This window comes from Hemibagrus wyckioides, linkage group LG06 (assembly GCF_019097595.1).
Source record: "Hemibagrus wyckioides isolate EC202008001 linkage group LG06, SWU_Hwy_1.0, whole genome shotgun sequence".
Classification (NCBI taxonomy): Eukaryota; Metazoa; Chordata; class Actinopteri; order Siluriformes; family Bagridae; genus Hemibagrus; species Hemibagrus wyckioides.
The window spans coordinates 18,001,789-18,118,723 of record NC_080715.1 but is presented as its reverse complement, the minus strand read 5'-3'; the positions used below and the strand labels follow the sequence as shown (position 1 = coordinate 18,118,723).

At 38.5% G+C, this 116,935-nt stretch overlaps 5 protein-coding genes across 9 annotated transcripts in view; 3 read left to right on the top strand and 2 right to left on the bottom strand.

Annotated features, from left to right (window-relative positions):
* Nucleotides 1-1,121: 1,121 nt before the first annotated feature.
* On the bottom strand, nucleotides 1,122-49,191 carry enox1 (ecto-NOX disulfide-thiol exchanger 1). Of its 3 annotated transcripts, XM_058391810.1 has the most exons (15): nucleotides 48,896-49,191; nucleotides 22,390-22,521; nucleotides 21,727-21,864; nucleotides 19,610-19,777; nucleotides 19,256-19,462; nucleotides 18,425-18,658; nucleotides 14,491-14,703; nucleotides 12,786-12,892; nucleotides 11,123-11,240; nucleotides 9,193-9,377; nucleotides 8,098-8,205; nucleotides 6,442-6,501; nucleotides 5,232-5,331; nucleotides 3,987-4,072; nucleotides 1,122-2,022 (listed from the first exon to the last, which is right to left on the bottom strand). In XM_058391810.1, exons 1-15 carry the CDS (start codon nucleotides 49,152-49,154, stop codon nucleotides 1,891-1,893), a joined length of 2,247 nt encoding a protein of 748 aa, XP_058247793.1. In that variant the 5' UTR covers nucleotides 49,155-49,191; the 3' UTR covers nucleotides 1,122-1,890. The 3 variants fall into 3 exon arrangements, 1 of the variants encoding a protein (XP_058247793.1); XR_009204734.1 differs by lacking the exon at nucleotides 1,122-2,022 and having other exon boundaries at nucleotides 4,024-4,072; nucleotides 5,232-5,933; XR_009204735.1 differs by lacking the exons at nucleotides 1,122-2,022; nucleotides 3,987-4,072 and adding an exon at nucleotides 5,437-5,933 and having other exon boundaries at nucleotides 5,244-5,331.
* A 4,851-nt stretch (nucleotides 49,192-54,042) lies between these two features.
* lacc1 (laccase (multicopper oxidoreductase) domain containing 1) lies at nucleotides 54,043-61,017 on the top strand. The gene is made up of 5 exons (XM_058391006.1): nucleotides 54,043-55,024; nucleotides 55,675-55,853; nucleotides 56,262-56,427; nucleotides 57,095-57,320; nucleotides 57,672-61,017. Exons 1-5 carry the CDS (start codon nucleotides 54,502-54,504, stop codon nucleotides 57,868-57,870), a joined length of 1,293 nt encoding a protein of 430 aa, XP_058246989.1. The 5' UTR covers nucleotides 54,043-54,501; the 3' UTR covers nucleotides 57,871-61,017.
* Nucleotides 61,018-74,093: 13,076 nt separating this feature from the next.
* Nucleotides 74,094-78,759, top strand: serp2 (stress-associated endoplasmic reticulum protein family member 2). Its single transcript, XM_058391862.1, has 3 exons — nucleotides 74,094-74,663; nucleotides 77,609-77,681; nucleotides 78,385-78,759. Exons 1-3 carry the CDS (start codon nucleotides 74,580-74,582, stop codon nucleotides 78,423-78,425), a joined length of 198 nt encoding a protein of 65 aa, XP_058247845.1. The 5' UTR covers nucleotides 74,094-74,579; the 3' UTR covers nucleotides 78,426-78,759.
* A 702-nt stretch (nucleotides 78,760-79,461) lies between these two features.
* Nucleotides 79,462-107,722, bottom strand: tsc22d1 (TSC22 domain family, member 1). Of its 3 annotated transcripts, none has more exons than XM_058391859.1 (3): nucleotides 104,473-107,722; nucleotides 81,922-81,973; nucleotides 79,462-80,899 (listed from the first exon to the last, which is right to left on the bottom strand). In XM_058391859.1, exons 1-3 carry the CDS (start codon nucleotides 107,040-107,042, stop codon nucleotides 80,639-80,641), a joined length of 2,883 nt encoding a protein of 960 aa, XP_058247842.1. In that variant the 5' UTR covers nucleotides 107,043-107,722; the 3' UTR covers nucleotides 79,462-80,638. The 3 variants fall into 3 exon arrangements, with proteins under 3 accessions (XP_058247842.1, XP_058247843.1, XP_058247844.1); XM_058391860.1 differs by lacking the exon at nucleotides 104,473-107,722 and adding an exon at nucleotides 85,421-85,763; XM_058391861.1 differs by lacking the exon at nucleotides 104,473-107,722 and adding an exon at nucleotides 82,399-82,745.
* Nucleotides 107,723-113,434: 5,712 nt separating this feature from the next.
* gtf2f2b (general transcription factor IIF, polypeptide 2b) overlaps nucleotides 113,435-116,935 on the top strand; it is a 16,585-nt gene continuing 13,084 nt past the window's right edge. The window contains exons 1-4 of the mRNA XM_058391340.1: nucleotides 113,435-113,597; nucleotides 113,717-113,790; nucleotides 113,891-113,909; nucleotides 114,263-114,407. Of these exons, the coding sequence (XP_058247323.1) occupies nucleotides 113,529-113,597; nucleotides 113,717-113,790; nucleotides 113,891-113,909; nucleotides 114,263-114,407 (307 nt within the window). The 5' untranslated portion in view covers nucleotides 113,435-113,528. The remainder of the gene's footprint in view (nucleotides 113,598-113,716; nucleotides 113,791-113,890; nucleotides 113,910-114,262; nucleotides 114,408-116,935) is intronic.

Genomic DNA, 116,935 nt, shown 5'->3' with positions numbered 1-116,935 from the left:
TATATGAAGAAACTCCCTCAGCCTGAAAACATTATAATGTCAGAAATGATGAAATATCTTTCCTCAACATGTGAATTTATACAGCTGTGTATAGTGAGAGTCTCAGACCTAACAGATTTTTTAAATGTTGAAGGCAGTTGAGAAAGGTGGTTAGCTTGGTGGAACAGTAGCTAGTTTAGTGGTTAAGACTGTGGGCCACCCAAGAGAAGGTCAAATCCCTGCATTGCTATGGTTGGCCTCTTCACCGAGACCTTTAACCCTCAACCGCTCCAAGAGGATCATATCATGCCCGACCCTGTGCACTGAACCCAAATTCTTGGGGATATGTATATTGCATCTTGAATGCAGCATGTCCTACAACAGTAATGTGCAAAGTAATAGCACTTGAATGCATTTCAACCCGAAGCTAAAGTACACTGTATAATTCATTCATTATTTTTTTTGTTTGTGTAATATTACATTTAAGTTTTTAAAGGTACATATGACCTGATGAGCAGGAATTTAAAACGTAAACATAACCTGAAGGTATTTCTGTCTGATTTGGTTTGTAATCCCACTATTGAATGTCACCCAAAGAACATCATCTGGCTTGAGTCTGGTTCCCCTTGTTGTTTCCTCCTCATCCATCTCAGGGAGTTGTCCTTGCCACAGTCGCCTCTGGCTTGCTTATTAGGGATCTAAATATAAATCTACATCCAGAACTCTGTAAAGCTTCTCTCTGAGAAATTGTCTATTACTAAAAGTGCTACACAAATAAAAATAACCGAATCTATTACTTCATCGTACTTACTTCAGCTGAATAGATTACTATAAACTCTATTTCCATCAGTAATCAGTTACTGCCACATTGTATGTGTACAGAATTATCCTAGACATGCTTTAGAACTGTTACCATGTTGGGTCAAAGTTGAAGGAAGAAATCTAAAAATGTGCTTATAATAGCTAGCTATTTTCTTCTTTCCCCTTAAGACAACAGCTTGTTTTATTCAGAGTGATTACTGAGCCTCCGCTTCATTCTTCATCAAGTCTTCTGACTGTTACTGCAGGAAATATTAGGGAAAAAAATAAACACGGAAAATATGACTCCGAGACAGTGACGTGACACAGCTTTCATCTCTGTGTGTGTAACAGTGTTTGGGTTTCAATAAAAAGGGTTTTTTAATAGAGTTTTTGAGAGTTCATAATTAACATGAGCTGAAAACGATGGTGCATTATGACACAAGGAGAATGCACATTACATACACCATCCACAAAACAACAAAAGACTCCCGTCACTCAGGGGTGGAAATGAGTTCATGAGTAAGTATTAACTGCAGCATGTTTACTATACTGGAGCATTTACCACAGCTGAAGTTCCCGTAAGAACTGTAGCACAAAATGCACAAGGACAAGCCGGATGAGAAACTTTTTTAAAATTCTCTGAGCGCTTTCTTTAATGTTGTAATGAGGCGATCTTAAATCTGTCATTTCATTTAGTAAACTGGTGCATGAATGTTCAGTACAGCGAATAGCTTCAGCATCTGGATCTGTCGGGTGCACACGTGTGTCACTGTATGTAACATATCCATATTCCACATTCTTCATGGAGAATTGAGCAGTGCTGTATTCCTAGCTTTCTCTCCCCGCTGTTGACAGGAAGTTACGCAACAGGATCAGACTTCTGAATAGAGCTTCTTCAAGTAAGCACATCTATCCTGATTCTGTGCATTTTCCTTTGCTGTCATATATCAGCATCTATAAACCAGAACAGCAGGAGTGACAGCTACAGCAGTGAGGGAGAACCCTGCACTGAGTTTCTCTGAGGCTTTGGCCAGTCTCATTCTGTCTGTCACCGAGGCACAGCGCTCGCAGATCCCGTAACCTCAGTGTCAGCAACTGTCTCTCTCTTCGCTATGTTGAGCTGAGGGCCTCAAAACCACAGAACTTCCAGCGTTTTTCCAACGTGGCACCCACGCCACTGAACTCCTGCTTGAACATGTTGGGTAGCCGCACCATCAGCCGCTCTAAATCACTGGCAGAGATCTGAGAAGAGAGATTCAGACAATTACCTGTCAAAATACACTTATTTATATATACCTAATGTAAAATCTGATCGATTTTTATGTAAATTTAGTTCAAATTCCCAGTCTTAAGCTTATCGAAAATGCAATATCAGTTCAATGTAATGCAGTTTGATCAGGTGAATTAGGCCAGCAGTCAGAATCCATTTAATAAGGGCACTTAAAAAGAGACTTCAGTACAGGTTGCAGGAAATAAACCATTGAAAATAAATGGCTTAACAAAAAGACTAGTCTGTGATTATATATCAGGCGAGTTTTTCTTGTCATGACGACATGCGTACTTTTCACTTATTGTCAATCGTGTCAACATAATGACAGAGTATTTTCTGGTTTCTGTGCTCATAAGGTACAGACAGGCATCACAGAAAATGGAAAGTCAAATCATATAAAAGGTGCATTTAAAGATTGCTGAGAGTGATTTCATTTGCCTAGTAGAGTTTTAGTCTCTATTCTAGGGTTTTCAGCCTTGGGCACATTTCACTGAGAAACTGGAGACCAGTGTGGCACTTTCTAAAAGACTCTGAGCTGAATAATGACATTACATGCATTCATATCACTCATGCTATAATACATGACATTTCTCAACTAGCATGAGGATGTGTTTTTAAAAGAGACTTCAAAGCCCTGGGATAAGGATGTCTGCTAAATGCTGTAAGTGTAAATGTGAAATTTTTAATGACTGTAGTGGAAAACATTCAAATATTTTCATGCCATTACAATTTCTCTAAATGCAATTGAGGTGATTGCAAATGTAAAATGATAAAATCTATATTTATTATTATTTTTTTTTAGACAAACTAGTCCAATAAACAATTTTTTTGCTTCATGCTATTTCATGCAACAGTGTCTCTATTCCATTTATTTTTTTATGTGTACTATATATATATAGTCATTTGGGGACATGTATGAGAATATTTTGAATTCATCAATGTCCACTGCTTTTAACAAAAGTATTTTATTATTTTTTTAAAACATTTTTCACACATTTAGCTCTTTTTCAACAAATGAGACCCCTGGCCTGCAACAGCATGAACATAAATAAATATTTAAAGTTTATCAGATATACAGCAGAACACTTACTACTGTTCTGTTTACCATCATCATGGAAATTACAGGAGAATAAAAATATTATTCCGACTTCAAAGCTGACATAAAATAGATATAATAGAGAGGTTGTACATTTGTGAAATCTGAACTGTTAGAAATTCCTTTTTACCGTCGACAGAATGGAAATCCATTTATCGGATGTTTTTGCACAGTATAAACATATGAATTATTTTATCTTAAAGATTGCAAGTCTGATATAAAATTAGGACATTGTAAAATAGGACATTGTAGGCTTTCGGTGTAAGACATTTTTTACCTCTGTTCAGATAACCTTACACACAATTTTAGTGGTTGAAATTAACGCCTTCAAATTTGGGATGTTTCTGAAGAAGCACTTGGAGCATCTCAGAGACCAGAAATGGGTTTAATATCACCATTTACTTAGAAGATAGAAACATTTGAATAGAAAAAAACACTGTTTTATTTTTACCTTTCTATGAATATATTTCCCCTAAAACCAGAAATACTTATTAAAAGCTACAGTAGCCCCGAGTGTCTACTTTCATATGAGCCATTAATCACCACTATTGAAAGTGACTTGTTAAAGAAATTCAATGCTGAACATGGGCACAACCAAAACAGGTGCAAATTCCTTTTTCGGCCACTGGTAAAAATAGCTAAAAAGGCACATGTAGAGGTTGAAATGAACTGAATAAGTTTTCCCACTCAGAACGTAAGTATGGTTATTTCCATATACCATGAATACATCTTTTATACCACTCTAGAAATCAGACAAATACTTTAAATGCTATAAACTGTGTGCATTTACAGATCAACAAATGCTTTCCTTGCTATAAAAGAAAGGAAGAAAGGTATTACCTTTGCATCAAGCCTTTGAATATAAGACCAGAGATACTCAATATTAGCTCCAAATGGGTGGACATGGAGGAAGGTTGATATAACTCCTGCACAAAAAGAGAGCTCAGTGTTGTTATGGCCACATTTGCAAGTAACTGACAGGCTGGTAATAAAGGCAGGCTGCGCAATCATAAAACTCCTCGTCTGAGCAGAACCAGCAGTCGCCCCCCCCACCCCCTCCCCCACCTTAGTTGATTACTTTGGAGAGGTCCTCCAAAGGTAACGCAGTGAAGCAGAGGCAGAGAATATAGTGCCTTGCCTGGAGGGTCCCAGGCCAATATTTATTTCCTTGATTTATATGGCGTAACACTGCCAATTACAGAGAAACCTAATTCAATTCCCTTCACAAGCCTTCCTTTCACAGAAGCTCCCTCATGAACGTGTCGGGGAGGGGTGGGCTCCATCATGATGTCTGCTCAGATTTTAAAATGAGAGACAGAGTAGCAGTGCAGGAGCAACTTTTTCACCTTCATGCTGAGTTGCAGTCTGCTGCTCCAGCATAGATAAAAAATGTATTTCTGTACGAAGGGAAGCAAATCTAATAGTAATCATCTTATATAAAGGGAAGTATATTAGCAGTGCTACTTATGGGAGCAAACGAAGGCTTCCTCTCCAGAGTTAACACTCCAGTGCTGCTGACTGATGGTTTAAACCTGTAAATGTAAGCAATTTTGTGTTTCATTGTGGAATCTTTTATGCCCCTTCTGCTGGAACAAGCTGAGCTCCTCTGCCGTTCTGGCTCACGGCCCCTCAGTCATTTTTTTTATTTTCAACTCCAGCTTCCATCTGTATAGTGTGTTTCCTCACTGTTAGCAGGACAACTATGATTTATGTGTGGGTGTGTCAGTAAGGGTGTGTGTGGGTGTGCAAGTGTGTGTGGAGAATTAGTGTTGAATGTGTAGGTCAGAGCCAGTGGAGCGCCTATCAGACAAAGAAACAGCTCCCTTGAGCCCTTTTGACATTAGTGCTCCTCAGGATCTCCATCCAAAGGACAGAAGACAGACAGAAGCTGTGACTACATCTCCTAGCAACTAGTCTGCCAGTATTTCTCTGTCTCTGACTCTCATTCTCCCTCTCAGCCTACTGTATGCTTTCAGATATCAGGGTAGGACTAAAACTCTGTGTTGAAGTCCAATTCATTCACCATCCTTCCCAAATCCATCCACTTTTGATCAAACCTACACACACAGACAGGAGATAGCTTACCAAGTAGCAAAGCTTCCTTCTCAGATCTTAGAGGACCTCGCGTCACCCCCTCATTGCTCTTCTCTCTTTGCTGATAGAGTGCTGCAGTGCCGTTTACTCCCTGTCCACACAGACGCACACATACATGTCATGCACATACATAAAAATAAGGTGCAAGGTGAGTAAGAAGCAAATCACAGTGAATGATGAGCTAGAAGCCACATACATGCTGACCAATCTGTAGTAAACAAGTATTCGGCTCCTCTTTCAGAAAAATCAATGTTTATCGACATTTTACCCCCATCTGCTTTGCAGAGGCTGCTGAAGATGGCAGGCGATAAGTCAAATAAATGATGAAGTGATTCACAGATCACATCAAACACACTTTGCTTTTTAGATGCTCTTGGAGGTGACCTCACAAATAATGCCAACTTTGCAGAAGGCATGCATATCTGATTCAAATCTGTACAACAAATGTCCAGACAGTAACAGTAAAATATATATATTTACTTAGCTGTTAAAATGGTATGTTGTTTTGCGAAAATATTGCCTTGCAATAAAATTAATATTTCTTTCATAAACCCCAGCGATATAGATTGGTATATTTTTCAGTGTATTCCAGTTCTGGAGAGAAGATGCTGCTCTTAAGCTGCTTTGTTACACAAACTCTGGTGGGGAGTCATTTCCTACAGTCACCCATCTGCTCCATGTGTTCACAGTATTCTATAGATAGAACACCATAAAAAAACAAATGCATAGCATGAGAAGATGTCAGATGTAAGTAATCTAGACAGTGCCTCTGAGTAGAGAGGATACTTAAACCTTAGACCCTATTATTTATAGCAGACATGTCCTGATGGAAAAGCTGTCAATCACTACCAGTGCATTAAGAGCTACAGAAATGATGATGCTCACATGGCTCTAGCGCATTTTAAATAAGATGAGCTCTTTGTACAGCTTTGGCAGTATTTAGGAGAAACATGCACAGAAACAGCTACATATTTTTAGCATAAATCCAAACCACATTTAGCAAGAGAAACTGAATACCAAGGCTCACCTAGCCAAAGGGCTGGTCATGAATGGTTTTGATGTTACCATTAAAACTTGCAGAACATAAGAACCTTGTATGTGTTCTCAAATTTATTTCAGCACACTTCTCAGCTGCATTATGTGAAAGCAGCGTGTTCAGAATGCAGTAGTTTAGTGATAAATGTCACTGGCTCTTCTTTACCTTTTCAGGGGTGCTACTGGTGTGGTTTGTTCCTTCCACCAAGTCTGTGCTGTTCAATAGCTATAGGAAGAAAACAAAGTATTTGTGTTTTTAATGTTATAGAATTGTATAGATATAAATACATACAATGCTAAAAGAACAAAATGTGAAGAAATTCTGTTAAAGCAACCCTCTATAATCAGACCATGTCTTAATATTTTCATAGCACATACACTGAGCTGAGTAACCGTTAAACATTTAATCCCTCATTCAGACCCTTTTACAGTTCTGCATGTATTCTACATGTTTGTTGTAAGAGACTACTTCTGACAATGTGTCAAACCCAACGTTCCTGTGTAGAAACATGTAGGAAGCAGATCAGTCGTAGAGTTCAAATCATGTTTATCAATCCTGTTAGGATTTGGGTTAGTCGCAGCATAAACCACAATCTCCACAGGACCTCTGCTTTATTGATGTTCCCATTATCTCAGTCAAATAACATTCATGCAAACCAATGTCTGCAGTTAGGAAAATTGAGTAAACAAGCATGGATTTTATTCTGTGCTCTAAGGCCAACCACGGTGCTAGCAAAAATGAGAGGAGATCGTGTTGCGCTGTTCGGCAGTGAAGAAGCAATAACACTTGGATCATCTTTCAGGGGCACTTTGTCAGTGACACGATTGCACTAAACACACTGTAGAGTATGCTGTCTTTATAGACAGCACATTTTCTCCCTGTCTGCAGGTCAGAGAGCATGAAATGGTTAAGTAGAGAATGGGATGTGCTCTTATAATAGAGACAGTAAATGAGTCAGGTTCAGTAGTTTTTAAGCAAAACAGAAAAAAAAGCTGTGTTCCACCATTCACACGTGCTCATATACACAACTGCATGAAAAAGATTTTGTGTGTCTGTGTCACTGTATGAACACATTGAGTGACCTTGTGTAGTCGCACATGCAGAGACAGAGAGCGCCAATTTAGATCATCTCCCAACAGAATTTTGTTCTAAATATGGGTTATATCAGGACAAAAGATTTAGGAGTAAAATAAGACCTCTTAGTAAATTATCTACATTCATAAGGGATGTCAAATTAAACAGTTAATATTGTTATTTATAATAATTTATAGTAGTTAAAAAAAATATGCTTTAAGACACAGGTTCCCAAACTGAGGGTTGATATACAAATAGGGCCAAGTGCGAAACTCATTTACAAATAGCTCTTAAACTAAGACTGTCGGCTAGTATTTTGTGCAAATTATTTTAATCTTTTCATTATGCTGAGACATTTATTTACGTTTACATTTACGGCATTCGGCAGACGCTTTTATCCAGAGTGACTTACAGAAGTGACACACTGCACTAGCATTGCAGCTGACCGATAAATATGGACAATTTTCTCCATCCATCTACCTTAGTTCCTTGACAGCAATGAGTGACTCTAAGTCAATGGAACAACAGAAGTCAAGAAAACAAACAGGAAATTATGCTGAAACTTTTACTGATCATGGATTTACAAAAATGATGGTAAACAATCAGGACAAAACCAAATGGGCCATAGAAAATACATAATGTCCATATAGGGTCATTTGCTCAAAATCCTTAAGGCATGGAATCCCTGCTTTAAGGGGTACAAATAGACATTAAGGGTTTAATCCCTACTACATGTGTTAAACATACCTTCTCCCTGAGACTGAAGATCTCCCCCTCTAGATAGCGCTGCTCGTCTCGTGCCTGCTCCAACTCCAGTTCTTTTCCCTTCAGCTCATCCTGGAGCCTCAGTAGTTGCTGTGGAGATAGACAGCATTATAAAGGGTAAATGATAACAGACGCCAGCAAAGTACTTGTCTGTGTAGGTGATGAATGCTTATGAAAGGAGATCAACAACAGGGATCTTAGTCTGATGCAGCAAAAATAGGCACTGGACTGGTACTTAGATAAATGTTCTGTGTAGCTACTGATATCTTGCTTCAGTCACTAATAAACAAGCTAACAGTATTAATGTATTAAAGTGCTCGCATCTCAGCTAATGTTGCTTTACCAGTGCCTTATTGTTTTATGGTTATATGTAGTCAAGTCAGACATAAAACAGCACACCTGGTCACAACACAACTGTATAAACACAACCTGATAGATAAACTGATCTTTATGCTGTGTTTATCCATGCTCCTGGTCATACTGTGCCTGACTAAAATTGTATTGTGCTTGATATAAAACACAAATTCTTGTTTTCCCATCAAAATGATAAAAAAGATTTCTCACTGGAATCATACAGGATAAAAATAATATTGACTAATAATATCATGTTAGCAATCACTGAGTACAAATGCTAGACTTAGTCACCAGAAATGTGTCATGTTATGAAAGATAAATGCATCATGACTTCTGCTTCATGTTTTTTTTTTTTCCCAGTGAATGAGAGACTGGAGTGTGTTAGGTTTGTTTTTGTGGAGAGAGGCAGCAAAGGACTGCTGAAGGATAAACTTGAGTTAGTCGAAGTGTCTGGCAGGCTGCACTGCAAGCTCCCAGCACTCTTGCTAGCAGGTAAGCTGCACCACTTTGTGTAAAGAGGTCAGACATATCCCAAGACATCAGGGTGAAATGGATCTGTGGTTATAGTGTGCACGTGAGCTTATGTTTTATAAAGAGTTTATAAAGGGTAGAATTGAAAGCTGCTGTTATTCTGGCTGAGGTATGCGTGTGTGTATGTGTGTGTGTGTGTGTGTGTGTGTGTTGGAAGGGCTTCAAAAGGGGGATGTTTGAGATGTGTGCTACCTGCTGCATGCTGTGCATGGTTTGCTGCAGGAAGTTGAGCTGATGCTCATGACTGTGCTCCTCATCAGGATGCTGCATCTTTCCCTGCTCCTTCTTCAACAGTTCCACCTCATTCCTGTAGGCATCCAGCTGCCAGCGAAGACTGTCATTCTCCTCTCGCAGACCATAAGTGCGCACAGCCAGAGCTACAGACACGACAAGAATACAAAAGACTGTTAGAATAGTATATGAAAAGAAGGCAACAAATAAGGTTTGTAATGATCGGAATGCCAGTAATAAGAAATATGACAGTGAACAGTGCCAATATACAGTGCATATATCCAACAGCAACCTTATAGATATAATATTATTACCAGTGATCAGACATTGGTTTGCTTTTCAGTGCCTTAAGGCTCTGTCAGGCAAAGTAATAAAATAGGCCGTTTCACACTGCACTTAACACCAGGGTTATCGTCGTTCTACACCCTGCTTTTAACCCAGGGAGAGGAAAATTTCACCCTGGTAATTTAGAAGCGGGGTTAGCACCGATTTTTATCCCGGGTTGTGAAACCTTGCTCCAAACCAGTGTGAGTAGTGCTTCTGCAGTGTTAACTCTGCATTGTGGTGCCAAACGTGTACAGTGTAAAAGATGTGATGTTAGTATGTTATGGCTTGTCGCTTAGCAACTGACATCCAATCAGAAATTGAACAGTGTGTGCCTCATTTCACATGAAAACCAGGATGTAGCAACACTTAAGAAAAACGGCTCTGTAGCATCAGGAGGCAAAACACTGAACATCACAGAAGTGCTTGCGATAGAGGGGGGAAATACTGAAAAAAATAGAGGAAACTGGATATCAGTGAATGCCTGGTCAACTACATGAGAAATTTGAAAAAGGGACAAAAACAATTACAAATCGCCGAGAGATAACAGTACATCCTTGGGTGCAGAACGGCAGACCCGGTCTTTTTTCCTCACTGTTGTGAAAGCACGAGACAAGCTGTTATTTAAACCAGTTGCACACTGTATTTATCCAATCATGGTTGTTGACATCGCAAATAAACAAATAAGAAGGTTAAGCCAGGGTTTAGGAATGTACAGTGTGAAACGTCAGATTATGAATAGTCAGGATTAATTGTTAACCCCGGGTAAAGTATGAGCAGTGTGAAACATGAAACAAGATAATAACCCAGGATACTGTTTCCCCCGGGGTTTACAGTGATGGGTTAATAATTTCAAGTGTGAAATGCCGTAGGCTATAGCCACACATCATCGTTAGGTCAGAAGTACTGTATACTTCATGTTGTAGATGGATTACCATTCAATTTGTATCTATAGCTGAATATATGCCCTTAAAAGGTAGAATGTGCAGTTGACAATTTCTGTTACAACATCAGGCAACTGTTTTACATGTCAGTGGTGCTGGTGTCACATAATTCTTGGCCTCAAGACAGGATTTTTCTCAAAGTCGTCGGAGACAATTGTAAAATGCATTAGCTGCATAAAGACTACGGAACTGAATTAAGATATTGAATATTTTTCTATTCCAAAAAAAATACTATTCAAGGTTTCAAGGTTGGGTGGTTCATGATATATAGCTAAGCTCTGAATCTCCAGACAGCTGAGCTGTGCAGAAACAGTTCTTCTTAATTCAGTGGTGTCAAGACAAGCCATAAACCTGGATGGTTTAATAACTCATTTTGACACTCCATCACAAAGAACTAAATAGATAAATATTTTCCTCAAGATTAGATATGGATTTGACAAATGAGATTTGAGTAAAACTAGTGTTGGTTTAGAAATAAAGCACACTAATAGTGTTATACTCACAATGGTATTTAATAATGCATACATTCACAGACGCTTTGAATCCTGACAGACTCATGAATCACGGGTCGCATTTAATAACAGCACACAATTTAATTAACATCTGAAGAACACAGTTCATACCTGCGTTATCCATTCGAACCTTCTTACAGGGGTTTTCATCCAAGTCTTCATCTGACATCTCCATTTCTTCTTCCCTTCGGATTCCCATGATCTCCTCACTGTGGGCGTTTCTCAGCTCCTAAAACACCAAAATCATAAACACACCCAGTCATCCACCCACACAAACACACACACACACACACACACAGACATACACAGTAGGAGAGACAGAGGGAGTCAGAGAGAATCATGCACACACCATTAGTGGCATCTGTCCTGTAACATGTTTCATTGCACACTGATTTTATATTTCATATTTTTTCTACAATAAAGTTTCCATTTTATTTACAAAGGTAATCACTGTTAAAGCACGTACTGTATTTAAGGTAGTATAATAGTATGCTTTTCTCAATGATAGTATCTCTGTCTTTCAGCTCTGAATAGGCTCTTAATGCAGCCCAACTTTGTGATAGAAAGACAGACAGTTGGTGACTGATCGAGTCCAACACAGCCTGCTGAGAGAGCTGAGGCTCTGCCATCACACAGCTGTGTGTGATAACAAAAGCTTGGATGCTCCATTTGTCTGGGACTGAAAAGTGTAAAAAAATCACATTATACAAACTTCCAGGCTCACTGATCCCCCGATAGTCATTATAGGGATCAGCAGTGAGGTGGTTTAATGCCAGTAGTGTGAAATCTTGCAGATCAGACACAATAAATAACCTTGGAGCTGTTGCACTGAAGGGAAAGAGAGCACATACAAGTTTCTCTATATGTATGCACTGGTATAGTCCCACATTGCATGTTCATTTGTCTCATTTTGTTTTGTTTGTTAAACTATGATAAACAGACATTTTCTCGATCTATCGATCATTTTTGTTGCCACTATATTTTATCACAAAAAGGTAAGAATGTTATAATATGACATACAACTTAGCTTAAGCATATTCTGACCACACTGGCCAAGATTTCACAATGGTGACATCAACACTGATTTTGGCCTGTCACTGCACCAAAGTCACCCTCACAAAATCAGCATCTTACCTCTGGTTAGACTGAGAACATAAATATGATGTTTCCTTTTACTGTCTGGACTTACAGAAGTGTGGGTATACAAATAGTGTACTTCTTGAATTGAACTTCATAATAGGAACTTAGTAACTGTACTTCTTAATAGTAACGCCTTTAGTGTACTTCATGTTTTTTGGTCCTCACAGAGAAAACATCCCAATAACTTATGCCAATAATCAGTCATTTGCAAATGCAGTACCTCAGTGTGCAACCAAATTGAAAGAAAGTATATCTATAAGGACAAAAAATACTGGCTCCAGGTAGCTCCAAACTTCAAATCCTGATCAAAGTCCTAGAATGTAACACCAACATACTTTTTAAAATTTAATCTAAACCTAATGCAAATTTAATCGGTAATGAATTATTAATCCAAGTCTATCATTAATGCTATCATTTTAACCCTAGAAGTATCCGTTGCCATGGTAACTTAAGAGATACTTGACTTTCTAGTACGCATAGACTGTGCTGCAGAGTGAGAGACCAGAATCGGAAATGCAGGATGGTTTATTTGTGAGACCACAAAAGCCATAAAGACCCACAAGTCACATTAGCAGCTTGAGCAACAATGTAGCCTGCGGAGTCAGTATGACAAGAAGATAGGAGACATACCAACCTCACATTGCTTTCGCCAAATGTCTATGTTCTTGCGCTGTGCTTTTGAGAAATGGTCCCATGCCTTTTGCCGGGTGGCAGCGCTGAACACGCCCGTAATCTGCTCAACTTTGGTGGATAAGGAAGTCAGACAAGACAAGCCATTTATGTAGAGCCACTGCCAGCTAGAGCCACACACCAGAAACCTTCCCAGTGAGGTTCCTGATAGTGTCTGCTCTATTGTACTTACATCTTATGACCTGCTGATTCAAATCCTTAACGACTGAGGAAGGCAACAGGATACAATGGTTGGAATTTTGGGGAAGCTGATTGAGAGCTTCGCTTAAATTTCTGTCATATTATTGCATTAAAATGTCAATATGCAATGTATGGGTTTCAGATTAGTTTTCAGGAACATACTGAACTTCTTACCTCTTGTAAAATGTTGCCTTTTGATCTGACTAAAATTACATACTTGGTTATAAATATTTGTATGATTTGTATGTGCTGTGTTTTTAAACAGGCCCATGCACAGGGTTAATTTGAAATGTGAGGTACAGTAGCCCGCTAGTTCCTAAGAATCTCTGTTTGTGTTTAGCATACTCATATTGATATATGGGCTTTAGAGCAGGGGGAAAAGGCAAGTCTCATGTGATGAATACAAGCAGATACCTCATTAATTATAATCTTCATTAATGATAATGTTTAAATGATAATTTAGGCAGTCAGTGTTGCAATATAGGCGCTGGTTTAGAGCCACAATGCTGTTTAAAAGCTGAGCCATCCTTTATGGCTGGGATGGAGCTGATCCAGATGTGACTTGATGAAGCGGATCTTAAACAATGGTTCAGCCAAGGGTGAGGTCCCAGTCGCAGAGTTCATGAACACATTTGAGGTTCATTTTTTGCAATGTAAGAAGCCAAGTTATAACAAAAAAATATAATTATTAGACATACCAGCCAACCAGTGTAATGGCAAAAGGGCAGGAGTATAAGATCGATTGTGGTCTGTTTGTAGTCTGTGCATGTGCCTGTGTTATAACCATTATAACATTCAAAACCACCTCATGCTATTACTTTGTTAAATTACACTAAAAGACAATATTTATGAATTTCTATAACTGTGGGCAAACTGCCATATAGCTTCAACTAGAGACATAATTTAAATTCACATCTTGTTTTCCGTTATGACACACCCAATAAAAGCCTTTGTATTAATGATCTCACTCTTAGAATCTGATTTTGGCCTACCTGTATGTTAAGTTGAACAGCTCCATCCCTGAAATGAAGACAGGCTCCTCCCACTGAGACTGTACTTACCCAGGGCCATTCTGGGGGCTATGGCTAGAGTCCCCCTTTGGGGCTAGGTCTGATCTTATTATAATATACTGTATGTATGCATATATATTTATATATATATATATATGCATACATATAAAAACCTCTTCCACTTCCTGACAGGCTGACATAAATAAGGCTTATATAACATAATTGTTACTTGCATTAAAAGCTAGTTTGTATGACATTTTGGCATAGCTGCTAGATGAAGCCATTTACAATGGTTCATCTGGAAAACTGAGTCAGAAAGCCCACTGATCTGATCAAAGACTGAGCCAGCTTAAGAATCACACATAATCTTGGACAGAACAAAGGATGTACTGTTGTCATGGTAACACTACATGAACATCTCTACGTAAGCAGTGTGTGTATAAGGCCTGTGAGTCTTACATTGGGTGAGGATGGTGAGCAGTGAGTTCTTGAAACACTCTTTGGCTTGCTCCATCTCCTCCTCATGCTGGGCCTTCTCGTTCATCAGACGCCGCACGTGACTGTTGGCTGACTGGATCATGGAGTAGAATTGGTTGGCAGTGCGCCGGTTCACCTCACCCCTTTCTATCCATGTGAACAGTACTGCTATGGCCTCACTGAACTTGCTGTCATCTGTGGGGAAAAGTGAGAGATCATTATTCGATTGTCTTTGACATGAATTCAGAGGTAGATAGTTGGTTTTTAAAATATTTTTTCATATATGAAATATGGTTGCTCACACATATGTTTAGCCTATTTCAATGTGTTAATAGAACATTTAAGCTGGAAGCTGGGTCGTTTTATGATTCAATAATGATTTGATGAAGCAGCAGCAGCTCGTGGCCATAGATTTTGAAGGGGCAGGATAAAGGCAATAATGACAAACAGAATTAGGTCTAAGAGGCTATCACACTTGCCTTATGCTAAAGACTTCTATCTACTGAATATTAAAGCTACTCCAAAATAGGCAGTTGAAAATCAACAACATTGTTATCCAGCACACAGACTAACAGATTGTTTTGAGCAATTTTCGATGTTCCTTTGTTTTTCTGTGTTTGATACAGCAGGTGTGTTTTTCGTCACAGTGTGCAAAGTACAGACAGAAAGCTAATACTGTATTATTAACCAGGATTGCCCAAAAAATTCTGGCACTGGAAAATGGATACATGTTTTTCTTCTCTTTCTAAGCCTTTGTTTGGGACAAGGTCACTGTAGTGCACACACATTTCTGATGTACAGATACACCTTCCCTCTCTAAATCTCCAAACCTCCAAATTTCAAACCTCTCTACAAATCTTCCCTATCTCCCTACCCTCTTCAAATCTCTTCCCACTCCCTCTCCAAATCCCCCTTTCCCTCTCCCAGTCTTTACAATATATCTTGAACTGAATTGAAATGACTCTGCACATTGTAGCATCATAGACACAGTAACATTTGTCTGGACTGACATTGTGCCTTTTTGTTTGCAGAAACATATTAGATTTAATTCTGATTATTTATTATATATTATTTGTAGTATTTTTTAAACCAGACCAATTTGGCATAAAATTAAAACCCTGGCAAGCCTGTCATTAAAAGCACTGACCTGAAAAATAATTAAGAAGTATAATCCAAGGAAGAATTTTCAAATGCCAAGTCACACACATAAAATAGATTGTCTTGAGTTTAGCCTTCCTCAGGGATCTGTAATCATATCTTTGTAGACTGTTTGAAACATATTACAGAATAAACAGCATTTGTCAGTCTGGCCAATTATAAATGATACACTCTCCAGCATGTGATTTTGATTAGATAGTTATTTCTGCAGCTTGCAGGAGAGACACATTTCCTCTTGCACATCTGAAAAAAACGTGTGATAATTTCAGTATATTGTAACCATTTTAATTATACATCCAAGAGACCAATTATTATTCTAGGAGTTGATGTGAAATCCGTGTTTGGTTAAAAAAAAAAAAATACCCAGGAGACTATAGGGTTCTAAGGCAGCTGCCATGTGAGTAAGGGCAGATGTGCTTTTAGATGTGCCTCTCATTCATCATTCCAGCTAATTAAGAAAGTAGAATTCTCCTGGTCCCCGAGCAAGCATGCTATTAGACAGGAGAAAAAATAATTCCCTCAGTCAAATTAGTCTGCACAGCCATTCCCTACCAATCACACTGACCCTAACAGGATTCAATATCCTCCCTTCTAAATCCCCCTGCATACCCCTATGCCCCTGGTGTAGCTTCATGGCAGTTAACATGCTACCAGTTACACACTGCCAACACAAACCGAATTACTATTCCATGAGATAATATCAGTTTACTGGTTTATTTATGTAAGGAAAAAATCTAAGTCCAGTCCAGTCTCCTGAAATATTACATTAATATTAACCAGATGCTCCTTTTTTTTTATAAATAAAAATACCAACAATATTAAAAAAAGAAAATGACAAGCCTTCACCTGCACCAGACTTCATGGCACTGAAAGAGCAGGATAAGAAAGATAAGAAAGAGAGCCAAGACCCAAAAGTAGAGCTGAATAAGCCAAATCCACTGAAAACACTGGATTTGCATTGCTACACTGGCTTTCAGTGCTGCCTTCTTGCAAAGATGTGGCTTTACTCCACTGAAATACACATACTGTAAATGAGGGAGTGCACCCTGATGTTTTACAGCTAGGCAAAAAAGCAAAGGCCTGCATGCTGTTCTCATTTACACAGACACAATGATATTTATAGCCAATAAATATTAGTGTATTACAAAATAACAAAAACTGCCCCAAATTCATAGTAAGGACTCATTTCATAGTGGTTTCTTTTCAGTGCCCAGCTGAATATTGAGCTGTATCTAGCATATTTTGTGTGCGTTTTGGGGCTCATTTAACATACAAGTACACATGGTGCAGGGAAGCACCACACTGAGAGAATAGGAAATGCTCAACTGCGTGCCAAGATTGTTGATAAGGTGGGGGGTTTGTAGTCGAGTTACCATCATCTAAATGAAAGCAGATGAGGAGATTTGAGAGGCTTGGAAAGGCACCGTACACCTATCTGTTTAAATTTATCACAAATTCAAGGGGGGAAAAAACATTCGGAGCCATGAAACAAATGATGTGTTGAATATGAAGGTGAAACCATTTGACCTAGAAAGATCTGGAAAAACAATATCTGTAACAGCCTGTTATTCTTACAGTGAGAGACCTTGTTTTGAAGCAAAATTAATTCTTAAAATGAAAGACCCTGCTGAGAAACTATAGGCACAAGCTCAATGGTGTAAATTGTTTATGCAGCATATACAATGGAAAGCAACGAGTTTAGAAATGGAGGTGTTTTCGATTTGTCTCGCCTGTATCATTTACCGATTTTAAAGTGCAATTGCCAGCTTCTAGTTTTTGAAGAAAAACATGGGTGTAAAACCATCTGGCTGGGAAATATTCCTGAGGTGTAAAAAACAACACTCCATTATTTTTGCCAAGATTTCAGTTCTGTGTTATATAACATGTACATGTCCTGGCAAGACATTTTGGGTTAAAATAATGGCCATACACATGAATATGAAGTATGTCAGACTAAACCTTGAGAATTTCATCTATATTTATTAACACACCTGACATATAGTAGATGGGCAAACAACACTTTGTCTGTTACTCCCTAGAAATCCATAGAAAAATCAATGGTTTGTAGTTGCAGACCACACCCTCAACTACATGGTGGAGCTGTAAAACAAAGGGGGGGGTGATTCTATAAGAGCTTTGGCTTGACAGCTTCTGCTTTGGATTAGACAGTCAGTACCTTGAATAAAGACTCTTGAGTAGAAGTTATTGAATAGTAGGGAAGGAGACAGGGAGATGGTGAGCACAGTAACTTAAAGGAAGTGACTGAGAAGAAGGCTAACTGAAAAGAAAGTGGAGATTTATGCATAGTCTTTCACCCAAAGATCAGTTGCTAGAGTTATTTCTTAACTCCTTTTTTTCACAGAAATGGATCCTTTTACTGCAGTGTTCAGATTACAGGCATGTGGTCTTTCTTCTAGTGCATATTCACCAAGGACCACTGTAGCAGCTAGTCCAACAAAGAGGCACACCAGCCCTACACAACAAACAACAGCTTTTTTTTTCAGCTGTAGAAAGTAGAGAAGACTAAGCTGGGGAGAAATACTCAGGCATAGCAGCCAAGCACTAATAACTTGTACATCATCAGTAATCAGCATTGCACTTCCAAGCAGATCTTTAGACCACACTGAAGTTGGCAAAGCACTACAGAGCAGCTGCTCAAGATACTTTTTCACCTTAACTGTTTTTCTCTGTTACTGTAATGAAGATAAATTTCATGATGCAATACAGACATTACAACATTTTCAGTAGACGGACACACCTTTCAGTTTTTCAGCAAGCAGGCCAGCCTCGTGTTCGGAGTAGTGCATGATGGGAGGGGGAGAAGGAGGTCGCAAGCGGTCTTCCTGGATTTTGCGCCGATGACGTTCTTCTCGTGCCAATAACCTCTGTTTGCACTCCCACTCATACAAGTCATCCCTTGCTTGAGCAAAGTCCACATGGATGCGGCCTGAATCCTTTTTATCTGTGCTGGAACCAATGCGCATCCGGTATCCTAAGGTATGAAATTCAGCCATTATAAATAAGCGCTGCCATTAAATACTGGTGTATTGGTATAAAAAAAAAAAGGTCTGGACACCTAGGCGGTTGAATAAACTTCCCCTAGGTGTCTGAACAGCTGAGTCACTGACAGTCTTCAAATGTAGTCTAAAGATCTTCAAAAAATGTCTGTGCATTTCTCATTGCACTACATACCAACATAGATTTTAGACTGATGATATTCTTAGATACACTCTGTGACCTACAGTAGCAAACTGGTATTGATGTGTTTATTGATAGAGACTTCAAAAGCACTTCTGTAAATTGCTCTGTATAAGGGCGTCTACCAAATGCCTTGAATCTAAATGTTTGTAATGTTTTACTTTCTAGATAAGGACATTGCCATCCTGAAAGAGACCACCCATCAGGATACAAGAGTTTTATCATAGAATAAAATTGATCAGTCTGATATGCTTTGTATTGATTTGCAATCTAGAGGAGAAGTGGACCTATTCCATGCCACCAAAATGCCCCATAGCATCTTTTTTCCTTTGATTTCTATATCAAAATATACTGTAAGACATTCTTGTGCAAATGTAACACAAAAGCGCACCAGAAAGATAAATGGCCTTGTCCACCATGAACTCTTCACTAAAGCGGATGTGACAGAAGTTTTTCTTGCTCTTGCGAATAGCAACAATTTCACCACATTGGTCAAACACCTCTCGGATAATTTCTTCGCTTGCATTCTCAGGCAGTCCACCAACAAACACAGTTTTACAGCCTGGAGGCCGCTCTCTGGTAGAGGGAGGTGGAAGATCTGCAAGATACACATAAAACAAGTCACAATTAACTAATGATTGTGTCAGCTGCACTTTTTTAAACCATCCCCCTCTTTTTTTTTTTTAGCTAGGAAAGATGAGATCAGCTAATGCACTTATCTGCAGGATACACATGAAAGTCTTACTGGGGTTCTGGGGGAAAAGTGTACAGCTCTTGCAATGGATAATCTCTTTGATGACAGGTAGTTCAGGCGGCACAGGTGGAGGAGGCACCAAACTGATTCCTGCCATCATGGGGTTAATTGGTGCAATAATACCCAAGTTGGGGTCAAAACCTTGGATACAAATGGAATCTGGAAGAAATAATAGTTAACAATATAAAGGGTTAGGATTGCACTCACTCATTTCAGACAATTAGAAGAGAATGGTCAAAATAATCAAGCAACAATTATTTAAGATCCTAAACGGAGACCAACGTTCCCTTAAAGATAGGAAACGGACCATAAGAAGTAGAATTTTAAAGTACAATTGAATCTTATTCTTATCTTTGCCCTAGAATACACACATAGCAGACTATAAATCTCTGACTGTAATTATGTGAAATGAAGTATTTACAGATCCCTGCCAAATGCATGAAAATATAAACTCAAGTAATTTCAAACAAATATCTCTTATATATGATTTCTTAATATCCTACTTTCCTCCAAGGATTGCAAGACTACTCATTCTTTTGGCCTTAAGCTGCTCATTTGCTGGCAAACACTGAAGGAATGAGTTATATGCCATTATTAGGTTTTTTGTTTTTATCCAGAAATTTCAATTAGATCCAGAACTGAAACTTCTTCACAGACAACAACTGGCTATGATTAGCTCAAAGGTGGAACATCATTAATCAGAAGCCTTCAAAAATACCATTACTGACCACTTGTGAGCCAAAGCAATATTAGTTCCATGAGGAAATCTCTTTAATCCTCTGACTTATGTCCGGTAGCACATTATTACACAATAATCTAACATGTTTTTAAAAATATGATACAAACCAAGTGCTTAGTCATATTTCTTTTGAAATAAACATCACAATGCCATTGCATGCTACAGAACAAGCATCTTTCTTCTATGAGACTAAGTCCCCTTAGGCATTTAACTCTTAGTGTCGGACCTAGTGACCACCAGGCTCGGAAGGATTCCCATGCAAACTTCTAGTAACACTCTTCTCATGTTTCATTTTAACTGGTCACTTCATGCCAGAAGCAAATCATAATAATTTTAATTTCAAGTCTTGAATGATTAATCATAGCACCTAAATGACAAAACTCTCAAATAGAATTCAAATGTAAGCCATTCCAAATTATGCCATTTCCATAAATATGCATGATCCGTAGAATCTGCTCATGCATTTAAATCTCAGCTTAATTTGCCTCAATCTACCATGGCTCTTTGGGATGATATTAGCTCCAATATGTCGCTAACTCAGCACAGGCTCTATTTTGTATGAGATACTATTGTAAATGCAGTCACAGCACTAAACTGTATGGAAAGCTAATTATAGAGCCTCTCCATCATTCACTCACTATGCTGTACACTTCAGAGACAGTCCCAGGCAACACTACATTCCATGTGCATTTATTGTCACCTCTAGTATCACTGGATATACTGGAAAATGTCACGTGGATAAAATATCTTTGGTTAAATAGCTTAGATTTCTTTCATATTTTCAGTGTGTGGTTAAGCACAAAGACATTTTTATCCTTTTTGCAAAGATTCCCTTTTTTCAAAGATATCCTTTTTGCAAAGGGTGGCAAAAATTGAAAAGTTCATTGTATCTTGATTACAATAATCATTTTGCAATTTCCAAAGGCTGCAGTGATTGCATTAGCAGTTTACCGTTCGTTAGTTCATAATTTTTTCATAGGTCCCTCAGACAGGGCACCAACACTTTTCCAAATGATTCTAAGTAGAAGCTGGAACTAGGAATAGCTTATACAGACCTCAGACAAAGAGGCAGTGTATGCCTCCAGAGCACTCGAGGGTACCAGCCTTTCCAGAGCTGCAACAAATGGGTCCTCAACGAAAAAATAAAGCTCAACAGACTGGAACACAGTTTAACATAAAATCCAATGTCTAGCATTGCTGCTAAAGGTCACATACTTGGCTTGGGCAGCTGGTGCTAGTGCAGCTTGCTGGGAGGAATATGAGAGATTTACTTTTGACTCAAGCCATTGCTCTAGTCTGAAAAAAGAGTAACTGAGAGTGGAGTAGAAATCTAAGTAAGAGATCAGAGGACTAAGATGCATGGCTCTACCTGACACCAACTGCTGCCCGGTTAGGCCCATAGGCATTATGCCTAAGTTATTCATGGCTGTAGCCCAAGCGCTGGGATCCGCCACTGGCACATTGAGGTGGGTCTGCTCTGTACCCAAACCCCCAATGCCATCTGCTGCTGCAGAGAGAAAGCATAAAGGACACATTTGATTATTTAAGTAAATATTGAACAGATCCTTACGCAATCTAACATGACTGAAGACAAAGACAAAACCAGCTTGACAGAACAATCCCTCCAAAAACCCTTCTGGCTTTAGAGTCTGGCTGCAGACTGCTGATTAATTTCTGTATAGATCACTGCTTTTTACTAAATCACATTGTAAATGTCCCTCTCATGACCTCTGTTGTCTCTTTGGGGTTTTTTTGGAAACATTTATAGCATAATGTCATATTGTAATACAGCAATTTTGTGTTACATGTTTATTACAGCTTAATATATGCTTGATTGTTAATGAACTGAAGAGTTAGAAACCTTATCTATACCTAAAATCACATTATTGACAGAAGGCAAGGATAAAAAGACATGAATCCAAGACCAATTATGAGGCTTAAACAAAAGCCTTGCTATAGCATTTGCAGAGTATTGAATCAGCATGCATAAAAGCATACCTCTGACAGAAGGGAAAATGAGAGGGTTATTTACCACTGGCCATGGCAGCTTTGCTGGATCTCTGTTTCTGTCTGCCACTGCTGTCCCTAAAGCTCCTGCTCCTCCAGGCCAGCTGCCCAGGGCAGAGAGTAAAACTCAAGGGCTCATCACAGCATATGTGCAAACCTACAACAGACAAATACAATCATATCATTGGAACATAGAGTCTACAAACAATGGTGATGAACACATTATCTAATCAATACTGGCATAAAATGATGCTGATTAAGGCATATAAAGCACTATACATACACCTACATCATATCAATAAATATGTATATTTCAGTAAGTTATTCTTAAATTCACATTCATTGTATTATAAAGAAACAGTGTGGCTCTTGCTTTTTGTTTTCAGGTAAAAAAGAACAAGCTTGTTGTGTGACTTCTCTAACATGGCACAAATGTTAACTAACTGAGCCTCCAGTGCGACTCAACATGACTCATTATTCCTCATCAAGATACAAGGAAAACATGAGTCAGGACTCTTCTCTGTGCTGGAAACCAGATTGTAGAATGAACCTTGGTTGGTCTTCAAGCAATGACCAACTTTTCAAATTTGTAAGACATTTTAAAAAAGTATTAATATTAAGTATTCTTTTGTGTATTAGTTGCTGTAGCATCTCAAACTATACCCCCCCCCTTTTTTTTAATCAAGATTAAAAGCACTTCTGTAGGACGTCTGGACAATGCTATAACTGTTATTGTAAATGTAATGGACATTAGATACCACTGATGTATCACTAACAGGTTAAAAGGATCAGGGGTTTGAGTAGGTGGCTGTTGGAGATCATCAGATTGCTCTCTGTCTAGTATATGGGTCTATAAATCAGAACTCATGTTTTAGTAAAAAAAAGAGTGTTCTTCTTCTTATTAGTATTATGATTTGCTTCTAGATCCTGCTGTTGCATGGTAAGCAGAATTTGCAGTGATTCAGTCCATTAGAATGCACAACAAATACTCCTCAAGGACATGTGGCTCTCCAGAGCCAGTCCTCCTATCAGTGCACCCTCCATAAATGACTTCCATCTGGCCCTAGGCCATCAATCTGACACACGTCATCCTGCAATCCATCAGATGTCCAGTGGGGTTTTGTGTGTGTATGTGTGTGTGTGTGTGTAAGGAGCTGGCCAGACCATCCCCCCAAGTTGCCTTCTGATAGCAGCTGCAGTTTGCTTTCCCTCTTCCTTCTCTCTCCAATATGATCTAAGTGCACCCCTGCTCCATCTGCATGCATTATATCATCTATGAAATCAATGTCCCCATGAAACAGAATTATGCTACTTAATATGGGTAAGGGTGATGGATCCTGGTCATGGGGAAAGCACAGAGCTGAGAAAGCAGAGCTGTAATCAGTATGCAAAACATGCTCCTCTCTGCCACTTTCAAGTTCACTACAGTAATGATCATTATTCAAATCTGACACACAGAAATCAACTACGGAGCGCAACACAATTTTCCTTAATCAAGGCAATCATATCACTACTTTTATATTAAGGGTCCAGACTTAATGAGGAAATGTTTATGCCAAATATATTCCTGCTGAAGCAAGTCGGAGGCTTAACAAATATCCAAACTTGCATTAAAACAGTTTTGCATATGAAAGCTTTTATTTTACAGTAATGAAAATGCATAAGCTAATCACATATTCTCTATGCAGCAATTAACAAAATAATTTGCATAAGTAATTGACATAGCATTCTGTGCTTCTCATCAGAAACCAAAAGCCCAAAACGACATCCTGCCACACGTCAACACCTCGCTCTTTTACTCCTGCTGCTCTGCCATTCATCTCTCGCATCACACATGCCATGGACAGTAACCCCCTCCAACCAATCTCTACTCACTTTCACACACCATGAAATATTTACTCCACAACCTGTGTTGCCTTCATTATTCATGAACTCACTTGACACTCTGAATGATTTAAGTGGCATCCTGCTCACCCCCATGAGGAAGACGTAAAGGAAGAGATAGGGACAGGAATCATAAATATGGCACACAAATGTAAGTGTCCATCTTGATCCCAAATGCTTCTCAGGATGTTCATTATAGATGAGAAAAAAAAAATGAATAAATCAAAGTGATCTGTGGAAATAGAGTTTAATAGCTTTCTCCTTCTTTTCCAGAAAGTCTTCCATCTCAGAGGAAAGATTGCAGCATACTTGGTGCTTGCTAAAATGTGTGCCTTGACTCATTTGATCCATTCTTTTTGTGAGAAATGATTTAATCTGTACAGACACTGCCACTGATGACATGTCCTCAAACTCATACGCTCAATTTCAATCAATTATGCTTTGCTGATATAAGTAATTGCTACACTAATTACCTTGACAAATGATAGGGTTATGGAGGACGACCAGTGTCTCCCAAAGCAACACGGATTTCATAAAAACACAATGCTTTATACACCTATGCCACTTTAGACATGTGTTCATAATAATTACATGTACCAGAATATCATGTGGTTTGCGTGGGATATTCAGGCTTTGACAGGTCATGGTTTGGACCTGTTCAGAGGAGGGAGAGTGTGTATACTAGTATGAGAATGTTGAGAAAGTTGGACATGGAGCTGCCAGGCAGGAGGCAAAGAGGAAGGCCAAAGAAGAGGTATACAGATGTAATAAATGAGGATATGAAGCTAGTGGGTGCAAGTGGTGAGGAAGAAGTGCAGAAGATAGGGATAGGTGGAGAGAGATGATTCTCTGTGGCGACCCCTGAAGGGAAAGGCCGAGAGAAGAAGAGGAAGATTCAGGCTTTGGCAGGAACTGGATAAAGCACTGTTTGATACGTGTTTGAGTAAAAACCAGCAGTAAGTGTCATTACCTCCTTAGGAAGAATCACAACAGAGCAAATTATTATACGAAAACATACCATATTTCTGTAACAGCACTCTCTGAAGGGTTTATTCCTCTTATACTGCATCAATTTGCCAACACCAATGACTCACTGCACAATGTATCTCTTTATTAAATTTTACAGCATTTCACTTTGTCATATTGCCTATGGTTGTTTATTTGACAAATTACATTTGAATTTCAATATGCTTAGGTTTACTGTTGTGGAACAGCTGCTAAACATGCAAGTTCCTGATATTACTGTTATAACAGCTACAAACAGTCTCGCCAATCTTTTTGTCTCTCTCTTGAAATTAATAAGACAGAAAATGCAGTTTGTCATGTTCCTAAGACCTCAAAAAAGCCCTCTGTCCTGAAGACTTTCTTGTGTTGGAAAACTTAAAGGAAGAGCTTTATCTCTAGAATACTGACATGAATGGTGACTCCTTCTATAAATGCTAAATAAATGTCACAATATCAACGATTTCACATCGTTTTTTAATCCATTTCTGTGCAGCGTCCACCATATAGATGCAGCAAAGCAAGCACATTGATATAACCTGCGATTTTATTGGCAAGCTATTGTCAGAGCTGTTGTTATAGAAATGTAATCAATAGCATCTGACCAATCAGAATTGAGAAATCAATAGCACTGTGGTATAAATATAAATAACACCGATAATACACCACAGCAGCTGAAATCAGATATTGATTTTGCATATTGATATAACAGTTGGCATGGTGAATTATCTTGTGCATGTGGATGATTCTTTTGAATGACAGAGCTTTTATATGCAAACACTAGATGGACTCATCTGAGATCACAGTATGTTAAGCATACTAAACACAAATGACACAAATGTTTAAAATTGCATGTTTTTTTTGTTTCACAATCTCTGGTTTGCCCACACTGTGTTTGCTTTTCCCTGCTGTTTCACCGCTGACCAAACATTTGTCTCCTATTTCAGGGCAGCCTGGACTCTCTGGGATGAACAGAGCTTTGAAAAGACCAGCAGGCTAAGAGGAGCATCCCTTTCAGTAGAAAAGGGGTCATGACCACAATATCACTCACTGCTGAGAGCAAATTGCACCTAATAATGCCTTTAGAAAGGCACCATTAAACTCATGTCTCCTCATGAAGAGAAACCTTCTACAGTGGAGAATGAGAAGTGCCATGCCAAGATTTATTTAAGTCCTGTTGCCATAAGTCATTATAAATGCACCAGAACGATCCTGCGAGAAAACCTTTGAGAAGGTCTTGTTAGCTTGGGTTCTTTTAAAAGAAGTTGTTAATAAGAGCCCAAACAATGACATTCAGACATTTTTTAAATCCATGTCTGAAATATGTGCGGCTTATAGCCTCTCACTGATCGTAAAAATCAGTATCCATGTTCATTCTCTTTGGGAATGCATTACTGTGCATGTGGTGAAACAGAACAAAGAGAGGCAACTCTCCTGACACTTTCTGTGAATGAAGATATAAGCGTGGGATGACTGCAGAGAGATGTGAAGTGTGCTCAATATTCACTAAGGTCTTACAAACCCAGCCAACTGGGGACAATGCCTGCATCAATAATCAGAACATGCAGAACAAGCACCAGTGGCCACAGCCAGTGTCTCAAACTCACTATATTACAAAGCTGATGTAATAGCGTCAGATAATAATGCAAATATCTGAAAAGCATTTATTAGAGTGATGAGTGAGACCCAACTATCTCTTTCAGTTCCTGTTTCTAAAGCCTCCTTCCCCCCCAAAATGTCTTTGATGTGAAATGTACACCACCTAATCCTATTAGTGAGTTTAATAATCTGTGCAATCCCTTTGTATTACAATAATATTATTCCTGTTGGAGTACATACAGTGTTATTATGTAAAGCTTCCTTCTGACTGTCATTTCTGAAACATTTAGCGCTGTTTTCGAACATATGATCAATCAGCAAAACATAACCTGCAGCAGTTTATGTAACATGCTCTTTACGACACATAAGATCCACATCCATGGGAATAAACAATCAGTTTAATAGAATTAATACATGGTAATTGTTCATTTCTTCTTAGTTTTTGTGTCAATATGATTATCTAATAATAGAAATGGCTTTTCTTGACACAGTGAAGTGAAACGAATGAAAATGTGCCTTACTGTGCACTTACTAAAACCTGACTTTACTATCTACCTTTACAGAATTGTATAAACACATTATTATTGCACACAGTCTTTGCCATTCTATATCATTCAATGTTGAACAAAGATATTTCACCAGTTTTAACATTATTCAGAATGACAGTACTGCCTGTACAGAGCTCAAGGGCAGGCCGTTCCAGTGACTGCTTTCTCAACGTCAGCATGTCTGAAATATGCTTCTTCTGAATTTAGAAAGGGAAATATTATACAGCATATGAACATATTTATTCTTCCAGGCACATGGAAAATTATCATCTTAGTCACATGTACAGTAAATGAGCACTTAGTCCTGCTACTCAGATCAATAATCAAAACTAGTCAGTCTGAAGATGTATGTGTGTGTATGTGTGTGTCTGAGAGAGACTGAAGCATGACTAGCAGATGCTATAGCAAGACAGAGCTCAAGCCCAGTTTTTGTTCAGCCTTCTTTTCTGGCCACAGGGTTCCACCGGACTGTGCTCTTACAGCATTGGCATGCATCATGTGCCCTGTCCATGCCTTTCATCTGCCCTGTCTCTGTGTACACCCCTTCAGCCTGAACTGCTCCCCAAGAGCCATGAACATAAAAGTGGAAAGACCGAGTGGGTGCACATTTCTTACACTCTTCTCTCTTTGTTCATCGTGTTGATGCGCAGTTAATCACAGCTGATTTACAGTTCTTGTTTGTTGATGTGTACACTGTCTTGCCACTTCTCCCAGTGCTAATTTCTCCAATTGGGCTGCTAAACATTTGTGATACTGGACTATGGGCATGCGTGGCTTTGTCATAAAGCTTCCCCATGAGGAATAGATCGATTAGCCTGACTATTCAAGGCTACAAAGCTAATTAGCATATAGATCCTGGCATGAACAATAAGATAGCCCACTGACTGCCAGACTGCTGCTGTCAGAACAAAATTTCCCTCAGCTGTCAATAAAAAAACAGTTGTAAGCGATTTTGTCGGTATTCGCCCAGCACAAAACAGCATGCAACAGAAGGCAACTCTTCACGTCTTCCCCCCTCTCCCTCAAGGCTTCATCCATCAGTATCCACTCGCTTCACTCCTCCTGCAGGCACTCTGTCTATCTCATAGCCTCCATAACTCACATGCCCTCCGGCTCTCTCCGTGGGACAGACATTCAGAGATCTCATAACCAGAGCTCCGTATAACAGCAATCTTGTCTTTAGTGACATAAATACAATAAACTCAGTGAAGCATTTTAGCTGTGAGGCTTAAGGACTTTCATCATTATTATGCTATTATCTTTCGTTAAAAAAAAAAAAGAAATAAAAAATACTTTATACTCACTCCTTTTACTGGTTTCTCTTTAGTATTATCATTGTAAACTTGTATAACACTGTATAATAATAATAATAATAATAATAATAATAATAATTATAATAATAATTGCTTGTCGTTAAACAGACAAATTACTTTATTTTGATGTCCTAAAATGGCAGTTTTATTTTATAGCACAGGACTCGAGAACGCTCAGATCTGATTGGTCAGAAGGTCATTCATTTTCTACAGCAGCTCTGTCAGTAGTGTCAGCTGCAAGGTTTATATTAATGCACAGATTGTAATACACTTTTTGTTTCTGTGGTAACAACTTAAAAATTTTTTTTAAAAAAATGTGGTAGCGTTTTCCCTGAGGTTTATTTAGCATTAATAGAAGAGTCTTTAGTGTCAGCTCCCTGTACCAGTCAGACCTTCTGTAATGAACAAAACTCGGAAAATGGAAAAAATGACTGCAATCATGGAAAATGGAGCAATGGATAATTTTTTTTTTTAAATGCAGTGGCATCTAAGCAATATAATACTTATGAAACACATAGTTATTGGAGAATAATCAACTTCTGAGTAGTACACTAACTCTTATTCACATCAGGCTGTACCACACTACTTATATACTGAATAGTTTCTTATAACAGCAAACCCCATTGTATTTTATTCTGTAAATAATGTGTATGTTATACAGCTAAATACTCACCAATATCAATAAGAGCCTATATGTCACTTATAATTCTGCTCATTCTAAATTACATAGAACTTTATATTGACACTGATTGCTCATAAAGTACACATGAACACTGCCATCTGTACATGTGCAGGATGAACAGGCTATCTCAGTCTACATTATAACATGCAAATCTATGGAAAAAGAATTGAAAGCTCAAATAAGCTTTATTGTCACTTCAACCATATATAGCTGATGCAGTACACAGTGAAGTGAAACAACGTTCCTCCTAGACCAGAGGTGCTACACATAAAAAGACAAACATAGAGCTAAACTATCCTAAGTATAGAAAACATTATTTCCTTTCCTCCCACCGTATTGTGCTAGCTAGCTAAATTTAGCCTCGGTCATAAATTACTTGACGCTTGCCGTCCATGTTTTCCAGTTGCCTAGCAACAGTGTTGTTACGACTATAACCGCTTGATCAGCGAGAGAATATTGTCTTTCCATTTCAAAAGCATGAAGTAGCAAGTTCCATTAGAATGTACAACATTATATCCACTTTCAGCAGGGAGCCCTTGCAACAGATTCGGTCTCAAAAATAGCAGAAAGCAAACCATATTTATTGAGTTATTTTTTAAACATTGTAATTGGATACCTCTCAGGCCCAGACATCACTTGCTACCATCAGTGTACTTTCTGTGGAGGATGGGTAAGGAAGTTCCTTACAATAAAGCATTTCTTCCACAGAGGAGTAAAATGCATTTAAACACACGAGGCAAAATATTCATAAACATTTGAATACAGAATGTTTTGTAGAAAATCTGAGATAAAATATTTATTGAAAACCCATGCACTAATTTGGGAAATAATCTTGCTACTTATGGCACATAAAAGGAGCAGCCTTTCAAGTCTCACTTCATTTGCAATTAGACACAATGTCCAAGCTGTATATTTAAGTGAGATGGTGAGGTAGTGGAATACCTTTTCTTAAATTGCTTTGCAGCTTAATTAATAAGAGGAAATTAGGGGGACAAATTTGGGTCATATATTATAATTCACACTTGATCATTGCTACTCATTTAGCATTTCCTGAAGCAGTTTCCACTCAGTTACACCAGCAATTTGAGCAAGGATAAAGCACACTCATCTCTTTCTCTTTCCAGTTATCAATATACCTGTGTTAGAGGAAGATTCACAACAAACTATTAAACACCCAAGTCGAACTCAGCTCTAAACCATAACAAATTATCAACACCCTCAGCATGTGGCTTCCTTCATCACAGCCTCTGCACCAGAACCCAATTTTATCCCTCAGTAGCCACAAAGACTATTCATTAATGCTGTTGTATTGCATCTCCGTGATTTACAGGGTGAACACATTAAAAGTGTACAAACGCAGAGCTGTGTATGTGTGCTCTACAGCCTCTTGTGATATGTGAGGAGGCGATCGCCATGAACCACACTAAAAGTGACCAGATGGCGAGAATGAGCTGGAGCATTCCTCCAGCCGTGACTGCTCTGCATTTTAAACAGTCTCCCTCTCTACATCTCCTATCTCTCTCCCGCTGTCTCAACTGTCACACAAACACACACACACACACACACACACACACACACTGGGCAGAAGGCATGCCCAATTAGCATCGTGCTGCATTTCACACAGGCCTGTAAACCTGAGTTATGAATATTTTGAGGTTGGGGGTCCACATTGACAGAGAAGAGGAAATGCATGGAACACGAAAGGACTAAGGCCATTGTATCACTCTAAAAAGCTGCAATGCATACATGAAGACAAGAACCAGTATGAACCCTAATTTTTAACTGCAACCATTTGCATCACTAATTATGTTTCCATTTCAAAGTTTATTGTCATGGGTATAAAGAGTGTTTTAAGCATCTACAAAATGATAAGTTCAATTTTTGTAGAACAAAAGGTAGCACACTATAAACCTTGAACACAGGCAAAAGAATTTAAACCATTAGAATTTCAACACAGAATAAACATCATATGCAACTAATTTCATACTGTATTTGAAAGAGAACAGAAACCTGCAAATGACTATGATATAATCCCCGTAAAACAGAACACCAGAGAACTGTAGTGATATCATGCTTGGGTAAAATCCTCTCCAGACATGCTAATGGCTTTTACAGCTGTGCTGATTTAATACTGATGAGGCAGTGCCATGACAGAGTGAGTCTCTCTTCACCATGCAGTTAGAATATATGCAAACATCAGATATAATATAAATGACCCTGGCAGAGCTCCAGAAACCTAGCCTGGTCCTGTTTACTGAACAGAGCCAGACCCAATATTTTCCCTAGAAAAGTGAACCTCCTGTGTATTCATTAAAATCCCTTTTCCAATGCTTATCCCCACCTTTTTTGCCTTGCTGTCAAATGTTCTTTAGCCAATAGAGGCTCAATTCAAACCATTAATCCAGGATATAGAGAAGGCCAGGGTTGACTGCAAGTGATTCCCTTGTCTGTCACGCAGCCATCCACTAAATGTTACAAATTGGAGGAGAAGTGTTACTTCGTAACACATTAAGGACAGAGAAAGCAGCCTGGCTGTTGAGTAGAACTTGTCCCCCTCTAGCTTAGATCCTTTTCTAATGTTGTCTTCTAAACCAACACACAGCTATTGTGTTTAGGGTTCAGCATCTTAAAAAGCAAACACTTCATAGATCCAGATGAACTTGCTGAACTTGATATGGGAACTGGTGAAGAAAATAGACTCCATCAACATAACCTGCATATGTATATAGGAGTGAAATATTATCTGATTCTCAGGAGTATAAGAGTCTTTGGTCTGAAAATAATGCCTTGAGGTTATGTGATGACAAACAAACATTTTATACTGGATCTCCTCCTACCTTTTGGAGCCTTGTTTAGTGTATGACAAAACTGCCTTTCATGCAACTGTTGCTCCATTTGCATACTCTACTGCATTGCAAAGACATTTAGCATGGTGGACACATGCTCACAACAAGAGTCACGGGACAGTGTAGAATACCATTGGACCATTTGCTACTGTATGTCTGGTCTTCTGATAGCGTGTCACACCCAAGGACGACATGGTTATTTATCAGCTGGCCAGCACCCAAGAAAAAGCAGAGTGAGCATAATAGAGGATGGTGCTGAACAACACGTCTACACTTAATATGAGCGGCACACAATCGAATTCGCTTCTCGCTACCACTCACAGCCATTAGAACATTTCAGTGCTGTACTGCAAACATGCAGCTAAGCCTAAGTACGCAGCACAGCCGATTTTAGAGATTAATGACACACTTTCAAGTCTGTTTTGAGCTGAATTCATTAGCGGGTTGGGTATCTGCACCAAGCAGTATGAGTGACAGAATCACTGAGCTACGGCAGCACCATATGCTCCCTTCCCTTCCAATTAGTGTCAAGCTTAAGTATAAATTGTTGAGCTTTAGATTGTTGTCTCAACTCGTGCACATCCTTGTAAAAGAATATATGTCATAAAGTCATTAAACACATGTTTACAGACTTGAGTTACAAACAACATTCAGCTTTAAACCCACTCTCAGCTAATGAGTAGAAAAATCGAGCTGATTTTTGGACATTTTATGCAAAACTCCAGGCTCAGTACATTGCCTTCCCCTGCTTCTTCAGGTCATGTAGCTGAGTTTCACAGTGATCTGGATCTTGAGTTGTCTCTGTTCCACTGGTCTGATGAGGGATCCAGATGTTTTGGCTCACACTTCACCATGTCCTGAGCTGATCTGCAGGCTTTACTTCTCAAAGCCCCCAGTGAGTGAAATCAGAGAGACGACCAAATTAAATAGCCTTTATTCACAATTATTTTCATACAAACATCTCTTTGGATGACTGGTGTGCATTGGCCATTAAGGATTATTTGACCGCCCGATAATCACAACATGGCATGCTATCACAATCATCAAAAACAGAAGTAAGAATTTATACTGTAAGTTTTTATGCCTCTATTCCTCTATGTGACAGGAAAATCCAAATGAAATATTCAACTCTTTTACATTGTAGACACAAGCATATAAAATATATTTTGTGAATATTAGGATTAGGATTTGCACTGATTTAATTTTACTACTGCTAAACTGACTTTTCTAGACAATTTCAATCACGATATCAGGAAAAAAACGAAATAGCTAGAGAATTAAATTTATGTTGTATACTTTGTCTATTTAGAGTGCAGTTTATACATCACTGTTGATTATTATACTTATTCAATTACTAGTGTTTGATATGTAGTGAATGTCTTGGCTCAATGTCAAGTTCCTTTTTAGTTAAAGTGCCGCACCTAAAACATGTAGTCATTTTTAATGCAAGAGTGTTATCTAGTGAAACTAGCAGGCTAGTTCCGGCAGTAGACATGGTGTCTGTATTTTCTCAGCTTTTATTAGAATAAAAACACAAGATATCTAGCTTTGAGGCAGGTCAATATCTAGCAAGCTATCCTCATCATCATCATCATCATCAGCTATGATTTGCTGCATGAGATGGTTCCTGATTTTTTCCAGATCAGTGCATAGCTATAATATGTATGTATGCACTTTGTGGAAAATGGCCACACATTTCATACATTTAAAAAAGGCAGGCTGTATGATCTATTGTCATTGACTATATGATGTTACACAGACAAGGAATTTTACAGCTCATGAAATAAAAACAAAACTGAGCCATTAATGCCAATGCCAATAATGCCAATCCTACCTTAGTACGTGCTCACAACTTCACAAAATGAAACCGTTTAAGGCAATTCTGATAAAACTGCTGCCAATAAGTATATAGTGTACAAGTGTATGCCATTTTGAACACAGCAATTCCTCTGGGTTCTACAAGACCACTGTGGCATGGAGAAGCCTATTAAACAAGTCAGTAGAACATTTCAACTGATACAAAACCGATTAAAAAAGGAAAAAGCAGGAGGGCTTGGAAAGGAATCAGATAAGGATGTTCCAAAACGCTACAGTGTTCTCCCTTTTTTTGCACAGCCATTCAGTTTTTTTCCCTGAGACCCATTAGTCTTTTTCAGACTTTTATACACTGCACTGTAAAGAAATGCTACACAGAGAGTTCTCAAGTATTTAAGATGGCCAGTGATGACCCAGTTTGTGCTTTTCTTCCTAGCGAACAGATGTATACTGAGTTTTGTTTAGGGGTTCATACATCTTATTCAGTAGTGTTCTTTAGGAGAATAGACATTTACTTGAAAACAATATAATAAATACATAAACACTGCTGAACACATTGAACCACTGCACAGTTAAAATTTGCTTAGAAGCATGCCTACTAATTCAACCAAGTATTCAACAACATATTAACAAGAACTGTGAGGAATGAAAGCATCAAGGCTCAAGTCCCAACCATATTATTCTTTTACTTTCACCGATGTTCTGTTAAGCTTTCTGATTCTGAATACAACTACCATTGGGGAACAAAAAAAAGGTTTCAGTGTATTGATGAATGAACTGGATTTTTAAGGAAACCGGATATTTTTAGACAAATATCATGTAACATGCCAGCATATTTAAGAGATTAGAGAGCAAATACAAACCAAGCTAGACCATGAGAAAGAGCAGACTTGAGCATGACATGCTTGTTTCCTCTGCTGTTGATATAAAGTATTAACCTGAAATGTTTCTGTCAGGTGCTGTGCAGGCCTCAGGAGTAGTAAGCAGGTCAAAAGGTTCAGTTCTCTGCTTAAGCTTCAGTAGAAATCCTGTTTTGTTTTCACTGAATTCAGGGTATAATACCATAGAGAAATGTCTAGGGCAACAGATACAGCCCTGAATAATTCACATACATTAAACATTCTCTCAGGTGTGTTTTTTGTGCTTGCTCCAAAACTCACGAGTACGCTAATCTCCTCAGCATGCAGTTTGTCTCTTCAGCTCTTTGTTACAGCGAGGAACTGAAAATTGATACACAGTATTTTTTAGCCTTTTTGTTTATATGAATGACTTATGATTACTGCCAGAACTTTAATCCATGTGTAACTAATACTGGAAACATATATTAAACTACAAATGTATAACTAAAGATGTATAATTCTATAAACAGATGTGTTTCAGCTAATGTGCTACACAAAAAAATATATATTGCCATGCTGGCCAGGCACTTTTGCGAGCATCAAGGGAGAACGTGCTACAAAACTGCACACCCATCCATCACAGCCCAATCAAAACTATAAATTTCATCCACACATGTTAGAGTCTTGGAGGAGCTTAGCTAGTTTCAGCAGCAGTTACTGTTGACTGTAAATTAAAGGGGAAAAAGGTTTCTGACATCTCGTGTGCGTGGAGAAACACAGAGTGAGCAGACGATCACGTTTCTTATGCAGAATGTCATACTTCTGTTAATCTCCTCAATATGGCCTCACTATTTTCCAAATTAATATATATTCAATTTGACTTGAATGCAGTTCTAACCACAACAAAATAGAACTGAGGATATTTCTTGCACAAAAAAACCCATAGTTTAATTCTTTACTAAATAACGACTCAAACTCCAATATATAAAAGATGATTTCAGAAAGGAATGCATTTTATATATATATATATATATATATATATTAAGGACCTCAGTGGGTTTGTGCCTGACAGCTGGTCTAGACATGAGATCATTCCTCCATCACAAAGCCAAATGAATCCCTTAAGGCTGAGTAGTGAGTGCACTACACACATGCACACAGACACATGCAATGGAAGAAGTCTCTGACACATGTTATATTATTCACATATTCATTCAAACCAGCTCTCCTTCTCTTCTTCTCTCCTATTGAATCTTTTTTTCTGTCCTTCTCTGGTTGCTGGATGTGCTTGTAGAGTTTGCAGGGCCGTCAGAGCTCTGCATGATGTTTTTTGGGCTGCTGGATAACTGGATTAATGACCAGACCATGATCTAAAAATTAGTCGTAGGACCTTGGAATAGATGAACAAGCTCAGTTTTCCAGTCTGTAGCCTTAACCCTGTTGCCTCACATCACTGTTATTGTGCCAGTTGCTCAAAGCTGAACAGAACAGCCTGTAGCACCAGCCTTAAAAAAAAAAAAACAAGTCATCAGCTCTTCACCTGGCCATGCAACAACCTCACTATCATTGACTATGGCACTGCAGTGCTTACCTTTGTCAGCCATGCACATTTCTGTGTTTTTCTACACTTGGTGTCCCTATCTCTCTTTCTCTCCTCCTATATATATATCAACAAGATGAGTGGCCTTTGAATGACCATCTCTGGCTTTAATAGCCCCCATAAATCTCAGCAGGTTTACCCTGGCTTAATGGAGGAAAAGGCCAATTCATCACCTCCACACTACTAGAGGCCACAAATATATCAAGATGTAAATTCCAAGCCTATTATTATCTTAATTTTTACCTTGTACCATGTTACTGCATATGCGATTGTGTTTGTTTACATTTCTTATGCGATGCTTGACTGTAATGGGGTGACGAAAAATGCAGATTAGTGTGACAGCCAAATAATCCACTGCTAATCTAGTTATAGCTTCTTCTTTTCAGCAGCCGTTAGCTGCTGGTGGTGTTATACACCTGATGCTCTCTCTCTCTCTCTCTCTCTCTCTCACTCTCTCTCTCTCACTCAGCCTGCACTGCACAGCTCAAGCTCACTATCATCTCAGGACTCTGTAGGAAAAACTTTATATTTATGCAAATAATATATTTGTTCTTAAGGACGCTCAAATATTAAGACACTCCCATGGATTTGCTTCATTCTATAAAAAAAATATCAGTCAATATGCCTAAAAAATTGGTTTACCCAAGTCAAATACCTCTGAAGATCACTTAAGTAAATACAGTTTACCTGGTCCTGTGGTATTCAGTAGGAATGAGATGTTATTTGTATGGTGAATAAAAAATGCCCTATAGACAGTAATCTAGACCAAGAATGTACTGTTACTAAATCATTTTCTCTTCCTTTCTATTACTTCCATATTTTTACTAAGAGAAAAGGAAAGAAACCTTTTCATGGTCAGATTAATGTTTACCACAGTGGCATAGTGTGTTATGGTATTTGGTAAACTATATCAGAAAGCCTGAAAAAAAAAACTTTATTCCAGTCTTAACTAATGACAACAGAAAAAATGTTTCAAGCCAAAAAGGATCAATAGTTCTCTAGTCATGCTGAGTAATATCGATCTCTTTAAGGGAAGAGTTCCTGGAGCTTGGCAGCAGGGCTCGATAAAGCAGCGACAGGTGGCTACAGTTTGCTCCTGTTTGGCCTGAGATCTGAGCATGCACTTTACTGTTAGGATCAGCATGTGTGCACAGAGCACATACATGTGACATTAAAGCTGCGACTCTGCAATTCTCACTTTACACTAGTGAAACCGGACCCCAGTGTTATGTCTGGTATTCTTTCTAGTTGGGTCCAACCCTTGACCTGGTTTTTAGGCATATGTTTATTCTCTTATTACACAATATGGCCAGTGGTTTGTGGATACCTGATCATTACATCTATATGTGGGTTTTCCCCAAACCTGTTCCAGCAAAAACAATGCTCCTGTGCACAAAGCCAGCTCCATGAAGACATGGATTGCCAATATGGGAAAGGATGAACTCGACTTGAGCCCTAAGCTCAACCCCATTGAACACCTTTGCTGACTGCACACCAGGCCTCCTCACCCAACATCAGTGTCTGACCTCACTAACTTGTGGCTGAAAGGGCAAATCCTCACAGCTCCAACATCTACTGGAAAGCCTTCTCAGTATAGTGGAGGTTATTATAACAGCCTAGGGGACTAAATCTGGAATGGGATGTTCAAAAAGTATATATGCACACTATGGTTAGGTGTCCATAAACTACTGGTCATATAATGCTGGTCCTATATTAAAGCATATTATTCAGCAATTACAATGAATTATTCAGTAACTGCAGTGAAACTAATGGGTTCTCGGGTGGTGGTATTGAATATTTTATTTTAGCTGTCTTTTTTTATATTTACATGGTCACAATTTTTATAAAGGTTTTTTTTGTCTATGTCCATGGTTAAAATCACAATACCAAAAAAGGTGAATAAAAAAATCAGTTTTACGTTAGCGGAAGGTTACCCATTTCCTCTAATACATTTGCAGCACCTGTCCACCGTGCATGTGGGTAATATGTTGATGGACATTCTTTTAAGATGCTTCTGCCGGTTGCTATTTAACACATTCTGTCTAAACACATCCATAATTATTGATTATTAGCCTTGAATAGTTCTACTTTTAAGCACATACTTATCAAATAGATCTCAGATTTGTTTTTATAACTGCACTTTAAACACACACACACACACAGACACACACACACACACGGCCCATGTCCCAGCAGAAGGTGCTATGTGCAGCCAAGCAGCATGCTGTTTTGGGTGTAGCAGCGAAGTAAGAGCCAGGTTTGACTTAAATCTTCCCAGAAATTCAGATTTACAAGGACACATGAGTCATGTGGAAGAGTTAACTATTGATAGACAAAGGGGTTTAAAAGAAAGATGTACACAGAGACAATATTCAGAAACTACATCTAATGTTATCAAATTTATATGACCTATAAACACATTGTAATGAGACAATAATCAGTCACATGTGAGAAAAGTGTTGTAAAATAGCATAGACTTCACACCATCTGTGCTACAATTAATGGAGGCTGGAAAGAATGTGAACAAAAGAACTTTAAAAAAGCATGTCTTAATATTTTGTGAGAAACGTCACAAAATACTGCTGTGAAATCAAAATCAAATGCTGGCCGGTTGTGGGGATATTAGTGCCAGAAATACACATATGGTAGAACGCAGTTGTGGTCAGGCAACCCACTGTTAGATCGGTGAGAGCTGTGTAGTGTGTCTGTGCATATGGAATGAAACAGCAGGTACTCTTCTGAACTAGAAGAAATATTCCTCAATATGTGAGACATCTTTTGGACATGGGATTAGTGGAACATATTACATATTGGAATAGTAATTCAGAGATTAGTTCCCAAACTCATAAAATCAAATCATCTATAAACACACCACTGGCAGCTTTCCCTTTAAATGGATTATATAAATAACCTTATAAAAATATGGCAAAATTCCTAGGACAGACCTGATAGATTCCTCCATAAAACAGTGCAAGCCTGCATGTTTTTCAACCAATGAGGCACAGAGAGCTAATGAAGCTGGTCTGAGGCAACATGTTAACAGACTTGTGAAACAGCAGAGGCGTATTGCAGTGATGGGCTCTGGACACAGAGAAATGTTCAGAGATAAACAGCCACCAGATTGGAGTCCAGCCAGGGTCTGTTCCTCTACTCCCCTCTATTCATCATAATGTCCATGAACAGAGCAGCCCCTCTTAATGAGTATCCTCTCTAGCTGGGCTGACTCTAGCTCTACTTTGTTGGGAGGCGAGAGGTGGTGTTAGTGCTTTAGTCATGATCAATCACCCTCAGTCAGACAGGGATATGCATCTCACTGCTCTCATACTAATCAACAATACACATCAGCATTGCTCCAACTGACATTATCAAGTTTTCACCAGACCCTTACATCAATTATGCTTAATTATACATATGCACAGAGTTTGCCATTTAATATGTACCCCTGCCTTTTGGCATATACCCATTGGTTATTTTAGAACATATACCTACCATATACACTGATCAGGCATAACATTATGACCACCTACCTAATTTTGTGTTGGTCCCCCTTTTGCTGCCAAAACAGCCCTGACCCATCATGCACTGTGTATTGACCCCTTTCTATCAGAACCAGCATTGCACATTGAGGACTAAATATTCCCTTGCTGCCTAATATATCCCACCCACTAACAGGTGTCATGATGAGGAGATAGTCAGTGTTATTCACTTCACCTGTCAGTGCTCATAATGTTATGCCTGATCAGTGTAAGTTCATTATGTAGATTATAAAACTACTAGATTTCTCAAGTTGGTCAGTTGTTCATAAAAATGGACCGCCATAACCCACTATTAACCAGATATTATTTGGGTGGTAGATAACTGTCAGCACAGCAGTGGTCCTAACATGATAGTGACATGGTAGTGCGTGTTATAAGAGTGACTCTGTGATTTTAAAGGGGAGATCTGTGTTTTGGATTTTTTTTTTATTATTAAACTTTTTTTGTGTGAATGAAACACCCTACAATGCCTCCAGAAACACTAAGGAAAAAAAACAGACATTGAATTCCTACAACTGCCAGCATGGTCTGCTATTTTTGGTCTCAGGTGAAGATGTGCATGGACAACATTTCTTTTTTGCATCTGCCTGTGATAGTTTAACTTTTTTAATTTGTTTAAGAATTTAAGTAGTTCTACTTCACAAAAATATATAAAAACTAGCCTAATTTAAACCACAGTCTTCCTGACAGTCAGTCCCAGGCAGTTACTATGGATACTGTATCAGTAGCAAAGCAACCACAACAACAAACAACCAAAACCAGTTCCTATTATAAATATTCACTTGAATATTAACCTGAATTTCTGAATCATGTAATGATTAGGTTGTGCAATTTACTGTAGGCATGTACTATATGACCATCACTATCCATGACATTATACTGTACTTAACTCTACTTAAACATCCACAAAGTCATCTCATAAGTGTATGCACTATCCATATGCAGTGGCATATCTCAGTCCAAACAGCAAAAGATGCATTAAAAGGTCTGGGGACTATGCGTACTGTTGCTATGCAAACATTATTCAGCACATAAAAAAAGCTCATAACCTTGCATACTCTTTTTCTGTTATTCTCTTCTCTGTTATAACCTTAATGGAGACTGCCACGTCTTCCATTGGTCATTACCTGAGTAATTTTGCTCGGCTGGTAGCCTGCTGAGTGCAGTGGCACTCATCACAAATTCCAAAAAGGCAAACATCCAAACACAAGTTAAGCACTCAGAAATTTACCACATTATCCAAGCAGTCAATCATTTCCATCCACCATTAACCACAATGCAGAAAACAGATGGAGCTTTTCAGGGTGGCTGTAGAAGTCCTTGAGGTACAATCACAAAAATACAGAAGCATACTAAATACTGTGCATTACAAACTGTGAGAGATATTATAGGTTATAATTCACATTTAGTCTGTTCATCGTAGAGCATATCTGGAGCCAGTGTGATCTGAGTATATGTAGCTACTTCTCATTTCAACATTTCACTCAAGAGGCACGATTGATTTTGTGTTACCCGTGTTACGCTGTGAGTAAATAGAGCATAGCCTGCATCAAAAGCTTAGATGTGCATTTATGTCTTCTAGCACAGCAAACGCGTATTGGTTGACTGATTTTATCTTCTTGTGCACTGAAATTCCTCTTTAAACCACTGTTATTCATACAGCAGAATTGGACCTCATCAAATAATTCTGACATCTCAGCGTTTTGGCCTTTAAATGTTGACAGCACAGATTATGATCAGTAATAAGAATTCAGACTAGAGGTCTACAAGCTCAGCTTTTGAATCCAAAAAGATACATTTCAAATCATTTATGACTATTAAAAATCTCAAGAAACAGCCAATTTAAAAATGCCACAGACAAATGATATAACCAGAGGCCCAGCAGTTATGACTCTTGATCTGATATTTGTGGTTTACTTGTCATAGGTTTTGTCACTCCTCTATTAGCTGTTCCTTCCTGTGAACCTTCCCGGTTAAAAATGTGCCTTCTTTATCCATGCTAACCCCACTATATTCTCTGTTTTCCTAAAGCCCTACTACTGCTGTCTTCTTAGGCCATACACACTAAACTCAACTGAAGGCATTGGAAAAAAACTGCAGAACAGCTCAGCTACATCCCAATACTGGCCCAAGAACTCCATGACTCATTTAATCGTAAATTAAACGGCTAACCTGCTAATAAATAGCTATAGTTATTGTATTTTGTATAAAATCTGCAGAGTTAGTAGAATTATAAGCATCAGAACACTAAAATACATATCTAAAGAGTTTATAAATAAAGCTACAAATAAACTTATTGTATGATACACTTTATGATAACACTCTTCTCAGATATTTATATAGAAACAGAAAATTTCCATGAGAATACACATGAAGTCTCCTTCTAATAAAGAGGATTACAGATTTTACCCTGTGTTACTAAAGAAAAATCCTCCTTCTGCAAAGAGTCATTAAAAGTTGAAGCATTATTCCCGTTGGATATCGCAGTGCTATTATAGATGCATTACCTTCAGAATGAATGGCAATAGTTTTTGGCCTGATATTATACAGCACACTGTTACTATGTGAAAATGTGAATGTAAATGTCTGGTGTGTGTGTGTGTGTGTGTGTGCCACATAGAAGGCAGAGAAAGCATGTATGTTACTTTGTAGCTGTCATACTGCAGATTTCCCACACTGCCTCAGAGCTATAGCAATGGGGGAGGGATAATGTTACACTTATTTTTGAGCCCCTGGGGAGCTGGTTGCTAAAACATTAATGGAAAAACACCACAGCAACACAAGACATATCCATCTGAACACTGGATGCTTTCTATGTCTACAGGCAAATAAACCGTAATAAAATCTACTAGACCTAGATATTAGACTACAGGTCTTCTAGATTTAATTCAGTGAAATCACTACAGAAATCTCGCATAAAACTATTTTAGTATCACCACTAAATCTGGATATTTGGCATGACCCAACATAGACATACAATCAAATGTCTTTTCATTTATTAACAAAAGGCTTTTTTTTTTATTCCATATCCCAAAGCAATTTTGTTTCTGAAATAAAATGAAACAATAAAATTAGCCAATAAATTTAATTTTGTGGTATGCCTCAGAACTGAGTAATTCTTCCAAATAGAAGTTGAATCAAAGGGCCCGCTAGGTTTGAACCTTCAGCTTCTCTGCTGGGCCGCTTTTTTCCCCATCAGAAAGAGAACTCTATTACGTTGAAGAACAAAACACTGTATTCTTCAGGTGCTGCTGCTCCTTTGTGCTCAGGGGAAAACAGAGTGTGTCTGCACAAATTGTTTAAGGTAGATTGAGCACGAACAGGCACCGTCACCAACTTCATTATTTAATCTATCAGCTTGTGTTGCCATGCTGGTGCTTCATTTTTAAGACATAAAATGGGCGCCATCTCAAATGAGCCCAAGCTGTCAAAACTGTATCCCAATTAAGCCTAAAGGAATTTAAGGTAGTGTGCTGTTACTAAGCAACCTGTTAATTCCCAGTTGAGAATGTTGCAGATGTGGCAGGTACATGTGTAGATCTGGCTGAGCATACTGATCTATTCCTCTTAATGTTGTACTCTGACTGAACTCGTCTCACACTTCAGATTTCATTAGTAAATGATCTCATGTCTAGTTAATAAATTGCGACCTGACATTGTTCTTATGCATACAAATATGACTATAGATAGCAGAGGAACGGATGAATAATAAATGAATTCCCACTTGTCATGTAAAAAAAACAGTCGTGCCTTTGTATTTTGAAGCTCTTTTTTGACGAATACTGTCATAATTTGTCATATTTGCCCTCTTGACTTTTTTAATCTCGTGTCAATGTTGAAGGCACATCTGAAAGCAGTACCTCCAGTGATCTGCACAGGCTATATTTATGGTGTCAGGAGTTGAGTTAATGTCAGTGTATGAGTGAGGCAGTACTGGGATATAGTTTTAGAATGCAATTCACTGTGCATACCAAATACCATTATCTCTCCACCTCTCCACCTCTCCACCTGCCTCCAACAGAGCGAGTGGCGCAATCCACAGCTGATTCATGGCTTTTTTTTACTCTTAGTTATTACTTCAGTGCCTTCAGGTCATATGAATTCCCAGAGTAATCTAGGTGAAACAAAGCAGTCCAGAGATGAAATTCTGTCAGTGATATGCTTCCTCCTCAAACACAATCACCGCTGACATAATGCAAAAATGACAAAAAAAAAACAAAGCTGAATGTAAACAAAACAAAGCCTAATGTAAGGTAAACAATATTTGTCAGTTGAAGTCAAAGCACAGCTTGAACCGGGCACAAAGTAGATTATTGTCAAATTGGTTTGATGTTTGAGCCAAAGAAGGCAAAGAAAGACCAGAGTATTTCCCTGATTACTGACTATGCTAGAGAAATCTGTTCAACGACAGGAGACTATTTGAGCTGTGGCACAATCAGGCTCCTCATCAACTCCAGCTGCAGAGGGGAGAGATCTGAGGGGTATTAGGCACACTGACAGTCAGTGGTCCAGTGCTTCCTATTTGGCCTGCTCTTCTCCAGCAAATCCCATTCTCTGTCTTTACCAGTTTTTTGTCATTGGATGTGATAAGAGAAGAGATCAGGCTGCCCTTGAAAAGGTTGCACACAATGCACAATGTCAGACCTTTACTTCAGCCTTTACTTAGCTGTGTTGATTGATTAAGTCCTCACAGGTATTTTAGAGGATTAATGAGCACGGCAAAATCCATTAGGAATATGCATCAAAACTATAAAAGTAGGCATTTTTTTGTGAACATACGAACAGCTCACTTATGTTATGCAGGAACTTCTTCTCTCCCTGCCAAGCAAATAGAACAGCAGACTACAACTTGCCTTTTCTTCTCTTTGTTCCCTCTGAGGAGGAAAAGAACAAAAATAATCTGTCTTCTTTCCCGAAGAAAAAACTCTCTCTTCTCTTTAAGAGCCTATTTCTCACTACAGCTCTGCCACAAGCCTTTGGACATGGTGGTTTGTGGGAGCCTCTGGCTGAAAGAAGACCTGTGACCTTCTACCAAGCTCAGTTATAGCTCTCCTCAAAGTGACCCCTAATCACAACACACAGTGCTTGTCAAGGGAACAGCAGGGGCTCTGCTACAGTAATCCCTCTCCCCATATACTTCATTGCTCCATTGCACCTGCACAGTGCCTCTGATTTGTGTTTACATGCAGCATGAAAAACCATGTCTTAACCTTCACAGAGCAAGGACAGAATTTAAACAAGATACAGAGATAATCAAGAAAACATTTTGAACAGGAAAAGATCTGAAAGATAACAACAATGCAGTTCCATGTATTTAGCAATAATTTGTTATGTTCTGACACGTTTAATTATATGAACATCATTCATACAGTAGTGAACATTACAGGAGGTCATTCATACCATTCGCAATAACATTGTACAATAGTTCACCTGTATGTGTATATTTTATATCTTGTGTGTGTATCTTGTACCTGACTAAGCTGCTGTAACACAAGAATTTATCTCATTGGATCGATACAGTATCTATCTATCTATCTATCTATCTATCTATCTATCTATCTATCTATCTATCTATCTATCTATCTATCTATCTATCTATCTATCTATCTATCTATCTATCTATCCATTTATCCATTGCAGGGACCACCAGTCATAGTTAAGCCCAATGTCTTGCTAGGTAGTTTTGCCAAAATGGCATTAAATCTTATTATTTAACTTAATCTATCCATGGGATATGACCAAGAATGGAAAAATGAAAATGAAAAAAAAAAATGAAATAAAACTCTGCAAAATGATGTATGCATGAAACATTAGATATTTTATGTCAAGCCAAAGCTTGAACTGGAGGCAGAATAGATTATTGTCAAATTAGTCTGATATTTGAGCCAGCCAACTGAAAGGCAAAGCAAACCAGGGCATTTCCTTGATTACTGACTATGCTAGAGAAATATTTTCAACAACAAGTGATTATTTGAGCTGTGGCACAATCAGGCTCCTCATCAACTCCAGCTGCAGAGGGGAGAAGAATGAGGGGAACAAAGCAGACTGAGAATCAGTGGTCCAGTGGTTAGCCTGCTCTTCTCCTGCAAATCCCATCCTCTATGTTTATCAGTTTATTTTGTCATTAAAACTGACCAGAGAAGAGATCAGACCTGTCTTTGAAATGTGCATCAGGTAACAACAAAATCATGACTTATTTCCCCAGAACTATAAGTGTATTCACTGGTAGGTTTATAAATAAAGGTTTCTATGTTTATAAAGGTTTAGATCCATTTGAATAATAAAACAAACCAGACACTACAAACCAACTTCACTTACACGATTATGGTGCTCTGCTGTACTTGTGAAAAAGCAACATGATTCTGTGTGTGTGGTGTGAAAATTCTTCCCCAGACATGGTCTGGTACAAGTAAGACAGAGGATCTGCTCATTATCTGCAACAGCCCTGTTTAACACTGAAACTCCCTGAAAGTTCGTCAACACACCCCATAACAGAAATAATAATTGAGGTAATGTGACACTGTTTCATGAATAAGAATTGCAATGTAGGGATTTGTTAACTGACAAAGATTCAACAGGCATTTAATAGACAGCTCTAGTTGCTCTGTGTATGTATATATATATATATATATATATATATATATATATATGTGTGTGTGTGTGTGTGTGTGTGTGAATTGACGAATTGACTTCAGTAGTTTAAATGAATAATTAGAAAAAAAATTAGCTGAAGGGAAATATGTCTAATGCAAGCCTTTCTAAATATTAATTATTTCAAGAATAAAGTATAGTTTCCTTCAAGTTCAACATACAGTAAATCCTTATTTTGTACTGCTTTGTGTTTGTACATGTGTGAGTAACACTGCAGTTTAATTGGTGCAGTCTTCTGTGACCCACACTGTCTCCTCCCACCACCACCCCCCTCATGGTTTAGCTTTATCTTCTCTCGTCTTCTACTAAACCAGCTGCTGTTATTCCAGCAATTGAGAAGCAGCAAAGTGCATTTTCTAACTGCTTTTTCACTGATATTCTTAGAAATTAAATTAACCTGATTTGATGCCAACCATTGATGTTAGGCTCCACTGTTTCCAGAAAATGGAGCTCATGGTTGCACAGTGGGCATCACAAAAAAATATCCAGCACATCAAAGGGTGCTTTCATATCCTCAGTACTGAAATGCAATAAGACACAGTGACCCCTTAGGACAAACAGCAGCTGTGACCAAAGCCATTTTAATCTAGCACGCTGGATGAATCTGGCACCATCTTTAATGATCTTTGCTGCTGAAAGGAAAAGCAGACACACAAGCCTGACTAACTCACGCAGCAACACTGCAAAGATGCCAGGTTCCACTAATCAAAGGAGACAACTAGTGTGATGGCCAACAAAAATGCAAAAACATGCCATGGAAAATACCACCACCTTCCTGGTTTCCTGCATTTCTGAGTGAAAGCTAAGATCAATATGACCTCAGTTTTCATCTGCATGCAGCTAGGAAGAGAAAGTGTATGGGTCCATTGTAGTTTAGCATTCACAGAAGACCTATTGAGAAAATGAAATTCATATAATGCAACACAATGCAGCCACAGCAGTGTAAATTTTCCCCAGCTAATGTTTACACAAGTGCTTTAGTTATTTGATCATGCAGGGCCAGTGGAAAATGTTAATGAACATGCAGGCTGTTTAAAAAAAGGCAAGTATCTGCAGAGATGTAAGTGGACATAATTGGACACCCTTCAGATCAATGGAAAATTCAGCTAGGTTTTTAACACTAGCTCCCCATTTAAGGTCTATTCCTGCCTCCTCTCAAGCATTTCCAAGGAAGGCTCTGGATACTTGATGACCAGTAGAAAGCAATTAATGCTGAGAAATTAATTACTCTTGTCTGTAAACATAATGATTAAACAAGTTTATATCATTCATCAATACACTGTTCTTGCTCACGGTGAGCAGACAGACAGATTATATATGCTTTCTTTTGAACTGTATAAGTCAGTAGGGTCTGTCTGTCTAAGGTTTTATCTAGCATTATGCATTTATTAGAATCTGAAAACAAGCCCAGTTAAGAGCTGAAGCTCAGACTATTCATAAAGAGAGAGAGAGAGTGTGTAGTTTGTGAACGGAACTCTCTCCATGGTGCTGAATGCGTTTCCCAGGTGATGATGTCATTAAGGGCTTCTGCTATGGAGATAAAACTCAATAGAGTCATACAACTGCGTCCAGGACTCTGTTATCTTCGCTACTGTTACTGTTCAACTCCTCACATCACAAAGCTCTTTAAACAGTGTAACACCACCATGCTTTATAATACAACAGGTAAACTTATTTCACACTAGACAATGTTTGAGACTCTGAGGTGCATTCTGATTACGGCTCTAAGATTTCTGTCAGTTCAGCCACAACATCACTATAAAGTTATTTGAAGAAGGCTTTCCTGATACTCATGCTGTCGGTTTGTTATATGTTAGGCTGTTAACTCTTATGCTTGGTTGCTATCTCGCATATACAGTGTGGATTTAGCCGTATCAGCAAAAGGCTTGCTTTATCTTCGTCTTTTCGACACTACATTATCCACCACAGACGCCTCACCTTTGGTCCTTTAGTAATTAACACCGCAGCCAGCATTCAACACGTTAGAAATGATCCCGATTCTACCTCAACAAGTAAAAGCTCACTGTCGGAGACTGGGAATGACACACCACTCTGATCGCCTGGTTAATGAAGAGCTGTGGTGCGTTCCTGAGCTTTTACACGCCGTGTGAAGGAATAGCACGGGTGAAGTGTGGCAGCCAAAGCGTCGGGCTGCGAGAAGCAAACACACAACCATCACACATGGAAAGCAGCGCGATCAAATTATAGACGCTTACCGTGAGAAAAACGAGCGTGGCTGAACGTCGATGTGATCTTCGACCGTAATCCGTTAACATGAACCTTGCTGGATGATGGTGGTGGTGCTGGTGTGTGTGTGTGTGTGTATGTGTTTGTGTGTACTCCTTCAGCCGTGCTGCATCTCAGCGCCACATTCCGCTCCAGTCTCCACTCGGCTACAGTGAAGCGCGCGACACCGAGCGCCGTGCACGACCCTCTCCACGGAGAAACACGAGACAAGGACGTTTCAAGTTTCATATATATTCACAAGTACTGCTCCCTATACACGTCCAGATAAACCCTGAACAACCTATACGGATCTTTTTCATCAGACTAGCACATGTATACAATTCACTGGCTTATTAATATTTGACATTTTTTAACAGAAGGACAGCAACATCAAATTCCTTTGTGTGGATAATGCACTGTCCATCTTTATAATGACTCACTGTTTATATATTGTTTATTAGCTTAAATGCTTGCCTAGTTTTAACTGCTGGACAGAAAGTGCCATCTCTTGTTTTTGAGGTCATCTATTTCGGCAAAACAAATGGAAATAAAAACCACTGTAAAGTCATATTTCAATAATGTCACTATCTTCGTATGTTTTCGTTGTACTAATAATAGCTTAATAGCAATATGGTACTAAAAGTTTGCGAAAATAAAACAATTTATTATTCACAAACATCAAATGATATGATATAAAGCGTGATGCTGTGTAGTCTGGGTACCTGAAGGCATTTAATAAGAACACAGAATGAACACATGTCCACTGGGCAAAATATAAGCTGTTTAAATCTTAAATAGCTAGAAAGATTTATGGTGGTCCTACTCCATCTGCTGGTCACAATAACAAAATATCAGCACAGAAATTGTTCTAATTTTTTAAACAACGCTTTCAACAATATAAACTTAAAAGCGTGGAGCTTATCGTTTGATTTGATATTATAACGATTATTATAGTATTGCTTCAGGAATATTCAGTGTAATTAAATGTATATAGTTATATTAACATACATAGTGACATAAAGTGGGATGTTTTGTTTCAAACAGAAAGTATATCAAATAAAGGCCATCAGTGTAGATAGTACTTTAGTTCTATCTAGTAGTTTTTAGTTTAGTACTGTAGTACTTTAGCAACAAGTGGCATATTCTATCTAATATTTTTTTTTATTTAAAAATAGCTGTAAAGCTTAATAATTTATTTTTTATTATTATACCCTCCGGTCATGACTCAGTTCTATTAATGATACAGGCTTCACCTGTCACAATTCAATTCTGTTCAAAGAATAATTCATCCAAAATTAGAAATAAATAAACAAAGATTCAAACAGAGGTTTAATTTCTGTATCATAAAGAATTCAAAACACTGCCCTTTTTTGTTTGTATAAAAGTATACAAACAAAACATTTCTACAAACAGCCGTTTAACATTGTAAACAAAAATGTACTACCGGATCACCATATTTTAAAAACAAATAAATACATGTACAAATTATTTCAAACTTTTTTTTGTTCGTTTGTTTAAATAAACAAAGTTTCTGGCCTAGAGAAAGTGATCAACTGAAATGTAATGAGTTCTGTATAATCAGTAACAATGATCCAAAGTCGGCTAAAAATGCTTGATTTCTGGCACTGTAAACCCCAGTGGTGTTGTGCTGGTGTCACTTAAAAGCCAATGAAGAGCTCTAACTATTATAATGTGGTTGTGTAAACATTTAACTTATTATTTGTTTCGGTCATTGCAAACTGGAGCTACTGGGCCCAGTGCACTCTTGATAAATTTTATGAGCTGTATCGTGTAGGACCTCTGGTGTTCAAACTGTGCAACTGCATTAGATGCATAATTAAAATTTACACTGTGTGAATCACACATTCCCTCAACGCACATCATTCAACTTTTGCATCGTTTTAATTATATATGACTGATTTTTTGTTTTTTCTTTTGGCGACATAGGTTACAAATATATCCTCCTTCACATTTACATGTCATTACATCAATTACGTTGTGTAGATAGCATAAAGAATATCTAGCAACATGGAGCAACAAACAAAAAAGGGTAAAAGGCTATGAGATTCAAAATGAACATTGTTTACACAAAATCAAATGACAGACAATAATAGCATAAATATACACCAATCAGGCATAACATAATGACCACCTGCCTAATATTGTGTTGGTCCCCCTTTTGCTGTCAAAACTCCCCTGACCCATCGAGGCATGGACTCCACTAGATCCCTGAAGGTGTGCTTTGGTATCTGGCACCAAGATGTTAGCAGCAGATACTTTATGTCTTTTAAGTAGCGAGGTGGGGCCTCCTTAAAGGATATGTACAGGACTTAAAGGACTTACAGGACTTAAAGTAAACTTTTGATAGATACTGTCCATTGCAGACCAGGAACACCCCACAAGAGCTGCAGTTTTGGAGATGCTCTGATCCAGTCGTCTAGCCATCACAATTTGGCCCTTGTCAAACTCGCTCAAATCCTGACGCTTGCCCATTTTTCCTGCTTCTAACACATCAACTTCAAGGACAAAATGTTTACTTCCTGCTTAATATATCCCAGCCACTAAGAGGTGCTATGATGAGGAGATAACCAGTGTCATTCACTTCACCTGTCGGTGCTCATAATGGTGTAATTTGATTAGACATCAAAAAGCAATTTCTTTAATATAATCCCAAACAAGAGTCAAAAATGTCTGTTTTCAAAGAACGGTAGAAGAGATATGGCTTAATAAACGATAATACATATGAAAGTCATGTATATTATTATTAAAAGTGGTTTGATTTAGGGTGACTTAAACCTAAATAGTGATTAAGTGTACTTGTATATGGTATATGATTAAAATAAAATGCCTCCTGAGTGACTTGGTCTGATAGCACACAGTGATGGGGATTAATAATGCACAGTGACTGTGTTTGATAGCACTCAGTAACTAGGTTAGATATTACACAACAAAATGGGTTAGATAGTGGCCTATATAGGGTCTGCATTTACACAGTAAAGTGTGCTGACCTAATTCACTCCATCATTCGGATCCTTTTCTTTAGCCCAGCACACGAATAGAAGTCACTGGCTTATTATCATTTGTTGGTTATTTTTAACAGGAAGATAGGAATACCATCTTTGTGTGTGTAAAACACTGTTCACCTTTATAATGGCTCACTGTCTGGAAATTGTTTACTAGCCTAAATCCTTGACTAGACTTAACTGCTAGTCACTGACTATTGTTTATAAAATGTTTTGTTTACATATAGTGTCTTTTATTGTATTTAAGGTCTTCTACTTTAGCAAAATGAGTGAAAATAAGTCATACAGCTATGAAAAAAGCCACTGTAAAATAATATTTCAACATCTATCATATTTATATGTTTTTGTCATACTAATAAAAGCCTAATAGCTGTTTGATAATGTACTGATAAAATATTGTAAATATACACCGATCAGGCATAACATTATGAGCAGTGACAGGTGAAATGAATAACACTGATTATCTCCTCATCATGGCACCTGTTAGTGGGTGGGATATATTAGGCAGCGTGATGGCTAAACGACTGAATCGGAGCATCTCCAAAACCGCAGCTCTTGTGGGGTGTTCCTGGTCTGCAATGGTCAGTATCTATCAAAAGTATCCTTTAAGTCCTGTAAGTCCTTTAAGTCCTGTACGTATTCTTTAAGTGGAGGCACCACCTCACAACTTACAGGACTTAAAGAATCTGCTGCTAACTTCTTGGTGCCAGATACCACAACACACAATATTGGGGGACCAACACAATATTAGGCAGGTGATCATAATGTTATGCCTGATCAGTGTAAATGAAAAAAATAAATACAAAATGAAGCAATTGCTTATTCACAAACATCAAAATATATGATATAAAGCACAATGCTGAGTTGTCTGAGTACCTGATGGCATTTAATAAGAATCAAATGACCGGGAACACAGACTGAACACACGCACAGTGGGCAAAATCTATAGCTGTTTACATTTTAAAAAGCTAGAAAGTTTTGTCTTACTCCCTCTACTGGTCACTATAATAACAACATAGCACAGGAATATTCACTCATTTTTGAACAACTAATTTACAATTTACAAAAAATAGTGTAACCAAATATATTTATTAAAATGTGCCTATTTCTATTGTTGCAAATAATTTCATACTGGTGCCACAACAGACAATTCATGTCATGATTCAGTAATACCGCATATACTAAAAATGATTCTGTGTACACTGGTCAGGCATAACATTATGACCACCTGCCTAATATTGTGTTGGACCCCTTTTGCTGCCAAAACAGCCCTGACCCCCTGAGACATGAACTCAACTAGATCCCTAAAGGTGTGCTGTGATATCTGGCACCAAGATGTTAGCAGCAGACCCTTTAAGTCCTGTAAACTAACTTCCTCCATGGGCCTCACCTCACAACCTACAGAAGGATACTTTTGATAGATACTGACCACTGCAGACCAGGAACACCTCCCGGTCAAACTCACTCAAATCCTTAAGCTTGCCCATTTTTCCTGCTTCTAACACATCAACTTTGAGGACAAAATGTTCACTTGCTGCCTGATATATCCCACCCTCTAACAGGTGCCATGATGAGGAGTTATTCATGTCACCTGTCACTGATCATAATGTTATACCTGTGGTTTATTTGTAGTTGTGATGTAATGAATTGTAGCTATAGTATTATAGCTGGTACACATATTTATGTTTGTGGTTGTGAATCTTACTTTACATGCATGAATCTGTAAGCACACAAAAAAAGCGTACAAGGCAAAACAACCAGTGCTGGACTAAGAAACTGACTCAAGAAAAAATCATAAGGCTTTATTCAACACTGGATATTTTGCTGTGTTAACATAGCACCGTGTTAACTCCGCAATGGGATCTGACTTGGGTTAATGTTGGGCTTTCCTGAGAGGAAGAAGGTCTAGTTTGATTTACAGTGGGGTTTCCTTATACCTTTGGAAAATAAGCAGTTCCTGGTGCAGAGGATGATTACGTGCGAATCTCCTGCTCTCTTGTTCTTAGCAAACACCTGTGGTTTAGTGTGTGGTTAACTCAGCATTAAATTTACTAACGGTGTAATTTCTTTATAACTGTAAATGTCATCAGATAAAATGTGTTTGAGGAAATTAGAAAGTACGTCTTGTATTATGCAAGGTTAGAAAGGTGAATCATACTGCACAGGAAAATGTCAGAATGACTACCACCTGGAGATAAGAGTTAAACAGCCAATATCTTGGTTTTTATTGCGTTGTTAAACTTTTCTTGTGATTATGAAAAACAAAAATTATTACAACCCTGACTATATTTCTTTATGGCTGAAGTTTGATGTTCATAAACTGATAAATGAATAATAAACTTGTGCTGTCCGGTCAGGAATTTCCAGAAAGGGCGGTGTGTTCAGTCAGCTAACAGGAAGTGTTAGCGTTAGCACTTCCACTCAGGACTTGGTACATAAAGTTCCACATCCACAGCGGTTACAAATAAAGATGTGAAAAAAGCTACAGAGGACACACACTTATGCTGCTGCACTTCACAAGACGGGATCATTATCGGGATTGTCTCGGTTTTCGGTAAATCCTGCATGCTGTGATGGCTGAGGTCATTCTAGTGGATCTGGTTCATCCGAACTGTCCTCGCCATAAACAGTGTCTTGAGGAGCGCGTGAACAAGTTCCTCAGCTCTCTCGGAAATGGCACGAGTGAGCCAGTATACCTCATTCTCCAACAGCACGCAGGCTGCAGTGAGGAAATCAACGAGGCATTTGTTTTGCAGAAATGCGCCGGTCTGAACGGACGTGTCCGTGTGTTAACCGACAGCAGCTCCGTAGCCGTGCTTTACGCGTTCAAGCAAGCCGCGGACGAGCTCAACGTTAGACACGTGCATGTCGTGACGTGCAATGCACGGCGCGCGGAGCTGCAGGAGTGTGAGAAGCAGTTATTCACCGACCTCTACACTTTCACTTACTGCAGCGTACTGGACTACAGCTCCTGCCCTTTCACACAACTCCACACAACCCAGCTCACCCAGCTTAAAGAGCAAATCAGCGGCTTTCTACAGCGCCTCCCAGCGCTCCGGGGAGAAATTACAGTCCTGAAGTCTTCACTCATCTCAGGTGAGTTTCACTGAATGACCACTGCAGACCAGGGGTGTCCAGTCTTTAAAAACCTGCATAAAAGTTTGTAAAAGTGAGTTTTAAGTAAGTGGCTTTTCTGTTTTTTTTATTTATTTTCTCAGTAGAGAAGTGTTGATATCACTGTGGCAATTGGACAGATGTTGTGGAGGGCTAAACATTAAGTTGAAAACCTCTGAAGCCGTAGGTTATCATTCCAACCAACTAGCCGGCACATCATGGCACATCATTTAATCTTCAGTTAAATGAAGTCTGGTTGGTCTCTTGCTACTGTATCTTCCACATCTGTAGTGCATTTCAACACTGGATTGAAAAAAGGACAGAAAACCCATGTACTTTAGGAGACTTGAAGACTGACCTGAGGTCATTTTAAGGAGGCTTGTTTGGACAGTGATAAACATTTACATTTGAAAAGCACTTTAATTAATTCTTTAAAAGAATTTGTGAATTGTGAATTTGTTCATCTTTATCATTTATCCTTTTAGTATTACTAAGAAATTGTTTAGAAATTTGTCAAACACCGAACAAACGAATTAGTTGCTATTTTACTAAGAGAACTTGTAAATTAAGTAGTGAAAACAAGAATATGGCTAAATTTGTCCTTTCCTTTTTTTGTTTCTTCATGCTCAAAGACTGCTTTGCACACGGCTTCACCACAAGAACAGGAGGAATTTCCTACATCAGCACTCTCGGCTCTCTAAACCTGTTCAGCAGTTCTCGTCGCAGGGACTCGCGCGCCGTAGTGGCTGAGAATCTTCGCCGCCTTGCCTTGCATGCCGGCTTTCAGCCTCAACAGTTCCATCTCTCCAAGGTGGTACTCCTGACCCTGCACTCACTTGACTTAAAAAAAAAACAAATCTACAAGGCACAGGGAAATAAAACCACCTGAGCCACTTTGATTCATGTTTCTATTAAGGTTTCTTTCTTTTTAGATACTTTCAATTCTTTTTATGTTAGATATGTACATCTATAGATCTGTGTATTTTGCACAGTTTGTTAAGAAATCGAACACAAACTGTTGCAGGCATTACTGTTTAAACTCTGTCTCTGTCAGACATGTTAGACATGAGGTCTGCTTCAAATTATTCTGCAATTTATCACGTGTTAATCTTTCATCTTGATCCAGAAGTTAAGTTAAGAACTTGCCTTGCTTTATATTTTTCTCATAAAAAATCATCATATATCAGCATAAAATTGGAGCTCCTGTTTTGTCTGTTAGGTTAACCATGGCAGTGATGTGTGGGTCATGAACAAGCCTGAACCTGAGAACTATGATGCCATTGTGACTAATCAGCAAGGTGTTGTAATAGCAGCCCCAGGAGCTGACTGCATGCCTCTGCTTTTTGCTGACCCTGTGGAAAAGGTCATAGGAGTAGCACATGCAGGTGATTTACCTCAAGTTCCATTTATACTTTCACATCTATGTCACATAGTGAACATCTGTTTGCTTTTCTGAGTGTGGTTTTAGTACAGATATGATCTCACTTCCTTTTAAGTTCCACAGTAGTGTTGATTATGTTTGCTATCGTATTAAATATGACACTCACATTTTGGTCATACTTATGGACTTATATGTATATATTATGGATTTTGTATATATTTATTCCTAAATTGGTATGCTTGAAAAATTCTTTCTTTCAATACAGTCCGGATCTCATGTGATGAGATGTGTATGAAATCACAGATATGCTCAAACAGAAGTTCATAATTTGTGACAAGAAACAGTTTTATTGTTTGTTTGTTTTTTTTAATTATCCATTGTGATTGTTGACTGTGATTTTTCTATGATATGAAAAATATCCTACACAGATTTTCTCTTTTTTTCACAGTTCAGGGTTTCCACAGATTGTAACATAGTAGAACTCCAATTATTTAAATAACATTAAATGGGTTTAATCAGTGTTTACAAAAATTATTATGGCAAAAAATCCATCTGCACAGATGGAGTAAATTTCTTTGTTGTGGTTATGTGATATACTGAACAGAATGCTAGTAAGAAGCCCAATTCAAACATGATTAGCTTATTTTGTTTTCCTCATCACTTCTATATAGGCTGGAAGGGAACCCTCATGGGAGTTGCCATGGCAACTGTAAATGCCATGGTGCGGGAGTTTGGCAGTGAGCTTGCTAACGTGGTGGCTGTGATTGGGCCTTCTGTTGGACCCTGCTGTTTCACTCTGGAACAAAATTCAGCAAGAAATTTCCAGGCCATCCATCCAGACTGTGTCCGAGACGCAGAGTCACCCATGCCTTATGTGGATATCAGACTTGCCACTAGGTAAAAAATTACTGTTTGTGATCTATACTCTGGAAACTTCTGATATTAATTTTAGTGAAAGGTCATTAGTCTAAAGTTTGGGAGATGTCACTAGATTAGACAACCTAGTAATTTACAGGACTTAATGGTGATTAATGATGTATGGAAAGTGACTTCTTAGAAATACTGGCCAAAAATGGCAACATTTTGATTTTGTACTGAAATATGATAAACAAGGTAGTACGATGGGCAGAATGATTTGTCACAAAATGTATTAAAATATTTTTATTTTATTGTTTGTGATCCTAGGAGGAGCATCACTTTGTAGCATTGCTGAAACTTGTCCTTTTCTCTTCTCTCACATGTTTTTAGGGTCCTCCTGGAGAAAGGTGGTCTCCTCCCAGAGCACATTCAGGACAACACAGTGACAAACAGACCCAACCTCACCCTCTGCACCTCCTGCCATCCTGACTCCTTTTTCTCCCATGTGAGAGATGGCCTCAACTTTGGCACTCAGATTGGCTTCCTATGGATCAAGAAGCCCCATGAGTTTGAACAATCAGACCCTTAGAATCGGTGCCTATGCTACACAATGCAGCATCTCATTTGGCTGCAGAAGCAATAAGCATCAATATTCACAGCACTTTCAGTACTGAATTCAGTTAGGTGTGTACATTTAGAGACACGCTGAAGTTAGACATGTTGCTGCCATACCACTTACCTCATCTCATGCTTTCTGAAGATTGAGACCCATTCACAGCCTTTTCGAAGATAGTAAGGGTAAATCATTTATTTGTTATTTTATTTTGTTTTGATGAATTACATGGTTGTAGCCAGCTTGGTAAAACTACCTAAATCCAGACTATTGTTTGATGTATGCAATATGATTTAGTTAGCAGCACCTCTCTTATAGAGGTATACTGCCTATATCACACTGATAATTCTTTAGGGAGCTGCAATATTAATTTTCTATGGTAGGCTATTTCCAGTAGCTGATCTATATAGGGCAGGTCAGTTTCTAAGAGTACACAGAGTACTGGAGAGCCTCTGTAACTGATGCACTACAGTACATGTTATCATATTAGCAAAATATTACTTTTATTAGCAGTTTTAAAAAAAAATGTAAGAAATATATGTACACAATGGTGATGCTGCATTGTCACCTCACGGCTCCAAGGTGCCCAGTTTCATCCTGATCTTGGCTCACTGTCTGTATGGATTTTTGCATGCTATCCCTATGTCCACATGGGTTTCACAGAATTATCCAGTTTCCTTCCACCACCCAAAAACATGTCAGTAGTTGGATCACCATCCACTTAATTGCCTCAAAGTGTGAATGTGTGTGCATGGTGTCCTGTAATGGACTGGCATTCCATCTATAGTGTATCCCTACTTTGTGCCTGGATTCACAGTGACCCTAATCAGGATAAAACAGTAAATGAATAAATGATTAAAATATGTCATTACTATAAAGTGGAAAAAGTGCTACCAAACAATACATGTAAAAACATATATGATGAACTCCCTGGGTTGTGTACGCAGTTCAACTTTTTTGTGTGCTCTAAAAAGGTTAAGTCAAAGACCCCAAGGGCTTATATGGTTTGGACTATATGTACAACCTTATAACACAGGGCTTCACTTTCACAGTTAATTAGGGGGGAAAAAACCCTGTATCTATCTGAAGACCCACCAAGAAGTTCTGTTCCCAGTATTAGCTCATCTTGATAAATTATGTAGGTCACCGGCATGAGATTCCTTTGTATGAAAGCAGACACTAGGTGGCTCTGTTCTCTTTGCTGTAAAATAGATGTGCTTGTTTTGTGTGAAACCTTAACAATGTGGTTGGCTCCCATCCAGCTGCAATTTAGCTCCATCACAAACAACCTTTATCAGCCATTCTGCCATGTCATTCTAAACATCTCAGCTATGTCCTGTCATAATAAGCACAACATGGCACATCTATTTATTAGAAGAGGATGATGGTTCTGTCAGTAGGAGCTTACATACATGTGTTGTGGAAGATATTTCTCAGCGATTAGTGCCATCTCTTATCTGAGTGGTATACGCTATCCTTCCACTCCATGGGAGGGGCACTCCTTTCAGGCTTGTTTATGGTCTTTCTTTGTGTCTACACCCGGATTAAAAGTGCAGATACCTGCATTCATGTGAACCAAGGGAGAATATGAAATTGAAATCTCTCACACACACAAACAAACATGCAATTTAATGTCACATTCAAATCCCAGATTCTGAACAACTGAACCACACTGAATTCAGATTGTTAAGTCTGATTAAATATCAATGTTGTTTTGAAACACACTGTAGGTCATGGCTAAATGTAATTCAGTTATTTTATTTAGGCTAACCTTTCAGTGTGTTCTACAGTATAAAAGCATTTATCAGCACAAAGTGAGTGGAAGAGAAAAGAATAGCATCATGTCCATCAACGCTTGTTCATTCAGCAAGGATTGTGAACACTACTCTGTACATAGATATCTGTGTAATACAGTACGCATTAATCTTGGTCACATTATTCTAGGTATATTGTTAAAGGTGTGTGTGTGTGTGTGCCTGTGGCTCATAATGTAGCTCAGAAATGTGGTCTGTTTGACAGTGGCAAACACAGGTAATGGCTCTATCCTTTTTTATCATCATCTATAGTCACAGTGTGACCATCATGACGTCCTTGTAGACCTATTTTTCCCTGCATTATAAGCCACACTATTAATTTGCAATGTGAGCCAACATAAAGCCTCATTCTTTACTAAATGAACAGGCATCATTCGAGTACTGTATAATGTTTATGATCTGCTATTTCGTTTTAGCATGTGTATGTGGAATATTATTAGCAAATTAAAAACCAAGATCATGTACACATACAAACATGAGCTCAGGTAGTTAAGTAATTGACTTGGGTCAGTGGGGCACAGTCTGACCTTCTTAAGCATTGATTTAAGACCTCGTCCTCTTACAAATATCTCACTTGATAAAATTGACGGAAACAACCAGACCCCCAACACACACTCCCTCAATAGCTCTCTCTCTCTCTCTCTCTCTCTCTCTCTCTCTCTCTCTCTCTCTCTGAAATAACAAGCTACATTTTCACTGCCTGCACTGCAAAGCTTTCTATAGCAGCCGCTACTACACAATAGCAGCCCTTCTCTTGCTCAACAGATGATTATACTTACATTATATATATGATTGAAATTGGATCAAATATGTTGCATATTGTTAATTTCACATAAAAATAATTGAAACATGTTGAATGATATCTACTGATTTATTACAACATTTATAGTGTATCAGTGTTTCAGTCTTACTGCAATTTCTCTTCCTAAGGCGTATTCTTCAGGCTGCTACATGACAAATTTGTATTCAGTCAGATTTCTACACTCTTGGCAAATTATTCATTTCAGTTGAGAGCTTCCAAGAGGCACAAAATAAACAATACAAAATGCAGAGGTAGTTGTTCAGATGAAATCCCACACCACTAGTGTCCACAATTACACTCTCCTGTCACGCAACGGTTACTTAACGTCTGTGCTGTACTGCAGACAGACGAGATTAAGAAGGCTAATCTTCATGTGGTAACAGTGGAGGTCCCCTCCCCTATGTACAGTGTGTGTGTGTATGTGTAAGGTCTAAAAGTGTTTTGACTTAAGATTATTATAGTCATAGTTTTACTGTGCTGATTTGGATTAAGTCTGGTGTAAATATTACTGAGACAGACAAAGAACACAGAAATGATCAGCTAAAAGTTAATAACAAAATAAAGAAAATAAACAAAAAGAATAAAGAGAAACTCGTTTTTAAACCACCTTACAAAGTCTAAAATTCAGCTTACACGGAATGGAAACTTTTTTGTATCTCTTCTTTTTAATCTTTTATTCAGAGCTCAAATTTGTCTCTGTTTGGATTGTGTTATATAAGTGCTGATCGCTCTTTCCACCCTCACCAGTGACATCTTCCCTATACACACTCTACAAATACATGCGGCTGTATCAGCCACCCACGGAGCTTGGTCCTGCTGCCATAAATACACATCCTGTCCGTGCTTACATAAAGGAAGTAAGAACATGCTTTGTAAGACAACTTCAAATGCCAGAAGTCCCCACACTCAGATCTATAGCAACAGCTCTCTGTCCTTCCATTGTGAACAGTTTTTAGTAATTTACTTAGTAACAATATGTATAAACTGAAAGATTTATTTCGCTTTAATAAGAAATGGAGAGTTTCCCTCACCAGGGTTGGAAAGAAAGCTTTTGTTTCCACTCATGTGTTAATAGGGTTTAAACTAAACAGTCTGAAACGCTCAGCAAAACATTTAATAAATGAAAATAATATCATATTTTAAAATGTAATATTTTATACAAATTAAAATAAAACAAATAAATAATTGACCATAAAATGTCCATTGAGGCAAGAAATTTAACACAAGAAAAAAGCTATAACAAAAATATGTTTTTAGGGTGCTTTTAAAAAGAAGAAGAAGAAGAAGAAGAAGAAGAAAGCAGTGTGTATTTACATGTCTGCACTTGCAGGCTATCCCCTATAGCATGCCCTGTAGATCATATCCGCTTTCATATAATGTACACAAAGGAATTGGTTTATAAATAGACAAAGCAAATAACTTAAAATTTTATAGTCCTTGGATGGCCATTGTCCTGATGACAGTAGATCTAAATCCATAGTACAATGAAATGAATGGCTCTGAAGTCTCTGGCATTCTGAAAAAGAAAGGTCATGTTATGTAAATATAGTAAATAGTCTACAACAACAAGATTACTATATCATGCAATTTCCTTTCTGGATAGGAGGCTAGTTCCAACTGTGACTTACAGTAAAAGATAATGAGAAGAGAGAAATGACATTTACCACCTCACTGTCTCATTATCCACTCAGAGAGACTGGCAAGTGTGATGGTGCATTGGACAGAGCGAAGGACCAGGTTGACTGTCCTTTACTTGGAAGAATCCTAGCTAATTGATGACCAGGTTTATTGGTGTAGGGTTGTAGGTCCCCTGTAGAGAGGCAGTACTCATCACTGGAGTGCCTGAGCTTATCCAGAGGTTGCAGGGCTTCTCTGCAGTACAGACTGGATCACTGGTGCTGCAGAGTGAATCATTTTCACTGAAGCTGATACAGCAGTTTTCCCTGCAGCTTTCCACATGCAGACCTGCAGAGGCTATCTGATATGAAGAAATTTATGCAGCGGCAGAAAATTAAACCCTGGCACATCTCTCACACTACTTTTAATTAGTTCCAGTGAAGTCCAAAGAGCTCAATTAAGTCCAGTTAGAGTAATTAGAGAAATGTAGTGACAGAATTCATAGACGATCTGATAGCTCCTCTCCTAATTTAACTGTCTTAGAGGCAAAACACTAATGTAATTGTTTTGGTTTCCACAAGTAAATGGTCCATCCAGGTAAAAATGTGAGTATCTTCCCCCATGAATTATACAAGCTGAAACTGACTACTTTGGTAGCAAATGAGAAAAATGTCTTTAAATTGTTTGGACTCTTTCAACACAGTGACCTATTATATCTACATAAGAATGATGGTGCTTTTGCCATACACTTTGTCTAAATATACATTTCATGTATGTATGCATGTAGCTTGTGTTATAACATTATAGAGGGTTTTGTAAGCCTGAAAAAGCTGCTACTGTACATTGTGTAAAACTTAAGCCGTTATACCTTTAGCCACATTTATTTGGTATTAAGGCTGTGAACCCTTTGAGGTTTTGGCTGTCTTCCTGGGGAAAGCAATCATGTAAAGAGTGCTGAGTGTCCTCTTCATCCTGGGTGGCTGAGGCGTGTCAGCAGGTTCTGTCTGGCTGCCCTGCTCTGCCCATGGCCTCATAGAAGAGAAGCACAATTAATCAGAGGTCAGTTTCTTTTCTTTTGCACTCTCTCCCCAAGAAGAAATGACCCTGTTTTACTAGCTCTAATGGTTTCGGCTGGTATAGTGATACATATGCTCGAGCTCTCAGTGGAAAACAAACTGTCATCAAAACTGCCCTTGATGTTTCTTATTGAGCTCTGATCACTTTAATGACACTAATGGACTAATGGAACACACTGGGTTTTTTTCTATTCATATTATAAGTTTCAGTCTGCCTGCTGGAAGGAAGACTGTGACAGGGGGCATTATTCTAAAACACTTAGAAAACTGTTCTAGCTAGAACAGTATGTGGCCCCAACTTTCTGAATAGCACAATATCTCAGACCCTTTGGCTAATTCTGCATTAACTGATTCATTTAAACATTCTAATGCAATGGAAATGAAAAAAAAAAATATGTACATTGTAAAGCAGCATTCAGAACACATGAGAAAAAATATAAACAACTTGAAATTTATCATCCCACAGTGAAAAAGATTGTTTACAAATAGATTTCTAAGACAATTGCCAGTCTCACCCAAAATGGACATCCCAGAGCTACACCATGTGACCTACAGGCCTCTGTAAGCACATTAAATGTTTATATTTTAGACAGCACAATCAGGAAATGACTAAATAAGTATGTCTTTCGTGCCAGGATGACTAAGAAAAAGCTCTTTCTCTCTAAAAATAATATGACAGCATATTACGAAATTGCATCTGAACAAACCACAAAAGTTCCCGAAAAAATATCCTTAGACACTAAAGAGATATTTGTTTATTTATTATAAAATATATTATTATTATTATAGATATTTGTATAATTGTTTGGCAAAAATCAAATACAGAGTATCACCACAAACACCTCACACCAAATGTCAAGCATGATTGTGTATGGGTTATGATTTCAGTTTGCTCTGCAGCCACATGACTTGGGAATATTGCTATCATTGAGACAATGATGAACTCCACTTTTTACCAGAATAGTCTTGAGACAAATGTGATCTGTTCAGTGGCTTCAGTTTAAGTGGGGACTGCAACAGGACAATGATCCCAAGCACACCACCATCTTTAATGTAAAAAAAAATAATAATAAAAAAATAAAAATCCTAACTCAAACCTATTGCGATGCTGTGGGTGGGATCTTAAAAGAGCTGTCCATAAATGAATGCCCTCAAACATTAATGAACTGAAGGAATTTTCTAGAGTGGGCTAAAGTTTCTCCAAAAGAATCTGAAAGACTAAGACCATAAAACATTTACTTCAAAGTATTGTTGCTAAACCTGGTTCTGCATGTTACTGAATAACAAGGTGTGCTTACATATTGAAATCTTTTGGTTTTTTTTGTTGTCACCTGAAGTTGTTCAATAACAGATAAATCAAAAATGTAGAATTAATGAAGGGTATCTGTGTATATATGTACTGTACACGTTTATATGTACATATATATTTATTTAAGTAGACATCTGAAGATCAATTTGACCATTGTACTGAAGCTGGGTGTCTAAGTTATGGAATAAGGTTTGGAGTGCATATAAGTACATAAATACATGGTTGATTAAAACATGCTACTTCAAACGACTTGTTTGCTGAAGACTGGTCTAAACTGGTTCTTTGCATTCTAACAGGAAGTAGGCAGGGCAGGGCCAGCCAGCTGTTTTGGATGGAGCTTTCTCCTCTGACTTGGAGCATAGGCAGGAAGTGGCAGTGTGCTGCAGGTGATCCCCACTGCGGAGCTGAATAGGTCGTTTGTTGGTCAAGTCTCTGTGCTGGCTCTCTCTCACTCCTGCACTAATGCAAGCCTGCAGGACTAATGAGTGTTAACAAGTACAGGGTTGTTTTTACCTTCACACTCAGCAGGTTGACTAGTGCTAGGGATGAGGGGAAGGATTTTTTTTTTTAGCATGACAACACTGACCCATATTCCAGCATGGACTCCCTAAGGGAACGATTGAGCTCTGTGTTATTCCTCTGTTTTTTCCCTCTACATTCCAAACCAGCCCATAGAAAGCAATGTTGAGAAGGAATCATCCCTCGTAGCATCACAGCCACAGAGGCATATCCACCTCAAATATTTTGTTTCAAGCAAAGAATGCACACACATTTTAATACAGTGTGTGCTTTGTTGTTGTTGTTGTGTGTGTGTGTGTGTGTACTGTTTAAACAGCCTATTTGGGTTTGCTTTGCAGGAATTTGTCTCTGTGATAGATTACCCTCAGGACACACTTCTCTTCATGCCATGTTTGGTGATGAGCTCATGTATCAACACCAGATATTTTATAATGCAATTTTGTAGTGCATGTTTTGTCAGTAAGACTAAAATATCATGTAAATGTAATTTACAATCTGATACAATATCACAGTATAGTTCACTATAGGACGGTGAAATTCTTTAAGCAGTCTAATCTATGAATAATAGTACATTAGGAATTTGCAGTGTTTTTTCAGTCATCAGTAAACCTTAAACGTGCAGGGACTTCGGATTCTGTTACCCTGATACACACCACCACAGTTCCTTACAATAGATTGTGAGTTTACTGGAGAGTTTAAAACAATTCCTGGATTCAACAAAGCTATTCTGTGTCTGTAAACAAAACAGCTGTGTCTGCACAGCTGGGATTTTACTGAACTCATTACTGAACTCAGAAATGAGCCTGGTCTTGCCTGTCTAAATAGAGCTGGCTCAGATAAAATACAAATCCTGTCCTCAGTAATATGGTAACCCACAGACAGTACTGTGAAATAAACACCGCAAAACTATATATTAGCATGAGAAAATATCTTCAGCACAGTTGAATTTAACAAATAATTCTCATTCGAAACTGAATAACTAAATAACATTTTAAAGCACATAAAAGATTCAATTTCTATTTGTTTTTCTAATGTCAAATTTCTAATGTCACAATTATCTGCCAAAAGAAGAATTTCACAACCTAAAAAAAAAATTCTAGAAATAGGTCTGTTTATTTAAGATTTTATAATATGCAAGCAAAAACAGAACAGAAAAAATACAACATACCCCAACCCAACCCTTTACCCATCAAACATAAAGTATGAATTATAGTGTACAGAGATGACATGTGGAAAAAAAAACTCACAATTATACATATTTTGGGATTCTATTCCCTACTTGTATTTTTCAATAAATGACAAAAAAAGTTGCCAGATTGCATAGAATTTCTGAGAAGACCCTTGAAGAGAGTATCTTACTTTTTCCAATTTAAGACGGTTCAAGATGGGTCTATTAGCAAACCTATTATTTCTGAAAATGCATCAAAAATCAATTTCCAGAAGTTAAACAAACTCAGGCATGTCCAGAACATATGTGAAAACCTAACCAGGCAGAGTGAGCAAACAAGCGAAATAGAAGTAAAAGTTTATATAAAAGTTTTAATCTCATCATGAGAAATTTTATTCTCATAATGACAAACAGATCAAATCAGTTGTATTCAAGATATATTCACTTGCTAAAATATTTTGAGATACTTTCGCAGTGAAGGTACATAATAAATAATTTAATTTATTTTTATGATTAATTATGAAATGTGAAACAAATTATTGAATGTAAAATCCTTTTTCAGTTTGTACATATTTGTTCTCTGACCAATCTCACAACGATCAATCATGCACACTACAGTGCATTAATATGCTTGAAGACTAGTGATAGTGAACCGTAACTACTGTTAACATATTTAGGATTCTCAGAATGTTGTTCCCAGAAGAGGGGTGAGGGAAGCCCTGCATGCTCAAGTATCTTGCACTACCAGGAATATTCTCACTAGCTTTCTTCATTAGCTAAAAGATCAGGGTAACTGATCCACCCTACAGGCTATAGCTTTACATCACCTTCTAGAAAGGTAGTCCTAATTAGTCTGGCTGATCCTGGGTTTACCCATTTTCCCTGTTACATGTTGGTTCACTTTTACAGTTATACAGAATTTGTGCTACATTCCAAACAATAGATCATCAGGAATATGGAAAAGATGAAATTGTGAAGATTGAAATCTTGTAGTTTCCCACGGAAAAGCGTTCATTACTCCATCAGCTCAATGACAGCATCAGATGACACATAAGAGAACAGTAAAGGGTGCGACGGAGCAGGCTAGAAGCAAAACAAACCTAATCCATTGGCCTTGTATTCTCCTCTTATGCCAGCCTGACTCAGGTGTCAATCTGTTTTGCAAATATCTCAGTTGCATCTGCACATGGATGGCACCACATGCCACATGCAATCTCATGAGCCTCCCTTTAAAGTGAACAACGATACTATGATTTCTCAGAGGTACAATAAATATTTTAAAGGCGTACAGGAATACCTGACTGAGAGTGCATGCAGCTGAATAGCTGTGAATCTGGATAACTCCCTTCTATATATAATTTTGAAAGGAAAGTGTTTTTTTTCCGCCATTCTCTGAGAGCACTGAGCAGTTGGTTGGCTCCTTTTTTCCCTCAGCTGAATGTGAGCCAACAGCATAGCTCCTTAAAGGAGTGTTGATTGTCTGGAGTGTACTTGCCAGCTATAAAGTAGAATTGACGTTCTCTGCATTCCTGTGCTGAGTCACTAAGAGATTATGAGCTGCAGGTTTCTGTCAGTGTGGATGACAGCTCTCACGTGCTGCTGTGAATCCTACCTGCCACCTTGTCCGTATCTGAGTGACAGTTCACTTACACCAGGATGGGGAATGTCTTGTTCATACATTACATCACCAGATAGAGAGAATAGTGACAGAAGGGACACAGATGCAGCCTAAAGAATGTGAAAGTGTGACTTACTAAGACAAGAATTAGTGGCTTTGTGAGACAATACTGTAAAGCAGCCTCAGTTCTCAAGAGCAAACCATCTCACCACCAATTTTTCATCGAACAGTTCGTCCTCAGTAAATAAAACCTAAAGTAGTTAAACAACAAACAGTGTGTGTGTTATCTCACTACCATTGCAGCTTGTATCTGGTGGCACAGTCTACAGTGTCTATTTATAATGTGTTGTTTATCTTTAGAGCTCACAATTATTTCATCTCCACTGGGTCCCATTATTTCCCCTCACCCATCCACAAAGGAGTTTGCTCTAGGAGACTATGACTAACTATGTCAGTTATGCACCTGTGGATGAACACCATCCCTGATCAGCATGTGATGTCACAGGCATCTGATACCTTTTCTTGGAAAGAGAGCACATGGTGTTAAAGTTTCAGCTGAAACTTCACAGACCGGTCCGGTACATCATTAAAGTTCTCTCATTGTCAAGAGGCATTTCTTTTCCCTTTAATATAGGAAACAGGAATAGAGAATTGAGTTCAGTGGGATAACCTATTAATAATCACTTTTTTCACTTTTCTCTCTTTTTTTCCTCTGGATTGAAAAGATTGTGGTGCTTCTATATCTAATGGCCTAGAAAAAAAATAATAAATGTGGTGCATAAATATGATTCATAGTAGCCGTGGGAGATGGGCTTAGACGGTGTTAAGCTAGATAAGTAGGACGCTGCTCTGCATTTCCCTCTCTTCTTTTTCATGAAGTTGGCAGGAACTTCAGTATATGTTTAGTATGTCTTAAAGTGTACTAGTTTCTGTGGCCTGGTCGATGGTAAGGCGCTGAGACTGGCATCGTCAGCAGATGGACATTGGCTCATTCACACATCTGAGATTTTATGTGGCCTAGTTTTGGCCTTTTAACGTGTCCTTGGAGTCAGTAGAAACCCAACTTGCATGTGTTGATCTTGGCTATGTGAGACACACCAAGCCTTCCTTTGAAAAACGCTCGCCATTAACCGATGCTGGGACTCTGAAAGGAAGCAATTTTCTCAGCTGTTTATCTAAATAAGAGGGACAAATGTCCCTTGATTGTGGTATACCTCCCTGAGGAGACCCCAAGTATGCAAATATTTATGTTTTGCCATGAAACATATCATTGTAACATGTCTGAACTTACAGAATTTTTACCAACCACACCCTCAAGTCCAACTGCATGGTCCGCTGAGAAAATACACAGCGTCTGGTGAAAAGAAATGTCAACATATAGAGTCAAAACAATCTGTAGTGCTATGACTGGATCATAGTGCAAAAATAACCTGACCTCTATATAATTATTTTCTTACATCACTTCTGTTATTTGTATAAGGAAAGAGCTAAAATTTCAGATCTTCCTACCACAAATAGAGGAACACTCTACATGTATGATTAAATAATAGCAATTAATTGAATTAATTGCAGATCATGGCAATTAATAATGCCACAGTATCAAAGATTTTTTTTCATTTTATATTATAATGGCAACTGCATTGCATGTGGATAAGCAGCATGGGGATATAGTGGATAGCACCTTACAGCTCCAGGGCTCCTGATTTGATACTGAGCTCATGTTACTGCCTGTGCGTGTCTGTGCATTTGCTCACTCTGCCTGGTTAGGTTTCCTTTAGGTTCATCAGTTCCCTCCCATCTCAAAAAAAGCATGTTAGTGGGTGGAATGGCTATGCTAAATTGGCCCTAGGTGGGGATGAGTGTATAAATTTGTACGTGCAATGTCGTGTGATGGACTGTCATTCAATCCAGGGTGTATTCCCGCCTTGTGGCTGGTATAGGATAACCACTGTGACTATGACCTACATATGGAGTTACTGAAGTTGAATGAATGAATACATAACTGTCCAGAATACATCATTCTTTTGAATTCAGTCTGCTCTTTCTTGATTATTATTGCTGTGCCCAGATGGTTTTGTGGGATGAAGCAGAATGAGGAAAATTGCTAGTCACTAGCTTGCCAAAAACCCAGTACTGTAGCAACTGCAGCTGAGTAACATGGAAAATCAGTACATTGATGCAGCCCTGCCTGTTTCTCACTGTTACATCCATCCCTGTGATGGGCATGCCACAGCCTGGCAAAATTTCCCTCCTATTAGTTCATTTGTTCCCTATACTAAAGACACCTACCAAAACAACTTCACTCAATTACTCATGGGGTTACTGTGTCTGGAATCAAAATTTCCATCATTACAAATAACCTCGATGAAAGATGAAACTCGCTTGCCTAGAGCTCAGGGAAACACTCCTATTCAAAGTGTGTTGTGTAGTTGCTGTAGAAGTTCTAACCCCCAAACATCTCTGGACTCCACACTATGAGTACCTGGCTTTCATTTAGGCTTAAATACTAATTGCTGTTCAGCTTTGTGACAGACTTTCTTAGCAAATCCCAGTCCTAATCCACTAATAGACCTTCTTGCTTCTTGTGCTGTAATAAATAAGAGCCCATCTTTAATAGCAAATACCACAACATGATGTTCAAAAAGATGGTTATGAACGAAGTTGGCAGACATCACGCTGGTTTTGAAAGTATTTTCAATTTTGGGTGTGTTTCTGTTCTATACCAATCCAGCAAGTTTCCAAGAAGGGTGTGACTGCTTACTAGCATGTGAACTCTGCTCTGTTCCTTCAATCCACAAACTCAAGAGTCAATCAATAATGCATAACCTTTGAGCTGCATGTGGCTCCTCTCTCTTTCATGCTAAGTCTCTCCAATCATAAATACAGCCATCAATGCCAATAACTGAGTACTTGCCGGTGTGTGAAACCACACAATAACAGTCTGTAGGTGGAAGAGCTCTCTGCCATTTCTCCTGATATGTATCAGTGTGTATGATAGCAAACACACAAGTACTGACAAAAATCCTGTAATTTGTTCTATCTGAAAATGGCTTGGAATCAAAGACATGTAAGTAACATTTTGGGTGAAAATTCATTTTGATTAAGATTTCTAAACTCATAAGATGAATACAACCAGGCCAAGTAAGATCAAGATTAGTCTTGCCTATCCTGTAAAGTTTTTTTTTTTTTTTAAATTTAAGATCAATATCATTTTGTTTTGTACAAAAAAAGCTTAGCTGTTTTTTTTTTCTGGTAAAACCAAACTCATAAAAATACAGTGATTTATAATAATCCTTTATTTAAGATTCTTATAAGAGGTTGTCTTCCTCACTCAATACATCAGACTACTTGGAAAGATGTATAACGAAGAAAAAAAAAGATGTTTATCAGACTATCCACCAACTCAAGTGCTGTTGAGTCTGGAACTAACTCTAAAAAGTGAAAAGTGCCAATTTAATAAATCATCAACTTTCACAAATATAGCACCACATATGTGCAAACTTTCCTAAAGAGATTTCATGTTCGGCTTGAGCTTGGGGACTAATTTATTCCACCCACATGGCTCAAAGAGCTATATTATTGTGCTCTTGCTCACAATAGTGTATACCTCATAGTCTTGCTGTGGAATCTGAGAAACATGTGCCTTCATTCACATGTGCTGTTTTTTTTCCTCCTACAGTCTCCAATTCTGTCAGCTCTGTCTGGCCTTGTGTGACTCTTAGTCAAAATGTCTGAAGGCTGCAGAGCATACCTGAGGTAAGACTACACTGCACCATGACTGCTACAAAACTGAAAGCGCAATGAAAATAACATTATAGTTATCTACATCACAGTAAACATAACATCATATGATACGGGTTGTCTGAGCAGATCATGGCATATGATAATAGGAATACTGTTCTACATTCACAAGTTGCCTTTTATACTGTTTAGCACCATTTAATAAACCATTTCACCTTTTCTACCATGTCAAATGAAAGTTTCCTAAATTGTTTAGTTAACAAAGCATAACATGCACAGCGGACATGCCAATTTACTCGAACTTCACATCTTATCCACACCAATCAGTATTCCACAAAAAAAAAAAAAATCCTCTCCTCTCTCAGTTCACCCACCTGTTATTTGACTCTCTTAGTCTTCTCAGAAAGGCTACCTATAATTTCCCAGAGAGACAGCAGGTGCACAATAGCCCCCTAGATGGCACAGCTGGTCACAGGGACTCAAATGGTGCTGGGAACAGAGCAGTGACAGACCTCTAAGATTCAGTGTATTCCAGAGGGACAGGTCTATACTATCCCTCCACAAAGGTTTCAGTGAAACAGTGCCAGGCTAACAAAGCTCCTCCAATAGCTACAGAGAGCAAAAAAGCAAGAGGTGTGGAAGAGACATGAGCAGTTAAGAGGTACTCCAGAGGTGAGCAGAAGCACTTTAGCCCACAACCAAATTATATGCCTGAGCTTTACATGTCCAAATCCCAGCAGGCTGATCAGGGTGTATGTTTGTGCTTACTTTTCCAGAATGAGAGAGATGTCTCACAATATGCTCTGACTTTTAAAAACGCACAATGTCTATCACATAGTCACTCTGCTTACTGCTAGTTTTAGAGGGTTACACTGTCATATAATTTCATACAGCAGAACAGAAAGCTTCACAATTGTTTGTCTAAATAACCAATCACCACTTTTCTCATTCACTGTTATCTTTAACTTTTCATAGTAATATCCTTACCTGTTTTAACAGTTTTAATTTCACTAGCTCCTCCCTGTCCCTATTGCTTGGGTAAACTCAGTAAACCTGAATTAACAAAGCATTCTGAACAGTTTAGGATATAACAGATATAACAGGATCTATTAAAACATTTTAACAGTACATAGAGTACACTGATGTTTAAATCTGTGCTAGGTCTTCATGCGTGTTTACTGTTATTTCATATCATGGCATGTTGACCTGCATACCACACATCCATCTGCTCATGATATTTTATCAGTTTTGGCAAGATGTAAGTTTCAAAAGCCTTATGTAAAGTCTTTTGCTTACCCTTGTGAACTTGCAGAGTTTTCCTGTTAACATATATCTTGCTGAGGACACATACTTCCTTCATGGAGTTTAAGAGCATAATTAGGGAAGTCATGTAGGAGTAAACAGATTTCAAACTAGGTCAGACATTTTGGCCCAAAAGAAAAAGTGTTAAAATATCCATGAAAATCTGACATTAGTTCCCAGTGCGAGTAATTTCAGTCAGGTGACTAGTTCATGCTGCAGTATACTACACTGAATAAAAAGAAAATTCACTGCTTTCAGTAGAACTATTATATTTTGTTGCTCCCTAATAAAGCACATTGCTGGGATTTACGAATAGCAAAAATGATCTCTGTGTGTCTACATAGGACTTCAGGTAATATTCACGTCAAGCATTAGAATGGGGGAAAAATGTGATCTCTGTGACTTTGATCATGGCATGGTTGATGGGGACAGATGGGCTGCGCAACAGAATCGTTCATGTGTTGTTTATTCCTTTCTGTATTGTTCAGTGTATTCTTTGATGTATTTGTTGTATTTACATTTTTTATTGACATTACATCTGTCTTTGATGAGAGGAATGACAATAAAAAAATTAACAAAGCAGAAAGGCCCTAAACGAATAAACGAATTGGTGTACAGAACTAGCAGATTGGAAAAATCTTATCACATTAAGGTGGTACAAATGCAGGATACACTCTCTCTTACAGCACACCATGATTTGTTTGTTTGTAGGAATGCACTGATCCCACATTTTCCATTAAATTCAGTATCAATATTATCACTGATGAAAAATCCAGATGGATCTGACCAGCTACCATCTGCCAGAACACAGACTGAGCTGGTAGATCATCTTTGCCAGCTGCTAAGCGCTCATATAAAGGAAACGATTTCTGATTAACCACAACAAATGCTACAGCACAGATAAAATGTTTTTTTTTAACGAAACAACACAACAGTAAGACCATTAAAAAATTAAATCATGTATTGTTCAATTTAGTCAGGTCATTTTGACAACTGCCTAGACTTTACAGCAGGGATTGTTCTGCATATTGACTGATACTTTATTTCTGATCTGATAGTTACCAATCCACACGTGATCCACTAGATTACACAGGATCTGATCTGATTCAGATATTCTGTATATCAATACAATTTCATTAAGTTTCTTTTAAAAGCATAATGCCTATTCTTGTAATGAGGCCAGTATAAATGTCTAACATTAGTATCCAGTATAGGGAATCCCTCCCACAGATCCCCCACTATATGCCTGGAGTAACGCTAGATTAAAGTTATAGTGCGTCCTTAATTCCAGCTCGGTGAGCCATGAGGAGATGACATGAAACACGAATGACATGTATGACCAAGAGAAAACAATCAGTGACCCGTTTATCCTCCTTTCTCATGTCATAACTAACAGCCAGGTAGATGAAAAGCTGAACAGATACATCCGAAACCGTGCTAAACAGTAGGCTATATCGGAATACTACGCCAGTACATGTTATGGAGGAAGCTATAGCTAATAACCAGGAGCTCCGTGTAAGAAAAGCACGAGCGCAAGCATCAACAGCGTCCTGCTCTCTCCTCCAGCCGTTATTTTGATGGAGGCGCCCTTCACTTCGTTATATCCAGGCTTTAAGGGAGCAGGTGCAGGGGAAAGAGGTTAAGCATCACCACGGATAATTAGCAACACAATCTGATTTTATAGCAGCGGCGCGTTTATTTTTTCCGTGTGACAAGAAGATGGTCGCCAAACAGAGGATCCGAATGGCCAACGAGAAACACAGCAAAAACATCACGCAGAGGGGCAACGTGGCGAAGACCCTGGTAAGACACATTTTTATCCTGCGGGAAATAAGAAATAACAGAGACCGTTGTGAAAGTAGCGTTTCTTAACGGACATACCCCCCCCCCTCCCCCGTCTGGAGATGTCTGGGTTTTTTTAGGAGGTTTTTTTTTTGGTCGTTATCTCTGGTCAGTCGTTTGCCACGTCAGCGGAGAAACAATACCCTCCTTATCTGTACCATCATTTCTGTAGTGACTGTTTACTACTGCTAGCTTGCTATTTGAATAGATAACGCAATCAATTCAACAACACATGGCTAACTTGCGTCGTAATCTGTAAAGCTATGTAAGCTATTAAGACACCCTGGGTCAATTATGTGTCCAGATGTGAGACTAAATTATGAGCTAATTTATTTCTCTTCTGAAAAAAGAAAAAAAAAAGCAGCCTGGTTTCTGACAAAACCACCAAAACGGTATTTAACCATCAACACTGTACTGGTGCAACCCTTTACACCATTCAGTACATTCTGTGGATGTGTTCCTGGTGAGAAATAAACGGATGTGACATATACAGGCTTTTCCCCAACTGCTAAAGGGCCCAGTGGTCACTCCCTCTCATACATGTGGCTATAAATAAGGCCATGTTAAGTGTGTATTACATTTACATTTCAGGCATTTGGCAGACACCCTTATAAAGAGCGTCTTACAATTTATCACAATTTATACAACTGAGCAATTGAAGGTAAAGGGCCTTGCTCAGGGCCCCAGCAGTGGCAACTTGGTGGAACTCATAAGCTACCCCCCCCACACACACACACATGACCCAGATCATGATTCAGAACAGACATTACAGGATGGCAATCAGAAGTTGAAATTAAATTTAATGCCAGTTAAAACCTTGTTTATTTGATTAACATTTAATTGCCTTGTTGTCACTGGCCGACTGCTCTATCTCCTGAATTACATATTTCTTGTTTGAAGTCCTGTCTAACAGTAGTTTAACTCTGAGGTGTACACCAATCAGCCATAACATTAAAACCACCTGCCAAACATTATGTAAGTCCCCCTTGTACAACTCTGACCCATTAAGGCATAGTCTCCACAAGACCTCTGAAGGTCCAAGACGTTAACAGCCGATCCTCTTAGTTGTGAGGTGAGGCCTCCATGGATCACCAAGACAACACCTTGAACTCTTGTTCTTTTTTTTTTGAGTCATGTTCCTCAAATCATTCCTGAACAGTTTTTGCAGTGCAGTGCAGAGTGCATTAAGGGGTATGTTTGGACTGCAACAATGTATAGGTAGGTGGTGCATGTCAAAGTGACATCCACATGAATTCCAGGACCCAAGGCTTCCCAGCAGAAGATCGCTACGAGCATAATGAATTTTGGTGCTATTTTTCCCCAAATAAGCGACACACATGCACACCTAGCTGTCCACATGATGCAAAAGAAAATGTGGTTAATCAGACCAGGCCAGCTTTGGTTCTTGTGGTCCAGTTCTGATGCTAATTTGCCCATAGTAGACACTTGTAGCATATAACCAGAGAGCAACCCCATATGCAGATTATGAGGGATTGGAGCAGACAGGCTAACCTTCACTTCCCACATGAATCAATGAGATGCTATTTTGGAGACGCTCTGACCCAGTCATCTAGACTTTACAATTTGGCCCTTGTCAAAGTCGCTCAGATCCTTAAACCTGACCATTTTTCCAACTTTCAGCAGATCATTTAATGACAGTTCACCTGCTGTTTAAAATATCCCGCTCCTTGACAGGTGCCACTGTAGCAAGATAATCAATGATATTCACGTCACTGGTCACTGGTTTTAATGTAATGGCTGATCAGTGTATATAACTCCATGTTGTCAAAGAAGCAAAGAAGATGCATATGCAATCCATTTAATCCTCATTTAACTTTAAACCTTTTAGGTTGAACATTCAAAGGAAAACAAGACCTTTGTATCAGAGGTGTTTTTATTCCAAACATTAAGAAAGACTCTGTCCTTAAAATAATAGCAGGCTGATTTCATCAATTTTGTGTGCACATTTTTGCTTCTAAAATAGTAGTTTCCTTGTTGCAGTGTTCTTGTGCTGTCAATAAGAACAAATTTTCATGCTATAATACATTTTGTGCGGCAATAAAGCACTAAAGGGTGGCATGGTGGTACAGTGGGCTGGCTATAAAGAAATGTTAATGTGTGTGTAAACATGGTACCTTGTGATGGACTGGTATCCCATCTAGGATGTATACCTGCTGTACACCTTGGGATAGACTCCAGGACCACTGCAACCATAAAGTCATAAAGCACAGTAGGTCTATCGGTCTACTACTGCAGATTTTAAATGGGTAACTGAATAATAATGTGAGATACTAGAAATTCCAGATTCTGGAGTTGGCTAGATATTGGAGCATGATAATATATTACAGAGTCTAATCAACTACAAACCAATACAGTGAAAGTCTGAATATTGCTTTGGATATTGTAGAGGTTAATATGGTTGGACATGACGTGTTATTTGGTTATAACGAGCAAAGAAAACGCATAACTGTAGCACCATGCCAAACATAACGAAAACTCTAAAACTGATGTGTGCAAATAGTTCAAGTAGTTGCAGTAGAATTTCACCCGATTAATCAACTCATCAATCATTTGATTATGGAAATGTAATCAGGTGCACTTCAGCTTCGGTGGAATGAGAGCCTGCAGCCAGACTGGACCTTGCTTCTGGACACATCCCTGCTTCAAAGACATCACCATGTCTTAACTCATCTGTTAACTATTTTAAGCCACTGGGATTTTTGTGTAATCTTCTAAACGTTCAAACTATTTCAAAGCCATTTTCTGTATCTGTGAACTCAATGGATGTATAACATTTCCACAATATATGTTGTTTAGCTATTTAAATTGATTTAATAATTTAGTACGGTAGTGTTACATTTTGAAGCAAATGCAGTACAATTTCTTGTTTTCTGATTAACTTTCAGCGACCACAAGAAGAGAAATATCCAGTGGGACCATGGCTTTTGGCACTCTTTGTATTCGTTGTTTGTGGATCAGGTAACTTTCAATTCAAACTCTTGTGTTAACCCACATACAAATGGGTGACATATTTTAAGTTAAGTTAAAAAAACAAAACAAACAACTAGCCTAGTGAAGTTTTGGACCACCATTAGCTGCAAGAACAGCTTTGATGTGCCTTGGTACAGATCTTTTAAACAGTATAAGAGGGATGAAGAACATTTTTCCAAACGATATTCCCCGAGTTCGCTGATATTCCCCAATGTTTTGAGAGCGCTGTCTTAACACATCAGTATGAAATGTCCTATAATTAAGTTGGGTTGAGATCTGGTGAATAGCCAGTTGTTGGCCTCTGTGAGCTCATATATGAGGAAAAAAACATACCTGCGACACAGCATGAGCTGCAGCTTTGGTTGGCTGGCTTTATGTTTTTGGAGGAAGCAAGTATTAGCCATCACCCTGCTAGGTTAGTAGCTGTATTATGATAGAGGAAAACCAAAAAAGAAAAAAAGGAAACATGCTTCATCATTGCTTAAATCTAATTTGTCAGAATCTGTATTGATTTGCAATGACCCTGCAGTCCAAAACCTGTCCAGCAAAATGGCACTGGATTTTCCTTTAATTTGTCACTCATCTGTAGAGATTTGATTTTAATGCCATATGAATATGATAGTGAAACAAATACTGAACTCAAAACACATGTATGTTCCTGGCTCTAATAATCTGCTTTTAATCTTCTTAGCCATCTTTCAAATCATTCAGAGCATCCGAATGGGAATATGAGTCCTGCACCTCCTCTACGCATCCATGAGATCGGAGCCCAATAGGCACAGTAGTAGGGAAAACTGGAGGCTGCAGTTCTGATCGTCAGCTGTATGCTAAGGAGACAAGTCCTGTGCACAGTACATGATATCGCCATTCACTTGTTTACAATGTACCTGGATGATGGGAACAAGTGCTTTTCTACTGAACCATTGTGGCTGGCTTCGTCACCCTCATGTCTGATCATAGATCATATTTGTGCAATAGAATGTGTGCTTTTGTAACCATTAATGTGCCACATTTTCTTTGTATGTGTTGTTTGTTCTGTTGATGTCCTGTGAGACAGTTTTGAAAATAAATTCTACAAATTTGGGAAATGTCCATTCTAGTTTTGCTTTTGTAGTCTGATCTCATACAGAAGGTAAGAAAAAATATTTCGCTATAAAGCGAATAATATAATTATTCGAAAATGACATGCTGCTCAACAGCCTTCAACATATTCATTATTATTCTGAACTGAGTAGTTAAGATTCTGTGCACAGGCTGTTCAGGAAAACATGTTTAAACACTAGAGGAGCTGCCTGCTTGCAGGATTAATACAATAATGCAGAAGTCAGTAGGGTAAATCTTCTGTGTGAACTGGCATTGTGGTTGTAAATCTCCATCTTTGTTCTGTACAGTTTAAATATTTAGCTCAAAAATAGCACAGTAACTATAAGAATTGTCAATTTGAGATGTTTTGTGTGGTTACCTGCTTGCGATCAGATTTTAGGTCTTCTTAACTAGAAGCCCAATATGCTGCAAGATTGTGAGCAAGAAATTGTAAATTTTAAGTGGTTTGAAATGCCAGGGATATCAATCTTGCCTCTGCAACCTACTGAACACCTGACCTGACAGACAGGCAGAAGGAGAAGAAATAAAGCAGGGCAAGATATTATAAATTGTAGAGATAATGGCTGTATTTTATCTCACCTATGCCTCTTGCCCTCTCTCTCTCTTTCTCACACACTCATGCACACACACACCTACTTAAATGAACACATATAATGTTCTCAGCCAAGGTTCCTTAAACATTTTATTGGGAGTTGTGAAGTGCAATTGAACTATTTTACACCTTATCACCGGTTTTGAGAGACATGCACACAACATAAGCATACAACTTATATATATAATGCAGTAATAATGCATATTAGTTATTAATGATATTCAGAATAACTAAGCTGAAGGTTTGATCTCCAGAGTACTTCACTGTCAAAAACAGAAACAAATCACATGGGTGCAATATACTTCAAATAACTTCAAGTGAACAAGGTTTACAGTAGGTGTTAACACAGCCAGGAAGTTGAGTAGTTGTCTTTTGTCCTGTAAATATCCTAAGCCTGAAACCTCAGTTCTCGTATAACAGCATAAAAAAGTCAAATATCTCAGGCAAACCAACAACCCCGTCTTTAGTTTGTACAACCTAAATAGTGTCTCTTAGTGTTTCTCACAATATCACTATTTTACAGATTACTTACACTAAATATACAAGGATATACATGAGCCCACATTCATTCTTCCACTCATTCTCTCAGCACAACATCTTCTTCCTCAGATTCTCGTGAGTCACTGCACTGAAACAGCAGCTTTTAAGTCGCAACAGATAGAATAAGGAATTCAATGTTAAATACTGAAAATCAATACCTCCCCTCCTAGGCAACCTTCCTCCCTTCATTCACCCAGGTATAATGATGACCCTAATGCAAATAATTGTGACACCATCTCATACACCTCCGATGTAATTAATGGTGCACTGATTGGTTGTTCAAAGGATTTTCACATTTATCATCATTAAAGTGCTTGCTTTTTGGAGTCTTAGAAAATCATTTCAGCATTTCCACTACAAAAGGAAGTGAGGTATGGAAACACCATTACAAAGCCAAGTTACCACTGAAAAATGACATCGCTTAAAATCCTTTAGACACAGGCACAGTGATTTGAGTTGTGTCCACTTCAAATTTTCTTTCTCCCAACAGTCACAATCCATGCAGTTTGGCAATATCCAACATGTCAGCAACCTACTGGACTGTCAGCAGTGTGTACAGCAACGCAGTGTAGCCTTTGTCAGGTTCTTAGACTTTAAATATGTGCAAACTTTGACATAATCCTCTTGTGCAAGAGGCATACGTGTTCTGAAAGTGAAGTCTGCCTTAGCTCAGTTGACCACTCATTCCTCTTCACAGGATACATGGATGTTACACTGAGGGTCCAGAGTTCTGTGTAGGGAGCTGCTGCACCGGCATCGCTGATTGCTGTGCTCCCTGCGTGGAAGATGGTGGCGAGCCACTCTGAACTTGGGCCTGAAACTGAGCCAGCTGCTCTGGGCTGGCTAAATTCTTCAGCAGGTTGTTTTCCTGTTCCAGCTGAGAGTTTCTTTCTAACAGTTCTTTGATCTGCTCTTTCAGCACCTCCACTTCCTCTCGAACGGCATACATCAAGTGGCTCTTCACCAGATCCTAGAAACAGAGAACACACAGCATTGCAGCATTCGGAGTTCAGCATAACATGAGGATTTATTTATTTATTTTTTTAAATCAGGAAATCATCACAGATTGCATAAACCTGAATTGTCACGCCACTATTTACAGTACACGTCATGGATTTAGTGAAGGTTTACATTTATGCAGGTCATGTTTGTCATGATTATTTTTTCCATTTTATCGACTGAAAAGGTTAATTTAAAATACGGAATTGTGGACAGTTAATTTGTAGCAGCATATATGAGGCAAACTGATGCAATGCTGAGGAAAGGAATGGGGCATCTGTTCAGTTTGGGAATACCTGCATAAGCACTACCGGCTCATGCTATACTCCGCGTCACCGACAGAACAAAATGGCCGTCCCACAACGAGCTCAGCCAATCAGAAGCTGAGATATTTATAACCGCCTGTAAAAGCTTTGGCCTTTGCCTAGCAACAGTAACGAGGCACAGGCTCGCGTGAGGCCGAGCACTGCTCCTGATCACGGCTTCATGCAGGAAATATGACTCCACATTCAAAACATTAAGATAGGCAGGAGTATTATTTGGGTTTCTGGATATCACGGCAATTAAAATTAGTATTCGACGAAAATATGAACAACTCATAATGTGAAACAATAGTGTTCAATTATTATTTACATTAGAGTTACAAGTGGTAAAGCCACACGGTCTAATTGCATCAGCAACAGCGAAAAAACAAAAACAGCAGTGCAGCACTATTTCTAACATTCGGTTATAATAAACACGAAAACACAATAATGTGAAGTATTAAGAGAGCTGAAGCGGCACTGCAAAGCGCCATAAGGCTAAGCGTTGTGCACCAGCACCGTGTCCATTTAGAGATTATGTAATTCACTGGACAGTTACAGATGCTGATGCAGCTCTGTCATCAGCTCTGTCCTCACTCATTACTATTCGCTTTACTGCACAAATCTACCCTTATTCAGTCGCTAACATGGCCTCGTTATGTTTAGCAAGAAAAGAAATCCACACACTTACCATTGCTTGCTCGATTTTGTTGTCTATGGCCACAACACTGGCACCCGAAGAACTGAAAAATAAACCCAAACACAGCCATGATTAATAGGAGGATACTAGAATATAACAGAAAATACATTTGAACATTCATTAAATGTGCCTATGTATAATACACACAGCATAAAAACAATTAACTCGTTAAATACGAAGCTATTATGAAAGAGCAGCCTGAATTTAATATTAAAAAAAAATGTTCAGATTCACAGAGCAGTCCTCTATGCAGCATCTTTTTCTCGGAGAAAAGGATCGAGTGCAAGTAAGCAAGCAGATTTCAGACCTTATGAAAACGATATAACCATCCATCCAGATTCTGTGTTTTAAAGCTATATTGAAACCCTATGATTAGGACCACCGACTAATTAAAGTAAACGGAGCAATTCACGCGCTGACGGATCTTTCTCTAAAACACATACGCTTGTCTTATTATTATTATTTTACCTATTGTCGAGCCTCACGGACGAAGTTTCGGTTCCCAGCAGTGATGACAGAAAAGATATTGAAAAATTTCTTAGCTGGCATACACCAAGATCCATCGCCACCGAATAGCACTGAGAATTCATGCTATTTCCTCCATATATAACGACACGGAAGCGAGAAAAATGGGACTCTGAAGCGATGCGCGAGCGTTATATAGTCTGCCGCGGTTTACATTGAATCGGCTGGTGAGAAAAGTCGACCTTCGGAAAGAAAGGCTGGTTATCAGCAGAGCGCACATCCACCTCCGCCGCACAAAGGATCTCCAAGGTCAGCTCATCTCCGCTGTGCTGAAAAATCTGCAGCCTGCACTATTTGCATAATATATCCGAGAAAAACAGCGCAGCGCTGCACCCTATTGGTGGAGGAGGGCCATGTTTTGACTAATCTATACAGTAACGCCTCCGCTGGAAGCTCAGCAGCGCCATCACTCATCATTTATTTCAAATGCTGCTTCCTAATAAGGAAGTTCCGTTTTCACCAGAACAATGAATTTTTATTTTTAACGGTGTAACTGACAGGTGAGTAGATAATCAGTGTTATTCACCTCATCATGGCACCTGTTAGCAAGTGGGATATATTAGGCAGCAAGTGAACATTTTTCCTTTTTTGAGCGAGTTTGACGAAGGGCCAAATTGTGATGGCTAGTCGACTGGATCAGGACATCTCCAAAACTTCAGCTCTTGTGGGGTGTTCCTGGTCTGCAGTGGTCAGTATCTATCAAAAGTATACCTTATGTCCTGTAAGTTGATGTGTTAGAAGCAGGAAAATTGGGCAAGCGTATGGATTTGAGCGAGTTTGACGAAGGGTCAAATTGTGATGGCTAGACGACTGGATCAGAGCATCTCCAAAACAGCAGCTCTTGTGGGGTGTTCCCGGTCTGCAGTGGTCAGTATCTATCAAAAGTGGTTTAAGAAAGGAACAGTGGTGAACAGGGTCATGGGTGGCCAAGGCTCATTAATGAACATGGGGAGCGAATGCTGGCCCATGTGGTCCGATCCAACAGACGAGCTACTGTTACTCAGATTGTTGAAGTAGTTAATGCTGGTTCTGACAGAAAGGGGTCAGAATACACAGTGCATGACAGGCCAGGGCTGTTTTAGCAGCAAAAGGGGGACCAACAAAAAATTAAGCCATGGTCATATTGTTATGCCTGATCGGTGTAACCATCCATACATTACTTAAAGTAGACCATTTTCACTTAAAAATAACTTTCACAACTACAGCACAGTCACAAGGTAAAGCACAGTGGTCGCTTAAAACCATACAGAAGCTTGAAATGCCATCACAGATTCAGCATATACATACTAGCACTAGTAAATGGAACCACATCTGGCTATAAAAACTTTCCTAACAGATCTAGAAAATACACAACATTCATCTTTTTTTTCCTAAAGCCTAAAATATGCCATTAATTCATTTCAGAAGCGAATTAGTTAACCACTTTAACACAAGCCTCATATTGTTCAGATATTTACAAGAGACAAACCAAACAAAATTAATAAGGACAATTTTTAGTAGAAAACCAACATCAGTGTAAAGTTGAGTTTGTGCAAGGTGTACAGTAATTCAGCCAAACTAATGTGAGCACATGTGTATGAGGTATAATATCCATGACAGTTCTGGCTACAAATAATTGCCTTTCATTAGCAACCTCATGTAAAGAGCCTGTCAGGTCAGAGCCAACTGACTGATCCTCATCACTGACATTATCACTATGAAAAATTAAATGCTTTGACTGGAATGACACCAAAATTAAATTACAGTCGTGTGATGAAAAGATACAATTCATTGCATGTTCCTTTTGAAAGTGCTGCTACGCTGTTAGGGAATATTTATACCATGTCACATGACCATGAAAAAAATGACCTACACAATGCTGACCACAATGTAATTACTTTACACATGCATACACAAAAAGCATAGTACTAAAACATTTCAAGCAGATCTTATTAGAGCAGGCATTGTACTAAGACGTATATGTTTTATTAAAATAATTATGTATACTTCAGTGTTATCCATGATGAAGCCTATCATAGGGGCCTGTGTAAGGTTTTTATTAATATATTTATTTAATTAACTTTAAAAACTGTAACGGCAAACTATATTGAGGAGTCAAACGAACTGCACCAGTATATATGACTGAAAAGGGTATTATTTACAAGTATGCTTTCTGAGAAGTGAATGTATACTACTAAAGGTCTCGGCCTGTTTGACCCCTAGACAGAACTGGAATGCTACCTCTAGGCTTCTATTTTAACCTGTGTAGAAGCTACTTAATACATGTTATAACTCCTATATGTTTGTCATATATTTGTGCCAGATGGCAAGACACATGTAATACCTTAATATATCAATATTATCTTGTATATCTTATTATAGAATGTATAAGGCTAACTCGGGATTATGTTGGTGAACTAGTAAGTCTTTTGGTTTCTAGTAAATATAGACCAGTTATCCCAATTAAACACAGAAGGCCAACAACAAGGGACAAGATCCAAGTAGCTCAAGGAGCAACAAGCTCTTCTTAGACTCTTACCTGAAAGAAGCTTTAAGCAATTAGTGTCCAAATATACGTCATCTCTCTCTGGCCTGACCTCAGTGCACAAATGCAGTCCCTTAGGCTAATGTCATTTAAACAACTTCATGGGTCCCAATATGGTGACTTAAGCAAAATTATTGTTTTTGGACTAACCACAAAACACCAACTGACATATTCATTGTGCCACACTCACCATCACAATAACGAAAGCACAGAACATTACAACACATGCATACTTCGGAATAAATCCACTTTAATTATAACACTATCCTGGATTATTACTGCATATGCAAACAGCATTCACATTCAGGAAGGATTCGTACCTACTTTACAAAATGAAATACATAAAGACAGTGCAGCACAGAACTATAAATAGATATGTCCACAGAAAGGCCTGAAAACAATGTTACACAGGCATTTGCCCTTTTCATTTGTGAGCGTTACCTCTTCAGATGCTTTTCCAACTCCCAGAACAAAAGCTTTACAGCCATTCGGTCCCGGCCCTGCACTTGGAGATCTGTTTCTCTCATTGATCCGTCAATCAGCAATCCTTCAATAATAAAATTCAATCCACTATAATCCACAGTGCTCAAACACATACACATGAGGACCACAAGCAGTATCTTATACTGTGTAGCTGGCACAAAAATGCAAAAAGCAGTCCAAGGGTTGCATGTGCCTCTTTTTAGCTGTCTCCTCTGTGCTACCTTTGTATGTCTAACAAGCAGAGCTGTGAGCGATTGATAGAAAACAAGAGCGGGACAAGCTGTGATGTCACGTCATGTGATTCACTGTTACATAAACCATCGGCGTAGATTAAGACCTTTCCAATGATCAGTGTTTTTACAAACTGATGCTCTGGAGGCTGCTGCCCACACTACATCATAGGCCACCCAAATCTCACATAGCCCAACCCACTCTCTCCTCCTCCTCTTTTCCCGCCAGTGCATCATGCAGTTCCCTTCTCCAACTGCAGCTTTGTGCGAGATGGGCCCCTGCACTTCAGCCTGGACTTATCTTGTCACTTCTCATCAGCGTTGCAGGCCAGCAATGGCTTAAAGTGACCACAGCTGATAAAGCATGCGCATGTCTCACAGGCTTAGGCTATTCGCACTGAAATAACAGAAAAGAGCCCAACAATAGGAGGGACTGTACCTGTCCAAATAACACAGTGTGCGCGTTGGATGGTCGTGATGCAGCTGTTTCTCTATGTATTCAAATACATTAGCATCTATATATAGACTTTGATGCAGGCTCATACACCAAATACTGCAGGTTTCTAGTGTCAGTCAGGAAAACATACTGGACGCATTCTATTTGTTGTGGAATTATTTATTAATATTACATTCTAACCTTTTTAAGCTTTACTACATTACTGTAATATTGTACGGGCTATCCAGGTAGATGCTTCCTGAACTGATCCAGGGTGGAGAAGAAATATTTGAAAGGGTCCTTAAATACAATATCATGTAGATGGTATATGGAACAAATGATCATCAGCACATGCTTATCTGTTACACAGAGAAATGTGTGCCACATTGCCACTCAGCATGAGAGTGTACGTCATTTTGCCATTTGGGCTGACAGCAGCAGGTTGCACAACAGAGCTTCATCCTGTATTCTCCAGCTCCCACTCTCACAGTGCAGAACACACAGAAAAGACTGGGCAGCCTCAGCAAGTTTCACTCCATGAGCAAGAAAAGGAGCAAAATGAACTGCTTAAACGTGCATGTGAAGACTAATGTCTGAGCTCAATGTGTTTCTACAAATCCTGTTCTTTTGTCCCATGGAATTCATTTAAAATTCAGCAGACAGTAACTATGAAATCTTTCAACCTTGATATCAGTGATATCCCCATTTAATCAGCAATTCAAGTTTTAAACAATATGTTCTCAATGCTGTGCATAGGAGAAGCTAAAATTTCCACTTTCATTGTCCTGGAGTAATTTCTGGACTAAGGGCCAAGCTCAGGCAATATATAAAAGACATCTTCTATTGCTTGTTGTGCTCCAGTTTTTGAGAAAGTGTGAAAAGGATCTCACGTTAGCCGTTACATAACTGTGCTCATCTGTATACAGAGGCAGCAAGTATAAGTAATGTGAAGTGATTTCTGGTATGTACAGGATTCGCTTGAAGGCAAACTGGTCAGAAAAGACAACCTGGGAGAAACCACTGAAGTGAACTCAAAGGAAAAAGAAGAACAAAGTGTTAGAGCATGAGAAAATTTCTTGGCAATGCCGTAGCTACCAAATCCATATAAAATCACACATTCCTTCCCTATAGCTGAAACCAGTGTGGTCTGTCTAGAATCCGACAGTTTCGGTCGTCTGTGATGTACGATGTGGGAATACTGTATTAATATATGTACTCTTCTTAAGTCGAGACTCAAAAACAGGGAACTACAGTAAGGCTTTCCAATGAAGCAGACCAGCAAGGAGTGTGGTGAAAACAAGCTCCAGTTAACTGATGAAATGATACAATAGTAGGGAGGTCACTAATTTGGCTAAGCATAATGGGGGTTGTTTGTACTGTACATGATGTTCTTGATACAGATGGTCAGTCAAGCGCAAGCATTACTTCCACTTGAACCCTTAATTTGATCATGTCAACCGCATATTGGCAAAACTGTCAACAGTCTGAACCCAAAATGTGAACGTATAGCATTTAACTTGCCATGCTGCAATTCCACCACCTTTTCATAGTGGTCAGAAAGAAAACCCATTTTATAGACTATTAAAACATTTAATAGACAGCGCATAACATCAAAGCAAGTAAGGAGATTCCAACTGAGTATATTTTATTAAACCTTACATTGCTTCAAAAAGCTGACTTTATAGCATTGGCTTAGAACAGTGAGCTCAACGTTCAGACATTACAGGCAGGCCCCACAATAAAAGACATTTAAAGCTTAAACTATAGAGGGAGCATTGTGAAACGCTGCTCTGCAAAGCTTAATGGTATCCTTCATCTCATGCCCTGCTCTTTTTAAATTGTGCTTTTTCTCTGCAATGTGTATTTATAATGTGCTTGATAAACGCAGCAGCTGACCAACAGCTCCCTACAGGAAAAATCACTTGTTCGAAAGCCAGACATTTGTGGAGGAGATATTTAGCTTCCCCAGTGTCACCACATAAAACTAACAACCATATGATAGGAGAGAGAGACGTTTTCCCCAAAAGGCACAAAACGCATATGGCTCATCTGCTTTATACTGAAGAGTGACCACTGGGAATGCAAGGTTACTAGCAGTGACTGAGAATTGTGCGTCATCCCTGGCTCTCTTTCATCCTGAGATAAAATGCAGAAGATGACATCAATAAAGAACACCCCCTCCTCCCACATTCATTTTGGGGTTAAAAGTACTAAATGACACTGATTTATTCATCAGAATTCACCATTTCTACACTGAAAAACCGAATCTAGCAGCTGCCCCAGTTTAACATAATCTGCATGCTTTTTTATATTGCTCCCTATCTCTTTCTGGTACCTTATTATTACTATAGAGCGAGCTGCCTATTTTCCTAGATTCACTGAGCTCATTTCCCCGCCCTTTTTCTCGCTCGCTCCATCTGTCACGTCAGATCGTGACGACTGTTCCTCTCCCTATTGGTTTGCCCTAATTCCAAGAGGAACATTCACAGACAACAACCGGCAGGATCCAGTTTGCTTGGGAGCAACAATCCCTCTGTTGAAAGTGCCTGTGCATTGCGAGGGCATTTTAGACTTGTGCTGGCCTGTACATGAAAGCACACCTGCAGCGTCTCAATTGGCTTCAAAAATTTGCCAGTAAAATGGACTGTCACACCAAAAGCACTTAAATAAATATGACAGTATAAATATGACACCAGTACAATGCTACATCCTACAAGGGCATCAAAACATCCAACATCCAAAAGATGCAAAACATCTTGTTTACGGTAGGTTCCTTCTTTCAACTAACAGAGACATCAAGCCAGTTAACCACAAGGTCATCCAACAAACCCAGATATGTGGTTCAAACGTACAAAAAAACAACACAAAACAAAACCTCAGTGTAACCTTGTATATTGAGGATGGTTTAATTAAATTCAGGGTAAAACTTTGCTTATATAGAAAATATAAAAGGTCTACGATTCCCACAGTATTGTGGATACGTAATTACCTGGATAAATATACTGTAAGCAAGACATGAGTATACACATACAGTCTTGTCAATTTTGTGCATTGTTTCAAGCTGTTTTCAAATGAACACTTACACTCAGATGTAAGGATTTCTAAATCCCATTCAAACAATCCAATAAATCATCTGATACAAGGGCAGATGAAATGAAGCACACAACTCAAGGTCACTTAGGAGGATCATTCTCAAAGTCTCAGTCTAAAAAGATGATTCCTACTGACAAAATTCCAACATTTTATTGCTCTCCTTAACTCTTCCTGAACAGCTATGCAGTAAACATAAAGAAACCTCAGTAGGCCAAGCTGAACAAAAGCTACTAATTTTTGGACTGGGTTTGTAGTAATCTCTACGAGTGTGGGATCATAGTGCATGGTTAGACACACTACACTCATTAGCCCCTCTGCCTTTTGTCCTTTTGTTAGTGCAGGAATTGTGAGTCCTGAGTGAGCGGGCACACTGCCGCCTTCCGCACGTCTGGCAAGAGAACAGAGGTGTGCTGTTGGAGAGCGCAGTGGGCATGCATGACTGAGGAATGCCTGAGTAAGAGAGGGACAGGGAAAAGGCTAAAAGTCTGAACATTAATATGACCTCAATAATAAGGATCTTTGTTAAGACACGAGCCCTTTTCACATAATCACATGGGAGACATAGAAGAGAACGGTGTTATAACTGTGTCCACTTAGTTCACCATCTGCAAAGGTGAAAACTGTAAACTGATGTCATGTTAAGAACAGCCTTCTCAGCCATCAATGAACAGATGTTTAAGAATTTACACATCTCCATAAACATGTTTATGACTAGTACAGTTTTTTGTGTGCGTTTTGTAGGTTATTTGGGGTATCAACATTTTTAAAATGCAGACATGCAAGTCAATGTGACTTGGAGACCTATTCCTTAATAATAAGGAATGTCAATTAGATGCCAGAGAACACTGGGCAAAATTTAAACCTCTGATTATATTTAGCTCACAGATAATCAAATGAGTAGCTTTAGTTAAGATTAAAGAAGCACCTTTCTGAAAATCATTCTCCCCCTTATTTAACAACTAATGACAAAAGTGCAATATCTCTGATTATTGTAGGATTACATTAGATACAAAGCCGACACTTGCACCTCCACTGTGATCAGGACAACCCAACCCATCTTCATTTTAGATATCAAAGCATCAGGAAACGGTCAGCCTTGGCAAAAACTCCAACTTAAGAGAAACAGAAATATTCAACAGTACTAGCATCCTTGTGACAAAAAAAAAAAAAAAGTAAATGTGAAGTTAATTTGTAAACAATCAAGACAAAGAGCATGAGGAAAGACAATTAGTTTCTGTCACCCACTGTCATTTTAATACAATAACTATGGTAATCACTTCTGCTAAAGTGGTGGCACAGTGGTGTCTTTCACAGCTCCAGGGTCACAGGTTCAATTCTAAGCACAAGCTACTATCTGTATGGAGTTCCACCTCTGTGTGAATTTCCTCCAGGTTCCTCCAACCTCTCAAAAACGTGTGTATAGATGTGCTGATAAATTTCCCCTAGGTATGAATGTGTGTGTACATGGTGCCCTATGATTGACTAGTGGCTCATCCAGAGCGTCCTCCCAGGACAGGCTCCAGGTCTACCTTATCTCTCATCTCTTTAAACTGGTTAAGCCACTTTCAATACCACATCACCATTTAAAATGAAATGAATCGATGCCAATTTTGACATGACAACTGGGGAAAAAAAGGGGGATTTTTTTTTTGAAATGCAACACGTGAAGGAAATAACCTCTTATAAGAAAGTACCCCCACCATAAACATCTACAGTGCCACTGTAAGCAGTCAAACTCAGAAGTCAACAGTAGAAAATTCTTAAGCTCCCACAGTGAAATGACCTTACATCTAACAGTGAGTGTTCACATTACCAAAAGAAACAATCCCAGTGTTAAGGGCAACTGAACAGCTTAAATTAAAATGGGCTGCTTATGACGTTCGTAAGTGAAATGGTGAGAATGTCACTGTGGTGGCTTCCAGATTACTTTTTGCACATTCATCAGCACTTCAACAGTATCTACAGATTGTAAGCGTCACAGCTCTTACACTGAATCACACTACAGTATACAATTGCTGAGGTCAGTGAGGTGAATGAATAAGCTTAATTTAATGTAGTCACCAAGCAAAGATGGGGAGTTATTGTTTTTGAATGTTATTATAAGTGGTAACTTATTGTTTTCTATTCTTCTTCATTATATATTAACTAGCACAGATATTCCTAACTGAATGCCTGCTTACATGCTGCCTAATATGAAAAGAAAATGAAAAGCTGGTAGCACTACATATTAATTCTTGTAAATCTTGGGAACATTTTTCTACCCACAAAAAGTTTGTTTTAGGGAGTAGATAGTTGTAGTTAGTCCTGAGACAGCTGGCATGCTGAAGTGCCCACAGGCCCTATTCACAAGAGCTGTCATTTGCAGAATGACATTTAATGCCCACACATAAACAAATATAAAAGGTAGCTTGCATAAACAAGGGTTGCTGGAAAGCAAGAATCTCTGTTGGAGCGAGTCTGCCCCCTAGTGTAGACGTTAGATATTACAAGGCTTGGAAATTTCCACCCATCCTCATATGCATTTTCAGGAATCTTATAAGCACTGAAAATATATAAATAAATATTGAGAATATATAATTGACTTGCATTGTTTTGTTAAATTATCAAAATATGGCAATAGCATTAACATTTTAGAGATAGAAATACAATAAACTGAAAATACTCAAGAGCCCTCTGAAGGCTGAACAATTAAAGCAAAATACAGGTTTCAAAAGAAAAGCAGGAACAACTGCAAAAATCCGAAAACTTTTTTAAAAACACATGTACACTTTTGTATTTAGCAGATGCCCTTATCTAGAGTGACTTAGAGTGTAAAACATTTGAGAAAAAAAAAATGGCAGGGCACGACACTCAAATTTAACATGCAATTATCACTGACAAGAGTTTCTTAAACCGTTCCCTGCAGAAATGAAACACTTATTATGGAAGTCTAAGAACAATTATGAAACGGGAGAAAAAAGTCCAATATCTGTTACTATATAATACAATTAAAGATTATTTCAGAATGAGACGAAAATGAATGTTTTACCAAAACCGCTATACAGCTTTTGAACACTGGATCAGTACAAGAAAGGTAATTGTAGTAGTTACTTCTTCTCTAAAGTTGCATGGCATCTATGCATGGTCAAATACTTTACTGTTTACTCTGAAATACCTTAATTATAATTAGCTTAATTTTTTTTCTTCTTGGAACACATACACTACCGCTCAAAAGTTTGGGATCACTCAAAAATGTTATTGTTTTCCCAGGAAACACACACGAAATTAGTCTGAATAGAAAATATAGCAAAAGAGCAGGACATGCTGACATGTCAGAGCTAGAAATAATGATTTTGATGGAAATGATGTTTTCTTCAAACTTTGCCTTCATCAAAAAAAAAAAAAAAACACCTTTTGCAGCAATTACAGCCTGGGCATTCCGTCAATTTTTCAAGATAATCTTCACCCCATGCTTCCTGGAGCATCTCCCACAAGATGGATTGGCTGATGGTGATCCCAAACTTTTGAGCTGTAGTGTATATGGTAATTTTTTGTTTGTTTGTTTTATACTTAAAATATTTATGTAGAAAATAAATTAATGAAATTATGGCCTACCAATCAAAAAGATTTCATTAATTGCTTGTATATTTTAAATAGCAGAAAAGTAGTGGTATACTAAGGAAATGGCTGGAATCACATATCCAAGCAAATACAGGCAGGAGCTGAAATGCTTCCCAAATGGGTTAAGGTGATTGACTTGACCAGGCTACAATCTTTGCTGCATTGGCACTGTGTTCTGGATCATTGTCTTGCTGCAAAATGAAGTTCCTCCTGATTAATTTGGATGCATTTCCCTGTAAATTGGCATACACAATGTGCCTGCGGATTCCTGAATGAATTCTGCTACTACCATCTTGTGCTACATCATCAATAAAGATTATTGACCCTGTTCCAGGAACAGTCATGCAAAAAAACGATGTCTCCATCATGTTTCACAGATGTTGCTTGTATGTTTTGGACCATGAGCAGATCCTTTCTTTCTCCACATTTCAGTTTTTCCATTACTTTGGTAGCAGTTAATCTTCCATTACTTAGGTAGCGGTTAATCGAGCAAAAATGCAGCTGCATGACTTGTTTTCAACCGCCCTTTCGTTTTCATACACCACCCCACTGCTGCTCTCCCTCCACTGGCTTCCGGTAGCTGCACACATCATATTCAAAACACTGATGCTTGCCTAAAAGCCAAGAATGGACCAGCATCGTCTTACCTCAAAGCTCTTATTACTCCTTGCACTGCACCACGCTCCCTCCGATCTACTAGCACTGCTCGACTGGTCCCAGCATCTCTCAGGGTAAGAGGTAGGTATACGTCTAGACTCTTTTCTGTTCTGGCACCGAGGTGGTGGAATGAACTTCCCCTAGATGTCCGAACAGCTGAGTCATTGACTGTCTTCAAACGACGGACGAAGACCTACCTCTTCCTGAAACACTAGCTCTTGTTTTCCGTTTGTTTTATGTACTGTTGTATGTAAAAATGAATGTCTGAATGAATTAAACAAAAATCCTCTCTACAGTTTTTAGGCTGATGGCATCCTAAGTCTGCGATCTATTGAACCAGTGTTAATGAATTTATTAATAGAGACTTCAAAGCACTTTTGTATGTCCCTCTGTTAAGGGCATCTGCAAAAAGGCAGAAATGTAAATCTTCGTCATAGAAATTTTGTGTTTCATCTCTGCATTTCTTGGGAATTCTAATCTGGCTTTCTGATTCTAACTGTTCTTACTGAATGGTTTGAATCTTGTGGTATGGCCTCTAAGAGCAAAACTATAAAATCTTTTTTGAATGGTGGATTGAAATAACTTCACCCTTACACTTCAGATTGTTGATGTCACTGACTGCTGTTTTTAGGTTTTCACAGCTCTCCCAATGTCCTGTTTTAGTATCTGTTGGTCAGATACACCAGTGGTTTCTGCCTTTTCAGGACATTCCAAATTTGTGCATTGATTATACCCAATGCTTGGGCAATAATAGCTATAAAAGTTCTAATCAATCAATCTAACAGGACATACCTGATTAAAAAAGAAACATACCAATAAATAAACACTGAAATTCTAGGCTCTCTTCTTCTATTCATCTTTTGATCTCAAACACAAACATCTACAACAATTAAAAAAATTTATATAAGTCAATTCTATACTGTCTTTTATCTCCACATATGCTAGTTGCGTGTTGCATGCATCCTTCCCACATTCAGCATACATGGAAATAATGTAGCATCTTGCGCTGACAATGTATCTGCAATATGGTGTGTGTAGTCCAGTCTCTGGTTTCTAACTGGGTCAAATATTATAAAAATCATATTGAGAAAATATAAGGGCTATTATTGAATTTTAAGTTTAAGAGTCCGCTGTGTAACCATTTGCAAGAAATCCTAAGTGTCACATTCATAACTATTAAGTGTTTATAACCTGCAACCCTCCCTGAATCTTTTGAAATTCTAATAAAATTTTAATAAAGATGAAAAACACTGCCTTGATCGAGCATGTCAAAAATGTCATTTGCTTGTATTTTGCGTGCATTAGAGCAAATTATGGGATATTTTATGATGGGAAAACACTGTTATTCTCACAAAATAAAAATCATCATAACCTTAACTTTAGAGCAAACTTAAAGCGGACCTCCAGCTGATTCTGTAGTGGTTTCTGCTAACTGGTGTCATTTACCCAATAGTCCTTTTTTTCCTATACTACACTCTTTGCTTGCAAAAACACCCTGCACACTGTACCCTGCTGCATTAAACAACTGATAGCAATGAGACTGACACATGCATCACCCAATCCTACTGTTCCTAGGCTTTAAAAGAATATATGACCTGCCCTGATTGGTGTTTTGCACATCAAGTGAGGCTGCTGTATAATGTACTCCCTCTCCCATGTGCCTTTGAAGAGAGAACTGAATTGATGCGAAATATTGCAGCCGAATAAGGATAAATCAACCACAGCTCTCGCACCACTAGTGGGCACTAGTGGTCTCGCACCGAATGAATTAAAATTCTCTTCTGAGGCTTTGGACAATGATAAAACGTTCTTCTTCATTTGCATTTTAATCATGCAGTTTACACTGATAAAGAAAATGAGGTCATATGTGGGGGGAAAAAGAAATAGCCTTAGGCTAAACTAATAATGTCAACACATATAATATAATTATATATATATATATATATATATATATATATATATATATATATATATATATATATATATATATATATATACACACACACATATATATACATATACATACATATATATATATATATATATATATATATATATATACACACAGAGCAATCTGAATCATCATCTGGCAGAAAAATGCAGACAGCAGGGGGAGCCATAGACCCACATTTCCAACCCTGCACACACCCCACACACTTTGCATCTTGCTACTTTTTTTTTCTTCCATCAAGCCTTTTCCAAAGTTTTCTTGAATCCAGGGTTTTTCTGAGTTTTCAAAAGTTTTCTACTCATTCTAAAGCATTAATTTACTTTGCTTTATAAACAGTAATAAGCATTAAACTGTTTAACTGGAAAGTGAAATGATCATCTCTTGCCAGGAATTATGGTAGCAGGTTAGGTTAGGACAGCTTTAACAACTAAAAACCAGATTCATCACATGTCTGAACTGACGTCTATCTTCACCAGCAACACCTTCACCTGATTAGGGTGCTACCACGAGAACGATCATGAACCTCGCCTCCAGCACTTAGCTTAAGGGTGTTTCATCATTTCAGTAGAGAAAAGGATGAGTCATATTTTGTCATATGAAAACTATGCAGCCTGCCACACAAGAATCCACTGAGCAACTCGGGAGTCACGATGCTGGCCCTTTTCTTTAAGATTTTCTCAGGATCACTACAGTAAAAGAGGAATTTGTCTCATTTCAGCTGATCACAAATATCTCAAAAGAATTCTAATTTATTGTTTAAATAAAAAATAATTTAAAATAAATTTAAATAAATTTCTTTCCTATAACAATCCCCCCGCCCCCCTTAAATGTAAAGATAGTCAGTAATGAATTAAAAAATATTCTGAGCTTATTTGATAATCCTAAATAACTAGTGATTGAGTTTTAACAGTACTGCAGGTGAGAGGGTGGGCTACTGTGGACATTCACACATGAATGAATGAAAAGTGGACAGTATAAGGCAGACAACAGCAGCACATGGTCGTCTGTCTGACTCTCTATGTCTCTCATATTACCTGTACCAGTGAGTGGGTGAATGAATGGCCTGAGAGAGCAGAGAGGAAAGTTCTCCATCAATACTGCATGAATGTCACTGGATCTATGCTTGTTGCCCCATACTAAAGTGAGCAGTAACTCACTGTGTGTGTGGTGGGGGGTGGAGGTGGGGGGATTTATAGTTAAAGCATGCTCGCTGATGCATCACAATAATAAAAAAAAAAAAATGAAACTTGAAGATGAATGTAAAAATGATTTTAAAATCCACTTACAAGCTAGTAAAAAACAGACAGCACTCAAACACAACTTGTCACGTCTCTCAATCTGACCCAAAATGTGAGGCAGCCCAGAAATACCCGTCAGATATCACTACGCTTTCTAGTAAGCAGCCAATAATATAGACATCTCTACTTTAGGAAAACATAGCTATACATCACCAAAAGAATATGAAAGTGTATGGAAGTGTAATTTTCTAAGTTTGCATTGAGAATCATGCATAACAGAACAGTTTAACAAATACTGCACTAAATGCAGCTGGTCTGCCTAATGATATTTGAAACCATGCTTGGAAACGTGCTTTACTCAAGATTTGATCAAGGTTTTTGGATAATTACATGGCATAGCAAAGAGCAGAGTGTAGAGCACTTGTCTACAGATGACAAAGTTTTAAACTAACGGAGTGGAGGAACACAAACACTCCCCCAACACACACAAAGTCATCATATTCTTGACTTAACATACTCAATATAACAACACCCAAAATAATGGATTATAAAACTTATTTACTTAATTTTCATATTTCAGTAACTTGGTAACCCACAACATCGATCTCATGCCCACTTTGAGCACAATCATGGAATATTATGGATTTTCCCCTCCCAAGTCTGAAGATGTGTCAACTGAGACAGCACACTAAATGACGGGTGTCAGCAAGAAAGCGAACATATAATCTGCAGTCAATAATCTCTGTAATGATACTGGACAATTTTCAGCAAGAATTCAATACAAGAAGAAATGTGTCTGTGTTGATTCTCCTGATGAGACGCTCCTAGCATTCAAAGAATAGGAGAACAGGCCTCTCTCCCTCTTTGTGTGTGTGTGTGTGTGTATGTGTGTGTGTGTATAAACAGCCTTGAGGGACATGACTAGGATTTACAGAGCAAAACCCAGCTTGGTAAAGGAGCTTCAGGCGCAGCACACTCCAACAAGCTCGGGCAGGCGCCGCTGTTAAATTCAGGCTTCACAGGTCCCTAAATATGAATAAGGGGAGCGCCTGCCAACGATTCAATCAAATTGATCAAAGGTGTCTTTAAAGCCTCATGCAAAAAATATGCACTTATAGATATCACTTAAATGTAAAACAATACACTGTACTGTTTGTGCCACTTCGACCTGTATTACTGAATGACTCTCAAACTGTTTGTCAGAGCACTCGTGGCAGAGCAATAAAGAGACAAGGTTATTTGGGAACGCTAGCCATCAGCCACTGACCCAAACAAAAACACAGCCACTACTGCAAGAGGCAGAAGCTCCATCACTGCCTGTCACCTCTGGCACTGTTAGCGAGGATAAACAAAAATCCAATCTTCAGAACACAGACATAAACAGATCAGGCACTGAATTTAGAGATGAACTTATAGTTTTTGCACTCATCTTTATACCTTCTGTGGGTATCACATTGTTTTGTTTTTTTAAAAGTATTAGTTTGCCTTTTGTACTGTGCATTAAGGTTTGAAATTCTCGGTAAAATTAGTATTTGTCTAGTTTTTCAGGTTAATGCACATTCGCTAGATGTGTCGCTTGACTATACCTTCAATTGTTTGCAGGTTTTGTTCTTCGATCTAGATAAGAGTGTCTAAATGTACTGTTCTAGCCATGTCAGCATTATGGTGCAGAGTAGATCACTCTGAAGCATGTATCATAAAAAGCTTTTTGATTTAAAAAAATGGCTATCAGCTTTAAGCTGAGGGCAGAAATATCTTGCTTCAAAGACATATGACTAAGACACACTATCCAAAATGTATTTAGTTCTTGGAAAATCAGGGCAAGAAACACACTGGCTGGGAATTGACTGTGCTTTAGACTGCTGGTCGCTATAGCAGCTTGGTGGCGGCTCAGACAAGCAGGCAGACTGGTATAAAGGATTGGGCTGACTAGCATGTGGGGCATGGATGGAAGGCATTGACATGGCTGCCAGCCAATTCTACTGAAACAATGACTCTGTGCTAATAGTTCACACAGTGGCATGCTCTAAGCTCTAAGCAGGAACCAACTATTATTTAGTCTAACACATAGAGAGGGCTTATTTTAGACAAAGTGATGCGTAACTACAATAATATAAGCTTTAGATCATCAGGCAGCAGTTTATCATTTTCCACATTGCCCTGTCAGCCAAGACAGGGTTGGTGTATAAAGTTTTTCCTTTTTGGGTCTTTCACTTAAGCTAGGCCAATGTAGCTAACAAGGAATGGAAGCCTATAAGCTCCGAGTTGGCTGAGCAGCTGCTCAAAGCATGTCACATTTAAGGCAGGTATTTATCAAAAAATACATGGTTTCTGATAGTTAGCTATTAAAATATAATCTATATTTTATACAGCTAATTAAAATACATAATTAAGCAGTGGTAGTCCCCTTAAAGCGAGACTTAATTATTTAGCATCAAATATATTTGTTTTATACTTTGTAAGCATCAAACTAAGGAAGGGGGAACAGCTTTAACCCTTACTTCAGTCTGAGGGTGGAATAGCACTGGCATTAAATTAAAGCCAAACATGCCTTGACTGATCATAGCTGGGACAATGTGTTACCATGACATACAATTGTGTATCTAAAGGCTGATAGTGTTAGCTAAGTAAGCAGAAGGCCTGATCATCCAGCACTACACAGAGTTGAAAAGCCAGCAAAAACTTCACGTATAAAACCAGTATGTGAAAGTAAATCTAGGTGTTGATTAAAAGCAGCGAATCCTAAAATTGAACATAAGCATAAAACAATATTACGGTTATGAGAAAAAAACAAATAATTAAATTTTGAATTAGACTTGCTAGGGTGGTGGCATCGTTTTGTGCAGCAGCCACCATTGTATTCTCACTGACCTCATTTCACACAGCTCAGCCTGATGGACAAGGAAGGGAAATCTCATTGTGGGGCAACAGAGCATGAGCAACACATGGGTACATGCTCAAGGTTGTATACTTCAGCCAGAGATTTCCTGCTGTATCTAAAATCTCAGTGCGAGAACATTCCGATTCTGCTGACTCACATACAGACTAGCCCAAGGAAGGCCAAGAATAAAAGGCACTAACCTTTCAGCTGATAGAAACAGTTTTACGGGCTATTAATATAATTTGCAAATAATGGTGCGTACCATGAAATGCACTAAATGCAAACTTGTGTGTTCTGGGAGAAACCCTGCAGGCAAGTGCCTCTAATCAAATAATTTAAATAATTTAAATTTCAGATTTCTGTTAACGGAGCCACATTTAATATTGATTTCAAAAGAGGACAACTCATTGATCTTAATTTCAATTGTTGCCAGCACATGGAAAGTCTTAAAAGTTTGCCAGAACACAATGACATGTCTGACGTAAGCGTTCGATATGAGACATGCTGGGGTGGCGCTTCAGCGATTTACGTCAAATGTTGAGCAAGATGGAAGAGAAACTAATCACTTTTGTCAGGTCACATTCAGCACTGTACAATTCAGCTCTCAATATGTATAGAGAGCTCAAAGCATGACTGAACCTGGAAAACTGCCAATATGTGCAAAGGAATGTATTTACCTTAAGGAACTGGCACCACTATAGCTATAATGCAATACTCATAACCGCTTAAATGGGGAAAGCACTATAGAATATGTTTGTGTGTTTTTTTCAACGAAGTGAGCTTGATCGTCTGAAACAATTTAAGAACAAAGTGAATTATTTTTTTTTTCTGCTTATGAGCGTCCATATAATGGTGAATCTTCACCTACAGACATACAGCAAATATTAATGTGTTTTCTGAAGAATGCCAAAATATCCTGGTGAAAGTAGCATCACTCTGCCTTTTCGAAGATAATTCCTTCCAGTGGCTTTATCTTTCTCCAGCTCAGTCTTGCTTTCATCCTCCTCATCTAAAAACAGCAGTCTGTTTTGAGGCTTTCTATAATATGCAGTGTGATCATTGCATTACAAAAAAAAAATGAAAAGGCAAGAAAACAAAAACAAAATATTAGATCACCATAATTGGTACGTTCTACATTCCATCTGGAGGCTTAAAATGATTTTTTTTTTTCCATGGGCAGACTCAATACCAAGTATAAACAAATCGATCCAGTATGAAGTGGCAGAGGCCTGTTAGACTATTGTTTCTATCTAATTGAATCGCAGACAGAATACAGAGCCATCTAATTAAAGTAGACAATGGCCATTTTCATCTCTTGCTAATACATGCAGCTAATTGCTATCTGTTGCAGAATAAATATTGCATATAGCAATAAAAATAAATATGTGCTGCAACACATGTTAAGCAAATAATACAAGAGTTCATTAAGATGAAACTAATTCAATTAAACTCATCAGCACAGTACAGTCAGCTCTACGGAGAGCCAGCGGGTTTGTTCCAACTACTTGTCATTTCACAAGACCATTAAAATAAAATATATATAAAAATTATATATACACCCTGATTAAACACTACTTACCCTACAGGAAGAAATAAACTGCCACCAGCATGACTTGTTTTGCATGCATTTAGTCAGCTGTTTGTCATCCTCTTTTAGTGTTAAGGATTTCCAAAGTCTACAAGTTTGCAACTCTGCTTTGGTAAACAGCTAACTACTTGTCGTCATGGCAACTTAGGTTATCACCACGTGACAACTAACATTGCTTTATGTTGTGTTGTGCTATAAGCAAAAAGAAACAAGAGTGTGATTCGGGCTATGTTTGTTAAAGATTCGGATCAACTGTGTCCTTTATTTTCTGCAATACCCAAGATAGCATTTTCTGGCCAGATACCAATACAGCACTGGTGTAGGAACAAGCCTTCACAACACACTTAGACATGCTACTGTGTTACACAGTAGCTCTCCAATCATGCAAATAGCCTAGATGCTCCAAAATATGTCCGTTGTTTTACGGTTTCAAAACAAAAGTCACGTGGAAACAAGCTAAGGAACAATCAAGAGTTAACTGTGAGGTCTATCAAAAGATACATACGATGCCCTAGTATCTATGTAATGTGCGAGTATGTCAGAAGGCACCCTTGTGAACGTCTGCACATGACGCCCATGCATGTTTTCAGAAAGTGTAAATCAGCCCCAACACTCAGTATGGAAAGCTATTTCTAGCCAGAGTAACTAGCAGACACTTCTGAGACTCTTTCTACCTTTTCCAGATTCTAGAGAGTCAGGCACACAGTAATGGTAGATCACACACACACACACACACACACACACACACACACACACACACACACACACACACACACACACACCACTTCAAAGTGGCATCAACATCAAAAGAAAGCATAACTATTTATTCACATCACTTAGTATTAATTGCCTGCAACAACAGCTATTGATTAAAGTGTTTGCTCAAAATCATAACCAAACAGAACTTTGCTAAAAAACTATCAATGTAAAAAATCAAAACAAGTCTTGCTGACCTTTTCCTTTTGAGTTTTATCATCTTTCAACCCCAATGCATTTTCATTTTTGAGTACATTTTGATTCTTTGATTCTAATAACAAATGCGAGAAACTCTTGTGCTAATTCTACAAAAAGATCTTCTTTGAAGCACATACTTCACAAAAACGCAATTCAGACTGGAGATGCCATACATATAAATGCATGTACTTCTAGTGTAATACCAGGCACAAACTTCCAGTTAACCTGACAGGATAGACGTGAGAGCAACACACCAGACTTCCATTTCAAGAGTACAGCCTGTTGAATGTGAGACCCAGCTGTATCACAGCAAAAGTCATGCACCTTATCTGTTCTGGCCTGAACTGGCAAAGTGAAAGCATTTCCTCTCCTCTACCATTCCATAGGGCCCATTAATTGGAGAGATAATCTACTTGATCTCCACACAATGAGCGATTCATTGAGACTCTCGTGCATGGCTTGAATAACTGCCAAGGCTAGATTATGTTAAAAAAGCAAACATGAGATAATCATCTCCCAAATAAGTCTGCCAGTCGACATGATGACCTAAGAAAATTACCAAACATTATTAACGATGAGTCAAAGAGAACAAAGAGATGCAGAAAGCTCTCACCGAAACAGCAAAAAGATTGTGAAATCATTTTAGGCATGTGGAAATGGATAAACACACATGTTTGGCCCTTGTTGTGGGACAATGATTCATCAAAGAGATGAGCCAGTCACCATACAGGTTTGAATTATCACAAATTTCATTCTTCACTTAATATGCACCTTTAAATGTATAACATTTGAAGGCAGAATAAGGACAGGATGTTTGGACAATTCGCAGGAAACATGCCCACGTGGCCGCATGAAATTATCCTAATCAATTTTCTCTCTGCCTTTGCTTATTAATTCTGTTGTATCAACCCTGTGTCACTTCCGTAGTACCTTACTCAGCAGCACAATGCTTTGGGCAGGCAATTATTCACTTCCTTATTAGCCATACATTCACACCTAAAATGATGACACACAGGCTTCCTCTCTCATTTTGTTAAAGTGAGCAAACCCATTCCAAGTGAAAAGCATCACTTCCTAAATAAACATGCCTATGGCTAAAATGATGACTAAACCCAACACCTCCCTGTCCAGGTTTAGCATACATTCTATAAAAACAGTGGCTAGCCCAAACAGAGTACTGTATTATTTAACAGGCAAATCAGTGGTATTGTGGTAATATGTAAATACCGTCTTTACTTTCATTCCTGAGGTTTTAAAGACAAAATAATCGCACAATATAGCTGTAATGTAATGAAAAAAATTGCTCTCTGTTAGATGGACAACCATAGCATTCCATGAAATGTCAAGCACGGCTGGTTTTAAAGAGGACGGCAGTACTAACATGAAATTTAAGCTTTGGAACCTGATCTGTTTGAGAAAAGTGCAGAGATGTAGTGGGGAGCTGGACAGCTGGACTGACTGAAGGACTAAAGCGCTGCAGCACTGGCTCTCTTTAAACAGAATGAAAGCATGAAGTACTGAATCCCACTGGCTTCATATCAGTGGGGAGTCAAAGGGCATTATGGGTCATGTAAAAACTTGTCATGTTGATGAAAGAGGTTGTCTTTGACATGTTAATCTGAATGCCACATGATAATATCAAAGATAAATCGACTTATACATAAAGATGTGCAACTGATTCAGGCTGTATCTTTCTTTTAAACACAAGATATGCCCCACTCCTGAGAATACAACCTAAACATCCAATTAACATTCAGCATCTAGAAATTGACATGCTAATTGAAAAACATTACGCAGTAAGACTTTCCCAAAACAGGCTACTGATACAGTATAATTAAGGTTGATAAATATTCTAAGAACAAACTAGGAAAGTACAGCTGACAGATAATTGAATTTGAGTAATGCCTACTGATTATAAAAACAATTTTTATTTGTGTGTATATTTGAGAATACATATATACACACACAAATAAATACACTTTTTTTTGAATGACAAAAATCTGCCTGTACAGAGCAGCAATGGATCAATCTTTTGTACCATCAGAAAGTTGAGACCGGGGTAACACTAATCACTGTAACCCTCCAGGCTGTTACAGCTTACAACAGTGTGCAAAGGCAAAGGACTGTGTCAGTTTACACTTGGGCACAGTGACTAGCAATAAATTGATGCAGCCTGTGTTTATCTTTTCTTTCTTATTAAATTATATTACTAGAGGCGTAATAACATCTAATATTGCAAAATAGTATTATTATTATTATTATTATTATTATTATTATGAAGTAGAATTTGCAGATATTTAAGACTGAAATAAGAAAAAAATATTAAAACTAGCATCACAATGGTTTGAGTCAGTTTCATTTAACTAAAACTTTCACACTTACCCATCTTCCTCTCCATCTACAGGCAAGTTCTTCAGCAGACTGGCTGAGGCAGTTAAGGCACTGACTCCACCACTCTCCTCAGGAGCTAAAGAGGTGCCTGTTTGTGAGGCACAGTCACCAGCTCCTAGCTTGGGAAATGCAAGCAGGGACGGGTGCTGAATTAGAAGGCGCTGAGCATCCTCCAGTTGTGTGGCCACCAGTGAGGGCAAGTTGGCATAAAGGGCACTGACAGCAGGCTGAGGCCCACCATCCTTGGAACCATTCTGGACCAGGCCGGCCTGAGGATCACTCTGGATGCTGAGAGGCACATTAGATGTGGTCAGACTTGAAGTAACAGGGACAAACTGAGCTCCTATGCCTTGGCTGCTGAGAGGTGTCTGCTGCTCTACAGAGAGCTGTGTTGGGAGCTGAGGCCCTTTTGGGGGCTGTTGCACAACTCCAGGCCCTGTAGACTGTACCAATTGTGGCATGACCCCACCAGTTGGGGCTTGGGCCATCTGTGGCGTCTGCTGGGGTTGCAGTATACCTTGAGGGACCGACTGAGCCACAGCAGCAGGTATGTTGCCCACTGGTGGCTGAGAGGGTGGCATCACCTGCCCATTGCCAGTTATACTCACAGGGGCCATCGAAGTTGACAGGTGGGGCAAGGCTTGTGTTGCTCCTGAAGCCGCGACCTGGATTATCTGCTGAGTTTGGGCAAAATCAGTTGGCCGACTACCTCCTTGGCTTAGCGAAGTGACGTGCACTGGGGCTACCTGCGCTGCTGCAGCTGGCTGTGGAGCAGCAGGATAGGCCATCTGCTGCTGAGTGACTCCAGGCACATTCTGAGCTGGAGTGAGCTGTGCTGCCTGGGCATACGTCAGCTGTTGTGGGGGCACAGCAGGTGATGGATGGCCAGTCGTTGTCTGTAAGCCTCCCATGTTGACTGGAGCCTGCTGCTGATTGCTAACTGGCACTGGGGTGGCAGTATTGGCCTTCTTGTGTGGATGCATCTGGGGCTTGGAGACATTAGCAGGCATGGAGTACTCTGACATATGACCAGGTGGCGGAAAGCTCTGCTGTACAGCTGAGGAGCCACCACCATCTCCACTGGCTACACCTTCAGAATAGTGGCTTAGAGTGCTGACTGAGCTGCTTACAGAGCTGACACTAACAGCCTCTCTCTCTGAGCTGTCAGGAACAAACTGGCGGATGCTCTCCACTGTACGGGTGCTGGGCGCATTTTCAGAGGACCCAGAACCTGGACCCTCTTTGTCATAATACTCTGTGCATGTCCATCTACCTTTCTTGAACGGCTCTGAAGTAGAGTCCAATTTAACTACTCGGAAACGTGAGCTGGTGGTATGAGGAGCAGGCATTGGGGTCTGCTGAGGCTGAGTGCTTGAGGCTGGGGCAATAGCAGAAGGTTGAATTATGTCAGTTATACCCACATGACTGCCACTAGATGAGCCGATAACAGCTGAAGCGGTGGTGCCAGTAGTTATAGTCATGGCACTACTTATGCTGCTGCTTTGCTGACGCATTAAGTTTACATTTTGGTTATTTGGATTATTCAAGCCTGTGGAAGGAGCTACACTATTAGTACTTATGCCACCCAAACCAGGCACACTTGAGTTTAAATTATTAACATTGCTTGCTAAGGGTTTAACACTAACTGTAGCACCTGATGCTGCAGAAGCCAGTCCGGCAGATATTCCTGGGGCAGCAGCAATCAAGGGCTGTCCAACACTGACTGTGCCAACAGTGGAATTATCCACCATTCCTCCCACATTTGAAGGCATTTTCTGGTCTATGATTGGTAAAGCTCCAGGGTTTGGTGGGACAGTAGACATGACTACATTACCAAGTGGGATCCCAGCTTGTGTCCCGCCTGAGGCTGATGAAGCAGAATGAGTATTTCCAGAAGGAACAGGGTGAAGCTGGTGGTGGTGATGGGTGTGATGATGGTGATGGTGAACTGCACCATTAACCATAGCACTGTGTGTTTGGGGGAGTAACGGTGGTTGGTTTGGGGACACAGCTCCTGGGGTTTCTGCATCATGGAGATTGTTTAGAGTGTCTTCTGAAGAGCTCCTCTCGGGTCCTGCTGCATCATTAGCCCGGGATAAGGACACATCCAAAATCTCAGAAGAAGACAGGTCCTCTGTGTGGGACTCATCCAAGTCATCACAACTCTCAGTATCTTCTGTAATGCTGTTATTTGTGCTGACAGAGATCTGCGCAGGGGTAACGCTGGTGATCTGAAAGCCACTCTTCTTTTTGATCTGTGCCCCTGATGAGGGCACACCTGGGGCCAAAAGCGAGGACTGCGGGTGGATGTTGAGGGTGTGGGGAGGAGGCTGCTGAGTCCCGAGTGAGGACGCGGCAGTGGGCAAGGGCTGAATCAACGCTGAAGGTTTATAGTCATCTGACGGCATCAAGTTGCTGCTAAGGATGGCACCCCCCGAGGACGGAGCCAACACAGAGGAAGATCCACCGGCAGTGTTAGCGCTAGCCCGTCTGGGACAATTTGCCGCCTGCGCCATTTTTCGAGTGCTCGCTGAATCTCCTGCCAACTCAGGGTGATGCATTTCTACTGGTGGTCTCTGGCAGAGTTGTAAATACAGACTAGAAGAACTGCCGTGTTGACAGGCCCTTTTTTAGTAAGAGTTTCTCCTCGCCCAAGTAGTTTCCACATACAACTAATGTCCACTTTCACAAACAACAGCCAGGATTTGATAATTCCACTTTTCTTCGGCGTGTTTTAACAATGTCCACGGCCAGGTCGCGCGCTAATACGCTAGCTAGCTGGCTAAGTTAAAAACAGTCGTCGTTGAGTAATGCTAGCTCACAATATAGCCAACAGCGTTTGGTTGAACTGTTTGTCGGACACGTCTGTTAGAAGCTTGTCAATTTAACGTGCCTCATCTGTTATTCTGCCTGAATAATATCGACAATAAGAATTAAACGTCGCAATTAATATCGGACAACGTATGCTACAGCTGCATGCATCGACACTGTATTCTATCAGTTCCAGCTAACAGACTGTAAGTCGCATTTTGTATAGAACGTTATATGAAGCGTCAAATCATACAACCCCTCGACGATGGCAGGTCGGCAGACTGTATTCACACAAGTTAACGATATCGCAGCACTTGTTTATTCCATTTCTCCGCCTCTTTGTTTTAATCCAGCATTTAGTTATACCAGTTGCTATCTTCTTCCCCAGCTATCGCCTTGTAATGTAGCCGTGCTAGTGCTAGCCGCCTGTGACGAGACCAAAAGGGGAGGAGAACTTGGTAACATGGCGACCGCGCATGTCCGTTTACGTCGCTACCGGCCAGACATAAAGCCAGTCTGAAGTGAAGGCTGGGTCCTGAATAGAGTCCATACTTCTTTCACAAGTGCACTAGACCGGCGATCTTAAGAATGGCTTCCACAGACTATGTAGTGTACTACGTGTTAGAAAGGAAGGTATTTGGGATTCGGTCATAGGCGGAACGCAGGAAACATAAAAAGTATCAAAGATACTGTGTGATCTGGAAAAATAACAAAGACTAAAAAAAGAATCAACCGAAATAAGAGAAGTGTCTCTTCTGTTAACATTAAATTAATGTGCATCCACAATATAGTGAATGCCGATGAATATATAACTGAACCTTTTTGCAATTCATATTTGGATGTGAGGGGAAAGTAATAGGTGAGCAGGGAGCTGGATCTCGGGGCGTTGGTCTCTTGTCTCTTTGGCTGTTTCAGATCGATGTTAATGAAAAACCCCTCTGCGAGTTTTGCTCTGGTTTAGGTCTGCATTATCCAGATACTTTTAACGAGTCCTTAACAGAAATCATGGTTTATCAGACTTCATTTACTGCCAGAGACCCCATTACGTGTTTAATAAATAAACAAAACAAACAAATAATTAATAAATAGGTATGTCATGTATCTGTTTCATTTATTTGATTATAAAATTATTCTTTATTTATATAACTTTGCACTTACCCCCTCACACACATTTGTATACAAATTGTCATTTAAGTGACATTATTTGCATGCCTATTTACTGTAATAATAATAATAATAATAATAATAATAATAATAATAATAATAATAATAATAAATGCATGTAATGTTCATAATTGTTGGTTGTGATTTCCTATCACTATAACCATTTTCCCCACAGGATTAATTAGACGTCAACTAATAAAATATGGAGAAAGAATCATTTGACATATTTCTAGTATAAACTCTGCTCGTTGGTGATTACTGGCTCAGCAACTTAACAAAAAAATGCATTGGAAAACATGTTGACATAGTCCAGAAACTTGCACCGTTCTCACAAAACCACTACAGTGAAAGTGGTGCTAGATTTTTCCACATACAAAAAAAAAAAAAGAGTAATGAGACACATAATCAGTAAACAATTATTGTTTCTTGTGCCTGTTTGAAATGGGAGTAAACATAACATATAAAGAGATCTTGGCTTAATGAATTTACTAGACTGTGAATAATCCTGAATATGGGTTTAATGCCAGGTAATGCTTGAGTGAGATATTAATCTATGGCGTGATTGGATAGACATGATCTTTTAATGATCAAGCTATCAGTTGTCCTATGTCAGTGTACATTGTTTTTTCCACCTGAATATAGTCTCTTGTATATACATAAACCACAGACTGTTTTTTTAACAGGCTCTATATTTGGTGGTGTTTACCAAAGATGGAATAATACAAAGCTTTTTTGGCAGACAAGGGATAATGACTAGTGGCAATTTTATCAGCAGTGTATATCAAGGTTTACTGAAACTGAAACTATATATAAAATGTTCCCATGTGCATGTATTTGCACTAATTCTCTTAAAATGTCCTTTTATGCTTACATTTCAAATAACATGTAAATTGTATGCAATGACTTCCACAGTGCTATTTGAAACAGGTGCTTTCTCCTCAGGGACTCTTCAGGGGAGGTCATGTTCAGTGAGGGCTGATAATGAAAAGATCTTTACACCTTTACAAAGCAAAGATCACTGCCAGCATTCACTGGTGTTTTTTCCATTCAGAAAAGATGCTATGATTGCCCTACAGCTGATGAATATCATCCGTTTTTCAACCTGAACCGATTTGATAGAAGTATAAGAAACAGAGTTTAATATGGATTCAACCTAGAACAGAAAGTATGAGGAAAAGAAAACCTGACATTAACTGTGTGCCCTTTGTGACAGGCAGGTAGACAGGCGAGTACCCATCCATACAAATGTTAGAGAGAGAGAGAGAGAGAGAGAGAGAGCCAATTGCAATGTAAGCGTCTGGTGTTGTCAGCAGCTTTAAATCACACTGGCACTCCACAGCAAAACAAACAGAGAGCCATTGTCCTGTTGAACAATTATGCTTGATTTCAACATTGGAGTCTGTTTTTAGTTCATAAACATTTATTAGAATACCTTTATGATTAGATGAACAGATTGCAACCTAGTGTTGAGTCACTGTTTTCTGTAATTTGGGGCTTTAGATGAAGGCAAGACAAGAAAATGGAGCATTCTGTACTTCTATTGTTGCTGTTTACCACAGACATGAAGGCTTTTATGCATGATAAAATATGTTTATGGACTTAACAGGTGAAGCTAGGAGAGGAAGTTGCTGCTTGCTCACTGAAGTTGTGTCAGTGCATGTGTTTGTGTAGTGAAGTGAAATTCATAAACAACAGTAACAAAACAACAACAATGGCTTTCTGTCTGTGTCACCTTCCCCAGTCTTAACTAGAGCCAATGAATATAAGCATCGTTTATGAACACTAGAAGTGTCTTACTATAAAGAGTACAATCTAGTGTCTGTTCAAGACATCTACAAATATTTCAGTGTAAAATTTTATGTCAAATTTAAAGGAATTCATCTGGGATGACTGTAAGCAACAACATGGCATGTGGAAATAATTTGTGCATTATTGAAGATTATTAATATATTATCACCTTACAATCTGCAGCACAACAATGAAAAATACAATCCTGAATTATATTCCATGCATGAGAACATGAAGTCACAGTCAGATGCTATTAATGCTTAAAAAAATAAAAAGTTTAACACTTTTTTGGTCATGACATAATTCCATTTGTTTGCTATTTTGTAATGGTAATAATCTTCATTATTATTTTACAACAACAGCAATAAAGAAAACTATTCTATGAGCAGGATTGTCCAAATCTTTTATTGTTAGTAGAGCCACTGCCAGTGGAATATTCCATCAATAGTTCAATTGTATTATTTTCTTTACAAGGCTACACTTCTTTTATTCTCCTTCTCAAATGCAACTCCTAGTGTTCCTTTTTAAGCTGATTAAGTTGGCAGTACAGTTTGGTGAGGCCATTGTTTTTCCAAGATCATAGTTCAAAAGAATTTAGTTTAAGTGTTACACTGTTGACCACTCACATGGAAGAGTGAGAAATTGTTTTTATGCTATCCTTATTATTTATTTATCTTGTCAGGGCTGTGGCGAATCCAGAGTTTATCCACGTTCATCGGGGCAATTTAGGTTTATCCAATTATTCGGGGGAAAAAATACAAACACAGACAGTATCCCTAACTCAGGATTGAAATGAGGACCCCAGCAATATGGGGCAGAAGAGCTACTGTACCCACTGTGTTACCATCCCACTGTATTGCTGATTAATGCTGGAAAAAATTGCTGTGTATGTCACTAAGACGTATCCGGAAGAAACCTATTCAGTTAATTTCCATGCAGATCATTTCTTCTATTAAAGGCCAACAATGTTTCAGCAGTCTTTCATTATGCACGATTTTTGTTATAGTGCTTGTTTCGGATGAGCTCTTGAATTAATATGAACATGATGAAAGGTGAGCCTGGATTAAAAAAGCTCAGTTTACAGAACTTAAACCAGATCTTCAGTTTTGTCATGAGTCCTAACTAAAGTATTTTTTAAGGATTTTAATCTGAGACTTCTGTAACAGTTTTTCTACTAGGCTTTTTTTGTTTTGTTTTGTAAAGCCTAAGAAAATGGAGCAGACTGTGTGCATGGCTGCCTCCTGGTGGCTTGTTCGAGATGGAAGTCTCAGTAGCCTTGAATGAATGAAATTAGGTTAGTTAACTGATGCAGATGTGAAAGTAAATTTAACTTAATTTGTTATTAAATAATATAATGTTAAACTAATCATTTAAATTGTACATGTGGAAGAGTACTAATGAAGAATTCCTGGGTAAATATGCAATCAGTTTATGTTATCATCCTGCATACAAACTTTCACACAGTCAGTGAAAGATGCATATTAAATACAGTTTTGGGCTCAAAAATCAAGAGTCAGTTAAGTGAGTGAGATGAATTGATATAGAACATTTATGGAATATGGAGAATGGCAAATAAAAAATATATCCATCAATATATCCTTGAATCAATGCATGAATGGATGAAAGAATGATTGAATTAATCCACAAAGCAGCTGATCAATAAATCAATAAATACCTTCACACAAAACAAAAGTATTTCCAGTACCTACTTATGTATGTATGCTAATCAGTGATTATCATATACTGCATACATATTATACAGCATAACTCTATAATGAACAGATGTATAAATAGATGTATATCAGGGATGCTACCAGCATCCTAACCCTTCTGGGCATTGAATGAGTTCTGAATAAATTCTGGGCATTGAGTCTCTTTCTAATCATACACAATAGCAGTCAGTCCAGTTGCAGTGGCTCACTATCTTGGTGTGCTTGTTAAATTAAATTGGGGTTTCAATAAAGCCCTTTGGATTAAATTTCTCAAAAAACATAAACATATCAGATATCACAAACAATCTTTGCCAATTGAATGAATCTTCTAACTGAAACTAAAAGACATAGCATTTGTTTATGCAAATGAGGCTTCGTCTACATTAAACTAGTATGAATTTGCACCAAAAATCAAGTCCTTTGATTTTGTTAGAATAAAAATATTATTTCACTGTTAACACACACTCAAAAGAAAGAGTAACATTTTGTAGTTTGATTGAACGTAATTTCTTTTTTGTTTAATTGTGAGAATAGCATTCGGTGTTATAAAATATGTATTTTACAGATATTTTCATTTGCTAGTAGAAATAAATCTTCTGTAGTCCTTCTGTGAAATCCTTCAAATTAAGTGATTAACAAATTTTATGAGTCATCTAAACTGAAAATGTGCCTTTTGAAATATAGATCATTTTAAATATAGATTTAAAATGATTGAAATATAGATCATTTTAAACACATAAGGTTGTTTAATGTATTTCCACACTGCTTAGTGGGGTTTATACGGTTTATAACAGAAATTGAAACATCACAATGACACATAATCTCATACTTTCAGTGATGTGCCATGGCCTCAGTGGATGCAGCTTTAAAGCCTTTAAAGTTTCAGGTATTTTAATGGTCAATAATTGATAAAAACAGTGAAACATTTCTCTGTATAGTTTTGATATAGTTTTCTATTTCGGTTTCAGACATATTAGATGCAAATTCACCAAAAATGCTCATACAGGTTTCACATCTAGTTCTGTTTTTAAGCTAACATTTACACAACTGTGTGGAATGTCTAGCTGAAGATAAGCTATCCTACATTTTGCACTTATGACTGAATAACAGTGTTGCATTTTGCTTGTTTATTTTATTTTATTTATTTATTTTTATTTAGTTAGTTCCATCACACATAAGTACAAGACAAAAACTACAAGGCAGATATAAGGTAACGTCGTACAATTTAAAGTAAGACTAAACAACAACAACAACAACAACAGCAGCAGCAGCAAAACATAAAATAATTAACATAAACATAAATATAAAAAAGAAATCAATAAAAAAAATACCAGGACAAAAAAAGTGCTCTATAAGGGCAGTTACATACATTTTTGCATTTTGCTCACGTTTGCGTTAAAACCAGCGCTAGGTGTCAGTATATATACACACTGCACTCTTTGGGCCATGACTCAAACATATAAGCCTAGCACCTTAGTATATAGTCATTTTTAAAGCAAGTGACCACAGGCGTTTTTCTGGCCTCTAGGCTTAGTTTTTTCTCCTTAAGAGTGGAGCTGAGAGACTGCAGTTATGTCCGATAAAGGCCGCGATGTCGATTTAACAAGAGCCAAGCAAAACACCGGCGTTTGGTTGGTGAAGGTTGGTCCAGTATTTGTAGATCTCAAAAAATATGCTAGATTACTTATTGCTACACTATACGCAATAAATACACTATATACACTATACTAACTTAAAGCCATGTTGTTTTCCCCCACCAGATTCCTAAGTATCTGGCGCAGCAGTGGGGAAAAGCATCTGGACGAGGTGAAGTTGGCAAACTTAAAATAATTAAGTAAGCAGAATTTCCCTAATAAGTAGCCGATTAAATCCTGTGTTTTTGTCCGAATGGTTGTAACTTCCTTCCACTACCTTTTTCCTCCCACCTCTACAAGACAACAAGGAAAAACAATGGTGAGTATTTTATCAATGTTTTAAAGCCACTCTCTTTAAATTCATAAATATGGCTATAAATAAATGTATACAGCTGAAATTTGCTTTTTTAATTGTTAGATAAATTGATATCTTAATTGTTTGTCTCCCATTTACAATTGCATTTAAAAAGACAACGTGAATTATATGAAATATGTAAATATTTATATGAATTATAAAACAGAGAGTGAGTAAAACTGAATGTTTCAGTTTGCCATCAGATATAACTGGTGTTTTATGGTGTAAGGGCATCCTATTGGACTATTATTATCCCCAAATCCCTGAAAAATACATGTGACGGTGCCACAGAGTTTGTGTGACTTACTGTTTCTCAGGTGTCATTCAATCTGAATGAAGAACTGAGTGTGGTTGAATATTCCGGGGAGAAGACCATGTCAGTGCGAGCGCCCACAGAGCATCCGTTCACCATGCAGACTGTGGGGGGCCAGACCCTGGCCGTCTTTACAGAGAACTCCTCAGGTGAGCCTTCACATCAAACACTTGTGATGGAAAGAAGGTTTCTTTAAGCAATGTGAAATCTCTTACCCACTTTAACAGAATCTATAGTCGTCGAGTTCAGGAGAGTTGTCATTAAACCAGTGGTGTCCAAGATGGTTTAGACCTTTTTCACTTACATCTGATTTCACTTTGGTTAACCGTTTCCTGCATTATGTACACTGCCATTCAACCACTTGTTGACAGTGGTGTCAGTGGGAAATAGCACTTGCTTCACCTTTACCTAAAGAAACTGGTGCAGCAGCACTGTTAGTCTGATCGGGATCAGGTTCCAAAGCTTCAACTTCCATTCTTCAATGTTGTCCTCTGTAAAAGCCATCTCACTGATTGATTTTGTTGCCCACTATGCTCCTTAAACTGTTGCAAATGAATCATATAGCTGCATTGCCTTTTGAAACCTGGAGTGAAGCTTTTGCTTTTGTATCTTTCTGCCTCTGTGCTGGATCATCACTGAATTATTTAATCATCAATATGATTGTGACCATTGCTAACCTGTGTGTGAGGAAAGGAGCCAGCAGTGAAAGCTGATTATCGCTTATGTTTGAACTTGCTAGAATTATTTTCTGCTTCTCAACAGTCTGTCTGCACTAGCAACGTTCTACATCCACCAACAAATAAGCATTAACACGTATCACAGCTATTATTATACTTAATATATTTCAAGGTGGAGTTTTTCTTTAAGGCATACATGCCAGTTGTCTGAAGCTTAGAATAGTGTCCTTGAAATGCATCCAAAAGCTCAAGAATATATCTCTTCATTTATAGTACAGTATGATGAACCATATTTAGAAGCTTTAGATACAAGCACATCCTACACCAAACTTTGGGTTTGAGTCTGACCATTAGTTCAACCTGAACTGTATTTTGATTGTGTGTGTGTATGTCTGTTTGTGTGGGTGGGTGGGTGTGTATGTACACACACAGACACACACAAGTATACACATGTGGTTATTGCAACATCACAACCATTTTCTGTTACTGTGCTCTGGTAACAATATCCAAAAATTCTAATATACTGATGTGATGTGTGATTTAGCAGTAAGAGGATATTTAAGAATACATAGCTAATGAGCGAAAGCAAATGCAACAAAATGTGGAATTTAATCTCTTGTTCTCTTTTTGTTCTCGTTGCTTATGAATATTTTTTGCAGCCGTCTGCCTAGCTCTTGCAAGCCGCAGGTATTGATTAAGTGGTTGCTAAGCAACAGGTTAGCCACCGAAGTTGGCAATGAATAGAGGCTCTTGCTTCAGTTAAAAGCTTTCTCTGGCCTATGGGGGTGGTAAGGGAGGGGGAATATTTTTTCCAGGCAAGTTATGAATTGAAGTAGTTCAGGGTGAAAAACACTTCATCAAATGCAACAGTGTATAAAGGCTCAAAGCTGCCAAACACTCTAAGAATTTCTCAGAGAATTACAGACATATGGTTCTTCAGTGCAAAAAAATTTTGTACATTTTTTTTCCCCTGCACACACGAAACTGCAGTAAGCAGCAATAAAATTAGAAATAAAACCGTTTTTAGACTGCAATATAGCTAAATTATTCTGAATTGGCTGAAATGATTTGCTTGAACAATTATGCTAGTTGAAGCTGGTAAGTTTTCTAATATATTCAAAATGATTCCTGATGGTCTTCCATTATGAAACCAGAGTAATTTGAAAATGATGAAACGTTCTTGCTTAATGATGGGGTTATTATACACTATAACTTTTTGTTGTGTAGTTAAACCCCTATCAGGTTGTGTTTAGAAAGAAAAGTTTCATTACATATTTCATGAACATGTATGTATGAATACTTTAAGAATTAGCAAAAAACTACATATACATGAATGCAAAAAATCTAAGCTGTAGAACTTGACATTTATTTCCTATCAAATCTTTTTAGTTGTGGTTGTTTTCTCAGTGTTACAATGTAAATGTCCACTGTATACATAGCCTTTGCTGACCTAAATGCAACAGGATTGGCTAGAATAGACCCTGACCAGTGATTATTCCTCTTAGACTTATCTAGTGCTCCACACACACATTAATTCAGAGAGTCTCAGGCTGCTAATGGAGTTTGAACTTAGAAATGCATATATGTGTTTTTGTATCCAATGGGAAAAGAGTGGAAGCTGTGTTCAGCTGTGTTTTTTCCAGTTCCTGAAATAAATGGTCTGTGTGGTGTGTTAGAGGTGTGTGTGCTGGTGTGCACACGTGCATGTGTATGTGTTGAGCGAGTACTGTTGAATGGATGTGCCTCAGAGGCTTTCATAAGGTGTCACAGTCAAATGTGAGATACTGCTTGTTAACAGTACTGCCTCACACCCAATAACAGGCTGGGAAGTCAACTTTCCTTGACACTCGTAGGCGCATATAGTCGGTTGCCAGGTCAGGCTAGAGCAAAAAGCAGAACGCTGAAGCATACACATGCACTAAAAGGCATTTCACGATTACAGTACTTATTTAAAACAACAGGTATAAAGAACTGGGTCCATCAAAAGTCATAAATGATGC

Bases quoted from the DNA above. Each gene is read 5' to 3' on its own strand.
- enox1 (XM_058391810.1), bottom strand. From the start codon at position 49,154: ATGAAACTTGAAACGTCCTTGTCTCGTGTTTCTCCGTGGAGAGGGTCG. The intron at 19,778-21,726 runs GTAGAGCCATGC...TATTTCTTCCAG, and splicing joins CGGGCAGCAGTTGGTGTCAG to ATTCCATTTGTATCCAAGGT. The intron at 12,893-14,490 runs GTAAGACTCACA...TATCCACCAAAG, and splicing joins GCTCACCATCCTCACCCAAT to TTGAGCAGATTACGGGCGTG.
- lacc1 (XM_058391006.1), top strand. From the start codon at position 54,502: ATGGCTGAGGTCATTCTAGTGGATCTGGTTCATCCGAACTGTCCTCGC. The intron at 55,854-56,261 runs GTGGTACTCCTG...TTTGTCTGTTAG, and splicing joins AACAGTTCCATCTCTCCAAG to GTTAACCATGGCAGTGATGT. The intron at 57,321-57,671 runs GTAAAAAATTAC...ACATGTTTTTAG, and splicing joins GATATCAGACTTGCCACTAG to GGTCCTCCTGGAGAAAGGTG.
- serp2 (XM_058391862.1), top strand. From the start codon at position 74,580: ATGGTCGCCAAACAGAGGATCCGAATGGCCAACGAGAAACACAGCAAA. The intron at 74,664-77,608 runs GTAAGACACATT...ATTAACTTTCAG, and splicing joins GCAACGTGGCGAAGACCCTG to CGACCACAAGAAGAGAAATA. The intron at 77,682-78,384 runs GTAACTTTCAAT...TAATCTTCTTAG, and splicing joins ATTCGTTGTTTGTGGATCAG to CCATCTTTCAAATCATTCAG.
- tsc22d1 (XM_058391859.1), bottom strand. From the start codon at position 107,042: ATGCATCACCCTGAGTTGGCAGGAGATTCAGCGAGCACTCGAAAAATG. The intron at 81,974-104,472 runs GTAAGTGTGAAA...TTTATTTTTCAG, and splicing joins GTAGATGGAGAGGAAGATGG to TTCTTCGGGTGCCAGTGTTG. The intron at 80,900-81,921 runs GTAAGTGTGTGG...CTCTGTTTCTAG, and splicing joins ACAAAATCGAGCAAGCAATG to GATCTGGTGAAGAGCCACTT.